Raw genomic sequence first — 144,179 nt, 5'->3', positions numbered from 1 at the left:
CACAAGGCTGACGGGTCTTCACAAAGCCTCAACAACCCTCTGATGGCTCAGGAAGCCCCATTCAGAAGGCAGAGAGCAAGAGGATAGGATGGGTGGTCTTCTCTAGTGTGTCTGGATGGAGATGCATAACCAGAATGAATGGCTCAAGGAGGAAGAGGAGCAAAACAGCCCTGAAGGGATCAACTCCATCAGAGATTCTGCCTGTCAGCTGACTTTAACCTTTCAATCTGCTACCTGAACTGGCTGACTTCTGTAGGCCAAGGAGCAGTGCAAGCGGCCCATCAAGTAGACAGTGGTGGTCTTCTGAATGGGCTGCAGAGAAAACATGAATTAGGGATAAGACCTTGAGTTGCCTAATACAATACAATACAATACAATTTATTTTTGTATGGCCCAAAATCACACAAGAAGTGCCGCAATGGGCTTTAACAGACCCTGCATCTTGACAGCCCCCCGGCTTTGACTCTCTAAGAAGACAAGGAAAAACTCCCAAAAAAAAAAACTTGTAGGGAAAAAATGGAAGAAACCTTGGGAAAGGCAATTCAAAAAAGAGAGACCCCTTTTCCAGGTAGGTTGGGCGTGCAGTAGTGATGGGAACTCCAGCTCTTTTCAAAGCTTCGGCTCTTTTGGATCGGCTCCCTTTAAAGAGCCGGCTCTTACGGCTCCCGAATGGCTCTTCGTTTAGTATCACTTGGATGCTTATATTTTAGCCTAATTAAGTAATTATGAATGGTTGTGTATAAGCAGTTTCTTATTCATTGTTTTCAGACATTACGTATTTGTATGCATTTTTTCATTACAAAAAATACACAGTTACTATTGTTTAACATTTTAATAAAAGCTTTAAATGAACAACTTAACACAAAACCACAGCAAACAAATTAAATAAAGGCCAAACTCAACAAAAACACCACACTATGACTCTTTGAATAAAAGTTTTTAGGCCAGGTTGGCATTCAGAAATGCCAGATGCCTCAGCTTAGATGGGCTGATGCGATTTCTCCTCTCCGTGATTATTTGTCCTGTTTTTGAGAAGACTCTTTCTGAGGGGACTGATGTAGCGACAATGCAAAGTCTTCCTACCATTACCTTAACCAGGCGTGGGTAGACTGCAGCCTTGGCCTCCCACCAGCTCAATGGGTCTTCAGCTCTTTGGATGAGGGGCTCCTCAAGATAGGACCTCAACTCCAGCATAGCATCAGCTGTGGGATTTCTCCTTGCAGTGTCTCCTGTTGCTCTTTCGGCAAAGAGCCTCCACACAGCAGAAGCTTGTGGTTCCTGTGAACATGGCTCTGCTCCAATTTCTTCCTCTTGGCCCTCTGATGGAGGAGCAGACAGGCTGCTGGGATTGCATCTTGCTGCTGCTGCACTTATTCTTTGAAATGCCTCATCCACAGCTCTGTTGTCATTAAATGCTACCTTTTTAAACCGGGGGTCCAGAGCAGTGATTTCTGAAAGCACAGTGTTGTACTCCATCCTCAGATATACAGTTATGGAATAATTGTTTGGGACAAAGTTTTTCTGCTAGGGAGAACATACTTGGGGTTTAAGGCCTGTACAAAAGTTGTAAATCCTCTGTCCTCCACAATGGAAGATGGTTGAAAGTCGCTAGCTGTCATTTTAGCCAGCTCCTCATCGACACTTATTTGTTTGTCTGGCGTCATTTGTTTTGGAATAAATGTGCTTCTTTTGATTTGAACTGAAGACCGTGTTATACCTGCAGTTTTCGATAAGACAGTGGATGCTGCAGCAGAAGTACTTGGCTCTTTTCCAGGGTCAGTGGATGGCAGGAGAGAGGGCACGCTCTCCTCCAGTTGCACGGATGGGTGGGTGGTTCTTATATGTCTGTGCAGGTTTGTTGTTGACCCTGCCCTAATGGATATTTTCATATTACAAATTCTGCACTTAGCTTTGCAGTCTCCAATATCACTGAAATGCAGCCAGATGCTGCTTCTTTTTCGGCTTTCACTCATTTCTTCACTCTTCTTTTTTTCTTCACGATGTGCTTGCATTTAAATCTGGCTCCTCGTCTGTCGCAGCGACAGGTACACTGTCGCTCTGTGTACCTGGCCTGTACCAACACTCGCTGTCTTCGGAGCGTCTGCCCCTCCTTCCTTCTTTCACATAATGGTACGATCCTAGTCCGATGTGTTGTTAGTGAACGAGCCGGCATTATGAGCCAATGTTCTGTGTGCCCATATAAGTAAAGTCCCGCCCCTGCCGAATGGATTTTCAGCAAAGCTGAGCAGGAGCGGCAGAAGCTCTGGCTCTGCTCGACGGGCATCGGCTCCTCTCGTTCGCTTCAAAGCATCGGCTCTTAGAGCCGGCTCGTTCGCGAACGACACATCACTAGCGTGCAGTGGGTGTCAAAAGAAGGGGGTCAATACAATACAATACACAGAACAAAACAAATCCTCAATACAGTATAAAAATAAACATTTTAGAAGTACGGAGCAGAATTTAACAGTAGATGATATCACATAAGAAGATCTGGATATATTTAGAGTCCTGGAGAGCACATCCATCAAGCTGCCTCCCCCTATTGGCCATTCCACGGCTGAAACAGCACTGGCCCAGCCAATCCGATGAAAGGACCCCTCCTTCCCACGATTCCTGCGATCCTCCATCAGGGATGACTTTACCTTAGGCAGTCAAAACAACTTGGCAGGTGGGCCGTGGCACCAAGTGCCACATTTGAGTACCGAGAAGAGAAACAGAAGAGGTTAGGGTTAGTATCCAATTCTAACTCTCATGTTACTTATGTTTTAGTGCTAATGACTAACAACAGAGATGCAGTCTGTACAGTTAATCAGCAGCTCTAGTCAGGGTGTGCTAAACTGAAGTAGTGAGTCTTCAGCCAGGATTTAAACGCTGAGACTGAAGGGGCATCTCTTATAGTAGCAGGCAGACCACTCCACAGTTTAGGGGCCCTGTAACTAAAAGCTCGACCTCCCATTGTTATTTTATTAATCCTTGGAATCATAAGCAGACCGGCATCTTGAGATCTTAATGTGCACTCTGGTTTGTAAGTCATGATAAGTTCAGACAAGTATGCCGGACCTTGGCCATTTAATGCTTTATATGTTAAAAGGAGGATTTTGAAATCTGCCCTAATAAGTGACGAAGAAACAATAAGAAGCCTCCTTTCTTTTATATAGTGCCTTTCTCTAGTCTACAGATGGCCAAGGTGCATTATAAGTAGAGTTTTTTTTTAAATACTCTGGTTGTACCCTTCAAGGAGTGAAATCAACCACCGCCATGTCAGAAGGCAGACTGCTGGCCACCATGTCGTTATTTTGGGTTATCAGGCTGACAGTGGAGTGGATGAATTTAATGAAAGAGATGGAGGTGCATCTGGCTACACCACCACAGAGGAACAAAACGTACAACATGGCACGGCAGGGTGCCCGTGCTGAGGACGAGATTTGAGAACTTACCATACCATTATAAAGTAGATAAACCCGCTTAATCCTAAGTAGGGCCACGGGGGCCTGGAGCCCATCCGTGTAAACATACGGTGCAAGACAGGAACAACTCCCTGGACAGGGCAGACGTCAATTAGAGCGCAAACACACAGACACACACTAGGACCCAATTTATCTATGCCAATTCACTTAACTGGCATGTCTTTGGACTGTGGGGGGAAAGCTGTGATGCCACGGGGAGAGGTGCAAACCCTGGCCATAGAGGAACTGGGCCATGAACCCTGGTGGCCACCACCGTGTCATCGAGTACATGATACTGCCAACCCTAACATCCAGAAGTCCACAATCCAATTTTAAAGGGTGACACTAAAGACACGTTGATGGGACAAGAGTGTGAGATACTGAGCTCTGTAAGCTGTTCTTTACTGTTGGTGCTTTTCAGGTTGATATTTGCGGTTATTTGCTTAGCAGACTCTTTTATCCAAAGCAACTTACAAAAACAGGTCAACATAAAGGAGTAAACATCAGTCTGGGGGGAACAAGTGTGACAGGACAAGGGTGCCAAACTGATCACCACAACCAGGTGTGCCAAGATGGTGCCAAGTGCCAGGGACAGGGCAGCCGATAACGAAACGGAGTGGAGTGTCAGGCTGAGTGGCGACCCGGCACCATCCCTCAAAGCAGATGAACGCGGGCACCGACTACTGCTGGCATCGGATTTTCTGTCACCGTTCATGCAGTTGGAGCAAAATATGTATAATTTTCACTTTGACATTAAAGATTCTTTAGTGTCAAAGGGAAAAGAAATCTCGGCAAAGTGATCAAAATTATTACAAATATAAAACACAAAATAATTGATCGGCTGTATTCACCCTCTTAAATGGGAGACAATTACACCTTCACTGGTGCCGCCAATCAGTTTTAGAAGCCACAAAATCAGTTCAGTGGAGATCACGTGATAAATGTGCCCGAGGGTCCTACTTGTGGTGAGTCTACACAATGAAGACAACAGAGAACACCCTCAAGGAACTCACTGGAAAGGAGACTGAAAAAGATGAGTCAGGGAATGGAGGCAAAAACATATCCCCGTCACTGAATATCTCTTGGAGTCCAATGAAATCAGCCATGAAGAAACGGAAAGAGTATGGCAGAGCTGTAAATCAGGCCATCCACAAAGACTGAGTTATTGGGCAAGAAGAAGACAAGTGAGGGAGACGATCAAGAGACTAAGAGAAATCTGAAGGAGTTACAAGCTACAGTGGCTCAGACTGGAGAGAGCTGTTGTGTGGGAGCTTCGCCCGTCACAGCTTTATGGCAGAGTGGCAAATATAACTTATGTTACAAAATAACACACATGACCTCTCAGCTAGAGAGAAACTCTGAAGTTAAGTGGAAGATGGTTCTGTGGTCTGATGAGAGCAAAATTCATCACTCCACTTATGCAACAGCATCGTTGTTTTCTCACCATGATAATTTCTCGCACTGCCACCTGGTGGAATCCTCCAGATTTACTTAAAGTACACGCACAAGTATAGACGGTACACTGCCTCCGTAGCAGGAGCGTCCTCAAGCATACGTGATGCATAGCATTAAGTAAATCTCCAGTGGGCCATTTAGCCTCTCCAAGAATGCTTGGCAGTTCTTTAAAATGCTGGACTTATCTATTATATGGGTGAGTTGTGTCCCGTTTGCAAGCAGGAACTCTGCTGCACCACAGATCTGGGCTTGAAAAGGCCAATTAAATGTTAGCTTACATCATAAAAACTGCTGAATAGAATCGAAATAACCTTATGCTCAGATTATATAATGTACTAGCGAGACCGCATCAGGAGTGCTGTGTGCAAGTCTGGTCACCACGCTATAAAGAAGACATAGCAGCTCTTGAAGCCATGTAGAACAGAGCAACCAGGTGCATCATGGGACTTGAGGACATGTCGCACTCTGACAAACTGTGAGAACTAAACTAAAGGAGATCCATCAGAATTCTTTTAGCTTAACAGGGAATCACATATTCGAGGACATCAGTGGACATTAAGCGGAAGTGCATTTAGGACTGACGCATGGAAGAGCTTCTTTATGCAAAGTATGTGGTGTATCTAGAGCAAACTACTGGGCTATGTACTTGAACATGAAACTTTGGCAACCCTTTAGGAGTATCAGGATGAGATACTGGGACAGAAAGTAAGGAGCCTGATGGACCGAATGGTTTCTTCTCGTTTGTCAAATTCCTTATGCTGTTATGTAAGCCTTCCACGCCGTAAGTGACTCAGGTTCGAATGGCTACGGTCCCCTCAAAGGCTCCTTCCCGGCATTCCCTTTGCAGAATTATGAGCAGCCCGAGGACCCTGCATTAAAAAAACGAATACTGTACATCGATGTGCTTTCCAGGCTAATCCTTCTGTGTTATTTTCAGTTTATGTTCCCACAGTTTATCTTGTATTTAAAGAATGTCGCTCTTTGATGATCTGTTCAGTCTTGTGTACTTTACACAGAACTTTTCGATGGTGTGTTGACTGAAATAAAAAACGCGTCTACGACCATTCCGCTTGCCAGACTTGTTCTTCTTTCTCCTGATTACGTCACACTCCTGTCTGGCCCGCGCTCGCGTGCACTTCATTTGCGCGTGCCTTCTTCTCGCGATTACGGCGCTGTGGTGCGCGCGTAGCCGTCCGCTGTCTGTCTCTCCCAGTCACACTCCCTTCGGGACGCGGACCTCAAAGCATTACTCATTGCGTACGACAAAAAGAACAATGGCCAGCCTGGCAATTTTTCTTTCTTTCTTCTTCAAAGCCTGAATTATTAAACAATTCGACCGTCTAGCGAGCCAGACTGGAATGCGGTTGAATTTAGCCGTCCAGCCCTCTGACAGGCAGCGTTCGCTTCATCACAGACTTTCTTATCTTGTTTTGACTTTCTTTTACAGGCGGAAGGAATTTTATTAGCCTGATAAGTCACCAGAAGCTGCATTTTTCGCATATCTTACAAATGTAAGTTGTGCAGCATCGACATTCTTTGAAACGGCTCACTTTCTGCCCATGTGACAAATGCTCGTCTTTTCAATTCCGGACATCTGAACGTTTTGCGAAAACAATTCAAATGTCACCGGCCCTCCGCCAGTCATGGGTGAACTGCACAGTAGGCTTCATTCGTTTTTAGACATTTCTTTTAGGGCAGATTTGAGAGAAGAAGCAAGCCATTAAAGTGACAGAAAGACATTGGCTTCTAATGGCCGGGTGTTCGTTCGCCACCAGGGTTGCGACAGAATGAAAGGAGAAGATTTGCGCTGTCGGGCATTTCTCATTTATCTGAATTAAATGTTTTCTGCCAAAATACAAAGTCTCGGAATTAAACATCACAGTTTCTAGGGATATTCAATCTTACGAGCAGTCTAGCTCCCCATCAGGAACTGGCTGCCGCCTTTCAGCTGTACGGAGCCACGGGGACGTCCTTGTGGACACCCGGAGAGTCCGAAAGTTCTGTGCCAGTGTGGCCCAGACGTGATTGGACATTGAAAATCGGAGATAATTGCCGTCCCACCATGTCTGTCCTGCTGGCCTGGGTGGACGTAGTGGAGTGGGGGCTTGAACCATTGTCCTGGGAGGACTTCTGTGGTCCTCTCTGCGTGGAGTTTGCATGTTCTCCCCGTGTCTGCGTGGGTTTCCTCCGGGTACTCCGGTTTCTTCCCACAGTCCAAAGACATGCAGATTAGGTTGATTGGCGAGTCTACATTTGGCCCTAGTGTGTGCTTGGTGTGTGTGTGTGTGTGTCCTGAGGTGGGCTGGCGCCCTGCCCAGGATTGGTTCCCTGCCTTGCGCCTTGTGTTGGCTGAGATTGGCTCCAGCAGACCCCCCGTGACCCTGTGTTCGGATTCAGCGGGTTGGAGAATGGATGGATGGATGGACTTCTGTGTAATGTCAAAGCGTAGGAGTCATCCAAACATGGAGAGGCACCACACAAGAGCATGACAGGTGTATGGATAACAGCAAAAAAAGAAAGTGTAGTCACAAAGCAGTCAGACACCCTCACTTTATGCACAATTTATTGTGTTGTAGGTTTAATTTTAAATGGTTGAGTTTGCCATTTCTGCCCATCAATCTACACTCAAATAACCCATTATGAGAAAGTGAATACAGGTATTCAGAAATGATTGCAAATTTATTAAAAATGAAAAATGGAAATTTCTCACAGATGTAAGTATTCAAACCCTTGATTCAGTACTTTGTAAGAAGTCCCTTTGGCAGCAATTGCAGTTTCAAATGTTCTTGGGTAAGTCTCTACAAACTTTGCACTCCCAGATTTGGTCAGTTTATCCCATTCTTCCTGGCAGATAGATAGATCCTTTCAAGCTCCATTAGACTGGATGGGAAGCGTCTGTGAACTGCCATCTTCAGGTCTCTCCTCAGATGTTTTATGGCTGGACCACTCAAGGGACACTCCGAGGCCTGTCCTGGCTGTGTGCTTCGGGTCATTGTCACACTGAAAGGCAAACTCTCTCCCAAGTCTGAGGTGGTGTTCATTTTGGAGCAGGTTTTCTTCAAGGACCTCTTTGTTTTTGCCTGAATTCATCCTTCCCTCAATTCTGATCAGTTACCCGTCCCTGCTGCACCCCCATGTTTGCCACCATCATGCTTAGATTAGGAAGGTGGGGAACGGCGCTTGGTCTTCACCAGACTTAGTGCGTGGAGTTCAATTTTTGTCTCATCAGGTTTTTCCTTCAGGCTCTCGGAGTCCAGGCGGTCTGTCATATGCTCTTTACTCAAGAGTAGCTCCCATCAAGCCACTCTGCCATAAACGTCTGACTGATGGAGTGCTGCTGGGATGTTCATCCTTCTGGCAGGTTCTCCCGTCTCAGCAGAGGACGTCTGAAGATCTGTTAGAAGGACCATTGAGTTCTCGCTCTCGCCTTGACCAAGACTCTTCGTGCCTGGATACTCAGTTTGGCTGGAAGGCCAACACTAAGAAGAATCCTGTTGGTTCCAAACGTCTTCCATTTCACAATTATTGAGGTCACTGCACTCCTGGGGACACTCAAAGCTTTAGAAACTGTTTATCCTTTTGCCCTGATCGATGCCTCACCATCATTTGATTGTGGAGGCCTACAGAGAGTTCTTTGGACTCCATGGCTTGGTTTTTGACATGCAGTGTGAATTGTGGACCTCATATACACAGGTGTGTGTCTTTCTAAATTCCACGTGGACTCCAGTCAAGTTCTCAGCAAGGACAGCAAACGGGACACACCTGAGCTCAACCTGGAGGGTCGCAACAAAGGGTCTGAAGACTTCAGCTTTTGATTTTTAATAAATTTCTTCTTGTCTTCACTTTGTCATTATGGATTATTGAGTGTTGATTAATGGACAGAAATGGCAGATTTATCTGTTTTACAATTAAATCTACAAAACCGAAACCCTGAAGCAGAATCCAGGTGTGGTGGTAGGGGTTTTGGGCCCCCTTTTTTGGTTGTGTTTTCTATTTCATCTACGCCTGCTGATATGTGCTGGCCTACATTGGCTCCTTGAGTTAGGATATTAAAAAGATTTAATATTAATGGCTATAAAGTTATTATTTACAGCTCTGGTATATTCCACGTCAGCAAACCCCAGCGCCACCCTTTTGTTTGCTTGAGGAGAAGGAAGGCGGCTAATCAATGCTTGGCTTATTTCTCAACTGCTTTTATGGCAGGCCGTGTTACGGTGAGGTTTTACTGTACTTGTGTTTTAGCGTTAAATGTGAAGTGTTTTTGTTTTTTCCCCCCAGTTTGCAGCTCTTCATTTAAAGTATTGCTAATCCCAACCCACAAGACTGTCGTGTAAGTTTTGTGTTACGTGTGATCTGCTCAGCTGCTATAATGAAGTCAGCAGGTTGTGCCGGATGTCCGATAACTGCAGATAAGCATTTGGTTGCATCGTGGACTTTTATTCATCGCTTTAGTGTGTTGGTTCTTACAGACAGCAGGGGTTGGAGAAGGAAAGCCAAATGTACTGTCAGGCCCAAGACACCTTGGACTCGGGATCAGCCCATGGCGTGAAGGGCCAGTCACTTGTGATACAAAGAAAGCTTCCCTCGGTAACTGAACTTATTATTAAAATCTCTCTATTATAAAAGGAAAGACTTTTTACCAAGAGATTTTGTCAAGGGGCGGCATGGTGGCGCAGTGGGTAGCGCTGCTGCCTCGCAGTTAGGAGACCCGGGTTCGCTTCCCAGGTCCTCCCTGCGTGGAGTTTGCATGTTCTCTGCTTGGGTTTCCTCCCACAGTCCAAAGACATGCAGGTTAGGTGCATTGGCGATCCTAAATTGTCCCGTGTGTGTGCCCTGCCCGGGGGTTTGTTTCCTGCCTTGTGCCGTGTGTTGGCTGGGATTAGCCAACAGCAGACCCCTGTGACCCTGTGTTGGGATATAGCGGGTTGGATAATGGATGGCTGGATTTTGTCAAGTCCCACCCTCTTCTCAACCATTTTCAACCAGGCCCAGAATCCTCTCACCTCTCATTCATGAGAATGCTTTTGTCAGACACACGTCCTGCGCACTCAGCTCTTATAAATTTTTATGTTTTCCTCATTTTAAGTCGTTTATGAAAAGTCCTCAGTTTCATCCTTTAAAGAAGCTTTTCTGGACAGTATTTTTAGACATACTGTACAATCTATTCGTTTCTATCGATGTACAGGTGCTGGTCATAAAATTAGAATATCATGACAAAGTTGATTTGTTTCAGTAATTCCATTCAAAAAGTGAAACTTGTATATTAGATTCATTCATTACACACAGACTGATGTATTTCAAATGTTTATTTCTTTTAATGTTGATGATTATAACTGACAACTAATGAAAGTCCCAAATTCAGTATCTTGAAAAATTAGAATATCAATTAAGACCAATGCAAAAAAAGGATTTTTAGAAATGTTGGCCAACTGAAAGGTATGAACATGAAAAGTATGAGCATGTACAGCACTCAATATTTAGTTGAGGCTCCTTTGGCCTGGATTACTGCAGCAATGCGACGTGGCATGGAGTCAATCAGTCTGTGGCACTGCTCAGGTGTTATGAGAGCCCATGTTGCTCTGATAGTGGCCTTCAGCTCTTCTGAATTGTTGGGTCTGGCGTATTGCATCTTCCTCTTCACAATACCCCATAGATTTTCTATGGGGTTAAGGTCAGACGAGTTTGCTGGCCAATCAAGAACAGGGATACCATGGTCCTTAAACCAGGTACTGGTAGCTTTGGCACTGTGTGCAGGTGCCAGGTCCTGTTGGAAAATGAAATCTGCATCTCCATAAAGTTCGTCAGCAGCAGGAAGCATGAAGTGCTCTAAAACTTCCTGGTAGACGGCTGCGTTGACCTTGGACCTCAGAAAACACAATGGACCAACACCAGCAGATGACATGGCACCCCAAACCATCACTGACTGTGGAAACTTTACACTGGACCTCAGGCAATGTGGATTCTGTGCCTCTCCTCCCTTCCTCCAGACTCTGGGACCTTGATTTCCAAAGGAAATGCAAAATTTACTTTCATCAGAGAACATAACTTTGGACCACTCAGCAGCAGTCCAAAGGCGAGACGCTTCTGACGCTGTCTCTTGTTCAAGAGTGGCTTGACACAAGGAATGCGACAGCTGAAACCCATGTCTTGCATACGTCTGTGCCTGGTGGTTCTTGAAGCACTGACTCCAGCTGCAGTCCACTCTTTGTGAATCTCCCCCACATTTTTGAATGGGTTTTGTTTCACAATCCTCTCCAGGGTGCGGTTATCCCTATTGCTTGTACACTTTTTTCTACCACATCTTGTCCTTCCCTTCACCTCTCTATTAATGTGCTTGGACACAGAGCTCTGTGAACAGCCAGCCTCTTTAGCAATGACCTTTTGTGTCTTGCCCTCCTTGTGCAAGGTGTCAATGGTCGTCTTTTGGACAACTGTCAAGTCAGCAGTCTTCCCCATGATTGTGTAGCCTACAGAACTCGACTGAGAGACCATTTAAAGGCTTTTGCAGGTGTTTTGAGTTAATTAGCTGATTAGAGTGTGGCACCAGGTGTCTTCAATATTGAACCTTTTCACAATATTCTAATTTTCCGAGATACTGAATTTGGGACTTTCATTAGTTGTCAGTTATAATCATCAACATTAAAAGAAATAAACATTTGAAATACATCAGTCTGTGTGTAATGAATGAATCTAATATACAAGTTTCATTTTTTGAATGGAATTACTGAAATAAGTCAACTTTGCCATGATATTCTAATTTTATAACCAGCACCTGTAGTCCTTTTCTGCGCAATAATTTTATACGTTCCAGATGACACGTCAATGACTAAGTGAAGAAGAAAGGGCAGCATGTCGAAAAGAGGCCCAAAAGAGTTGGAGAGAAAAGAATTCAAAAAAGAACAATAATAATCAAAGTGCAAATTCAGAAAATCAGGAAAGTAATAATCAGCCCGGACCAAGTGGAATTGAAAACCTAGCAGGTCCAAGTTGGGTTAGAAATAAAAGACAAAGAGTAGAAGACAAAGTAGAACGTCGTAAAGAAGTGCAAAAACACTGGCACAATACACATGCAGAGCAGGTTAGAGATTATGAAAGTACTAAAATTCGAAAGTCTCAAAAAACTGATAATAGAGATCGCATTAGCGCTAACTAACGGAAATTATTACTCAGAACAGCAACAAGAGATCGAATATATGAACATATGTGATATGACATAAGTATGTAGTTATTGTTCAGCTTTAAACTTTAAGTCGGAGACTTGTAGATCGTCTAATTCATGTTGCCATCAGGGAAAGTAGTGTAGTGTTTCTTCCCAATGAAGACGCCTATCCGCAAGAAATAAAAGATTTGTTGTTTGGTGAAAGTGAAATCCACAAATGTGAGTGGCAGAGACGCGAAGTGGCTGGCGTGCCCACGGTCCACACACTTCTCATTCATGTGAATGTTATTGTCAGACACAGTTCCTGTGCTCTCAGCTCCAAGCGGGGTCAGAAATAAAAGACAAAGAGTAGAAGACAAAGTAGAACGTCGTAAAGAGGTTCAAAAACGTTGTCGTGATACACATGCAGAGCAGGCTAGAGATTATGAAAGTATAAAATTTGAAAGTCTCAAAAAACTGATAGTAAAGATCACATTAGCGCTAACAAATGGAAATTATTACTCGGTGAAATAAAGGAACAGCAAAAAGAGTTTGAATATATGGATATAAGGTGATATGACAGAAGTAGATCTCGTTTGACTTTAAAGTTTAAGTCAGAGACTTGTAGATCGTCTAATTCATGTTGCCATCAGGAAAAAATAGCGTTTCTACCCAACGAGGAGGCGTATGCGCGAGAATTAAAAGATTTGTTATTTGTTGAAAGTGAAATCCACAAACACTACAGGCAAAATATCCGCATCTAAATCTGTTTGCTTTTGCATCATTCAATGCTCAATACGTAGGTTTACATGATTCAGGACCATACGCATTAGAATCTGTGGTCGTGCAATAATTAAAGCTACTACAAGTTTAATTTCGAAGAAACCACAATTCAGGTTTATATTTATGATAACGGAGAAGCGATGCAACATTGAGTTAAACGATCAGACGTATTAGAAATGATCCTTACATCCAAAAGTATCGCACTTTACACGAAATTTATCTGCAAAACACGGACAAAGAAGTTTTCTTGGATTTCTATATGAGTCCAAAAGATCACACTCGCATATATAATAAACCAACATGTGATGAATTGTCAGTGATAATAGTTTCGAAAGACGGGGATATCAAAGACAGAAGTTTAGAAAGTATTTGCGTGTTAACTTCAAAGCCAAACAGAATGAAAACGTGTAACTCAGCAAATACCTCTAACTCAACATGGCACATAATTTTATTTCAATTTATTACATTTTACTATTTTTTACTACGGTTAATTACTTGCTGTAATGTAAAATAGTTAGATCTATTATGCATAAGTAACACTTCCCATAAAAATAACAATCTGTTTAAATTGTACATCCGCTACTCCATACGCGAAGTGCCTAGTGCGTAGCACCAGCGAGGGGTTGGCGAGTAAAGCGAGCAGGGGGCACAGCCCCCTAGTATTTATAACAACACTCAGCTTTGTCTTTGTAAGCTCCTTGGCGTCTACCTTAAGCATGAGTCAGGAATTCTAAGTAAATACGGTTACTCCCAAGTTGGACTCGGGGTGACGTGTAAAGTGTTGTAATAACGCATTCTGCTGCCATCTAGTGGATGATAGAAATTGATTTATTTTGCAGCATGCTGCCACTCTATGGTAACTCATCAATATTCATGAATGGAGCGGAGCTTTCAACCAAAACACAATTAACAAGCAGCTGTAAAGCGAGTTTTAGGACAAGCTGAAACAGAACCATCAGATGAATCGAGTGACAGTGACGACAATGTGAATTGGTCATCAGACGATGACACAGATAGCGAAGTTCATGCAGACGACAGACACTGTATATGACTGAGTGCCCTGGTATGCCTGGGGAATTTGGTCACCTGAAGGTGGTGCAAGTAAGGTGCGAGGCAAAAAGGGAAAGCGACTGCGTTCAAGTAGAAAGAAACCCCCAAGCACTGCTCACAGTGCAGCAACAGTCAGGGCAATGTGGACGCCACTAAGCTCTGCACTGTGGTGGCCTACAATAACACGAGGGGCGTATTGATTGGGCAGATCAGGGACTGACATTCCAACCCCTCAAATGCAAGCAACAGAAAAAATATTATAAGAAAAGTGTGCAAAAAAAACACACATCTAGTGTCCCAAGTGCGACATCAGGCTGTGTGTCGGTGACTGTCTCAAAACATGTCACATGAAGGACGCGTACTGAATCTGCATCTTTACAGTGGTGATCACTCGACATTCCACTCCGACTTTATTTATGCTGACAGTTTGCTATTTACATGTTTCAGTGTTTTTGATTTGTTTTTCTTGGGGTAAACGTAATGCTAAGGAGGCAAGACCCCCCCCACTCCCCGTATTCTTATCCTACGCTCAATGTATTTTTTTATGATGGCACTCACTTTCAGTGCCGGTTATCACCCATATGGCGCCCTAGGTAGGCGGTGGGCTCCCCTCGCTATCAGCTGTGGGCACAACCTCGAGTTGCCAAAATGGTGATTCCGAGTTCAGAGGGAAGATTTGGAGGAGCAGCAAGGTGAGGAGCGCTTCAACTGAGTTACATGAATGGTGCCCCCCAGTGTCCAGAGCACACTTTCAATATTATTAGACATTAATGACCAAGGAGGGGTGCATTACACACACCTTGAGTTACCCCCTCAGTGTCCACAGTGCTGCTGGCTGTTGAGGATTCAGGAGCATGCAGTGCTCAAGTTACACAAACAGCGCCCCTCAGTGGCCGGAGTGCAGATGGCACCCTAGAGGGCCACCAAATGGATTGATCAGCTCTGCTGGCCCTACACGTTCTTGCTTTAGATTAATCTTCATTTTTTTTTTAAATTATAAAAGTATTTAAATGAAATCTTAAATTTCTCTGGTGATCAGTAATGTAACCATCTACAGTCGTGGCCAAAAGTTTTGAGAATGACCCAAGTGTTGTGAGTTTCACAAAGTTTGCTGCTTCAGTGTTTTCAGATCTTTTCTTCAGATGTTTCCATGGTATACTGAAGTAGAATTACAAGCATTTCATAAGTTTCAAAGGATTATTGACAATAACATGAAGTTTATGCAGAGTCAATATTTGCAGTGTTGTCCCTTCTTTCTTTTTCAAGACCTCTGCAATTCTCCCTGGCAGGCTGTCAATCAACTTCTGGGCCAAATCCTGACTGATGGCAGCCCATTCTTGCAGAATCAATGCTTGTTTTTTTTGTTTGTCCCCCACCCTCTTGAGGATTGAGCACAAGTTCTCAATGGGATTAAGGTCTGGGGAGTTTCCTGGCCATAGACCCCAAACTTCCATGTGTTGTTCCCCGAGCCACTTAGTCCTCACTTTTGTCTTCTGGCCCGGTGCTCCATCATGCTGGATTGTTCATTGTGTGTCACCAAACTGTTCTTGGATGGCTGGGAGAAGTTGCTCTCAGAGGATGTTTTGTTACCATACCAAACACTGAAGCAGCAAACTTTGTGAAAACCAACACTTGGGTCATTCTCAAAACTTTTAGGCCATGACTGTACCTGTCTATCTTTACCTTTGGCTGTGTGTGCAACCAGACCTTTCCACTTTAGTGGTGGAGCCTTGAAGACTAATATTAATAATTCTTTACATTTATATAGTGCTCCATGCCAGGAGGACCCGTGACACAAGCCCACACTAGAGCTCCATATTATCAGAAACAAAATCAGAGCACCTTTTAAATGTTGTATTTAATCCCGTGTACCTGACGTACTTCCAGTTCCAGCTTTTCTCATTCAAGGTGTCTCCATCCAACATGACAGAGCTTGAGAAGATCTGCAGAGGAGAGAGGCAGAAAACACCCAAATGCAGGGAAAAGAAGTTTGTCGTGCCAGACCTCAAAAAAGACTCTGGGGTGGAATGGCTGCCAAAGGGGCTTCAGCTAAGGACTGAGTAAAAGGGTCTGATGGGACTTGTGTCAATATGATAGTTCAGTTTATTATTTTTTAATATATTTGCCAAAATTTCTAAAATCCTGTTTTTCACTGTCATTTTTGGGTTGATGAGGGGAAAAATGTCAACAGAAACAATTTGACCGCAAGACTGCAACATATAACAAAATGTGTAAAAAGGGTGGGCGTCTGCACTTTATATAGCCCCTTTAATAATGGGCATTGTGCAGCGACTTCACATATGAAGATTAAAGTGGACTTACCACATTGCTCAGGAGTTCTCCTTCAGCTTCATCACATGAAAATGCAGACCCAGTCGAATCTGAAGGGCGATCTGGTGGCTCAGTGGTTAGAGCTGCTGCCTCACAGACCCAATGGCTCGAATGCCACCTCTGAGTATCATTTACTGCATGTTGAGTTTGCATCTTCTTTCTGTGTGCTTTATGCCCTCATCCCCAATGACAGGCAGGTGAGGTTAAAGCGAGTGGACACTGGGATGGACTGGTCACTTGCCTTAAGCCCAGTGATGCCAGAACAGACTCTGCCCCCCCAAAACCAATGACCCTAAATTAAACGGGTTAGAGAATATACTGTTGTTTAATTTGGGGCTTACACCACAGTCACGTCTTCTGGGACCCCATCACAAGACATCTTAGCAGAGCAGACGCTGCACTTTTCTAGTGTGTCACATTGGGGGCTTCTGCTCAGCCTCTGATGAGCTTTATGAATGGACACGAATGCAGGAAAACTGCCCTTCTGACAGATTTACAGTTCATTTGTACCTCTGAGGGTGTCTTGTTTTGTTTTTTTTTGTTGTTTTCCCCCTCAGCCAGGCGCCACTGCAGGTCTTCCTGTGCAAGGCCCTTAGTGAAAAAAGACCCAGAGATCAGCAGCGAGAGGAAAGGTCAGCAGCAAGAAACTGCACCAGTGGCTCCTGTGGGGGGAAACGACTTCCAGCTGTGGGCGGCCTGATAGTAGAGCGCTCGGTGCAGACCCCCCAAAGTGGAAAAGCGAGCACAGACCCCTAATAGTGTCGTATAAAGTACCCAACAGCCATTCTTGAGTAAAAACAGAGCCACCTACAAGAAAAGGAATCAAGTAAAATTTGTGCACGAGGAAACTACTCAAGCAGAAGTTTAGAGTATCTGATATTACTGTAAGTATACTTAAGTTTTAAAAGTAACTGGAGGATCTCTCTCTAACATATAGTCAAAAAATGGCTCTTACAAAGCTAAAATAATTCAGGTGACCTTTTCAACCCTAAAGTGCGAGCCAAGTAAATGCAACAAGAATGCAGTGCCTTTAAATGCAAGCAGACATCTTAATAATGTGATGTGGGGTGGGGTAAGCGCAAAAAGGAAAGGTGTACAGGCTTACCCCGCTTTAAGAAGGAGCTAATCCACTCGTGAAGACCCCTCTATAAAGTGAACTAGCTGTCCTGCCCATCTAAGACGGATTGTGATCAACGTAAACCACACAGTTCATATTTGCAGTTCACTGTGCAATTCATACGTCTCTGTTATATGCCATTTGGTACATGATTTGTTAAGAGCAGTGTTAATGTTTGTGATGCGCCACCTATTGGAATGATAAATGTAACACAATTTATTACTAAAAATGGTTATGTCAGTTGGAATGATAAATGCAATACAATTAATTACTAAAATGGTTGTGATGCGCCATCTGTTGGAATGACAAAGATACTGCAACCTGACGGGCACACAGACGCATCCTTTTAGTAAGGTGGATTTCCACCCATCCATTATCCAACCCGCCATATCCTAACAACAGGGTCACGGGGGTCTGCTGGAGCCAAACTCATCTAACACAGGGCGCAAGGCAGGAGACAAACCCGGGGCAGGGCGCCAGCCCACACACACACACACCAAGCACACACTAGGGACAATTTAGAATCGCCAATGCACCGAACCTCCATGTCTTTGGACTGTGGGAGGAAACCCACACAGACACAGGGAGAACATGCAAAGTCCACGCAAGGAGGACCAGCAAACCCGGGTCTCCTAACTGCGCGGCAGCAGCGCTACCCGCTGTGCCACCGTGCCGCCCATAAGGTGGATTTTCATAACTTAAACCAGAATTTTTAATTTCATAACTTAATTGTAATTAATTTCAATTAATTAGAATAGAATACATTTTAAAGACACTGCAACCTGACGGACACACAGACATCCTTTTAGTAAGGTGGATTTTCATAACTTAGAATTCATTTTTAATTTCATATCTTAATTGTAATTAATTAATTAGAATACGTTTTAAGCATTCAATGGTCCCAAAAGTGCCCCCCTTTTTTGTTCAAACATCACCAAACTACATTCAAATTGACAGAATAATATCATTAGTCATTAAAACAAACCCCAACGAGGCCCCCAATCAACAGCTCGGATAAAGGCTTGGTGAAATGGGCTGCTGTTTAAACCCTCCGCTGCGATTGTCAGCAGGTGATGAAACGCCACTGTCCACTCGGGGGGCGACAGTGTGCAGACGACTAGCGGCAGACGAGATCTCTCAGGGATTACAGTAATGAGGTTAAAGTGGACACGATCGGGAGGAATAAGCTCTTTGAAAAACAAGAACTTTTTTCCATTCAAATTTGTTCATTGCGGCCGCAGCCCAAATCTGAGCGTACAGAAGCCCGGCCGTGACACTTCAGATCGTGATTTTTCCGAGTTTGAATACATAAAAGCGAACAAACACCATTCGATTATTTTTGTTCCTCTGCACCCACTCAACAGCGCCCTTCGCCTCCTCTCACACCACACAACTTCATCCACACGTCTAAAGAACTGAACTCCGTTCACGTGGTTCCAAACGCCCCAAATCTCGTTTTCTCCCGTTGCTTTAAAACTTTATTAGCACACCAGCATGAACAACTGTTTACGCATGCGGTGGCTAACAGTCTAAATGTTGTTTTACACCGCCATCTACAGGACAGCTCACTACATTACATAAAATCCCCGAGCAAACTAAATCTGTGATTCGCACATAGAGAATCACTGATGACCAACATCGACACATCACCGTAAATTCCATGTTACAATTATAACATTTTTTTTGTTATACGTACTCGTTTGAAAAAATACTGTAACAACTTGAGGTGCAAAGAAGAAGAGTTGGCACGTAGACTTAAATAGTAGTTAGTAGGCCTGAGCAGGGCAGTATATTGGAAAACACCTCCTTAATGTAACTGCCCGCACTGCTCGCGTTATGCCTTTGAAATGTACCCGAAGTTGCGCAATACAAACAGAACTCTGCTAAACTTGCACAGCTCCTCGGCCTCTTTCCATGTTTCAAGCTATTTCTCTTGCTGCTACTCGCCCAGCTGTCTCCATTTTGGTTTTACTCACACATCTACACTTTTCAACTGGTGTCTTCTTGCAGGTCTTGGTGGCATACCTTGTCACTATTTCAACACTCGACCCTACCCACCTGGAAGGAAAGTGAATTACAGGACTAATGGTCAGACCTTCCTGGTTTTATGTTTCAAAGTCCCACATCATCCATTATAAAGCCTTGAAGATGGTGCTACAGCACAAAGACTTGGAAAAAGAATAAATCAGAATCAGAGTGTGAAGAAGTCCATATGGAATTAAGGGATTGCTGTTGCCACGGGTTGGATCTCAAAGTGAACGACAACTTTTGCTTCTGCTGCAAGCACCCACTCAGTGACAAAGTTACATCAGCGGGGGTCTTAAAGGTATTTTGTTGTCAGGTGGTGCAGCAGAGGAGTTGAATGGTACATTTCTGTGCCGTGATCCTTCCATCGTATGTGTACTGATGAAGCTGCAGATATATCTTCCTTCACTGAACCGACACTGCAAACAGTGGTCTAGGTGGGGACCTCAGCTTTGAGACTCTCCCTCCCTCCCTCCACCGCTCTGCGGTCCCCAAGTTCTGCCTCATCCTTTTCCTGAGCAGTCTTGTCAACAATCCACTGCTCACCTGGGCTCAGTGACAACTTGATCTGCCACACTTCTCCCTCGAGCCTCAGCCAGTGGCCACGCACCCAGGCTAATGGACCCTAGCAGCTGGAGAAGCTGTGGGGGAGCCGCATAGGTAGTGGGCTCTCAGCTGTCTTTCTCCCTACACTCTGATGCTCAAATGGCATTTCAGATCCCGGATTACTTGATGGGCTCATGTGCACCATGTAATGTACAGCAATACAAGTCTCAGAGTCAGAAAATCCATATGAATGTCCTACCAACTTGGAGAAAACAAAGCTTTCCAAAATTCTCCAGACTTTGTCATACTACTGACCTTTCACCCTAATCAAGTGTATAAAACAAAAACTTGTACCTGGTCAGTCAGAAATGCCATTTTTATTGGTTGAATGCATTTTGAGCTGCGTCCCTTGCATGAAAATGTGCTATAGAAATAAAAATGCTATTGTTGTTGAATTGCATGTGGACAAAAGTGATGGAGCATTCAATATTTTCATGAGAAAAAAAAAACAGTTTATCTTGCAGTGTATTTTTTTATAAACCAAGTAACAAATCAACAGCAAACTCATTTATGGTTCCAATGCAACAAGGAGTTACCACAAATTATGGAATCCAATCCAGCACAAAAACAGCAAATTCTCAACGCAAGAGAGCAGTCCAACTGCAAGAGAGGGGGCATAGATGGCAGATGGGACGCTTGCATTTACACAAATGGTGCCCCTCAGTGTCCGGAGTGCACCCCTCGGGTGTCAGCACCTTAGGTGGCCACCTAATAGATTGACTAGCTCTGCTAGCTCTATTGGCCCTGAAGTGTTCTTCCTTTGGCTGTGTGTGCAACCAGAAGTTTCCACTTAAGATGGGGGCTTGAAGACTAGAGATTATTAGCAATAGAATCAGGAGGTTAGGAGCAGGTGCGGATAAAGCAAGTTGCCACACCCACCACATGACAAACTACCTCAAGATCCCAGATTAGGACCCGAGTGCAGCCATGCGATGGGTGACACCTCAGCACCACACTAGTTCAGACGGAATGGAACCAGTGTGAGGTTTTTTTTTTTTAATGGTGGCTGGAGTGCCAATTATTTTTTGTTTTGTAATTTAATGTTTTGTTATTGGACTTCTGTGCTCGTCACGGATTGTCCATAACGAACACCATGTTCAAGCATAGGGGTGTTCATATGTGCACTTGGCACCAGGACACCCTAGGCCTCAGTTCGATGATCGACTTTGTGGTCGTGTCGTCGGACTTGCGGCCACATGTCTTGGACACTCGGGTGAAGAGAGGGGCGGAGCTGTCAACTGATCACCACCTGGTGGTGAGTTGGCTTCGATTGTGGGGGAGGATGCCAGTCAGGCGTGGTAGGCCCAAACGTGTTGTGAGGGTCTGCTGGGAACGTCTGGCAGAGCCCCCTGTCAGAAGTAGCTTCAACTCCCACCTCCGGCAGAACTTCGACCACATCCCGAGGGAGGTGGGGGACATTGAGTCCGAATGGGCCATGTTCCGTGCCTCTATTGTTGAAGCAGCTGACCGGAGCTGTGGCCGTAAGGTGGTCGGTGCCTGTCGTGGCGGCAATCCCCGAACCCGTTGGTGGACACCGGCGGTGAAGGATGCCGTCAAGCTGAAGAAGGAGTCCTACAGGACCCTTTTGTCCTGTGGGACCCTGGAGTCAGCTGATAGGTACCGGCAGACCAAGAGGAATGCGGCTTTGGTGGTTGCTGAGGCAAAAACTCGGGCGTGGGAGGAGTTTGGGGAGGCTATGGAAAATGACTTTCGGACGGCTTTGAGGAGATTCTGGTCCACCATCCGGCGTCTCAGGAAGGGGAAGCAGTGCAGTGTCAACACTGTATATGGTGGGGATGGTGCGCTGCTGACCTCGACTCAGGACGTTGTGGGTCGGTGGGGGGAGTACTTCGAAGACCTCCTCAATCCCACTAACATGCCTTCCAATGAGGAAGCAGAGCCTGGGGACTCAGAGGTGGGCTCCCCCATCTCTGGGACTGAGGTCACCGAGGTGGTCAAAAAACTCCTTGGTGGCAGGGCCCCCGGGGGTGGATGAGATACGCCCGGAGTTCCTCAAGGCTCTGGATGTTGTAGGGCTGTCTTGGTTGACACGCCTCTGCAACATCGCATGGACATCAGGGACAGTGCCTCTGGATTGGCAGACTGGGGTGGTGGTCCCCCTCTTTAAGAAGGGGGATCGGAGGGTGTGTTCCAACTACAGAGGGATCACACTCCTCAGCCTCCCTGGAAAAGTCTATTCGGGGGTCCTGGAGAGGAGGGTCCGTCGGATAGTCAAGCCTCGGATTCAGGAGGAACAGTGTGGTTTTCGTCCTGGTCGCGGAACAGTGGACCAGCTCTACACCCTTAGCAGGGTCCTGGAGGGTGCATGGGAGTTCGCCCAACCAGTCTACATGTGTTTTGTGGACTTGGAAAAGGCATTCGACTGTGTCCCTCTGGGAATCCTGTGGGGGGTACTCAGAGAGTATGGGGTACCGGCCCCCCGATAAGGGCTGTTCAGTCCCTGTACGATCGGTGCCAGAGCCTGGTCCGCATTGCCGGCAGTAAGTCGAACCCGTTTCCAGTAAGAGTTGGACTCCGCCAGGGCTGCCCTTTGTCACCGATTCTGTTCATAACTTTTATGGACAGAATTTCTAGGCGCAGCCAGGGCGTTGAGGAGGTCCGGTTTGGTGGGCTCAGGATTGGGTCACTGCTTTTTGCAGATGATGTTGTCCTGTTTGCTTCATCAGGCTGTGATCTTCAGCTCTCTCTGGATTGGTTCGCAGCCGAGTGTGAAGCGGCTTGGATGAGAATCAGCACCTCCAAATCCGAGACCATGGTTCTCAGCCGGAAAAGGGTGGAGTGCCCTCTCAGGGTTGGTAGCCAAATCCTGCCCCAAGTGGAGGAGTTGAAGTATCTCGGGGTCTTGTTCACGAGTGAGGGAAGAATGGAGCGTGAGATCGACAGGCGGATCGGTGCGGCATCCGCAGTAATGCGGGCTCTGCATTGGTCTGTCATGGTGAAAAAGGAGCTGAACCATAAGGCAAAGCTCTCAATTTACCAGTCGATCTATGTTCCTACCCTCACCTATGGTCATGAACTATGGGTAGTGACCGAAAGAACGAGATCGCGAATACAAGCGGCTGAAATGAGTTTCCTCCACAGGGTGTCTGGGCTCTCCCTTAAAGATAGGGTGAGAAGCTCAGTCATCCGGGAGGGGCTCAGAGTAGAGCCGCTGCTCCTCCGCATCGAGAGGAGTCAGATGAGGTGGCTCGGGCATCTGATCAGGATGCCTCCTGGACGCCTCCCTGGTGAAGTGTTCCAGGCACGTCTAACCGGGAGGAGGCCCCAGGGAAGACCCAGGACACGCTGGAGGGACTATGTCTCTCGACTGGCCTGGGAACGCCTTGGAATTCTCCCGGAAGAGCTAGAAGAAGTGGCCAGGGAGAGGAAAGTCTGGGCATCTCTGCTCAAGCTGCTGCCCCCGCGACCCGACCTCGGATAAGCGGGAGACAATGGATGGATGGATGGATGGAGTGCCAATTCTGCCATCAACCCCCAGGTTTTTCCCTGCAGGTCTGAGGGTCTACACACAGGGCTGGATGCAGATTAACGTCATACCCAGGACGGAGCAATTGCAGGTTAAGGGTCTTGCTCAAGGACCCAACAGAGCAGAGTCCCTTTTGCCGTTTACGGGATTTGAACCGGCAACCTTCCGATTGCCACCACAGATCCCTAGCCTCAGAGCCACCACTCTGCCCGCAATAAAATTACAGTACCCATTTTTTTACCATCTATTCTTGTGTACATTATACACTTCCAGTTCAAGCTTTTCTCAGTTAAGGTCTCTACAGAGATGTCCCCATTCAACATGACAGAGCTTGAGAGGATCTTTCGGAGAAAAAGGCAGAAAACCCCCAAATGCATGGGGTGTAAAGCTTGTCGTGTCGGACCCAAAAAGACTCCGGGGTGGAATGAGTAGCTACCAAAGGGGCTTCAACTAAGGACCGAAGAATGAGTCTGAGAGTAACTTGTGTCAATATGATAGTTCAGTTCATTATTCATGGTTCCAACTCAACAAGGAGTTACCACAATTATGGAATCCAATCAAACACAGAAAGAACTGTTAGAGAGGTGAAATGGGACACTTGGATTTCAACCAGTAACAACTAAAAGGTCCAACATTAAAAAACACACACACAAATATTAGCCTTCTTACCTTAACCTTTTGTATAATTACACCTGGGCAACATTGGGTACTTGGGCAAGTCTGAAATAGAATTTTAGATACAGAATGTCAAATGTGTGTTCAGAAATCTCAGAGTAGCCAGATTCCTACATCTCAAATGCTTCCCATCTGTTTTTAAGATATTTAGAAAGCCCTATGAAGTATAAAGAAGTGATTTGGAGGAATCTCAAAATTATTTTCAGGTATCCTACACTGCATACAAAGTCAATTTGGGATTCCTTAAAATGTATCCAAGGTCCCTCAAAGTGCAGAATTAGTTAACTCAAACTGTGTTGGACAGATCATAAAAAAGTAGTCTATTGTGATGCCCCCTGAAAAGCTGATCTTCATATGAAGAGATCTGGAATCCACTCTGAGTTCTGCTGTAGAAACAGCTCTAGTTGTAGATGTTAGTCTGGCTTGCCATAGATACCACCATCCTCCCCCGGACTGTCAGCGTGATGTGCATTACATCTTTTCTCTTCAGTGTTAGCTGGCTGGTGTCTTCCATGAGCAACTCTTCAGCCGGCTTTGCACAGAGCGCCTCATTCCCACCCTTCTGCACCACTGCACTCCATTGCTGTGCTCCCACCCAACCAGCAGCTGACATGCCTTCAGTTCTGTCGTGCTCAGACGCTGGAATGGCTTCTCTAAAGTTCTTAGATCTGCTGATTCTGTTCAGTTCATTAAAGGCAACCATCTGTTCAAGACATCACTTCTCTTTAGGTGGAGTTAACGTCCTCTAACAAACCTAATTACTGTTTAGTTTGTGTCTTACGCACTTTAATAGTTACAATTCTGAATTGGGAATAATTTGTTTCCTTCTTTATCTAACACTTCCCATATTAGCTTCTACACAGAATTAGGCCTTGGACATTGCACATCTGCCTCTATTGGATACTTGCAAAGTGCATCGAGCTTGGGGAAGTCATTGTACACTATAAATAAATCTTATTGTCATTAAAACCTCAAAGTGTTGCAGTGCTGCCTCACAGATTCAACATTCTACGTCAACCAGTCGTCCATTTGGAGTCCACCTTCTTCATGTGTGTACAGGTTTGAAGGGAAGGGAAACAGATTAACAGATGACAGTCACTTATTAGCTTTGTTTTGGGCAATAGACATTTTGGTAGGACTTCTACAACTTTCTCTTCAGATGAATGTTTCCAACAGTTAGGCCTGTTTCAAGGTGTTTAGTGAGTCTGGTTGGTACTCCAAGATGCTCGTGACGCACAACATTTAAGATTATACCAAATACATTTTTAGTTTTCCCCAAACATATTGCTTTGTCAAAAGATTTTGGTGATTACGATAAGAAGCTTCAAGCTGAACACAAATATAATATCAGGTTGACCGTATCACAGTTTTAATGTTTATTGAATTTAGTGTGTTTAATCGCTTAATGATGCTGGTAGTAAGACCAACTGTGTTATATGGGTTGGAGACGGTGATAAACTGACCAGAAAGCAGGAGGTGGCAGAGTTAAAGATTTTAAGATTTGCACTGGGTGTGACGAGGATGGATAGGATTAGAAATGAGGACATTAGAGGGATGGCTCAGGTGGAATGGTTGGGAGACAAGGCAGAGAGGCGAGATTGCGTTGGTTTGGACATGTGCAGAGGAGAGATGCTGGGTATATTGGGAGAAGGATGTTTAGGATAGTGCTGCCAAGGATGAGGAAGGCTTAAGAGAAGGTTTATGGATGTGGTGAGAGAGGACATGCAGGTGATGGGTACGACAGAGCAAGATGATGAGGACAGGAAGATATGGAACAAGATGATCCACTGTGGCAGCCCCTATCAGGATCAGCCGAAAGAAGAAGAATCACTTAATGATGCTGACACACGATATTAGTTCAATTGAACTAAAAATGTAGTGCTGCCGATTTTCATTTGTGCTCCATATCTGATGCTTCTCATTTCAGTTCCCATCAGTTGTCGGCCAGCAGTGATGGATTCCACTGCCTCAATTCCACTACTCTATCATTGCAATGTCCTGCTGAAACCTTTCACCACGTTCATTACTGACTGCACCAAGATTAGCATTTCAAATGTGAATACATAAAATGAATCTTGAGTGGCACATTCATGGTTTTGTACCCTTGAAGCTTGTCAACCAACTGGACGTACTTTGGTGCTCTGTGGATGCCAAGAAAATTCTCGACATCATCATTCAATGCCTTTCATGCAGTTTCCTCCAACACCACGACAGACCTTCAAACCGCTGATTTGTGGACAAACAACTGTATTCCTTAACCTTAGCATCAGATATTTGTGGAAACATCTGCCTCAAATATTCAAAATCCTTCACCTTCCTTATTCATTGCCTTCACAAAACTTTTTATCAGTCCAAGTTTTCAATGAAAAGGTGGCAAAAATATTTGTTGGGTTGACAAGAGCCACACACTTCTGAAATGAAATGCTCATGGAGCTGCCAGTTTTTTTTAAAGTAATGAGACATTTAGCACGGCTGACCTGTTCACAAACAAAACAAGACTTGGGAAATCCAAGTTGCATTCCATGCAGCAGTACCACCACTCTTAGATCTCCACAGATGTTCCAGTTGTAGTTGTTGTACTGTATATGTGTACTTATGAGAAGAAATCACAAAACAAGACAATTACAATAAAACCGTAGGTGACAGGAAAATTCAGAGGTAATTTCTGTGATCAGCAGGCCAAAATCTATAAGACAGACCCAAACGTGTTCAGGAAGCTAAATCTTCACTGTCCAGTATTCTTCCATACTTCTACAGAATACAGTGGATATAGAAAATTATCGCCCCTTCAAAATATTCCCATTTTTTTGCTTTACAGCCTTAAATGAAAACACACAAACCAATATTTTTTTCCAGCATTACTTACTCAATGCAATCTATGACATCCAAGTGAAAGATATCACAGCTACAGTTTAGAAGAATTTAAAAAAAATCAAAAACAAGAAATACTGAGATTAATAAAAGACCCCCCCTCTCCTAAACTCAATCAGGTGTAAGTGGCCATCATTTCCATTGTGGTTACTGGCTTCCTTCCACCTGTGATCAATTGTAATCTGTGTGATTAGTGAAGCTGTTCCTGAAGCGTTCATTCCCTTGCTTGGCAGTGCAACTGACAGCAAACAACTGACTGTAGGTGGTAAGCCACGTTCAAAAGATCTCAGGGATAGAGTTGTGGACAGACATAAGGCAGGAGATGGATACAAAACAATCTCAAAGGCTTTATCAATCCCAAGGAGCTCAGTAAAATCCATAATAAAGAAGTGGCAAGTGTTTGGTACTACTAGGACCTTTCCTGGATCCGGCCGTCTCTCCAAACTGGATGGAAGAGCAAGGAGGAAACTGGTAAGAGAGGCTACCAAGAGGCCAATGGCCACTTTGAAGGAGTTACAGGATTTTATGGCAAAGAATGGTCATTGCATGCAGGTGACAACAATTTCACAAGCGCTCCACAAATGTGGCTTGTTCGCGAGGATCGCAAGGAAAAAGCCACTTCTCAAGAAAGGCCACATTAAGGCTCGTTGAAGATCTGATGCCAAGTGGAAAAAGGTCTTATCGTCAAATGAGACCAAAATCAAACTATTTGGCCTCAATACCAAACAGTACACCAATGCAGCTCACCATCCACAACACACCATACCTACAGTAAAAGCATGGCAGTGGCAGCATCCTGTTGGGGGGCGTTTCTCTGCCACAGGGCCGGGGCTCTCGTTAGGGTATAAGGAAAAATGGATGGGGCAAAATACCATCAAATTCTTGAGGAAACCTGCTGCCCTCTGGCAGAAAGTTGAAGATGAGGCAGAATGTTCACCTTTTCACACGACGACGACCCGAAGCACACAGCAAAATTTAACCACACAATGGCTGAAGGAGAAAAAAAGTGAATGTCCTTGTGTGGCCCTGTCAGAGCTCAGACCTAAATCCCATGGAAAAATCTGTGGAAAGATTTGAAGATAGCAGTCCACCAACACTCACCATCCAATCTGATCAAATTTGAACAGTTCTGTAAAGAAGAGTGGGCAAATATTGAGTGGGCTCAATCTAGATGTGCAAAGCTGATAGAGAAGTATCTCAACAGACTCAAGGCCTGTCATTAAAGCAAAAGGTGGTTCAACAAAATGACTGACATTGGGGGTGGTGATCCTTTATTAATTTCAATAGGTCTCGTTTTTGATTTATCATTTTTCTGAATTGTAGCTGTGATATCTTTCACTTGGATCTTATAGGTTGCAATGAGTAAGTAAAGCTGGAAAAAAATATTGGTTTGTTTGTTTTCATTTAAGGCTGTAAAGCAAAAAAAAATGGGAATATTTTGAAGGGGGCGATTCTTTTCTATTCCCACTGTACATCCAAGTACGCAGTAGATACACCACACAGTATAAAAGAGCTCTGGAAACTCTCTGTGCTTCTCTGCACTAAATACCAGAATGACGGCCAAGGGAGATGAGGAAACAAGAGCTTCAAATTCAGAAGTTAAAGGTGGAGGAAGTCAGTGAATGACATTTGAGAAAGTTTTATTTTCCTTTTTAAGTATGTAGCCAGAAACTGCATCACCTCAGCAACTTGCAGATCAAAATCTCTCACCCTTTGGTCACACCAGGACACAGCTCTAACCGTGTTTAATCAGAAGTGAAAACAGTGGCTGCCATCAGTTTCTTGATACACAAACTGCATTCACACACACAACACAGACTACTTGAAAGGCTGCTACTTGCTCTTTTCTTTTAATAAGAGAAAAAATAAACACTTGAAATAAAACAGGCCACATTTTGAACTTTTCCAATGAGTCATGCTTGCATAGTTGTAGAAAACGTTTATTAAATACTTCAGATTTACAAGAGCTGAAAAACAAAATACTGTATGGGTAAAAAAAAAAAAAAGTCACATTATGACAAGGTTCTATTGGTAAGTGCTGAAGCTATGTCATGTATGTCTCTATTTTATGAAGTCTTTTAAACTTTGTTTCAATAAATAAAAAAAAAAAAGATCCCACTCAAAGAATCTGGCAGCAGGTTGTACTGTAGTCTTCACTAAAAGAATATCCAGCCACGAGGACTGAACGGTCATTCTCTCCATTGCACAAGTCTGGCATTGGACACCCGAACAGCCCATAAGCCATGTTAACATGTGTGGGCCTCACTTAAACACAGAAGGGAATTTCTTCCCTGAAAACTCCACACGTTTCATACTCCATCACACAAGTTAAACTTCATTCTATTAGTGCAGTATGTGTCAGATGTATTACACAAAATATCAATTTAATTTACAATATTTACGTAGGATAAAAAAATAAATAACATTTTAAAACGTAAGATGGCACACAATTTCATTCATTCTACTTTGGGAATAATGTATTTGAAAAAAAGTGACTTTTGTTCATTAGCATTTAAAAAACTGAAAATAAGGCAAAAAAACACAAAAAACACATTCCGATCTTTAAATAACACGACTCTTTAGAATTCTGATAACCAACCTCAAGATTTAGTTGCTTTTTAATCTGATTTATTAATGATTTATTCACACTCCCACCTGCCCCCTCCAAAACCAATCCACTATACCTGTGGGGGCTAAACTGATGAACCTTTTGTTTTTCTTGCCTCTTAAAATAAAACAGAAGGGGAAAAAAGGCAACTTCAGGTATTAAAATGTTTGACAAAATGAATAAAACAAAAAAAACAATGCAAAAATAACCTACAGAGTAGAACATCTGGGATTTTCTTTTATTCTACTCTTGAAGAGCATTTCTGTATAAAACGTAGAGATCCACATTAAACAGTTAAAAAAGAGAAAGGTAATCATTAATTATTAAGGGTTAAACTTGCCTCAATAGTACTGCAGTACAGACTCCATTTTTTATTTAGGAGTTCTGGTCAAAAATGATGAAAATCATATGTTCTGTATGCATTTTACAGTGTTACATTGTGGTGGAGATTATGCTTATCAATACAGGTCAGGAGGTGTACATGTGCATACAGGAGTACATGCATCTGAATCATGTAGCTGAACTCAGGTTAACCCTTCTTCCATTTACAAGTCTTCAGTGGCATCAGGACAAATGATAATGGCATAAACAGGTTTTGTAGGTTTTACTGTAACTGGCAGAACAAAATTCGATGAGTCTCCTACCACATACTCCCTACATGATATGAAATGGTCCGATAAACCAAGCCCTCTCTTGCAAATGTTTACAAGGAGAACTCCTCTAGAGGACAAAAGAACGTTTTGGTTCCCTAGTATCAAAAGTTATCCTTAGACTAATTTAATGTAGCATTACTTAATAAAAATCTGTAAGAAATTGTGTAATTGTCATTAAATGCAAAACCACTTATAAAATACTTTAACCGTTCAGAATGAAAAGTTAAAAATGTATGTTTTACCTGCAACTTGACACTTCAACATAAATGTCACAAATTCTGAGGCAAACAGTTAATACAGTTGTATGCATGCGTCCATGTTATGTATGTGAAGCAAACCACAAGATGGTGGTCATTCTCAGACCCACATCTGAAGAAGCCAGTGTGCGTCTTGAGGGGGGCCTTAACCAGCATTACCCCCAGACTACGGTGGTCCCACACACTTTCTTTGAGTTCATAACAAGCTCTTCATTAAATGAAGATTTCAATTTGGACCCCAACCCTTTCCTTGTCCACAGTTTCTGAGACTATATTTATTTATATACATAATGTATTTTATATATATATATATTTTTTAGAAATGCAAAAATTTAGATTTACTTGAGAAATAAATCAGAAATTTCCCTGAAAAATAATTGGTCTTATCAGAGAAGTGGTTATGCAAATACACAAGAGTATCCTTCTAATAGCCAGACATGAAAACTGTAATAATACTTGTGACCCAAAGGTAATAACATTTAATAATGAGAGGTGTTGATCTTTTGTTCTATGCTTTTCTTTTTTCTTAGTTTTACAACAGTGGCTCTTAAACTCAGTCCTAGGCTCTCCTATAGCTCTAATATAATGGTATTTAAATCACATTTCTGTAAACGCTACACGCATATTATACATAAGATTTTTTCAGGTTTTAATGTTGAACCATAAGGAGGGTATGGACAGGTACATTGACTCATTTGAAGTCTAGGGGGGAAAAGAAAAAGAAAAACCTCAAATGACAAAACATGGCTTGATCCCCACCATAAACTTGCTAATGCAATAAATGAAATGGCAACACTGGGAGTATATCGAGTATCTTAATCGCTGTGCCACACCACCTGCTGTGTTCAAACCTCTGTATTGTCATTCACGCCTGTCAGCTTGTAATAGAAAGATATTTAATACTGGACATGCAGATAGCAGTTTCTGGTGTACATTTAAAGTATCTTTATTATTACCATGAAGAAAACATTCTATGGTTTATTACTGTAGTACAGTGGTCCTCAATTACATTCCTGGAGGGTCACAATGGCCTCAAGTTATTTTGTTGCAGCCAGTTTTCTAATCAGAAGCCAGTCTTTGCTTATAATGAAACTTGGTATTAAACTATATGGCCTGATAGTGCCTTACTTTTTCATGAAAAATCTTATCACACTCTAGATTTTCCCTTTCTGTGAACATTATCCGTATTTTTTGTGGCTAAGAACAAATTTGTACTTCTCAGATCTTCCCTTTACTTATTTCGAAGATTTAATTGGCACAGAAACATCTTGACGCATATACATGTAGTCGTCAACTTACAACCACATTCATTTCTGACAAGCCAGTTGCAATTCGATCTGGATGCAAGACGGACTGGTATGTGCATTCAAACCTGACCGTATGTCTATATAGTACTGTATAATATGTACAAGTATCTTTATTTGAAAATTATTTCTTTATTATTTTGTTATTACTGTTGCTCACATGGGTGCAGAACCTTTAACAACTTCACAAATTCTTTGTCAGTGTTATGTCATCAATGTGAGCCTCTGCCGGTGTTCATTGTTAGAAAAGAAATTTTACCGCTGCAGTTTGAGCACTCATATGTTTTCTGCTTTAACATTTCAGCTGGCTACTAATAAACATTAACTGGTAAAGGAGTTCAGTGTGGTTTCATTACCCCTTTGTGGCAGTTCACACGAAACAGAATATTGCGAGAAGCTTCAGAGGTTAACTGGATTCAAAACCAGAGCACAGCATTACAGTGCATGCAGTAAACACTGGTTACAATGGATAACTTAAAGTCACATGCGATCGCACCTGCTTTCCTTACTTCTTCATACTGCTCGATCATATTTGTTTTTCCGTCAAGATCAATTGCCTTTTTTTCCTGCAGGTAATAAACTGAAATCGAGATGAATGAGTCACGGCATACGGAGCTGGCATGGCAAACACTGTTATTTGCCTGTGAGATGCAGTAGTGGTTAAGTTGAATGGTTCTAAAATGCATAAGTCGTAAGTCGCCGACTACCCGTACACAGGTTTAACCATTTAAAATTTAGCTTCAGAACTGCCGTTTCATTTATCATTTGAATCTCATGACTAACTAGTGGCTTATCAAAAAAAATATAACAATTAAAACCTAAATGCATTTATTTAAAACTGAAAATAGGAATTAAGGTTCCTGAATTGTAAATAGTCAGTAAACCAACATTAAGCCGGAAAAAACATACTGTTTTACCAGCAAATAAATAGGTTCTAATTAATAAAATGTTTGAAGACATAATCTGCGGCCACTGAGGCCATCCAATGTATCTGATGACCTCTGCTGTATTATCTTAAATAACCATATTTACATTTTCCTACATGGTAATAATATTTTTGTATCCTTTGTTCCAGCCCTTGTTGCAACTGCATACATTTTTATTTTTAATCTGACTAGAATGTAATTTTTTTCTTTTTACATTTTTACAGCTGAATAATACTTGATTTTACAGGCGTGTATTTGACGTTGAGCCAAATTATACTTGACATTAAACTGACAGTTTTTGCTGCCTTGCTGAGCATTCCCTTTCTCAGTCTGCATTCTGAAAGCATATATATTTTACGTTTCTCAAAAAAAAAAAAAAAAAAAAAAAAAAAAAAAGATTGCTTTTCAGATACATGGCACAATTAATGTATCATCCTTTTGCCTTTATATCTTTGTATATGTTTAATTACAGATGTCATTGTGCATTGGCATTGAACCAGTGGCTCAACAAAGGTTACTAAAAATTAAGGAATCAAAAGAAAAGTTGCATACTTTTGCACAACACAATCTGTGACAAAAATGCATGGACAGATGGGAATAATCACCATCTAATTCAGTCACAGGTTTACTCAGCAATATTGATTTAATTATGAAACCAGCTGAAAGGAAAACTGTAAGGCTAGAGGACTGAATCTATGAACCAATGTGGTAAATAAAAGAAAGCCAAACCTATCATCATAAGAATTCCAGGCCAAGAGTTCAAGGCAAATGTTTAAAAATCCAGGAAATGAACATTGTAATCAAAAAGCTACATAAGGAAACAAGACCAGCTGGCCTAAACAAACAAACACAGAGGAATTCTCTTTAAATCGTTATGTGTCACAATCAAAGGAAATCAACATGTTTCATTAAGGGTCATTCCAATCTACAGCTGGACCCTTTCTTTCACTCTTCTAATTTTCATTTCAAAATAAATCTTTAGTGCTCAACATTGGGGCCCTGCATTTGGAGTGGTATTTTCTCTGCGATTCGGTGAATATTGTGCCATTGTTTATTTCTAAGTGAATCTGAAGCAGCTAATAACTGGAATTTATGGAAGGAGGAATGAAAAAACAGTCCACATGATTCCCTTTTTAACTTGGGTTTGTTAATCACAGCCGGACAATCCTTTTCAAATCAAGGTGGAGAGATTTCCATAGGAAAAACAAAGACAGAACATCTGAAAAAAGTATGTCAGATAAATACCTCAGAAATAAAAATGCCTAAACCATAACCACTTAGAAGGATTAGGTGGAATGATGAGCAAGAGGAAATTTTAAAAAAGAAAGTGGAATTTTGGAAACTGCTTTGTGTATGGTTGCTGGGTGAGCAGGAAGATCATTCCAATTGTAAATGAAATTGATCTCATGCTATGCTTGCATGAAAATGGAAACGTACTAAATTGTTTCATTTAAGTCAAGCATAAATACCAAAGCAAAAATCAAACTATAAGCTAACTCCCTGTGGTATTCCATTTCAATGCAAAAATGACAGAACAAAAACTGAAGAAAAAAAAAAAATTATATATATATATATATATATATATATATATATATAAATAAAAACCCCCACACACACACAAATCAAAATAAGTAAAATAGGCAGCAGCTAGGTAAAAGTAGAAAAAACAAAACACACAAAACAACTCACACAAGAGCTGGCCAATGTTCCCACAAACATTTGTAAACCTGCACCTGAGCAGATTCTTTACCAGTGTATCAAGAAGTCTTAAAGAAGCTTCTGCTCCTTTCTTTACTTGTCAGACATGTTTATAAGTAATTTTGGCACATTTTGCAGCAATTAGAGAAAAGTCCCTGAAGTCTGCTAATGCAGGCTTTTTTTTTTTTTAATTTATAAACACTGCAGACGATATCTCCTTCTAGGCAAAGCTTAACGACTGTTAACTCTGCAAGGTGCTTTTGTCAGAAGACTTTGCGCCGTGTTTCTCATACACCATGCCTATACTTGAGGCACGTAAGGTGCATTAGTGCAACAGCATGAACACCACAGGATGCTCAATTCATTTGTAACCTGGTGCTACCATCTGTGAAATGCTTCAGCTGTTCTTCTGTTACTCATCTCTTGTTCACCAGGTCCAAACACCGAAAGAGGACAAAACTTTCAGGAAACATCACCAATAAGCATGAGCTTCACAGCGTGGCAGGAATCCTTGTGATGGAAATGACAACTGTCAGAACGGTCTGTCCCATACCAAACACCAGAGCTTCCAAGGGGGCCATGTTCTTTCCTGCTACCCTGTACACTCCAGCCACAGCGGCACCTAGACATCAGTAGGAAACACAGAATGAAGTGAGCAGATCACAAAATAAATAGCTCAACCCATTGAGATGTATATATAAAAAAGTGCAGCTCTTTGGAACATTAAATTTGAAGACTCTGTAAATTTTGCCTTATAAGTGTTCAGCAATATACACAGCTTTTGTAAGTTTCAGGGAGGATTTTTGAAGTCACTTTCAATCTTAACTTGAAGCCAAGTAAAAGACCGAACTGATGAGATGGCATCTTTAATTTTAAGGCATCAACAGCCTTCAATACAGCTTCAACTATGTGAAAATTGAACTAAAAAAAGTAATCAGTGATGTCCAATATTAAATTAGTTTTATATCATGTAAAGTAATAAATCACCTTAGCTTTGAGATCTTGTGCAGATGGATAAATCAGATATTTATAATGTAAGGCATTAAACATACTGTCAAAAAACACAGTCCTAGTTCTGTAAGCAAAATGTGTGTGAACTATCTGCATTTAGAGGTAGTAAATATATAGCTACCTGAAGAATTTTCATCATTAAAACAAATTTGATTTTACCTAATGACAGATGAACCTTATTATACCTATTACAGATGTCACTGAATTAAATCACTATAGCGTATCAGATGGAAATGGAAATACAGTATTAGCATTATGTACGATAAACCATGGTAAAAAAAATTAGAGAAAATACTTGTAGGATTGAACATTGCAAATCTTTCATGGGTAAAATTCAAAGGAAACACACTGACTTAAAAACAAAATATAAAATGTATACAAGAACTGACACAATCAAGGAACAGACTCAAGAATATGGGCATATATGGTAAAAATGTTTGTTTGTTGAATGTCTCAGCCATACATTTAAAAAAGGAACACACTACATTGCAAAATTAAAACAATTTAATCAAAAATGTTAACAGTAATATATGTTCTGAATCAATTTTTACTGATGTGAATAATCACAATATTAACGCTAATTAGATTTTTGTACCATTATCAAAAGTTCTTCTCATCAGATATAATGCAAACATGTAGCTGATAACACAGGGAAACAGTACAAAGTTAGCAAAAGCAGTCAAATTTATTACATTACTCCATGCTGTCTACATGTAGGGAAATTAGAATTAATATAGTACACTACCAGACCACCCTGTAACATAAATGCAAATATGATTTCCCAGTCCTTAGAAGTTTTTTTTCCTGTTTTAGAGGGTGAAAAAGGCTGTAGAATGCATCAACATTTAAATTGCTTACTCTTCAAAATAATTTTGACAGAACAGTATTTCAGTTCTGCTTTGACACAAATATTTACAGTTTAAAATGTCCATTATGCAAAAAGCAAAATACTGCCATCAGCCAGTTTCAGAAATGTCAAACTTTTTCTTTAAGCAGACTTTTAGTTTCTACTTGACATGTACATTACAAGATTTAACTTAATAAATCTAAGCAGGTATAAAGACTACTGCTTAATGTCACCAAAACACTTGCATTTTAAGGCTTCCCCAATTTTAAAAGACTAACCAAATAAAATTTATCCTGCCTTACGGCCCATGGGGGGGGGGGGGGGGGGTGGGTGGGTAGCTAGCTAGCTAGCTAGCTAGATAGATAGATAGATAGATAGATAGATAGATAGATAGATAGATAGATAGATAGATAGATAGATAGATAGATAGATAGATAGATAGATAGATAGATAGATAGATAGATAGATAGATAGATAGATAGATAGATAGATAGATAGATAGATAGATAGATAGATAGATAGATAGATAGATAGATAGATAGATAGATAGATAGATAGATAGAGTAGATAGATAGATAGATAGATAGATAGATAGATAGATAGATAGATAGATAGATAGATAGATAGATAGATAGATAGATAGATAGATAGATAGATAGATAGATAGATAGATAGATAGATAGATAGATAGATAGATAGATAGATAGATAGATAGATAGATAGATAGATAGATAGATAGATAGATAGATAGATAGATAGATAGATAGATAGATAGATAGATAGATAGATAGATAGATAGATAGATAGATAGATAGATAGATAGATAGATAGATAGATAGATAGATAGATAGATAGATAGATAGATAGATAGATAGATAGATAGATAGATAGATAGATAGATAGATAGATAGATAGATAGATAGATAGATAGATAGATAGATAGATAGATAGATAGATAGATAGATAGATAGATAGATAGATAGATAGATAGATAGATAGATAGATAGATAGATAGATAGATAGATAGATAGATGTAAAAGGCACTATATAAGCAAGGATAGATAGATAGATAGATAGATAGATAGATAGATAGATAGATAGATAGATAGATAGATAGATAGATAGATAGATAGATAGATACTTTATTAATCCCAATGGGAAATTAGTCTTGACAGACCCCCGTGACCCTGTGTTCGGATTCAGCGGGTTGGAAAATGGATGGATGGATGAACAAACATGTAGGTGTCACAGTTGGGAATCCATCAGCTATAGTACTCCTGCTCCCACTCTTAGAAAATAAAAGGCCTGCAATGAAGCAACTTGCTTCCACAGTTCTCAGTGTAGCCCTGGAGACAGTCACCAGTTTTACTTTGGAGCTAGTAAATTGTCTTACTGCAATAATAAAAGCAACTGTAAACAATTTACAACTTATAAAAACTAATTACTTGTAAAATGTTTAGCATGCATGTCAAATACAAGGCTTACAAAATATACACACTTCAGTGTTGCCATAATAAGTTCATTGTTTCTATTATGTTTATGCAACTAACATGGAGCATAAAGGTCACTGAATGAAGTAATGCTTCATTTCAGGGAAAATAATTTAGCCATATTATGTGCAATCTCTCCAAATGTAAACTTCCTTTGCTGCTGCTCTGATACCCTTTCAAAATAAGGAGATCTATTTATCAAGAAAAGTGAGTAAGTGTTGTCAGTGTCATACAATAATGGTAGTGGCAGATAATGAGAGAGAGAAATTTCATGGTCACTGCAGGGCTAGTTAACATTGTGCCACTGAAGATTTGCATAAAGTAACATGCTGTGTCAAACTAAACGTGTTAGTCTAACAGGAACTGATCACTTGTTATAGGTCACAGACTCATCTGAGTGAAAGTAAAAATAACTCGACTCACTGTTAATGAGCGGTGGGGTGCAGTTTTCCTCCTCTTAATTCTAATTGCTTTTCTTTCTGCTGGCAGATTTTTGTCCAATTTAAACAAAAATAAAATGGAGGTTTAGCTTTCTGATGAATACATGCTTACTGGCTTCCAAATTATATCAAAGGTATTAAAATCCAAGAAATCTGGCAAAGAATCCAAAACATGTAGATTTTCAAAATGAATTTGGAACTTAGAACTGGCCGAGTTATTTGTTCCTGCAGAAGGTCACATGGGCTACACAGTGCATCTGGAACGTCTGTTAGAATGGCAGGGTGGCTCGTTAGTTCTTTCATGTTTTACTCTTACAATATTCATAATTCCATAAATGAATGGCAGGAAGAAAGAATACATACCGTAGTCCTTAAATACCAAAATTATTTAACATGGGAACAAAACCAGTAAATACAAAAAAAGTAAAAGCACAAAAGTTGGGAAGCCATAAGTAAAGGGCACCATTCACCAAAATACAAGATGCTAAACCAAACTTGTGAAACAAAACAGCTCACATAATATGCATTTCTATTAAATTGTTTAATTACAAGGGGAAACATGTTGGTAGGATGTGCCACAGAGATGGCAATTAAAGAGAAGAGGGGATTCTATAAGTAGTGCCAAAAACCAAATTCACAAGTTAATCAGCCTATAAGGAAACAGAGAAACATCAGAATAACAGCTGCAAAAGCCATGAGGCAAGAGTGGCAACAGTGCTGCAGAATGGTGAAGTAAATTTGTTGTGCAAAGCAGATGGTAAAATAAAGACATGGTGTAATTGGTGTTAACTGTTTTGAAAAATGCTGAAGGTAACACCATGATTGAAGGTAATGGAATGGAAGTTTTCAAAAGTGTAAGTTAAAAAAAAAAAAAGCACTTAAGAGGATGAAATCAGATAAAGCAACTGGAGTGGTGTTGAAAATGTTGAAGGCAGCATAAAATCATGGAATTGAATGGGTTGATAGATGTTTGTACAGCACAATTGGGTATGAAGGGAGGATTCTTTCCTAAAAAGACTGGAAAATAAGTGTGCTCACTTGAGTATTCCAAGGGTGATTCACTGATCTGTGGAGAACATCAAGCAGTCAAACCTTCGAAGAAAGAACTGAAGGAGATTGAGAGTGTGACAGAGCAAGAGATCAGGTAAAAATTGCAAAAAGAGTGGTTTCATGCCAGAGCAGAAAACAATGGATATGATCTTCACTTTCAGGCAAATAGAGGAAAACCATCAGACAAAAAGGCACAGAAGCTGCATTATGCACCTGTAGACCTGGTGAAGGGCAATAAAAAAAGTTACAGGTGGAGAAATGGTTAATATCCGAACTAAGGTCAGTATATAGGGAGGCACAAACAATGGTTTGGATAAGAGATGGGGAAAGCAAAAACATGTGGGGCTGCACCAAGGGTTCATTCCAAGTCCATGAAATTTCATCATAGTGACACAAGTGATGACAAGAGAAGTGTGTAAAGGTTTGCCACAGGAGCTGTTGCTTGCCGATGATCTTGTATGGGAAGCAATAAGTAGAAGGAGAAGATAATGAAGCAGAAAGCTACGTTGCTTGATAGTAAAAAGCCTCACGTTAAATGCAGGAGAGACCAAGGTGATGGCTGGAGCCAAACAGGCAGTAGGGGGGGGGGGGGGGGAGTATTTGATCCCCTGCACAATTTGAAGTCTCTAATTTTTATGGTAGTTTCATTTTAATGGAGAGATGCACAATTTCTAACAAAAATCCAGAAAAAAACACATTACATAAAAGTTATAAATTGATTTGCATATCATTCAGAGAAATACATAATAAGTAAAATAAGTATGGTACTACTGTTCATTTCTTTGTAAGTGAGCAAACTTACAAATACAGCAGGGGATCAAATACTTATTTCCCCCACTGTAAAGAGGTGGGTGCATGACAATTTGGCATGTGTAGTGGAAGGGGTGGGAGAAACAATTTAATACAGGAATTGTGAGAAGTGGGTGCGGAAAAGATGAAGTGGCGTGAAGTGTACAAAAGGAGTATGCGTGGAGTACATCAGTTGTATGTTGAAATTGCGAGAGGTGTGGGTAACAGAATGATGCAGCAAGTGTAAATTAAAAAACAGCAAAGGAATTGCTTTGAAGAAAGTAAGGAAGGTTTGCTCCTTGAGTGACCTACTCAATGCAGATGGAGTTGCAGCAACAGCAGTGATAGCAACCATATGAGATGCATGGAAGAAATTCCAGGAGTAGACTCCATATCCAGCTTTTAGAGCAGTCTCTCTGACTGAAAGGTAAGTTTATGACAGTTGTGTAATGAGTAGCACCATGCTGTATGGGCAGTTGGACATGGCCATGAGAGGGAATGCTGTGGAAAACTTTACCAACTTTAAATTTACTGGAGTCATCATCACTAACAAACTGAACTGGGCACAACACACCCTAGCTCTCATTCTAATGGCTTACCAATGCTTTTACTTTTGAGGGCCTAAGTAAATGCCTCTAGTGTTCTCCCTCTAGGCTCACCAGCTTTTGGTGGTGCACAATGGAGTCTACTCTCACATGTTCCATTATACCGTGATATAGCTCTATTCAGTTGAGGACCACAAAGCACTTAAAGTGAAACAGTCATGCTTTTCTAAATTTAATATCAAAACACTTGTGTGGGTTGCTTTGAAAGGTGGGGATAGCAGCACGAAACAACATTGCCGTCTTTTTATTAATCATTAGAAAAGAGCATCCTTGATCTAGAACTCAACCCCCCCTCCACCAAAAATAAATTAAAAAAAAAAATAAGAAATCCCAGTTAAGTCTAACCCTAACAAGTCTTTTTCTTTTCCCAGATTAAATTCATCTCATGAACTGCACTTTTAAACTACATTTGTATAATCAACAAAACAATGATGGACTTGGAGAAGCAAGTTAATTTTGTTATATTAATATAGGTGTATGGGTACTACAGTACCTAAATATGAAAAATCATCCTAAAAGTGTTCAGGTTTTTTGAAAAATGCATTAAAATACATAAATAGGGGAGGGCTAAAATGCTTCCACTTAATTAGGAAGAAAGTAATTTTTACCTGCTTTTAAACAAACACAAAAAAGAGTTGTTATTCAAAAGGATTTTAGACCTACAAGGCTCTGAACATACAAAATAAATAAAAATCACTGAAACAACAAACTAATCTCACTCTCTTTTAATCCTCTTATATCATAAAAATAGCTTAAACTGTAAATATGTTATATTGTTGGGAGGTTTGATCAGGGAGTGTGTAAGCTCATGTGTAGAAAGGCAAACAAAATTTAGAAATTAAAAATAAAAATTGTGAGTTTTATTGTACTGATAATAAACCAAGCTTAATTTGTTCCAAAAGGTCATTGTAGCTGTGCTGACAGATGATGAACTCAACACCAAATATCACAACAGAACACAATCTCTGCCTAAACGGAGCAAAATTTGAAAATCCTATTCATTTTTTGAGTATTTTTCTTTAAAATCTTCATCAAGTTCCTTCAGATTACAGAAAATAATTTAGACAGAACTGAAATTTAGACGAAGCTTATTTCTTTTTGTGGTCAGTGGGGAAGAAAAGTTTTTTTTCTCTTATAATAAAAGTATATTTCTGAACTCTGGAAGATACAGGGTGAGCCAAAATGAAGTACCACATTTCTCAGGGTCATTACATAAGGTAGAGGCAGGAAAGTAGGTTGGGGTGGGGGTCCTTTGATAGATGATCTCTTGTAGTTTTCAGTCGGCAACATGCTTTGGTCCAGTGTGCACCGTGCTTTTATTGTCAAAGCACTATTTAAAAACAATTATTCCATAATCACTACGCAACATGCCTTCCGATTGGCACTTCAGCATTCCTCCTAACAGTGATGTCCCAAATCGGAAAACAATTCTCCAGTGGGTGGCTAAATTTAGACACACAGGAACAACATTGAACAGAAAACCTCCAGGCTGTCCTCGGACTGTACGAAGGCTTGAAAACATCTAAGCTTGTAAGGGCATCGATTTTGCAGGCTCCTAGATGTTCAGTGTGCAAACCTGCTTCAGCCTTAGGCATTTCTAACACGTCTTTGAGGAGGATTTTGAAAGCGGAACTTAATTTCCATCCATACAAAATGATGGTTGTGCACGAACTCACTGAGAGAAACTGGGAGAGCCACAGAGTTGTACTTCCTGCATTCTGCAAACTGTTCATCGAGATGCCATCGTCATGTGCAGCACACATCCATTTGAATGGATACGGAAATAAGCAAAACTTTAACTATTGGGCTGAAACCAACCCTTGTGAACTTCATCAGAGATCCCGGCACAGTGAGCATGTTACAGTTTGGTGCACCATTGCACAATTTTGCTTTCTGGGCTCTTTTTTTGAGGAGGGGGGAGCAATGGTCACTGTCACTTTAGAACGTTACGTAGAAATACTAGAGATGTTTTTGCTGCCCCAACTGGAAGAAATGGATGTGGTGGATGCCTGGTTTCAACAGGACAGAGCAACAGCTCATATGGCGCAGACATCCATGCAAGTTTTGTGGGAGATGTTTCCAGGGAAGCTGATCTCCCCGAGTGGCGATGTCAGGTGGCCTTCACGTTCGCCTGATCTCGCTCAGTGCAATTTATTTTTGTGGATCTCTCTCAAGTCGAAGGTATACACACACCAACCTCAAAACCTTGAAACCCTCAAGGACGCTATTCACCACAAAATCCCCACTATTCCCCTTGAAATCGCCGAACAGAGTCATGCAAGCATTCAGAAATCTTCTCGAAGAGTATCGCTAATGATGGCCACCACCTTGAAAACATCACTTTTAAAACACTGTGAAAAAAATCTATTTTGTATTCCCTTTCTTGTGCCATAATGAACTTTATTTTATCTTGTAACAATTTTGTAGAATAAACGTTTAAAATGTGGTACTTCTTTTTGGATCACTGTGTATATACAAGTCTTATGACAGGTTTTATGGAAATTAAAAGTGATGCAAAATCATTTTTAATAATTTGTTAAATTAAAATGGAATGACTCCTAAAAGAAACTACCCACTGCAACATTTCAATTTGGTTCCTAATGTATTAATTTGCTCAAATCGCAAAAAGACCAAGTAAAATAAGAAAAATCTAAATATAATTTCGAGACACATTTCAAATACTTATCCTTAGAAAACAGAATTCTGAAGACCAAGCTAGCTGTAAACTTTCATTCCATTAACTTCCAAGTCTCTTATTATTACTTCTAACTTTCATATTTGATTTCTTTTTCCTTTACATATAAGCCAACTCAAATTTCTTGGGAATTTACCTGGAAATTGCTACGCTAATTTTCTTTGGATTTTTAACTTAGATTTCCTCACACAGGCCTTCAATATGATATTTTACAAGTAAATTTTGAAGATTGGCTGCATGTTTAAAAAGAATCAATGGCATTTTAGATGCATGTAAAGTGCAAGTCCTGTAGAACATACAACTATAATCCAAGAAAGACCACTTAAAAAAAATCACACCCTACAAAAGTAGGACAAAAGCTTTGACAAGATACATAATTGGCATATTAAGTCAAAGAGGCTGCATGTAAGGGAAGGCAACTGAATTGTTTTTGCAATTGACAGAGGAAGGCTATCAAAATTGTGATACAGTGCAAAATCAGCAAATCTGATGGATAATTTTAATGCCTTAGACATTTTTTGTTAATTTTGATATGGTTAAACTAGGGCAAGAAAACTTAAAGTATAAAAAAGCAATTGTCAATTCGAATAAGAAGTCAAGGCATTAAACATAAATTGAGAATGATACTTTACCTTATTCTGATGTAAATCTACTGAAAAGAAAAATGAATTTCTGAAATGATGTCAAAAAGCAGTCCTGTGGTTCAAAGTAACTCTTAAAACATGAACAATAAGGCATAGCATGTGCTCTTTTTGTCAATTGTGTTTTCAAAGCATAATCAATCATTCTTATGACAAGTATAATTAAGATTTTTGTTATTGATATATACTGTATATATAATTTTAAGAGACCCAAATGTAACTCTGAATGGGATCCAAATTGCATATCTTTGAATAAGAGGGGACTGCACTATGCAGTTAGTCATTTTTCAACAATAGATGGTTTGCTTCATCTTGAAGACACTTAAATATGGGCACACCCTGCAAAAGAAATTCTTTTACATCCTAAATGTACTTCATTTTAACACAGCTTGTAATACAGACCACAAACAGAACAAGGATAATTGGTGGTGGGGTGTGGTTGATAATCACACAAGGTATAACATAACATCCTGCTTACGTACTGGTTATCATCCCACCAGTGACAGAGGCTAGGAATCCAAGGCTGACCAGTATGATGGAGATCAGTCTTCCTTGTTTATGCCTTTGCAACATGATAAACATGAGGAGTCCCACAGCTCCATGGACAAAGAGTGAAGAGAACAAGGCCCACAGGAACACCCAGTACCACATTTCTGCAACAATACAAAAATAAATAGCATATCAGACAAGAATTGACAGTCATTTATATCCTTATTAATTACAGATGTGCTGTCTGGTTCGTAAAAATATTGTTAACTATATACATTGATTCCATGTAAACTAAGACCACTGAACTGGCAGTATGGCTTTAATGGGTAATAACAGGAAAACAGCAAGAACAAAAGTGAACGGAAATGAAGGAAAAACTAAACCACTAATAAAACTGCTGATGATCCTAAGAAGCAATTTCATAAAAGAGCCAAAACAGTTTCATTTGCATTTTCTTGTACTTATATCACTTTTTTTTTTTTTTTTTTTTTTTTCTGCTTTGGGCAGAAGTAGTCAGACATACACCACCACATTTTTGCTTAAATTTCCACTAAGTTTGTGAGTCATCAACCAGCAGGAAGCAACTGGAGGTGCTTAACATCTAGTTAGTTCTGCACACTTGCGTCAAGACCAGCCTGACCAAAAACCAATTTCAGCTAGCCGGTCTGGTTTCAAAGTTAAAGATTCACAAAACCAGTCAGACTGACATTAATTTTTTTCTCCCTCTTTTCAGAATTGTGATCCGGATATTGCAAAACATTAAGAAAAGTTAACAGAATGAAAATTGTACCCAATCACTTGACCTATGCTCTCTCTCAGAATACAATCATATAGTATTGTTAAAATAACTATAATCATTTAAAATTATATAAAACAGTAGTGTCACATGAAAGCAAGAAGAGCATTTCTGGAAATAAGTCCATCCTCAAATAACTGCCAAAAATCAAAACAAACAAATTGTTTTAATAATATGCTGAATCATCACTGCAAATTTAATGTCCCTTGGCATACATTTTACAAGTAGGAAAAGTCTTGGGGTGATGCTACACCAGTTTTCATGGAGAAATTCTCTCTTATGCTATTTTGATGAGAGTAGTTGAACATAAAGGTGCTGATCATAAAATTAGAATATCATGACAAAGTTGATTTATTTCAGTAATTCCATTCAAAAAGTGAAACTTGTATATTAGATTCATTCATTACACACAGACTGATGTATTTCAAATGTTTATTTCTTTTAATGTTGATGATTATAACTGACAACTAATGAAAGTCCCAAATTCAGTATCTCGGAAAATTAGAATATTGTGAAAAGGTTCAATATTGAAGACACCTGGTGCCACACTCTAATCAGCTAATTAACTTAAAACACCTGCAAAAGCCTTTAAATGGTCTCTCAGTCGAGTTCTGTAGGCTACACAATCATGGGGAAGACTGCTGACTTGACAGTTGTCCAAAAGACGACCATTGACACCTTGCACAAGGAGGGCAAGACACAAAAGGGCATTGCTAAAGAGGCTGGCTGTTCACAGAGCTCTGTGTCCAAGCACATTAATAGAGAGGTGAAGGGAAGGACAAGATGTGGTAGAAAAAAGTGTACAAGCAATAGGGATAACCGCACCCTGGAGAGGATTGTGAAACAAAACCCATTCAAAAATGTGGGGGAGATTCTCAAAGAGTGGACTGCAGCTGGAGTCAGTGCTTCAAGAACCACCACGCACAGACGTATGCAAGACATGGGTTTCAGCTGTCGCATTCCTTGTGTCAAGCCACTCTTGAACAAGAGACAGCGTCAGAAGCGTCTCGCCTTTGGACTGCTGCTGAGTGGTCCAAAGTTATGTTCTCTGATGAAAGTAAATTTTGCATTTCCTTTGGAAATCAAGGTCCCAGAGTCTGGAGGAAGAGAGGAGAGGCACAGAATCCTTGTTGCGTGAGGTCCAGTGTAAAGTTTCCACAGTCAGTGATGGTTTGGGGTGCCATGTCATCTGCTGGTGTTGGTCCATTGTGTTTTCTGAGGTCCAAGGTCAACGCAGCCGTTTTAGAGCACTTCATGCTTCCTGCTGCTGACGAACTTTATGGAGATGCAGATTTCATTTTCCAACAGGACCTGGCACCTGCGCACAGTGCCAAAGCTACCAGTACCTGGTTTAAGGACCATGGTATCCCTGTTCTTGATTGGCCAGCAAACTCGCCTGACCTTAACCCCATAGAAAATCTATGGGGTATTGTGAAGAGGAAGATGCAATACGCCAGACCCAACAATTCAGAAGAGCTGAAGTCCACTATCAGAGCAACATGGGCTCTCATAACACCTGAGCAGTGCCACAGACTGATCGACTCCATGCCACGCCGCATTGCTGCAGTAATCCAGGCCAAAGGAGCCCCAACTGAATATTGAGTGCTGTACATGCTCATACTTTTCATGTTCATACCTTTCAGTTGGCCAACATTTCTAAAAATCCTTTTTTTGCATTGGTCTTAATTGATATTCTAATTTTTCGAGATACTGAATTTGGGACTTTCATTAGTTGTCAGTTATAATCATCAACATTAAAAGAAATAAACATTTGAAATACATCAGTCTGTGTGTAATGAATGAATCTAATATACAAGTTTCACTTTTTGAATGGAATTACTGAAACAAATCAACTTTGTCATGATATTCTAATTTTTTGACCAGCACCTGTACAATCTGGGCACCCTCCTATTATTACCCTTGAAAGTATTCAGCCATATTATGCATCACTATCACACTCTTAACGCTATTAGCCACTTGTACCCTGTAAATGAGAGTACTGTCATCTTTGAACATTCCACTAATATCAGAACAGAACCAGCAGTTTACTTCATTTCGTATTCATTTGAATTTACCTTACCCTTTAAGAGAATTCACACTAAAAAAATGAGAAATCCAACACTTAATTGAAGTAAATTTATTCTGAGAAAAAAATCATTCCTCATTAAAAAAATCATTATTTATAACAAAACCAGTGCATTGGCACTTCTACATTTAATACTTTGTACAACATCCCTTGACAATAAAAAAAAACAGCACAGTCTCTTCTATAACATCTTATAGCAAAGAATCGGAGACCATTCCTCTTTACAGAATCTCTCCAGATCACCCTTGGTCCTGCGTCTTAGGTCCTCTCTTGTGCACTCTACTCTTCAACTCACCCCCCAGGTTTCCGAATGGATTTAGGTCCTGGGAATGGTTTTGTGTTCACCTAACTATTTTTGCTCTTATTTGGACATGTTTTGGATCATCGTCCTACAGGAAGATCAGACAACAACCCAGTTTTAGTTTTTAGGCAGGGACCCCAGAATCTCCTAGTATTTCTGTAATGTTCCTAGCAAGGTTCCAAGGGACTTTGGAAGAAAAATAGCCATACAACATCACAGAACATATGACAGTGGTGATCACATTCTTTTCAGTATAGCCATCCTTTATTTCAAACCAAACCACCTTTGAGTGCTTGTTGCCCAAAAGCTCATTTTTTATGATCAGGTTAGGACAAAACTTTGTAGCCACCACAGACCCCCAGGACTAACTTTGCAGACACCAGGCTAAGACCTGACGCTTAGTTGCCTCCGTTTCCAAGAGCAATTTGCAATAACCCACTTTGATGGAACTGAAACCAGTTCAGATAAGCCCAACATCTCAGCGCACTTTGAGGAATACCCCCAATTCACTTTATTGGCTACCATAATTGGCAGGACACTTAAGACCACTGCACCATTACACTCCACTCATAACTAGTTCAGTTCTTCCTTCCCCTTCGTCATAAATCTCGGTGGAAATTATTTAAGTCAAAGAGAAATATTTTTATAGTGGATTAATCTCCTATATTACAAATATCACACACCATAAAATTAGATACCCTTCACACATGGGACTGAGCTGTGACATAAAGTTTACAAAGATTACCAGAAAAATGATTATTCAGCTTTGTTATATCTACTTGAGGACCTTGTCACCCTCCTGACTGAATCAAAGAAATGTTTACTGATAGTGGTGCTGAGTGCTGACAATAGCTAAGAAAACCACAATGTAGGTCATAGTTTAGAACAGGTATTTATATCAACACTGAGGGTGTCCTGCATTACTTTAAAATCCTCCCCAGACATGGCGGCCAAATGTGACAAGCAGTTTCCGCTAAGTGGAGGTTTCCTGGTTCTCACCGATTTCTTCAGCTGGTCAATTGAATCCCAGTTTATGCTGCAGTTACAAGTGTTTCTGTTAGCTGCAATTTGACAATCCTATTTTGAAGAATGCCAGAGGAATTAATTTTAGTATGACAAAATGATGCCATGAAATGTACATACAGGGAAGAAGAATTAATGCAACATCCTGAAAATTAAAATGGACTCAAAGGTGCAACTAAACATGGGCACGGCATTTGATATAAAAATCTCTGCAGATGTGCCACCGTTTCGAATATGGAAGAAATGCAATGTTTTATGCATTGCTTCTACATTGCCTAAGAGGGGAAAAAAAATTATTATGAGTACTACAATGAGGGAAAATCAAAAAGTAAAGGTAACTTGTAAATTACATGGTAACCACAACAGATAGAAGCGGACACCAACACAACACATTTGCGATGGCCGATGGGTAGTTTGAATGTGTTGTACTGTGTCAGTTTCTATCCATTATGATTACCGTGTGATTTTTCAATCTGTCTTTTTGATTTACCTTCAGGACTTAACTGTAATGAGCACTGCTACATACACAGCCATTCACGTCCCATAAATATCGTATTGCTTGTGGTCCGATTGTTGTGAGCAAACATTTTGTGAACTTTTCGTTTCGTTTCTAAGCCCTACGATGGCTCCCAAGCGTCCTTCTGTATCATGGATTTTCATCTATCGCTAATGGGTCTGGAACATAACTTCCACGATAGGCAGGGAATCACCTGTATTCCCTTATCTAGAATACCTCTCTTTTTTGGTGTCAGGACCTGAAACCCTTCACAACAGTAGCAAAGCAAGAACCAGTTCACAATGCAACACCAATACACTGAAGGGACAACTCAAAAACATACCCACTCTGACATTGAAAGTGCAAATTTTAAGGCAGGCAATCAAGCTCAGAATATGACTTTGGATCTAGAAGGAATCTGCAGTTCCTAGAGGAAACAATTAAAAGCATGAGAAACTTTGTGCAATCTTCAAATATAAGATAGGTCTGCCAGAAAGTGAAGCAAGGCCAGCAAACATTGACACCACTTAAAACGATTATAACTGACGATGAATGAGACGAAATCAGCTGGTTAAGGTTTGCAATTCAAAATCGTCCTTGTTGTTTGTAGATCTATCAAAACATTTCAACGAAAACAGGAAGTTAATTAAAACCACACACACTACAGCCCTGCAGAGAAAGCAGTGCAAAAAGTTTAAATCATGAAAATGCTGCATAATGTACTCAATGAACCATTTTAACCTTCTGGAGTGTTAGAGTTCAGCTTCTGCTTTTCTCCTTCCTGTTAAACAACCTCTCTTACAGAAACTTTCCAAAAGAATCGCACATGTGTAACTAAGCTCTAGGAGGGGTAGGCAGGCTATGAACCATCCGAGAGCTTCAAATGTAGACTTTTTTGCTCAGCACAAATGTGGTATTTGTCATGGGATTCTTCAATTACATTTACTTATTCATATAATGCCACAATTCAAAACATCTCAAAAATCACAAGTACAAAAGTTTTAAAATTTTATATAAAATTGGAGCACTGATAGATGAAAAACTTATTCAGAGGTACACAAGAGGGTCATGACAGTATGTGAACCAGCCTGACAATACGATACCTCAGCCTTGCACTATACTTTGTATTTTTGATAAAAAAAAAAAAACATTATTTAAAGTAGAACATTTCTGGGGTTGGCGCACACACAGAATTCAAATCAATAAAGCAAGTTAATTGACATGTAGACACTACACAGAGTTAAAAAGATAATACACTGAGGGAAAGTCAATGAAACTGCAACATGATCACGATTATTTTTTTTCATTTAGAAGTGCCCAGATAAAGTTAGGCCAGGAATCTGCATTCTCTGCCAGCTTTGCCCTTATGCAGTGTCAAAAGATCAAAGAATAAGCTAGAATTTACAGTAGAAGTTATATGCCAAGTCTACTACTAGGAAGTAGTTAATTGTGAAGACCACCTCAGCAAACAAGATACATCACATAAAAGTGCAAATCGTGAAAGCAAATAATTATGGGCATATCTGACTTTATGGATTAACACATTCTGATAAAAAAAAAAAAAAAGTTTACTTCGATATTCACACAAATCAGTTCAAGGGGAAGAAGAGAGATATAGGATAATAAAAAACACACCACAAACAGAAAATAGATCTGAAGCTCAGTGTACTATAAAAGGGTAGACTGGTTAAGGCCAGATATGTCTGACGCACAGCCACACAAGTATAGCAGGAATTGAGTCTCTCTAGGTTTATGGCACTTGACATTTTTGTGCCATGATGGTCACATTTGAAGCTGAACTTTGAATACATCTATATGTGTATTACATCAAAAAAGTGAACTGAACATTTTAAAACCCTGCCATTAGCACAGCAGTGCTCATAATATCACCTTTGTATTGAGGGATTTTTCTTATTACCATCCCATACTTAAGACATAACTTCCAAGAATGGCCTACCAGCATTTTTTTTTATTTGACAGCTAATGTCATCAATGAAGCAGACAACCCACTATTCAAAGAAAAGTAATACTTTTCCTTTTCAAAAGGCAGGGTGGTCCGTGGAGAATCCCTTTTAACTAGAGAAGGAAGGTGGTATATGGACATCTAATCCCTACATTCCTGCTGACAGAAACACTTGAAGTTTTCCTTATAGTTCATGCAAAGATTAAATTGCGGGAATTTTCAAGCACTTTGCAAAGAGTTGTGTGAATCTAGGCGGCAGATAGACAAAAATGTAGCTCTTGGAAGACGCTCAACTTTTCCATCATTTTTCACAAAACGACCAAATAACTTTAACAGCTACATTATCTTTCACCCCACGTAACACCTGTACAGCTTGCTGTGGCATCAAATAGAATGTCACAAGACAATGCCTCTAGTGTTCAAAAGAAGTCCTTACGTACAGACAATGAAGAGCATGGCAATTCTGACATGGCCTCATTCTGCACAGATTTAAACAAATTCATTAAAAAACAAACTCTATAAGCAGCTCATTTTAACAAGATCACTCTATAATCTGCCAGGATATTTTACAAGCAAAAGGGGAACAAAGAAATATTTCTAAAGATCTGGGAGCTTGATGAAGTTCAGTAACCCAACAAGAAAGAAAGACTAAAAACACTAGAAAAGCAGGTAGTAAATATTTCCTCTAAATTAATGGAATTAGAAAAGAGAACTAGAAGCAACCATGCATGTTTTATGAATGATCAGAAAGGTGAAGCTCCATTACAGTTTAAGAATCTACAAGCAGTGTTTTTTCTGGGGCTCTGGATCTTGCCATCATTAAAAGATACTATAACATTTAGAGTCCAATTTCTAGACCCTTTAATTATCCAGATCTTCAAACTTTGCTTTGGGAATGCAGAAAATTAACTTACTAAATCAAGCTCAGCAAATTCACCTATTTCATGATTTTTCTACATTCACCATGCAAGTTGATAAATCTGCTCACAAAAAGAATCTGAGCTGTGGGTTTGCAGATGTCTTATTTATAACTTTACACCCAAAGGTGCATCACCACATTGATAAAAAAAAAAACAAACTTGTGTCTCAATGCTCTCCAAGCATGTTTTGATCTCTCCACAGAAAGAAGTCATCTCAAGCACCCTATCTATTTGCAAGTCTGTATTAAATCTAATTAAGCTTTAGCACATTTCTGTGCTAAGGCTTACCTATTTAACTTATTGCTAAATCTGCTTCCCATTAAAATGGGGGGGAGGGTGCTCTCTCATGCAGCTGTAGAACAGATCGGCTTCCAGGAGACATTATGTTATAGAGCTATAGTGCTGCATTTATGTGCTATCGGACAGATGGGGAATACCAGTTTGAGTTTAAAATTTCAAATGAACACCTGGTGAAGTCGAAGAGAAAACAAACACAATCAAACTCTGAGTTTTTGACGCAACACTGACTTTTAGTCAGTTGTATAAATTAAAAAAATATAACCTGGTCAGTCAGAAATGCCATTTCTGTGGTCGAACTGCATTTCAAGCAAAGTTATACATCTTTAATATATTTACATTGTTCTTTATTTTCACAAAAAGCGTGGTTAATCTTTAACTCTTTTGTTTTTGCATAGCCAAGAAACAAATCAACAGCAACCTTGTATTCCACTGAAATATCCATCCATTCATCCATTTTCCAACCCGCTGAATCCGAACACAGGGTCACAGGGGTCTGCTGGAGCCAATCCCAGCCAACACAGGGCACAAGGCAGGGAACCAATCCCGGGCAGGGTGCCAACCCACCGCAGGACACACACAAACACACCAATCACACACTAGGGCCAATATTCGAATGGAAATTTAAGACAGTTCACTAAAGTGGGATAGTGAAGCCTCACAAGTTGGATCAACAAAAACTCTAATAGCATGTGAAAGCAGCATAATAGTCCATCCTTTTTAGATCTATCTTGGTTTTCATCTGCTGGTTTTTACTAACCTTGCATATGAAAATTCCATATAGTTTTTAGAATCATGAACTACTTATGTTACACAAGAGTGTGTTTACACAATATAGATCCAAAGTGGGGTAGGGATGGGTTTCATGTCAGCAAGCACTATATGTTAAAGCTTATTTCTTTATTGAATTTCCAAGTTTCTCTTACAGCCATGTTGAGATGAGATGGTGAGTTTGGAGGAAAGCTTAAATTAAATCTTCAGTTATATTATTTGAACCTGCAGGGTGGTTTTGCCAGCAGGTTCCATATGAGTGCTTGTCAGCAGATAGTGACCTTTGTGTTATTCTATTTAGACAGTTCAATCAACTCCTTTTGTCATTTATTTATTCTTGTATTATTTCTCTGCTGCTATTTTTGGCATATTTACTCTGACAATTTCTTCTGGAATCATCCATGACCTCTGAGAAAACACCAAAAGACATGACAGTTTTGATTTCCTATAGAGCAGAAAGGTGCACATTGCCTTAAATCAAGAATGTAAAATTTTAACAGATATCCCTGCGAACACACACTACCAGGTTGTTGCTCCACCTCAGCCAGCTTGCGTGAATGTGGAATGCTTAATGCTGTAAGATGGACTATACTGCTTAAAATCACAAGAGAGATTCTTTTGTTTCCTTTGTAAAAACTCAGGAACGAGTTGTGTTTTGCATACAGCCATATCTGCAACTTTCTGGCCTTACATTACTAAACAAGTTTTGAAATTTTCTGGATACGAAATAATCCTTGGCACCAACACAAATACTACGATGAACCCTTCATTTGATAAATCCCCTGAGCATCCATATCAGCACATTCCTCAGTCTACACACATCCTTTGAAAATTTGCCTCCAATGTCACTTTGACTCACATTACATTATTAACCCTACAGTTAAAGAATACACTTCACATTATCACACTCACAGCAGCAAGGTGGCACAGTGGTAGTGCCGCTGCTTCACAGTAAGGAGGCCAGGGTTTGTGTCCCAGGTCCTCCATGCGTGAAGTCTGTATGTTGTCTGCATGAGTTTCCTACAGGTGCTATGGTTTCCTATCCAACGACATGCAGGTTAGGTGAAGTGACATTGCTAAATTGGCCTTAGTGTGTGTTTGCCCTACAATGGACTGTCACCCTGTCGAGGGTTTGTTCCTGGCTTGCACTTTATGCTAGTTGGATTTGCTCCAGCCACCACCCTCCCCTCCAGGTCTGTACTGAGCAGGTTAAAAAAATGACATAACATTATCATACTCCGTTTTGACTGGATTACATATTAAATTTCTCAGCCACTCACCCCTTGTATCAAAAAAGGCAGACATTACTACACCTAACAACTTGGATGGATCATAAATGTGTGCGAACAAAGCTTCACCTTCCATCTCTGTCCACAATGGGGCTTTGACAATTCTCTACTTCAAAAGTAGAAATTCTTCCAAAAATTAGGTTCACATCTGAACGAGTTTAACCTTAATTAGAGCACAGTAGGGGATCCTTCATTTATCTGGCTAGCCATCAAGAGTGCCGTTTGTGACATTCCATTTAATTTGCTAGAAATTTAGCATGGTAAAAATGATGACAAATTAATGAGCTTGAGTGGCATCTTCCATCTTTAGAAAATTGGCACCCCTTTCGAAGACCCTTAATTCTGAAACTCTAATTACTCAGAGTAGAATGGAAATAAAGATTTGATATTTGAGATTCAGTGTACAAGAGCCCCCAGGTACAGTAATATATTTAACAGGACTTGAGGCCCCTGGTGATTTACCCTTACCCATGGAGTCCATGTATAACTCTGTGCGTAGAATTCACATAACATGGCGTAAGCACAAACGTGGAAATGTTCGTACGCACAAAAAAATCCAGATGCATAAATCTGTGCGAACGCCAACTTCCACGTTCTTCCGCTACATAAGTTGCGGTCAGCGTGAAAAGTAATGCACGTGCACGGACCTGCTGTCCCGCCCCAACTCCTCCCAGATTTACGCCTCTTTGAATATGCAAATCAATATAAATAGTCCTTAAGCTCAGCCTTCTGTGAAAAGACAATGGCAAAAGCACGAGGGAAAATAGAAGAATTTCAGCAAATACCAAGTGGAGGCAAGGGAAAGACCTACTATTTGTTGGTTTAAACAGTGGTATAAACAACAAAAGGAAGTTGATCGAGCGACATAGTGTGTCAGAGAAACTCAAAAGCTCAAGTCCACAAGGTCACACAGTGCCCGAAATAAAAAAAGAAGTTGTCACATATCGTCGTCGCCGTGTAAAGGCGAGTCATCGCCCACCATCTGAGTGTCATATGAAAGCTTATTAGGGTACAGAGAAAAAAAAAAGGCACACAGTAGGGAAAAAAAGCATGAAATGTCAACTTTAATCTCGAAATTTCCACTTTAATCACAGTTTATTTTGTCATTAAAGTAGAACATTATAAACTTCATCTTAAAATCGTTTAATTTACTAGTTTCTCAAATCCCATCGTAACTAAAGTAGCACGTTAACTGCTTTGTTTTGTATTTGATCTTCTATGTGCTCTGTGTGTGTGAATCACTACGTGCTTCCGGGCTTTCTCTTCCTCCAACAGGACATTCGGAATATTACAGCTCTCCGAATAATTAAAATACTGAGATGTATACGTGATATCATTTTCATGATGATAGGAGTTAAAGTATGTTACTAAACATGGGAACATGGTGGTGCAGCGATTGTTCATGTCACACGTAAGATGCTTGCTGCGCCATGTGCGACCTTCGATGAAATACTTTATTTTTAGCAGTACTGTCTCTTTCAAACATACTAACCCCCAATTCCTGTCCCTACTTTTCTTTCTCCAAATACCCAATTGCCACACAATCAGGTCTGTAATAGACATTAAGCTATCTGTAAGCTTAGAATGCTGATTCTTCAAAACTTTTAAGGAACATTGAAATATCTTCGTAGTACATGTTTAATTATTCTATCCATCTATCCTTCCAGTGTCGCGCCAGCACCAGCAAGAATACAGCACGAGGCAGGAACAATCTGTGAACGGAGCGCCAGCTCCTCTCTAGCGCTGTGGCACCGTGTCCTCACATGTTTAATTATTAACAATATAGATTATTTAAATGAAGTTAAAGTTTTATTTGTATAATATAAACATATTTTGCTGCATTTCATCTTAAAAATAATATCGTCATCATATGTAAATACACGCTTTATAAAGTGGCTCAGGTTGTGTAATATAATAACTGTAGTGCAAGTTTACAGTGATGTAATAGTACTTATAACTACAAACAGTTCTACAAGGAGCACTTGATGGACTGATTGAGTGCGTTTATAGTTCTTGGGGTGAAACTGATTCTGAACCGCGAGGTCCATACAGGAAAGGCTTTGAAGCATTTGCCGTGTGAGAGCACTTCAATAGACAGCATGGCTGAGGCAGCGTGTGCTTGATGCTGTATACCGATAATTCTCTTTCCGATCAGCTGCTGTAGATCTGTGATTCCCCACTCAGATATAGTGATATAAATACTCAGAGCGGTGCAGTGAGAGTAATATGGAAAAAGATGATTCACTGTGGCAACCCCTAATGGGAACAGCTGAAAGAAGAAAAAGAAGGTGCAGTGAGAGTAACAACGCTAAAGCAGCTATGCTATTTGGAATACTTTGGCTATTCCCTGGACCATTATATTGTTACAGGTTAATTACAATCAGATGCCTTAAACTAATCTATACTAATAAAAGGCAAAGCCCTCACTGACTCACTCACTCACTCACTGACTGACTGACTCACTCATCACTAATTCTCCAACTTCCCGTGTAGGTGGAAGGCTGAAATTTGGCAGGCTCATTCCTTACAGCTTACTTACAAAAGTTAGGCAGGTTTCATTTCGAAATTCAAAGCGTAATGGTCATAACTGGAACATATTTTTTGTCCATACACTGTAATGGAGGAGGCGGAGTCACGTATCGCGTCATCACGCCTCCTACGTAATCACGTGAACTAAAAACAAGGAAGAGATTTACAGCACGAGTCACACGCGGGAACGAAGGTAAATGACGTTAATTTTTGAGTGTCTTTTAATACTGTGTAAGCATACATATTAACACATGTGCAGTTAAACGTGTGCATTTACGGGGTGATTTCTCAGGCTTAAAGCTCGAAGTGATCACTCGAGTGAAGGCAGCTTCACAAAAAAACAGATCCTTAACAAACTGTTATTGGTATATTTTACCTCAATTTTAAAAGGTTTTCTTTTCTTCTTAATAAAAATTTAAAAGCAGAACTTCGCCGGTGCAAACCGCAGGGATTTCAGCGACTGACGCATACAGACATATTCATGAGTGCAGGTACTTCGGAAAGAAAGCACCGTGTAAACCTAAAGTTTAAATTAAGTTCATAGACCTACAAAAGGTTGCCATTGATTTCAAGCAAGATTGCTTTTCTCCTGTACAACTATACGTTGCATTCTCAAGAGTGTGCTTGCACAGCTTGGTCATATTACAATTGGAGTGCTGAACTGACAAACTGGTATACAAACAGAACAATCGTAAAAGCAGGATTAAATAAAAAGGCTGCTTCCGTTGGTGAAGCAACGAAAAAGGAAGACCTTATATGACGTTCGTTTATAAAACAGCAGAGAGGCTGTGTGAAGTCAGCTACACAAAAAAACAGATCCTTAACAAATTGTTAGTGGTATATTTTACCTCAATTTAAAAAGGTTTTATTAATAATAATAATAATAATAATTCATTACATTTATATAGCGCTTTTCAGTTTTCTTTTCTTCTTAATAAAAATTTAAAAGCAGTACTTCGCCGGTGCCAACAGCGGGGATTTCAGCGACTGACACATACAGATATATTCATGAGTGCAGGTACTATGGAAACAGAGCACCGTGTAAACCTAAAGTTTAAATTAAGTTCATAGACCTACAAAAGGTTGCCATTGATTTGAGGCAAGATTGCTTTTCTCCTGTACAACTATACATTGCATTCTTAACAGTAAGCTTGCACGGCTTGGTCATATTCCAATCGGAGTGCTGAACTGACAATAGATAGATAGACAGACAGACAGACAGACAGACAGACAGACAGACAGACAGACAGACAGACAGACAGACAGACAGATAGATAGATAGATAGATAGATAGATAGATAGATGGATGTGTATGTATGTAGATATGTATATATATGTAGATATGTAAATATGTATATGTATATATATGTGTCTGTATGTGTGTATGTATATATGTGTGTATATGTATGTGTATATATATGTTGATATATGTATATATATATGTGGATGTGTATATGTATATATTATATATATATATATATATATATATATATATATATATGTAGATATGTGTATATGTAGATATGTATATATAAGTATATATATTTATGTATATATATATGTTTACATAACCTCTTTAACACACTACTTCTCCGCTGCGAAGCGCGGGTATTTTGCTAGTATGTATATATATGTATATGTGGATGTGTATGTGTATATATGTAGATATGTAGATATGTATATATGTAGATATGTAGATATGTAGATATGTAGATATATATGTATATGTATATACAGTATATGTTTACATAACCTCTTTAACACACTACTTCTCCGCTGCAAAGCACGGGTATTTTGCTAGTAAACAATATGCAGTTAGTTTCAGTGTATATGATAAAGCCGCATCATGGATGTGGATCTAAAAAAAGAATGGGTAACCACACAGGAACAGTAGCACTGCTTTGATGCTGGGTGCCGCCAGTTTGCAAAACCGAACAGATAACTTGCGTACACCAGGGTTGGAGCTACCGTGAAAATGTGCGTGGCTTTACACCAAGTTTAGGTTCTATACATCGTGATTTGAGTGTGGAAACGTTCATACACAACATTTTTGTGCGTATGCACCATTTATACATGAGGCCCAGGCCTTAATGGAATTTCAGTGGTGGTCTTGACTAGCTTCTGAAGCAGTAAGACCCTCTTTTTCTTAAACTCTGGCTTCTCTTCCTCCAATATGAATACATCTATTTAGGGATGCACCGATACCACTTTTTTGGAAAACGAGTACGAGTACGAGTACTTGCATTTCAGTACTCGCCGATACCGAGTACTTGCCGATACCGAGTACTTAATAAAAACATGATTTAAATTTACAGGTAACAGCTTTAGTCATATAATTTAACAAAAAAAACAAGAAACTCTCGTCTATCCACTGGGAGGTTAGGCTAATTAGCGACACGGGGCTAACACTGCTTGTCCAAATATCCGTGGTGAAAGTAAACGCAGAGGAGGCTTGCAGTAGGCTGTGGATGTGTTTTTTTCACGGAGTCGTGTAGTTTAGGCAGCTCCGTGTCAGTCATGTAGCAGCGGCTTGGGACATCATATCTGGGCTCCAGAACATGGAGGAGACGCAGGAATCCCACATTTTCTACCTCCGAGAGTGGCTGGTCACTCAATGCAATGTACTCGATAATTTCCTGTGTTATTTTCACAGCACGTGGATTGTCTCTGGACATTTTCTCTCGTCTTGCAAGAGTTTGCTGCAGCGTGGGTTGTGTTGGTTTAGAAGCGTGGGTAAACTCTTTGTACTCGTTGTCGTGTTGGGATTTTAGGTGCTTGATTAAATTACTTGTGTTAAATGCGCTACCTTTTGAGCCTCCTCTGGACAATTTCGCTGAGCACAATTTGCAGTCCGCCTTTGTTTTGTCGTCTTCATTCACTTTGAAATAGTTCCACACGGCTGACATGTCTCGCCTCGCCTTCTCCCCGCTCTGAGCTGCAGCCGGGGCCTGGGGGCGGGCACTTGGCGCCTGTGATTAACCCCTTACACGCCGCTCAAACATAGACATTTCTCAGACCGTGGTATCGGTCCCCGGTATCGGGGGACTTTTAACGAGTACGAGTACTTTAGAAAATGTAGTATCGGGGCCGATACCAGATACCCGTTTCGGTATCGGTGCATCCCTACATCTATTAGTACAATTTTAATTGCCCTCTTGCCAAAATGAAATAAAACCACTCTGAATGCATCAGCTATCTTCTAATATCCTTGATGAACACAGATACCGAGTAACAAGCCAAAGTTCATGCACATCGACCGTTATCAATAAATTAGTTCATCCAGAACAAAGTGGTTTTACCTGAGCATGCTGAGCAATAGACAATACTCGTCTTGTTCCTTATGTTATTAATACTTCCCTGAGTTTTCCCTCAACTGAGTTACTCTCAATGAACACAAGGAAACTGTTTAGCCAGATTAACTAGTCATTTTATTGCATGTCCTAGAGAGTAATAGATTTGGAAATTAATGGATATGAATTACTCCTCATATTCTGGTTCTTCTTGTCATAACTTACGCAAAATTCCACACCTTTAAAATCACACATGGGTGCTTCACAGGGCTGCCCACTGTCCCCTATTTTATTTAACCTCTCTCTTGAACCTTTAGCGATAAGTCCCAGACGGTTAGATTTAATATCTTTAATCTATTTACACGCTGTTACCTAGGCAAATAACGAGTATATATTAATTCTCTCCTCACAGATTTTTTGTGAAATTGCAAGAAACCCTGTATTAAATATTCCACATTGGGCATGGATAGGCCATCATGGAGCAATTTAGGATTTTATGATGATGCTTCCATTCTATGCCAACTATGGGACTTTAGCTCCCCTCCTGTGATCCTTCTTTCATGATTAAATTATATATTAATAATAATAATAATAATAATTCTTTATATAGCGCTTTCTCACTACTCAAAGCGCTCTCCACACAGGGAGGAGGGAAGCAAATCCACAATATCCTTACTGCAAAGCAGCAGCACTACCACTGCATCACCTGTGAGGACAATTATATATTAAAATTAACCTAGTCACCTCAACCCCAATTATCTATTGCTCCTTTAACCACCCTGAAACTAAAATCTCTTTCAAACAAGTTAGATTCTCTTATCCCACATACTTTAAAGACCTGTCATCACATAACAGAGCTATTGGGGCCAGTTTCCCACTGGCACAACCAAGTTTCTATTACAAAGCTTTTTCTTTGAATGGTTTGATAAGAGTGGCAACTGCAAGTGACATTTTCGATGGCAATGGACATTCAAGTCTTTACCAACCAATTCCTCCTTATAATTTCTTTCTTATATTCAGCTTAGTCACTCCACAAGTCCCGAGAACTGACCTATCTTCTCCTCTCACAAATTTTTTTTCTCTTTTGCTCTATCCCTTTAATACTTCAACGAGACAATTCTCCCAGTCTAAAAAATTGCTTGGAATACCATATTTAAAAATATCTGCATCTAGATATCCAAATCATCAATACACCCAACTTCAACTTGTCTAACTTTATACCTAATTATGTAAAACAGGACACTTCAAATTTGAATTCCGAGTATATTTCCATGCAACATATAGCATAAAGCTACACAAATGGCAGAAATGAATGCAGTGAATAAGAGGATAGTAATAAAAACACACACAGAAAGCTCCAAATTGGACAACCGGCACACTGATACAGATGTGTCTTTCTAACCATAATATTGTTTTCATTTTCACACTACATTTTGACATGCAAGCATGTGTGCCATTTCCTCTTTCTCCATATCTTGGTAAAACTTTAAATATGTTTGGCATTTACTTTTAATCACCAGTTATGATGCATATATCATTGGTTACAGAGTAACCTCAAAAGTAAAAATTAACAATTCTTGATACAGAAAAGCAAGGAAAACAAATTCTCAATAAAGACAAAGAGTATGCTCAAAATAGCGTATGATGAAGTGTCACTAAAGTCTATAACAAGTAAGCAAACAAGAATGTACAACAAGTATTTAAGTGTGCAAATTACATGTGTACACAGAAGCATGCAAGCGTACAAGGTATTTATCCATTGTCTTGTCCTCCTTTCGTGCTTACAACTGCAAATGCTGTATACCCATCCAATATTACAGCCTTCTTTCCATGGACAACAAGATGTGCTGTTATAGCTAGTTGATTATATGATTACTCTGTGCAAGGGCTTTGCTATGGACTTGATCTCCTGATCCTTTAGTTAGGCAGAATTTACTTGAAGTCCCTGGTACATTTCTCCACATGTTCTGGAGCTGCCCTTTTATTTCTTAATACTGGTCTCATGTTTCCTCTTAGCTCAGTTCTGACTACAAACACTCCCAACCACAACCCCCACCCATCTTCATCTCATTAGACTTTAGCTCTTTCCTCTCAGCTTTCCTCTGCGGATTGACCCTTGCTTGCTTCTCACTGGAAAGAGGTTGACTGTTATCTATGAATGTTTTTGTCTTTTAACAAACTATTGTTTCTTGAACAACCCCCTATAAAAAAACAAAAACTAATTAAGAATTTATCCTTTGCTATATTTATAATTGACTGGATGCCCTGACATCTAGACTGAAATCTGGCTGCCCTCACTCGGTTAGTTCTTCCATTATAGTAGTTCTTGTATATTACTTATCCAGCAACTTCATCTCTGTGATACTGTTTGATAATATTCCACCTTTAAGCTTAATAAAAATGTGATCACAAAGAAAACAACTTGTCGTGTTCATGCCAGAACTGCAGTGTTCATACACATTTCAGAGCTATCAACTATTAGGCGTTTAATGCTTTTTCCACACTCAGGAAAGTTTAATTCCAGACTTAGCAGCACTCATATGATTATATCTTATAGTTGTAATTTAATCAACATTCAACCTTCTCGTCAGTAAAATGAATAGATTTCATTCTTTCCCTTGCTTACAATTAAGTAAAGACAAATGAGGCACTCAATGCTATCATAATAATCTCATTACCAAGACTGCAGATCTAATAAGGACTGGAATTATGAGAGAAAGAAGGTTTTGTTTGTTTATTTTTAATTCAATGAAAATGTTGTTGGGAAATCCAAAATAGAGAGATTACTCTGAATCCAAGACATCATCTCTCAGTTCAGAGCAAGCAGACATGCTCTATGTAACTGATGATCTCTCAGACATGTGAGCTGTGATTTAAATTTGAACATGTGATTACTTACATACTGTATGACACATAAAACTTAGGAGTTTGTGCAATGCAGATAGTAAGTTACTGCCTTAAACAGCAGGAAGTACAGTAACAGCAAGGGAGTACACCATGTGGTCTCTTCACTATACTGAATAAAGCACTGTTTAATATTTTTTCTTTTCAAATATAATTGTATCAAAAATTGCAACGCCAACAATCCTTTTATATTTAAGACAATTACACACAATTACTGCTAAAAATATAGGGCAAAGCATATAGGAGTAATGGCTACCTCCCATCATGAAACTCTTGTGAGGAAAATATACCTTTAAATTATTAAAAGCAGCAGCCATACCATTCTTTGCAGTCAATAAATCAAATGTTATGAACACTAGCCTTTTCTCCACTTAGATTCCCATCCCATGTAAGATATAAACAACAATGCATTTTTTTGCATGTACAGTAACAATGTGTGTGTTAGTTATGGGTTCTTATTATTGGGTGAACACCTTAAATTGCTAAAACCAACAAACTAATATAAACTCTCTCTGGTTGATCATAAATGAAAATAATGTATATACAGTATAGTGAATTGCCACGTTCACACATTACTAATTAGATCATGAATATATGACATTAGTTGTTCATATACTTTAATACAGATTATAGCCAATGAACAAGATAGAGAATTAAAGGAATACTCCATCCAAAAATGATATTTTTGTTATATGTTACTAACTCGGGACTCTTGACCAACAAATGAGTGGGAGAGTCTTGTCTTTATTTCAAAAATTCAAACCCCATGAGGCTTTAGTTTCGCAATTATGATGTGCAGTGATTAATTGGTAAGTATCCAACTCTATTTTAGCAAAAAAGCATGCATTTTGCATGTTTTATTTGAATGTTTTAAGCATATGACTGGATGAATGACATGTGGATTACATGTCACGAGTAACACAAAATGTGTGTCTTTTTTCATGCGTGGTTTTTCACATCCTTTGCCTATGTACAGAATTGGTCACTATTGGCTTCTAGTATGTCAAACTATTCTCCTCTCCATTTTGTGTGAAAACATGAATTTTTTTACTTGGCCACCTCTATAAAGTACAGTACATGCAGTAAAATATTTAAATAAAAAAGAAAACATTTTTGGGTGAAATATTTCTTTTAAAGATACCATACAAGGGCACAGTACAGAAAATGGCTTACAACATTTTTATTCATTTTATTAACAAAGAACCAAGCTGTCATTAGGAGTATACTACAAAACAAGCAGATTAAACTTCAGCAATATACTTTAATTTTGTTTATTGTGGCATTAATTTGCATTTTTCAGCCTTTTATTTTGCCTTCCATTAATAAAGTTTCCTAATGTCTTTATTTGCAAGTTAGTTAAGGATGCTTCAGCTTACACATGCCTGTGGGGACAAAGTACTACTGTGCAACCATTCTTTAATTTTTCAGTCAGCTGCATGTGGTCAGCATCCACAGTTGCTGAGCAGTAATGCTGAACTCATTCCTATTAATGATTCATTACTCTTGTACTGTTTTCAGCAAGAACATGAGAACACATCCCCTTAGGTGTCCCCAATACATCAATTTGAGAGTTAAAAAAACAAACAGCTATGTCTTCACTACAGATGACTACTTTATGAATTTTTGTTACTTGCCAGCTTGGTTTTAAAAGTTCCGTGTTACCATTTTAACAATCCTCTGTTTTTTGAGACAAACACCATTCCAAGGTGCTTTATAGATCTCCCGCTCTCTCTACCAGCTTAATAGAAGACAAGCTAATTGACATAGTGGGTCAGAAGTAAAATATAAAACCAGTAATGTTGTGGTATTAAATTATTTTCCATTCAACTGGATTATATTAACATCAGGCTTAGGACCTGAAAATGAAATACTGAATTAACCTCCTTAGCATCAGACCCGAGTGGCTATAAAAGCAGTGCTAAAAGCATTAGTTCTGAATGTCACACGGGCAACGGTATAGATGTGTCTCATGTATGACCTGAAGATTATTCGGGCTGTAAAAGTGCCAACAGCGTTAGTGTCGAGCTTTACTCGGGGAAACAAGATAGACGTGTCTTACATAATTGTCAGGCCCTAGTGTTACCTGGGCAATGGTGTAGATGGACCTTCTACTAGCTTCATAATGGCGTCTCATAAGAAACGCCTCTCAACATCAATGATCACTTCAGGCAGTGAAATTGAAACAGTCAATGAAACCGAAAGTGATTCTGGGAATCCGAAAGTGACACTCATATCACTCGCAAAAGTGCAATGTGATGTTCATATTATTATTATTAATATTATTATAATACTATCTACACTTCTGACTTGGTGCTTTTAGTGTTTTGTACGTTTTACAGTAGAAAGATGAGATTTTTGAGAAAAATATATAACATTAAGGAGGCTACAATGAAAAACAAATTTCCAGAATAGGAATTATACATTTCCAACACTCACAGACATTTCTCAAGGAGACAAAATAATCAACATTTTTGGTGAACTGTCCATTTAAGTACTTTTTCCAGTATTCCTCTGATGCCAAGACATTGAGTGCACTACCTTTTCAGCATGGCTCAGCTTATTTAAAAAAACAAAAAAGAGAAAACAAGGGAAGCCTTCTGCCATAGTCCCACCCCAACCACCTTCTTAATTAAAAACAAATACTTTTGGTGCATAGAGCAAGACGTTTCTTTAGATACCCTACTCTGTGTATACATTATTCTGGTGTGACATAAAATGCTTCCAGCCTCTATTTTACTTTTCTGGGGAAATCAATAAAATGAACTGGAGAAGATTAGATCCCTTAACTTTTATCTCCACCCCCCTTTAAGTAGTATATGAAATCAATTTACCAAAAGCTGATAATTGATGATGAATGCACATACAGGTGAAAAAAGTGCCTATTAAGCCAATTTTGTTATTTACAACTCAAGTTTAATATTCCACTGGTTGATAACATAAAACATAACTGCACTAAACTGTCCAAGTCTGCTTCCTGCTAATTATCAAGTGCCACCTGGAAAGGCTACACCCCTAATGACCCTGAAATGGGAAAAGAGTATGAGAATGTTAAATTTAAGACAATTATTCTAATTACTTCTTGAAAGGCACATGAATTAAAAGGAAGATAATAGCTGGGAGAAGGTTATTTAAAACAAGAAAAGAAAATCCAAAGCAGTACTGAATGGTTGGCCACAGTGGTCAAGCTATAAACAGCCCCATGTACCTTAAATACCCACAGAACATGAAAAACCGCTCATTAAAGTAGACACATTAAAATACAGTGCATCCGGAAAGTATTCACAGCACATCACTTTTTCCACATTTTGTTATGTTACAGCCTTATTCCAAAATGGATTAAATTCATTTTTTCCTCACAATTCTATTCTAGAGTTCTTGGTCACCTCCCTGACTAAGGCCCTTCTCCCCCGATTGCTCAGTTTAGCTGACCGGCCAGCTCTAGGAAGAGTTCTGGTGGTTACGAACGTCTTCCACTTACGGATGATGGAGGCCACTGTGCTCATTGGGACCTTCAAAGCAGCAGAAATGTTTCTATAACCTTCCCCAGATTTGTGCCTCGAGACAATCCTGTCTCGGAGGTCTACAGACAATTCCTTTGACTTCAAGCTTGGTTTGTGCTCTGACATGAACTGTCAACTGTGTGACCTTATATAGACAGGTGTGTGCCTTTCCAAATCATGTCCAATCAACTGAATTTACCACAGGTGGACTCCAATTAAGCTGCAGAAACATCTCAAGGATGATCAGGAGAAACAGGATGCGCCTGAGCTCAATTTTGAGCTTCATGGCAAAGGCTTTGAATACTTATGTACATGTGCTTTCTCAATTTTTTTATTTTTAATAAATTTGCAAAAATCTCAAGTAAACTTTTTTCACTTTGTCATTATGGGGTGTTGTGTGTAGAATTCTGAGGAAAAAAATGAATTTAATCCATTTTGGAATAAGGCTGTAACATAACAAAATGTGAAAAAGTGATGCGCTGTGAATACTTTCCGGATGCACTGTACCTTCAGTAGGCTCCTTCTTTAAACAATCTTTTTGATAACTGTTTTCAAAGTGTGGTCCTTCTCAGTGTTTTGCCTTCAAAAGGGCCTGTGTGTCATGCAAATGTAACCATATTTTTAATAACAAGAGTCAATACTATGTGCTAACAGTGACACTATATGAACCACATAATTATAAGATGGATGACACGGAAGAGGCCGATGATACTTTTTCCCTAGGATGTTTGTGCTCCTTTCTGTGCCCTTTGCATGGATGCATTACTGCCATTCCCAGCTACTGCCAAAAGGCTTCATGTCTTTGCATCTGCTGAAACATACCAGCTTCAAAAATACGCAAACTGTTTTTGTATCTGCCCCGTGTAAAGATGAGGCCTATTCATTTCTAAGATTACAAGATTTTCATATACCAGCCCAGAAAGTAGGGATATGAAACTTTCATTGATGGACTCAACTTTGGACTTCGTGCCACCCTCTGCAGTTGGATTTTGGACTTCCTAACCAAAAGACCTCAGCATGTAAGGATTGGCAGCATAACACTCTCCACACGGATCCTCAACAGGCTCTCCACAGTGTACTGACCCCCCCTTCTGTATTCCTTATTCATCTCCAACTACGTGGCCATACACAACTCCAAATCAATCATGAAATTTGATGAAGACACAATCTTCATAGGCCTGATCACCAAGAATGAGAAGGCTGCCTATTGGGGAAGACTCAGTGGTGCCTGGACAATCATCTTACCCTTAATATCTTCAAAGCCAAAGAGATGGTCACCTATGTCAGAAAGCACAAAGCAGACCACACTTCTATCTACCAGAGGAAATGTCGCTGGAGGGTGAGTAGCTTTTAGTTTCTTGAAGTGACCACCACAGACAAACTACAGTGGGTACAATAGACTTCAACTCTTGTCAAAAAGGTTCACCAGAACCTCTACATCCTCAAATGTCTATGGACAGCTTACATTTCTTTCCTCCATAGTCCTCAATCTTTTACAGGTGTACAGTGGAGTCTATCCTTCCTTGGTGTTTCATATCTTGATACGGCACTTGCAGTGCTCAAGAATGTAAATGTAGAGGATAGTGATGGCAGCACTGACTACTACCGGCACACAGCTACTTTCACGACAGGACATATTGAACACTCGATGCCTTAGAAAGGCAAACAGGCTCACTGAAGACCTCAACCATTCTACATAACCACTTTTCAACTCATTCTTTCTGGTAAATGGACATTGACACCCACACCAGTAGTTGCAGGGAAAGTGGCAAACATAAACATAAAGGCCATGTTACATTACATAACTTTTCAGTTAGACTTTATTTAAAACTTCTTAACAAGCTGCTAAGTGCTCCTGTGACTATCAGTTGCCTAGTGCGACATACCCAGCAACACTGCTCAACTAGCCTGAACTCAGAATTAACATTTGCTGTGCATTATGTATTGGAACGTATGTCATTCCAACTGATGGCATATCACAAACATTTGTAGTAAAAAATGCATTATTACAAATGTCTGTGATGTGCCATCTGTTGGAATGACAGAGGCTGCAGCTGGATGGACACACAGAAACACAAGCACTTGTCCTTTAAAGTGTATATTTCCCCCGAATATTCTTAAATATTTTGAAAGTTGTGTGGATTTTGCAAAAAAATGGTACAAAACAATTTTCTAGTACAGCAAAAAATGGTAAAACACCATTTGATCAGTGCTAGATCCTTTAACGTAAAGAAGGAGAATGTAGATCCTTTTTGTAAGCCCAAATTTTTAATTCTCAAAACACAACTGTTTATTTTTGCAATTGACAAATATGCTAGCACACGGCTGGTCTCGATTTCATTTTCATGCGATAAACTATGACAGCGGCTGGAAAGTCGACGGCAACTGCCTGCACAACCGTGGTAAGAGCAGGCCTTCAGTGGAGGATGTGGGCCCGGAAGACGAACGGGTCAGTCTGTGCGCGGCCATGCGCGCTCCAGGGAATCCGGGATGGAAGTCAGCGAGCACGTCTCGAGAGGCTGGGTGACTGCCTGGCACGAGCATGCAGGGTGGGCGGTAATCTTGAACGACACCTACAACATACGATTCAGCCGCCCCTCGCAAACCCTGCGACACAAATGTCCTGCTTTTTTTTTTAACTTTCCTACCAACAAGACGTTTGCCAACAAAACCACTCCGCGACGACGTACCTGTAAAGTGCTGTAACACGGTGCCATGTACCCAGAGGCTCAGGACCTGCTGCACCGAGAGGTTGATGGAGTAGTCCTTCATGTTTCTACCGCTCTTCGTCGCGTTACCGGTGACACGTAATGAAGACATTGAAGAGGCCGACGTTGCTTTCGCTCGGGATGCTCTTTCTTCTTCCTCCAACCTTTTTTTCAGGTGTATCTCTGCATTCCGCCAGATATAACTGTCGTGCGCTTTCTTGCCCTCTGCATCTGGCAAGTCAACTCCTGACTAGAAGCCATGATGAGGAGCGGCTGGCGTGGAACTTCCCGCCCACAATCTTGTGCTGACGTAACGGAGGGGCGGGGGAAGAGGAGGAGTAATGCGGATCTTAAAGACCGAGCGAGAGGCTGCCAGTGTTCTCTGTGTGTGGATATTACTTATGTTTATGTATATTAAACGCCATACGTTTCCGTCATCGTTCACACGATAACTGAATACTTAGCGTTTTTCTGAATCATCAAACTCAAAGATTCCGGGTTCTTTTATGCCTCGGCTTTCGACGTAGTGACGCAAAAGTGACATCTAGTGAATGTGTGTGACGCAAAAGTGACATCTAGTGAATGTGTGTGTCTGTCATAGACATGCGTCCCTTCCAAAGACCACTTTTTGTCTTGCATCCGATACTTTTGGAATAGCTAATATTAGAACACAGTTTAACGAACTGTTGGTCTGTCGTTGTCTGATTTAATAACTGCCTCTTAACATTTGTATTGTTTGGTACAGAAGCACCCGCCTTCATGCTACAGAAGAAAATGCCATGCCAGTTTTTGGTAGAAGTGTAGGAAATTTTCATTCCAACCACTTTTGCAATTAGACGGCAGGCCTAGCAGATAATGAAACTTGTTAATTATATAGCTTGTTAAGAGTTTTTATTCTTCTAAGACAAATCATAATCACTTTATAGATTTGTGTTTTCTGAGAATATTATCCACATTTTTTGTGGTCTAAATTTGCACCTCTTGATCCCTCCCTTCTCATTTATTTCAAAAAATGTAATTTAGATACCTCATGATGCATGTGAATGGGTTTAAATGTTAGCTGGAGAGCCGGTAGTTTCTTTGTCATTTGCACCTTATTATTAATTAATGGATGGTTAAGAATACAGGAAACAATTAAAACCATAATGTAGCTGTATAAATTTGGCAATTAAGGGTTCTCAATTGTAACAAGTTGATTAAAAATAAGTCCAAAACAACATATTGCTTTAAAGTAAATGGATTCTATCTTAAAAATTGGTTAAAGATAGATAGATAGATAGATAGATAGATAGATAGATAGATAGATAGATAGATAGATAGATAGATAGATAGATAGATAGATAGATAGATAGATAGATAGATACTTTATTAATCCCAAGGGGAAATTCACATACTCCAGCAGCAGCATACTGATACCAAAAACAATACTGAATTAAAGAGTAATAAAAATGCAGGTAAAAACATACAATAACTTTGAATAATGTTAACGTTTAAACCCCCCCGGGTGGAATTGAACAGTTGCATAGTTTGATCTCCTCAGTATGTCAGTGGATCAGGACAGTGACAGCAGTCTGTCGCTGAAGCTGCTCCTCTGTCTGGAGATGACACTGTTTAGTGGATGCAGTGGATTCTCCATAATTGACAGGAGCCTGCTGAGCGCCCGTCGCTATGCCACGGATGTCAAACTGTCCAGCTCCATGCCTACAATAGAGCCTGCTTTCCTCACCAGTTTGTCCAGGCGTGAGACGTCCTTCTTCTTAATGCTGCCTCCCCAGCACACCACCACGTAGAAGAGGGCGCTTACCACAACCGTCTGATAGAACATCTGCAGCATCTTATTGCAGATGTTGAAGGACACCAGTCTTCTAAGGAACTATAGCCGGCTCTGTCCTCTCTTGCACAGAGAATCAGTATTGGCAGTCCAGTCCAATTTATCATCCAGCTGCACTCCCAGGTATTTATAGGTCTGTACCCTCTGCACACAGTCACTTCTGACGATCACGAGGTCCATGAGGGGCCTGGGCCTCCTAAAATCCACCAAAAGCTCCTTGGTTTTGCTGGTGTTCAGGTGTAGGTGGTTTGAGTCGCACCATTTAACAAAGTCCTTGATTAGGTCCCTATACTCCTCATCCTGCCCACGATAGCAGTGTCGTCAGCGAACTTTTGCACGTGGCAGGACTCCGAGTTGTATTGAAAGTCTGATGTATATAGGCTGAACAGGACCGGAGAAAGTACAGTCCCCTGCGGCGCTCCTGTGTTGCTGACCACAGTGTCAGACCTGCAGTTCCCGAGACGCACATACTGAGGTCTGTTTGTAAGATAGTCCACGATCCATGCCACTAGGTATGAATCTACTCCCATCTCTGTCAACTTGTCCCTAAGGAGCAGAGGTTGGATGGTGTTGAAGGCGCTAGAGAAGTCCAGAGACATAATTCTTACAGCACCACTGCCTCTGTCCAAGTGGGGAGAGGGATCGGTGTAGCATATAGATGATGGCATCCTCCGCTCCCACCTTCTACTGGTATGCGAACAGCAGAGGGTCGAGGGCGTGGCGGACCTGTGGCCTCAGGTGGTGAAGCAGCAGCTGCTCCATGGTCTTCATCACATGTGATGTCAAAACAACAGGTCGGAAGTCGTTCAGCTCACTAGGACATGATACCTTTGGGATTGGGGTGATACAAGATGTTTTCCAAAGCCTCGGGACTCTCCCCTGTTCCAGGCTCAGGTTGAAGATGCACTGTAGAGGACTCCCCAGCTCCAGCACACAGACCTTCAGTAGTCGTGGCGATACTCCATCTGGACCCACTGCTTTGCTGGCATGAAGTCTCCTCAGCTATCTGCTCACCTGCACTGCTGTAATTGTGGGTGGGGATGTCTCTCCTATGCTGGTATCAGCAGAAGGATGGGTGGAGGGTGCAGTACTCCGAGGTGAGAGTGGGTTAGGGTGGTCAAACCTGTTAAAGAAGTTGTTCATTTGGTTTGCTCTCTTCACGTCTCTCTCGATGGTGGCACCCCACTTCGAGCTGCAGCCAGTGATGATCTTCATTCCATGAATGAGTTCCTTCTGCACGCGCTTAAGCTCATGCTGATCACCGCCTTTAAAAGCCCTTTTCTTCTGGTTCAAAAGGCCCTTGATGTCACTTGTAATCCATGGCTTGTTGTTAGCATAGCAGCATACTGTTCTTACTGGAACTACAATGTCCATACAGAAGTTGATATAGTCAGTAGTGCAGTCAACAACCTCCTCAATGTTCTCACTATGTGATCCCTGCAGGATATCCCAGTCCGTAGTTCCAAAGCAGTCTCTCAGAGCCTGCTCTGCCTGGGGACCACTTCCTGAATGAATGTGCGGTTGTAGGTAGCTCCCTCACTCTTGGTTTGTAGTGAGGCTGAAGCAGAACCAGGTTATTATCTGCTTTCCCAAGCGTAGGCAGCGGGGTGGCGCTGTATGCGCCTTTAACGTTTGCATACAGTAAATCAATAGTCTTATTTCCCCAGGTGTTACAGTCCACATACTGGGAGAAGGCAGGTAATGTTTTGTCCAGTGTCACATGGTTAAAATGTCCAGCGATTAGCACAAGAGCCTCAGGGTGCTGCGTTTGTAACTTAACAACAGCAGAATGGATGATGTCACTCGCTATCTCCACGTCCGCCCGAGGAGGGATGTAAACGATGACCACAATGACGTGTCCAAACTCTCTGGGCAAGTAATAGGGACGCAAACCTACGGCCAACAGTTCGATGTCCCTGCAGCAAGTGGAGACTTTGACGTTTACATGTCCAGAGTTACACCACCTTGTATTGACATAGAGTGCTAGACCTCCTCCTTTGTGCTTCCCGCAGGTTTTTGTGTCTCTGTCCGCTCTAACTGTGCTAAAACCTGGGTAGCTCCACATTAGCATCTAGGATGGTGGTAGTTAGCCACGTTTCGCAAAAGCACAACAAACTGCATTCTCTGTAGATTCTGACATTTTTCACCAGCGCAGCCAGTTCATCGATCTTATTTGAGATTGAGTTCACATTCCCCAGAATCACAGAAGGCACCGAAGGCTTAAAACGCCACTTTCTTGCAAGCCGCTTCATTTTTAGCTTAGTGCCGACTCTGCTGCCACGATACCGCCTTCTTTCCTCGTCGGGTAAATATGAAACCACACTGACACTGGCATTTGTTCTCAGCGCTTGAAGTTGACTACTTGAATAGACGAGTCTCAGTGTGTAAAAATCCATGTCCACGTTGTAAAAGTAAAAGTGTCCAGGGAACGAATCCACATAAAAGAAAGTGATTGGAGTGATCAATAAAAAATAATAAAGAGAAAAATAAAAGGTAGAAAAATAAAGTCGTATACAGAACTGCTGAAAAGGCTGCCACTCTCGGCGGCGCCTGAGACATTGAAAAAAGACAAAAGCAAAAGCCGCTAGCCACTGTGGACCTCTAGAATAAGATACATATTTAAAATAAGACGTTATGTTACATAATCACAAGTGAATGAAAATTGTGCTGGTAATTCTCAGTTAATAATTCAGTTTACAAATCAAATGAACAAGAATTGTGAGACGTGTTTGTATGTAATTATTCATTCTCAAATCCAATGAATAAGAAGTATGTGACTTATTTGCAAGTCGAATGAACAAGAATCTTGTAACTTATTCTCGGGTAATGATTCAGTCGGGACTCAAAAAAATCAGTGAGACTAATTTGTTAAAGATACAAAGGGACATAAAGCTAATATTATGTTTATATATTCTGTTTATACAATTCCAGTAAAGAATTGTATAAAACAAACAAAACATCCTAATATAAATGTGTTGTTACTGTATTGTACTTATGTGATGAACAAGAGAATGATCAATAACATAGTTTTCGTTAGCCAATAATGATTAGGTTCTAACTAGAAAGAATCATTAATCAGACAGGTAGTACTTGCACATGTGCTTGAAACATTTAAACAGAAGAGCCTGAGAGCATCGCTGAACTGATTGATTTATGCTCACAAATCGATTCCAATGATAGATTGAAAAGAGTCATTCAAAAAGAATGAATTGTTTGCAAATCACATTCTTTTATCTCTAATTGATGACATTTATTTAACTGGTATTTTTTCTCTTCTGTTCTCTTTACAAAAGCGTGGCAATTGTGAAAAATATTTGTATTTTTGGTATAGCTTTAAATGTATAGTTATCTTTTGTTGTTTTCCTATGAATTTGCATTTTTCGCATAGTTTGCTTCTATTGGAAAGGAAGGTGAGAAGGCTGACTTGAAGTTCACTTTAGTTGCTGTGGTGTGTCGGTTAGAACATAGGAACTACCGTATATACTCACGTATAAGTCGGGTCTTGAAACCCTAAAAATCGATCATTAAATCAGACACCGACTTAAACGCCCATTCAAAAATGCAACACTTACATTTTTTTTTTACATCTTCTTGCCACCTCCACTCTCACAACAGTTTCTCTGACGCATCGAATTTTGTTGCAGCAGCAAGTTACCAATTTCTTTCGCCTACTTCAATGATGTTTAATTTAAAACTAACTTCATATTTTCTTCTGATCAAACACTCCATCGTTGATAAGGGATGCTCTTACGATAAAAGTGTATGAGGGTGTGAGACACAAAAAATGCAAAACTTCAGAATAGTTCGGGTATTACCATGTGGTCACGTAGGCACAATACATAGGAAAAAAAGTGTGCTCCGTGGTTACTCTCTCAGGTGGGCATTAGCATATCATAATAGCATCAGTTTCCCACATTCGACTTATACGACCAACATTATAAAATACCAGAAATTAAACAATAAAATCAAGTCCCAACTTATCCGCAGGAGAACTTATCCACGAGTATATACGGTAAATAACCAGAATATCTCAAAAAGCAGAATGAAAATCATACTGATGATGAAAATCTTAAAAACCAAGATAAAAAGCTAAATAATACCCATGCAATGAAACAGAAATACAGTACTTGGAACATTCTAATAAGAATTAATCAAATTTAGTTTTGTAAATTCCATATTGACTCCAAAACACAGAAACTGGGAAATATCAGCTTGTTTAATTAGGCTAGGACGAGGAGGAGGTTAGGAGCACACGCTGATACAGCACATTGCTGCACACACAAAACTACAAACCAACTAAGGATCCAGATTAGGACCCGAGTGCAGCCAGGTAACGGGTGACACCTCAGCACCACAGTTCAGATGGAGTGGAACAGTGTGAGGTTTTTTATGGTGGCTGGAGTGAATTAGGCTAGAAGTCCTATTAAAAACAGGAGTTGGTTGGTTGGATCAAAAACCTGAAGAGACACGGGGTTCTCAGGACTGAGTGTGAGAAACACTACACTCTGTGTCCAAAAGTATGCTGACAGGAGAAATGACAACACCCTTGATCAATAGAGAAATACAGCCAAACCAGGTAAATGACAACTCATGCACACAGTAATTCCTATCACCACGTAGTTAGTGTAAAGTGCGTTGACATGGCAAACATATTACACCTCAAAAGTGATGAATATGGTGTATACACTGTTTTTTAGTTCCCTTTTAAGAGGACCATTGCTGTGTGTTTGCACTGAATAACTCTTTTGATTACTTGTCACTTTATATTGGTTACTTCATGGAACTGATGGACAGGTCCGGAATATCTTAGCCAAGCTTCACGCCATCACGCCTGTTGTGCTAGAAGCCATTAAGCAACTGACAAAGCACTTTGTACCGTTTTCGTGTGGTGTGGGTGCACATACATAAAACATAACATGTTTTTTCCAACATAAAACAAATTAGCAGCAGTGTCTGGTTCTCCTAACATAATCAGACTAATTTACTGCACTCATATTGCAATAAAGGAACCTAGCGAGAATGAAGCTGCTGTTGTTAAGTGTGAACAGTGACCAGAAGCAGCGGTGTACCTTGAGTTCATGCCTCTTGGTGGGGCGCTGCTTCAATTTGTCTCCCTCCAACATATCAGAATATGTTAACCTATTTAAATAGAAAATTAAAATGATGTATAAAGAAAAATTAAGGTCAATTTTGCCTAGATATATTCATATATAGAGAAACAGAAATAATTTTTTACATTTATTTATTTATAAGCATGAACTAGACAAGAATATAGTATAAGCCATGTGCTCATTATTAGTTTAACATAATTACGCTGCGAAAACCAAAACCAGTGTAGTGTACAAGTGATAGGTGGGGATGTTTTCTGCGCAGAGCAAGAATGCATTCAGATTGATAAAATCTGAACAAAATTATAAATTGTAAATTAGTTGTTTATCTTCCTAGGAATTATTATTGGTGTAATGTTTATGTTTATTTTTGTTATTGCCTCATAAATTTCAACTGCTGTGTCTGATGCTGTCACAGAAGGAAAATTATTTTTGAAGTATTGGTGGATAAAAATTAGAGAATTTTATTTTTTTTCATTCTTGTGTGATATTTTTCCAAACCCTGCTGCTTACACACGAATTGTACTGAGCCTTTTGGCCAATAATGCCACCCCCAAAAATGTGCCACCCGCCCCTAGCTACGCCACTGACCTGAAGACACATGTAACGTGAGTGAAAACAGTTTGCAGCTGCAGTGTGTAGGCTCACTGGTGATATGAATCCCTCTCTGCAAGTCTCACTTTGTGTAGATGTCCTTTACAAATAGAAGTGGGATGCCAATAATATGAAGTTTTAATAAACTTCTGCAGGGCTTTCTGATCAGCAGCCACGCAGTTGCCAAATCACACGGTTATGCATCTGGTTAGGATGCTGTCTACTGTCAAGCAAGCAATTTAAAGGACAGACAGGTCTTTTTCAACCTCCTTAAGAGAGAAGGTGTTACTGAGCCTTCCTTACCAAGGTGGTGTTAGTGGTCCACGTTCGATCCTCGGTGACGTACTGTAAATGCCAAAGAACTTAAAGTTAGACGCCTGTTCTACTTCAGCTCCATTGACGCAAACTAGGGTGGGTGTACATTTTTTTGTATGTCTTGAAGTTCCAAGATCAATTCCTTAGTCTTTGAGAAGTTTAGAGCTACATTGTTATTTATGCTCCATGCCATTAGCTGCTGAACCTCTTCTCTGTAAGCCGTCTCATTGTTGTTTAAAATTTTGCCTACCATATTGGTGTCATATGCAAATGTAATGATGAAATTAGATTGTGAATAGGGACACAGTCGTGGGTGAGGCGTAAATACAGGAGAGGGCTCAGCACACAGCCCTGTGGTGCACCCATACTCAAAAACAAGACAGTAGAAGTGTTTACCCATCGTAACATTCAAGTGATTGTTGGTTTAGAAAGTCCTTTGTTCAATTGCATATGGTTGGGGGGGGGGGGGGGGGGGGGGGGATATTTAGACCTAAGGAATAGAGTTTGCTGACCATCTTAGAGGGGATGGTTGGATTAAATACAGAACCACAGTCAATATAATAGCATACTGACATAACTGTTTCTGTAGACATGGGGTTGACTCTCACATTTTCCACTGTCACAATCAGTAAATCCCTAAGCAGAGAGGGTCCATAGCTGTTGAGATTTGAAGATGGTTTCAAAGAGACAGAGAAATACTTGAACAAGTGCATTATACTCACACCAAAGGGTCTCTTTTATTAGGTGATTACACCTTCACTTAGTCACCATTTCAATCTTCATCAACATGCATGTGCGGCAGAAGCAAATCCCACATCAAGTGCTGAGATACCATTGAATAAAAAGCCAGGGATCAGTTTAAGTTTCTGCTTTCTTCTTGTCATTTTACCCTGAAGGCTAGTCAGACACATTCATTTGATGTGTGCATTTAGAACTGGGGTGTAATTACAGATCCTTTAAAGCTAATCAGATTTGGATAGACTAAAAATATGACAATTCCAAACACATTATTTATCAGAAGCCAAAAATCACAGCATAAAAAAGAGTCTTATTAAAATACAATGCCTTAAGCAGGTCATATGACCTTTTGAATGCAGCAACATGATTAATGAGGCCTGTATGAGACTGGAAATTGACAATCAGCTCAGGGTAACAAAAGGCCCACTATGTGTAATTTCAAGAAGATCAAAATTCCTGCTTATTGCATAAATGAAAGGAGATTTATGAAATAAAGATGGATTGCTTAATATGGACAGCATGGTGGCAAATCAGTTAGCTCTGCTTCCTCACAGCTGTAGTGTCCTAGACTTGAATCACACCTTCTCACTGTCTATGTGGAGTCTGCATGTTCAGGTGGAGAAAATTGTTTCTCGGTGCAAAGAGAATTCTCTTTACTTTAACATCAGCAAATCCAAGGAACTGCTTATTGACTTTTGCTGCACCTTAGGGCTTCGATGCCCAGTCACTATTCGGGGAGTGGATGTAGAGGCGGTCCTACAAATACTTGGGGGTCCACATTAATGACAGGTTGGACTGGTATCTACATGGCCCCGAAGTGTTGCCTACTGACAATGTTGTTGCACTGGAAGTATTCCCAGGTTTTTGTTGAAAATGGAATACTCCACCGCAGTCAGGAGGTCAGGAGAGGAGAAGGATAACGTTCACCTGGATGAAGAAAGGAATTGTGTTTGTGCTGATCTGAAGGAAAAACCTTTGTGTAGGCATTTATTTAAATAAAAATATATCTTTCTGAACCCAGGACTTGTAGCCACTACATATATATAATACTGTTTAGACTGTATATATACTATATATACTATACAGTCATATGAAAACGTTTGGGAACCCCTCTCAGCCTGCATAATAATTTACTCTACTTTCAACAAAAAAGTTAACAGTGGCATGTCTTTCATTTCCTAGAAACATCTGAGTACTGGGGTGTTTTCCGAACAAAGAATTTTATTGAAGTATTATTTAGTTGTATGAAATTAAATCAAATGTGAAAAACTGGCTGTGCAAAAATGTGGGACCCCTTGTAATTTTACTGATTTGAATGCATGTAACTTGCTCAGTGCTGATTATTTGCAACACCAAATTAGTTGGATTAGCTTGATAAGCCTTGAACTTCATAGACAGGTGTGTCCAATCATGAGAGAAGGTATTTAAGGTGGTCAGTTGCAAGTTTGTGCTTCCCTTTGACTCTCCTCTGAAGAGTGACAGCATGGGATCCTCAAAGCAACTCTCAAAAGATCTGAAAACAAAGATTGTTCAGTCTCATGGTTTAGGGGAAGGCTTAGGTCTAAATATCCAAAAAGCTATCTCAGAGGTTTAAACTGTCAGTTTCAACTGTAAGGAATGTAATCAGGAAATGGAAGGCCACAGGCACAGTTGCTGTTAAACCCAGCAGGTCTGGCAGGCCAAGAAAAATACAGGAGCGGCATATGCGCAGGATTGTGAGAATGGTTACAGACAACCCACAGATCACCTCCAAAGACCTGCAAGAACATCTTGCTACAGATGGTGTATCTGTACATCGTTCTACAATTCAGCGCAATTTGCACAAAGAACATCTGATGATGAGAAAGAAGCCCTTTCTGCACTCACACCACGAACAGAGTCGCTTGTTGTTTGCAAATGCTCATTTAGACAAGCCAGATTCATTTTGGAACAAAGTGCTTTGGATTGATGAGACAAAAATTGAGTTATTAGGTCAGAACAAAAAGTGCTTTGCATGGCAGAAGAAGAACACCACATTCCAAGAAAAACACCTGCTACCTTCTGTCAAATTTGGTGGAGGTTCCATCATGCTGTGGGGCTGTGTGGCTAGTTCAGGGACAGGGGCCCTTGTTAAAGTCGAGGGTCAGATGAATTCAACCCAATATCAACAAATTCTTCAGGATAATGTTCAAACATCAGTCACAAAGTTGAAGTTATGCAGGGGTTGGATATTCCAACAAGACAATGACCCAAAACACAGTTCGAAATCTACAAAGGCATTCATGCAGAGGTAGAAGTACAATGTTCTGGAATGGCCGTCACAGTCCCCTGACTTGAATATCATCGAAAATCTATGGGATGATTTGAAGCAGGCTGTCCATGCTCGGCAGCCATCAAATTTAACTGAACTGGAGAGATTTTGTATGGAAGAATATCAAAAATACCTCCATCCAGAATCCAGACACTCATCAAAGGCTATAGGAGGCGCCCAGAGGCTGTTATATTTGCAAAAGGAGGCTCAACTAAGTACTGATGTAATATCTCTATTGGGGTGCCCAAATTTATGCACCTGTCTAATTTTGTTATGATGCATATTGCATATTTTCTGTTAATCCAATAAACTTAATGTCACTGCTGAAATACTATTGTTTCCATAAGGCATGTCATATATTAAAAGGAAGTTGCTACTTTGAAAGCTCAGCCAATGATAAACAAAAGTCCAAAGCATTAAGTGGGGTTCCTAAACTTTTTCATATGACTGTATATACTGTATATACTAAATATACGAGGGGTGTTCAAATATAAACAGGAATTTATGAGCTATGCTTTATTTATTGAATACAATGAAACGACTTACACACTAGTGCTCTATGTAGTCTCCTGCCACTGCAATCCACTTGTTCCAGTGCTCAGGAAGCTTCTTAATCCCGAAGAGTAGAAGTCTTTTGATTGCATGGTGACCTATTCTTGAACAACGTCAATAAACTCCTCATTCAACTTGAATTTCTTCCCTCCTAAAAATTCCTTAAGTGGATCGAAGTGATGATAGTCCCTCTCTGAATGACTTGCATCAATCATACACTCTAGACTGAGAACTCATCCCCAAAGTGATTTTTAAGTCTTGAATAAATCTGAGATGGAATGACTCCTTCATTTGTAAAAAATTGAATAATAATGTGCTGTGCAACACTACTGTGTAGCTCCTGCTCTGACATGATGATTACAACTGACAGGAAGGGGGGAAAGAGCAGCTAGCACTACTAACAACAAGTTCAAACATGCATGTGTTTGTCCAATGACTCTTGTCTACCTTGCACTCTTTATAAGAACAGAGCATGAAAATTCATGTTTATAATTGAACACCCATCGAATATACTGGATATATACTGTTAAATATGTAGAATCAATAAATAGTATATACTCGACCACTGAAAGGTTTGTGCACACCCAGAACTTTTGACTATAATTAATATACTTTCTCAAGGTACCGTTAAATTTATTTAAAATACTGTCAAGATATTATTAGTGTTGCTAATGGCTATTTCTGCTTGAAATGACTGATTTTTATTTTATTATTCACATATGAGTGCCTTAATGGTCAGGTCCTTTCGTTCATCTTTAACCAGTTTTGTTTAAATGCTAATTGGTTATTAGAGAAACCTTTTTACTTGCATTACAACACTGCTGAAACCTGTCATTGTGTTCACTTGGGTAACAAGGTACTGGCATTCCTAAAAATCAGTTCTGGGTTCAGAAATGGCCTAAACGTTTTTTTGGGTTTTTTTTTTTTTATTTGCAGAATGAAGGTTATTCCATGGAACAGAACGTCAAGAAACTGAAGATTTTATACAAAAGAGTCCACTACTGTCTTGAGAGATGAGGTCAAACTGTATCTAAACAGAATAAATGAACAATGGAAAGACCCGGATGGGCATCTGTATAAGAGGAGAAGGACATTAGAGTCTGTAGTGTGAGAAATAAGTGGCTTACAAGTCCTCAGTTGGCTTCATCCTTAATACACGCCAAATACCAGTGTCATCTGTAACCGAGAAAAGACAGTTCTGAGATGCCAGCCTAAGAGGGAGAGCTTCAAAGCAAAAGCTATATCTGAAACTGGACAATAAAAAGAAAAGATTAACATGGGCAAAAGAACACAGACATTAAGCAGATGATGACTGGAAAAGCATATTATGCCCAGTTCCTGAAATAACACCTGAAGATAAAATCTTTTAATAAATGATAGATAGATAGATAGATAGATAGATAGATAGATAGATAGATAGATAGATAGATAGATAGATAGATAGATAGATAGATAGATAGATAGATAGATAGATACTTTATTAATCCCAAAGGGGAAATTCACATGATAGATAGATAGATAGATACTGACCTGAAGATAAACTTTTGTAATAAATGATGACCTTCCTTACTAATTTTCCCATTACCCTGAATTGTACGCCCTGCTCTTAATCCTGCCCAGACGAATTCTGATTCCTCACAACTCAAAGACTTAAGTAAGCAGCTTCAGGAAAACGCATTGATGAATTGACGAGACAAAGAAAACTTTTCATAAAACCTACAATACCACTCGTGAACACTAGATGTCAGTAAAAGAATGCGAACGGACTTTTCCTGGGCCTTTGCTTACTGTCCATGTACAGTTCAGCCAGACAACCCTGAACAAACCCGTTTAATCCAATTTAGGGGCACAGGGGGTGGAGCCTGTTCTTCCTGGTTATATGAAGTGCAGGGCGGGATAAACAGCAGGACTGAATCAAAAAACTGCAAAGGACTTGGGAATTAAGTCAAAGTCGTAATCTTAAAACGTGCAAGGAGTTAAAAGCCAGAGATCAAAATAGATACCGTAGATAGATAGATAGATAGATAGATAGATAGATAGATAGATAGATAGATAGATAGATAGATAGATAGTGCATCCAGTGGGTCCAGCTTGACTCTGAGATTGGACCAGCCTTTTTAATCAGTTTATTTAGTCTGTTGGCATCACCTGCACTTATTCCATTTGCCCAATACTATTGCAGAGCAGATGGCACTGAGCACTACAGACGGGTAGAAAACAAAAGTGGCCTGCGTGGACCAAGTGACCTCAACCTCATCAGAAGGTGACTCTGGCCATTCTTGTATAGCCTCTGTCTGTGTTGGTACTCCATTCAAATCTGTCGTTGAGATGCACTCTGCATGCGAGAATAACAAAGATGGAGAGATGCATAAGCCTGGAGGTCCATGTGGTTCAATAGTTTCATTTATTTTCATGCTGTTTTTTGAAATGATTCAGAGTCATGTCACATGACCATCATCTACACAGCAGTGATGATTCTGGAAGTTCCATTGCAAATACAACAACAACCCATGTGTAGTGCTATCTCTCAGTGGGATAAACCTGAAATTCTTGAGTGGTAGTTAGTTTGCTTATTAAACAGACCACATGCTAGGTGTCCTTACGGGATTTTGTTATCTTTTTTCACTTTTGATTTTGATTTGGGTTTGCCACAGTACTTTGTTCTTGTTTTTTTTTTCATTGTTACCTCCCAGTCTTATTCTTTCACTTGTGATAATATCTGGAGACTCTGTCTCACAACGCAAAGCAAAAAATTAATTTAACCAATAAATCCCTTGGCCTCAGAAACGTTTATTTAGTGGCCAAGAAAAAGCTGGAAAAAAATTAAATGCTCTGCACTACAGTATTCTACTCTCCTCTGCCACCTACTGGTCTGGAGGCGTTGTACTGAAAAACTGACATCTGGGCAGCTCTCTGTGACTGTGACACCTCCGTAAGGCCTTTGTTTAATCTTGATTGCTAAAGATGAAGAAGACTTTAATCCTGGTTCAGTGTATTTCTGATTTTGCATGTTAGCTCTAAACCCGTTGTGTATGATGAGCAAGTATGGTTGTCTAAATAAGTCATGACTTAGTAGTGTAACAGATTGGTGCCCAGTACAAGGTTGGTTCCTGCCTTGCACTCCTAAATTGGATTAAGTGTAATCTAAAAACAGATGAACGGAAAGTCCTAATTGATTCGTTACGCTGCATCTTCGTTATGGAGTCGGAGGCTGGCGGCACTGCGTTCCCATGAAGGTTGGTCATGTAAATTTGACATGCTCACTCTAACAAGTCCACGACTTGCTGCTATAAAATCAAACAGGTCTGACTGCATCTTTAGCCATTGGGGCGGACTGACAACCAATGAATGCTCCCCTGGAAGTACAATGCAGATAATGCAGCAACAATTAATAAGGAATTAGTGTGGGTGTTTTGTATCTCACAAACGGGACAGAAGCGCAACTGTGTTTTATAGACCAAGACAGAATAAAAATGTCTGAAATTGTGACTGAACTCACTGTGGCTGTTAACCCTTTGTACAATGTCAGCTCCATCAGGCAGCTTGGCTATCAAAAAAAAGAGTAAGCACGGCTGTGCTGGATAGTCGACACGCAATCGCTAAATGTGACACTGCCAGCAATTGTCTGCCGTGTAAAATGATATGGATGCGGTGACATAATATGACATTGGCTTTATTGAACTATCCTATTCTAAAATAGATACTATTAAAATAAATCGAAATAAAAGGTACTCACGTAATAAAAGTGAAACAGAGCAGTGATGAAATAATCATGTTAGACTCACAGCTGCACAGGGGTCTGCCACTGGTCTTTCTTGTAAACAGCCCTCACTAACTCACATCTATAATTCATCGCAGCTGATCTGTTTCCCTTGATGTCAAATCAATTTTATGTCTGGTCAGAAACACAGAAACAGGGTTTTGTTTAGCTAAAGCATAACTCAGAGAAGAAAAAGTGACACTGCACTGGCACAAACTGAAAAAAATCAGATGTCCCAAGTTGACTCTCCAGCAGATACCACAAGAGATATATAGTACATATATAGAGAAATCCACAAAGGGAGAAAATGAATCACGTGTCTTAAAATAGTCTTTTGTTCCTGAGCTTTCGACAACCTACCAGGTGTCATCAACAGAGGAAAATGATCAGACATACAGGAATCAAAGGCAATATATAGCAAATGAGGAAGGGGGGTGTAGGTGGGTGTAAGAGGGGTGGATTCATAAGGTGGGGTTCAGAGGGTGTTAGAAAAGAAGAACATCCAAATAATAAAAAATACTTGAAGACTTATTTTATTAAGCACAATACCTTTGAACAGGCTTCTTCTATAATTAATAAATACAAATCTCTCTTTCTTCTTTCTTCTTTCACTTCCTTCAAATCTCCCCAGGTGAGTGTCGCCTTACTACTCTGCCTTCTCTGACTAACCGAGATGAGGTAGTGGGCTCCTTTTAATACAGACCTGGGAACACATTTGGTGCCAGGACATTCCTCAAAGCAAGCACTCCCAAAGTAGGGACAATCCTTCCCTGCAGCTCCCCCTGGCAGCACCCGTGGAACCCAGCAGGGCTGTCCAATGGGACTGCAATTCCTATTATATCCTGCAGGCAGATGAACTGGTCCAGAAGTGCTGCCGCTTGGTATATCAGGGGAGCATAACGTCTTGAAAGGGTGTCTCTCCTGGTCCTTCCATTACACTGTCCTCCCGGCCAGGTAAGAGTCCTCTGTCTAACCCCACCGGGATGCCAGTCCATCTACTCTGGTATGTTATGTCAGTCTCCCAGCTAAGGCAGGGAATGGCACTCATCCTGGTTGGGACACCAGTCAATCCCTGTCATCCTTCACTACACACCCATACACACACACACACACACACACACACACACACACACACACACGCACACACACACACACACACACATATATATATATATATATATATATATATATATATAGTAAGAAGACGCTATATAGCGCCTGACCCAACACAGATTGACACCGAGGCACTATCATGCCTTCCCCATCATCCCTCCAGCCACAACACAGTCCCAAGCACAGTACAGTACACCAAACCAAGCACTTTCTCTTCCTCCACTACTCTTCCCTGGCAACCTCATCCTCTACCTCCCGATTCTGGCTCCTTGAGTGGTGGCTGCTGGCCCCCTTTATAGTCCACCGGTGAAGTAATCCAGGTGTTTGATTGCAGTGTTCCGACTGCACTTCCGGGTGTGGGGAATACGTTGTCCACAGGGGCTCAGGAGTCCCAGCTGCAGCACCCCCTGGCAGTGCCTGAGAGACCCAATAGGGCTGCACCTAACTCCAACTCCCGTGGAGCCCTGCGGGAGCCCGAAGCACCTCTCCAACCCAGTGGGGCAGCCATCTAGCATCCAGGGGGAGGTATTGCACCGTCCAGGGCTGCTCCCCCTGAAGATACAGTGCAGGAGCATCCTGGCTGGACATGAACCCCCGGACACCTGCCACAAAATACGTATATATATATATATATATATATATATATATATATATATATATATATATATATATATATATATATATATATATATTTTTTTTTTTTTTTTTTTTTAAAGAGAGACAGAACACAATGAAAGAGGGCTGAGGATTCCCCCGTATATCATAGGGTTTGCTGAAAAATGAAGAAAGCAAGTAAGTAATCATAAGCGACTGAGTCCCAAAGTAGACTGACTTCAGAGCAAGGCTGTTGGCTTTTTATTGCTATGAAAGGGGAAGAGGCATTAGTACACCTTACCTGTGCCTGTGTGTAAGCAGTAGGTAGACTCTCCTACTACCTCCCATGCGCATATATATATATCCATCCATCCATTATCCAACCCGCTATATCCAAACTACAGGGTCACGGGGATATGCTGGACCCAATCCCAGCCAACACAGGAAACAAACCCCGAGCAGGGCGCCAGCCCACCGCAGGGCACGCACACACACACACATCCACCCACACACCAAGCACACACTAGGGACAATAGAATCGCCAATGCACCTAACCTGCATGTGTTTGGACTGTGGGAGGAAACTGGAGTACCTGGAGAAAACCCATGCAGACACGGGGAGAACATGCAAACTCCACGCAGAGAGGACTCGGGAAGCGAACCTGGGTCTCCTAACTGCGAGGCATCAGCGCTACCCAGTACACCACCGTACCGCCCTATATATATATGTTTACAGTTATGAGTACCTGATGCTGGCAATTTGAGCACTTACTGTATGAGATTGTATTTGTGACATAATGTTGAGTCACTAAAGCTACTGAGTTAATAAATCTATTATAATAATCATAACCTGCATGTTGTTTCAGACATGAGTCCAATACAGAACTGACTCAAAGATGGCCGAACTGCTGGTTATATGAGTTCCAGGCAGGAAGGGACAGTCTAGGAGTGCAGACAACGAAGGTGTTGTCAGAGGTGGAACAGCAGTCAGTCTTCTGCTCTGCAGTTGGAGGATGAGAGAAGGCATTAGCACACAGTGCCAGCCCCTGGTTTGGCTGGTAAGTACATGACCAGAGACTTTAAGCTCCCTTTGGAGTGCACGTGTGTGACAGTATATATATATATATATATATATATATATATATATATATATATATATATATATATATATATATATACGTATGTACTGTATGCGTCCTGTAAATGCCAATAAGGACTCTGTTTTGTTGGGCCCTAGAACAAGGCCCTTAACCTGCAATTGCTGAACACTTGGAGTAGTGAAAAAAGCGCTATATAAATGCAAAGAATTATTATTATTTATTATTATTGTTGACAAAATGAAAATGTACAAAATTTTTAAAAATGAACTGAATAAATATAACAAAAAATAGGAAATATGAAAAATCAAACAGCAAATCCAAAACTGAACTCTTTCATTCATAGAATTATCCAGACCCTTAATTCAGTACTTTGCAGAAGGCCCCCCTGGCAGCAGTTACAGTTTTCAGCCATGGGTAGGCCTCTGCAAACTTTGCACAGCTGGATTTGGGCAGTTTTATCCCATTCCTTCTGGCATATCCTCTGAAGCTGCTTTAGACCAGATGGGAAGCGTCTGTAAATTATCATCTTCAGGTCTCTCCACAGATGTTCTATGGGATTTAAGTCTTAGTTTTGGCTGGGCCACTGAAAGACAGTCAGAGACTTGTCTTCTCAGTTTTTGATTGTTAATAAATTTGTAAACCTCTCCGAACGTAGGTTTTCACTTTGTTGTTGTGGGTTATTGTGTGTGGATTGAGAAGAAAAAAATTAAGTAATTAAGAAGTTTAATTTTTTCAATTAAAATTAAATGTACAAAACAACATAGTGTGTAAAAAGTAAAGGGGTCTGAATACTTGAATACCCACTGCATACACTACATTTAAAAAATGTGAGAAATATTTTCATTTTAAAAGTTTCACATCTGCGGTGGGCTGGCACCCTGCCTGGGGTTTGTTCCTGCCTTGCGCCCTGTGTTGGCTGGCCCCCGTGACCCTGTAGTTAAGATATAGCGGGTTGGATAATGGATGGATGGATGGATGGAAGTTTCGCATTGCTCATAACGTAGTTTTCCCTGCATCGCAAGCACCAGAGCATCAAAATGGCCCAAGTGCATTTCGAGGTTACATGTCAGTGCTTGTTATTCATTCCTCCATACCATATGTCATATTGTGTATATATTGATTGTTCCATTTTGTTCAAATTTGTTAATTTCTGGGACGTTATTATAGTTTCAGACACCTGTACAAAGTTTGGTAAATGCCTCTTAAATTTGGACCACACGTGTTTTGTTAAAAGAGCAACTCCATTTTACAAGCAGGAGTTCGAAACTGCCAGGGTATATACATGGGTTATGCAAAAATGTGCTTCTCCTTAGGCAGATTTATTAAATGCCCTACATTGACCTATTCGGGAGAATGAAAACATTAACAAATATATATCAATATAAATTTGAAAACAAAACAATATTAGAATAATCAAACAATAGCCAGCGAGGAAACCATAACAGAGGTATAGCAAATGAATGGATAAGTGGAGAAGTGTCAGCTCAGACCATTCATGAGTGTAATGAATAAAGCAAACACACACCCCCCAAGTAAGAAGTGACCACTCCTGCAGGCTGTGCATAAGACAGCCATGATGTGATGTGTGATAGTAATCAGATCTCTAAAGCCTCAGTCACAATACACAAACTCACACCCCGTCACCTTCTGCCGTGACTCACAACAGTATAAGGATTGAGTTCCCATTTTGCGCTGCGCTATTTAAATGGCCGTAGCCAACATCAAACACACTGAATGAAATAAGAGAGTGTGGGACACACATATCAGGCCGATAGCAATTATGACAGCTCACGGGCAGGGTACTGAGACAACATTTACAGAAGACAAAAGGGGACTTGTGACACAGAAATGACTAAAGAAAGACACGCTGGCAAACAGTTTTAGAAGAAAAAAGGATACGCTGAGAGCTGTGGGCACTACCTAATTCTGCCTCTTACCTGCCAACTCAGCTTACTTGTGCGCTGCTCAAGGGCAGGCCATGGTGTCTGGAGCAGTAAAGTGTTTACATATCTTAAATATGGACTGATCATAATTTTTTAATAATAATTTTTTGCATTTATATAGCGCTTTTCTCACTACTCAAAGCACTCAGCAATTGCAGGTTAAGGGCCTTGCTTAAGGGCCCAACAGAGCAGAGTCCCTATTGGCATTTACGGGATTCGAACCGGCAACCTTCCGATTGCCAGTGCAGATCTCTAGCCTCAGAGCCACCACTCCACCCATCACGTGACGGTGTTTACCAGGATTAAGCTGCTGTGTCCCAATCAGGACCACCAGTGCAGAGGGGCTGCCTTTCCAGGTGACCCTCATGCCACAGTGTGGTCGGAGTAAGCAGTCCGATTTTTAATTGTTCGAAGGTCATACTCAAAGTAATGAGCAGAGTAGGATTAACAAAAATGCCAGAAGATACTGAAATGTGTGTCATTCTAGCTAAGAGTCATCTCACACCTGAATGAAAAATGACATCACCTGCCTTAGTTAAGTCTTCAAGGTTTAGCGTGAATGAATGGCTGACAGGGAGATGTCATTTCGACAGCTCGCAGTGATTGAATTTCTTTTGAGGTAGGAAATTCCCATGACTGATATTTAGGCCACGACTTTAGGTTGCATATACGTGGGCACTAGTAGTATCAGATAATGGGTAAATCACTTTAATGATGGCACCCTAGACATAGCCGTTGGTCCCCTTAGTGATCCATCCATCCATCCATCCATTTTCCAACCCGCTGAATCCGAACACAGGGTCACAGGGGTCTGCTGAAGCCAATCCCAGCCAACACAGGGCACAAGGCAGGGAACCAATCCTGGGCAGGGTGCCAACCCACCGCAGGACACACACAAACACACCCACACACCAAGCACACACTAGGGCCAATTTAGAATCACCAATCCACCTAACCTGCATGTCTTTGGACTGTGGGAGGAAACCGGAGCGCCCGGAGGAAACCCACGCGGACACGGGGAGAACATGCAAACTCCACGCAGGGAGGACCCGGGAAGCGAACCCGGGTCTCCTAACTGCGAGGCAGCAGCGCTACCACTGCGCCACCGTGCCGCCCCCCCTTAGTGATAACCTGTGAAATGCCTCTGCCAAGAACAAGACAGCAAAAAAAAAATCAAAAAGCTTGTAACAGAAAATCGATTTGTAACAAATAAGATAGGCATGCACTGTGTCGTTCTGGCAAGATTTTAAGCATGACTTTGTTCTTTATTTTGTCTTATATGATTTCTTGTATTAGTAATTTGTTAGTTTTCGCATACCCCTTGGGGTCAGAGCACAGGGTCAGCCATTGTGAAGCACCCCTGGAACGATTGCAGGTTAAGGACCTTGCTCAAGAGCCCAGCAGAGTAGGATCTCTTTTGGCAGTAACAGAGATTCAAACTGGCATACTTCCAGATACCAGCGCAGATTCTTAGCCTCAGTGCCACCATGCAAACCAATTTGCTGAGTCGGCCCAAATTTCATCTTCATCAGCCGTCGTTTCACATGCAGGGGTTTGTGATACCCGATTCAGTCTTACAGTTGGGCTGTTGTACGATCAACAAAATGTCATACGATCATCGTATGATCAGAAGTATTTCTGCCATGTTGGAAGTTTCCATCGGCTGTCTTGTAGTTGAAGTGGTCTCATGGCACAATTTTCTGTTGTCACCTTCAAATTTCCTGAAATGCATTGTGCAGCAATTACAGTGAGTGTGCAGATGGCAACAATAAAACAACAGACATGGCCCAGAGAGAACGTCTTGTGTGGATGGAGAGCACAGAGGCCAAGTTCACCGAGCTTAGGCAGCCAAACACATGGTTACATGACGTGTCTTTCTTTCTTCATCATAACATGAATGGGAGAAAAGTTGGCTGAAGAAAGCCTAATGGCAAAAGTAGGACATTAAGAAGGCAAACAGAATTTGAGGTTATATAGCATGGTGTGCGGAGTACAAGTCCAAGGAGGTTCTGCCCACACTGGAAAGGCTTCATCTGGAGTACTGTGTGCGGTTTTGGTCTTCAGGATACAAAAAGGACATATCAGCACTAGAAAAGGTCCAGAGAAGAACAACTAGGCTGATTCTGGGGCTACAGGGGATGAATTATGAAGAAAGATTAAAAGAGCTGAGCCTTTTCATTTTAAGCAAAAGAAGATTAAGAGGTGACATGATAGAAGTGCTTAAAATTATGAAGGGAATTAGTCCAGTGGATCAAGACTGTGACTTTAAAATGAGTTCATCAAGAACACGGAGATACAGTTGGAAACTTGTTAAGGGTAAATTTCACACAAACATTAGGAAATTTTTCAGACGCTTGGACTAAGCTACCATGTAGGGTGGTAGACAGTAACACTTTAGGAACTTTCAAAACTCGACTTGATGTTTTTTAGAAGAATTAAATGGATAGGACTGATGATCTCTGTTGGGCTGAATGGCCTGTTCTCATCTAGATGTTCTACTGTTCTAATGTTTGCTTGAAGAACCTGAAACAAACAAACACAACAGTAAAGTTTATATATTATGTACCTCCAATTGTCTCTGCTGTGTTGGTTCATATCAAGCAAGCTGAACATTTCAATTTTGGAAAAGCATTCTTTCATTTTCATTAAGAAACAATATCACCCCACAGTGAGCACAGCACCGATCTATCGTTCCTAAGCAGTGCTCATCCAGCTGTCACACACGTGTGCTTGGAAGTCAACTTGAGAGCTCTTCTACAGTAGATGTAATTCCACCCCAAACCAAGGGTTGGCACTGTCACCTAAAGCTTTTCCTCCTTTTCTTCTTACAGATCGGATGACTGCCAGTCTACCTGACGCTGCTTCTGGGTTCTCGTCTCCTGGCCCCGCCACTTCTGGCATGACTCACTGTTAAGGAGCAGCACCACCATCTCTGGATCAGTCAACTTCTGTCTTCCATCTGAAAAGACACTGATACCTTATTGCTTCTTGCCTTGCCTTTTTTTCACTTTTTAGCCAACAAATATACAGGGTTTGCCTCGAGGTACCTCAACTCTCTTTAACTGTCCCTTTGATTTTCTAACAAACATCAGAATAAGGATGTAAAAGCAATGCTTGTATGTGAGTGGAAGTTGTACATGTTTGACGATCTCCTCATTTATCTGCATTCATTTCTGTCATTGTTTTTGTATTCTGTTCATGTCGATGAGCCATAGCATTAGCCAGTTGCTCAATGGCTCTATATTCAGGCTTACCTTAATTTTTGCTGTGTTCCTCAGTGTCTTTTCATCTTATTGTTTCTCGTTCTTTGTCACTGAAGCAACTCCTCTGTTGGGCTTGATGCTCAGCAGATGTTGCTTCTCTTCTTCTTCTTCTTCCTATGAGCAGCCATCATAGTTTGTAGCACTGTATTTTGCGATCACACCTGTCACTTTGCTGTGAGGACATGGGCACAAGTCTAGCATTTGTCCATCTTTCTCATGTTTGCATTTTGAATCCCTTATTTGATGCTCAGAAGATGGCATTGCTCTCCTTCTTCTTCTTCTTCCCCTTCTTCTTCTTCTTCTTTTTCTCTTTATGAGTGGCCTCAGCAATACACTTCATGCTCAGCAGATGTCCCAGCTGTTCTTTTCTTCTGTGCCATGTCAACCACTTGAGCAGTTTACCATAAGAAAGTTGAAACTCCCGACAATTTTGCAGACATTGACGTTATCCAGATTTTGTTGCTTCACCAGCACACATAAGCTTTCGAGTAACGTCAAGGTCACAGTTCTAGTACCACTTGCTTGCAAGTAATTACATTGCAGGCAAACAAAACCCTTGCATTTTATATACTCGTTTAAAAATAACACAGCAGGGAGAATCTCAGTCAGTGAACAAGCTGAGGTCAGAGTGCCAGGTAAACTGGTGGACAAAACTAAAAAAGATCAACGACAACAGAGTCAAAGTCAAACACAGAGGAAATAGGAAACCTATCTAAAAATCTTTCCCTAAGTAAACTGCAATGTGATATGTTATCTTTTGTAAATTTTGTAGGAGTTGACTAAATTTTAATCAGACTTTTTACTATTGGGAGTTTTCTGAAGTTTCATGAGTCAGGGATTTCTAAGTATGTTCTTGGTTTCTTCCTGTCCAAAGTTTTCCAGCAAGACAACAACCCCAAGCAAAAAAGTTACGTACGAAAGGCTTAAAAACAACAGTGTTAATGTCCCGGAGTAGCCGAGTCAGAGTCCAGGGTCCATATTTGTCAGGTTTCTTAGAATTACTCCTAGGAATTGCCCTAAAAGTGACGAGGATAAGAATCTGGTCTCTCCCAGAGTAGGATGTGTCAAGTAGTTATGAAGCTTCCTACTCACACTCTCAGTGAGGAGTAGGAGGTCACGTCTGAGAATGAATTACGTCACAATTTTATGGCACCCCTAGTTTTTTTGATATTAGTGCTATGGTTTCACCACAAAGATGCATCAAGGAAGAAGAAGGAGGAGGAAAACATAATAATTTAGGACATTGCATAAGGCTGCAAGCAATTGTTGCCACTTTGAAACATCATGAATGATGGTGTAATACACAGTGAAACAGAAAGACAGACACACACACACACACACAACGAATAAGAGTTAAGCCCGTGTATTTAACAATGAATGACCCACAGCCGTACTTTCAGAGCCTTTGTGCTATTACGGCCACGGGAAATGCAGCATAAAGTAACAGCTACTGATTCTAGCCATGGCCATTACTACACTGTTACTGAAGATCGCTCATTATCGTGCTTTTCTTGATCGTCTTAAGAGTCACATGTCATGTCATGCCCCCAATTCTTCTGCCAGGCTCAACAGTATTTATCTAATGTGTCCACCTGCCTTCTTGAACCTTCCCAGCCTTGTAAGGTGTAAAGCAAATGTTCCAGAGGATCATGGAGTGCAGAGCTCAGCATACCTGTGTGACATTTCACTGTCAATCTCACCCATCCTCGGAGTAATATCCTGACCACTGTTGTACAGTTTGCACCCATGACCACCTGTGTGTCGTGATATCGCTTGCGATTCACAAATGGGTGCTCCTCCACACTTGGGGCAATGATCTTTATGGGTGTGTCGATTTGCACGAATGCAGCTTGCCTCAACATGACTTCATGTGGCATGGCCAAGAGACATTTTAATTGCACTGTAGAGTTTCCTTCCGTGAGAACATTATCCTTGTGTTTTGTGGACCAGCACAGATTTAAACTTAATGGTCCTTCCGGTTCCCCTCTCATTTATTTCTAAACATATTTTAACACAGATACTTCATGGTGCTTCTGGAAGTACGTTAGCTGGAGAACTGCTGGTTAAATGGCTATCTGCATTTCATTATTAACTGATGTCTGATTAAGAAAGCAGGCAACAATTAAAACCTAAATGCTGGTGCTAAAAACTAAAATAGGCAATTAAGGGTCCTGAACTGTATCAGGCAACTAAAATTAAGCCAAAAAAAACGTATTGCTTTAGTAATAAATAAATGGGATCTAATTAAGACATTGGTTAACGTGAAAACCTACAGCCATTGCGGCCCTCCAGGACTGTAATTGAGGACCTCTAATCTACAAAGTAACAAAAATTTGTCGTTGATGAATGAAAGCACCAACAAGGCACAATGTTAAATACCAAGTTTCATTATCAGCCAGGACTGAGTTCTAATTAGGAAACTACCTGGAATGAAAACCAGTAGCCACTGCGGCCCTCCAGGACCGTGATTGAGGACCTCTGGCATAGATGGAGTGATCCTGTAACGTTCAAGATCTGTTATAAATTGTGGCAGGTGGCCGGGTGCGGCCCTCAATCAGCCGCCTATTTAAGGAGCCGCCGCCCTGCAATCAAGGCTGGAGTCGGGTGAGGAGGTGGACGAGGTCAGAGGAGGCGGCAAGGAGAGGCCCTGAGTGTGTGGATAGTGAAGAGACGGCTTGGAGGAGAAGCCAGGACTTTGGGAGACTGTTGGGGTTTGTTGGTGGCGGTGCACTTAGTGACTTATGTACAATAATAGTGTAAATAAACGTGTGGTGATGGACTGCAACGTGTCTGCCTGTCTGTGTCCGGGCTGTACCTTTCTACAGTGGCGTAGTCGGCAGGAGGCTGCACCTGGCACAAGGTGCGGACCTGCATATAGTGAATTGTCCGTGGAAGGCCCGGCACAGCAGGCGAACTCACCCACGTGCCGCAGGGGCGGCGTGCACCGAACCCCGCAGAGAAATGTGGAGTCGCAGACCATGAGCGGTCTGCTTTCAGACTTTGTGTTTCAGGGGCAGCTTGGGAGCGCGGTGGCAGCTAGGAGAGCTGCCTGGAAGGAGATGCTGCAGCCGCAGCAGCCGCGGAGCTGCCCAGAACCTCGCCCTCGAGTGTGGAATGAGGGTGAGGAGGCCGCAGACCGAAGGTCCCTCCTCGTAGCAGGCACGGGATTGGGCAGCGTGTCCTGTCCTCCCGCCAACGATTGGTCAGAGGCGGGAGCAGGGAATGTCCGTCTCGTGCCGAGAAGAAACCCGAGTGGGCAGCAAGGAAGTGTCCACAGAGAGCAGTCGGTGAGTGGAACTACTCGCGAGGTAAGCCCACCGCCGTCTGCTTCTCTCTCCTTGGCGGTGATATTGCAGGAGCTGCAAGAACAACTGCGCCTTGTGCTGTCGCCGCCGGCCGAGCGATGTGCCCTCCGGGCGGAGACGCTGGAATCCGGAGGGATGGCAGTGGCGTCGGATCGAGAGCCGCAGGCAGAAGAGGATCGGCGCACTGCAGGAGCTCCTGGACGGAGAGGCACAGCGGGGAAGGTAAGGGAGACCGACCCCGTTAAGCTCCGGACGCCAGCGGGGCTGGGTCTGCCCTCTTACAATGGGCAGATCCGAACCGTCGCGGCGTCCCAAAGTAAATGGAGGAAGCGGCTTGGGGAAGCCAGTTCCTCCGATAAGCGAGGACATGCTGCTGGGTGCGCGTGTCCCGCAAAGGGCCGTCCTCTGCGGAGGCAGAGGAGAATCCCGCAGCTGGAGAGGTGGAAACCGAGCGTGATCCCACTGGTGATTCCGTGGCGGGGAGCACGGACTGCTCGGGCTGGGAAGCCGAGAAAGGGAGCATCGGGGCGCCGATCAGGGCCGAGAGCATTGGCCCAGCTGAGGACGAGCCGAGGGGCTGCGTCAGGGCAACGCCTCCGCCCTTGTTTTTCTTTTGGATTTGCAGGATCGGGCCCTAGGCTACAGTGTGTTGGCTTGCCGCCGAGGGGTTCCCGTCCTCCCGGAATGGTTCGCTGGTCCCAGGAGGTCTCAGCTAGCAGGGGAGTCATGTGGCAGGTGGCCGGGTGCGGCCCTCAATCAGCCGCCTATTTAAGGAGTCGCCGCCCTGCAATCAAGGCTGGAGTCGGGTGAGGAGGTGGACGAGGTCAGAGGAGGCGGCAAGGAGAGGCCCTGAGTGTGTGGATAGTGAAGAGACGGCTTGGAGGAGAAGCCAGGACTTTGGGAGACTGTTGGGGTTTGTTGGTGGCGGTGCACTTAGTGACTTATGTACAATAATAGTGTAAATAAACGTGTGGTGATGGACTGCAACGTGTCTGCCTGTCTGTGTCCGGGCTGTACCTTTCTACAAAATATTATTCCAATGGATATCTTTTTACAAGTTCATTGCTGTCCATTTCCATAACATCCAGCATTTCTCACAATATGCCTGAACACCATCTTCTGGTAGCTCCTACTAAGGTAGGACATCTAATGAGCCCCTCTAAATGCTGGTGAAGTTAGGAGCAGTTACATAACATAAATTAGGAAAAATGACAAAATGCTTTTACTCCTAATTCTAAGAGTAAGGTCTGACTTGTGTCACTCTGAGATTTTTGAGTGTTTTCCTACTCTGAGATGCTTGATATATACTGGCACTGGACCTCGGTTTACCGTATAAGAGTCTTGTGCTGTTGATCAATGTCAAAATAGCCCAATTAAATCCAATGTGATTCAATGTCATATAACAACAAAATATGAAAACTTCCAAGGGGTGTGGAAAGACATCAAACAGATAAGCTTCTCCTCTGTTTATGAGTTGCAAAACACTTGCCTTCCTTAGAAGCATTTTACTTCTAGATGAGCACAAAGAGCTGCGCCTACAGCTGAAGACATAACCAAATCTGTCTGATACTGTCGGGGTGACTAGCTGGAGTGAGACACTGGGCACGTCAGACTACGTGACTTGAGGTCCGATTCAGGACATCATGAGCTATTTAACATTTTTTTTTATTTGGTTTCTTTTAATGTTTTTAATGACCTCTTAGGCATAGCCATCAGCAGTGTTTCTGTCTGCAGAGAGAGTGTCGATCTTGTCAAGAGGTTTACTTACCTTGGCAGTGACATTCATGTCTCTGGTGACCCTTCCTATGGAGTCAGTAGAAAGATTGGGAGAGCATGGGGGGTCATGAAGTCGCTAGAAAGGGGTGTATGGCGCTCCCGATATCTATGCGAAAGGATGAAGGTCCAAGTCTTTAGAGTCCTGGTGCTTCCTGTCCTGCTATGTGGTTGTGAGACATGGACGCTATCCAGTGACCTGAGACGAAGACTGGACTCCTTTGGTACTGTGTCTCTCTGGAAAATCCTTGGGTACCATTGGTTTGACTTTGTGTTGCTCATGGAGTCCTGAATGAGGCACATTACTTGCATTGTGAGGGAGCGTCAGTTACGGCACTACGGCCATGTGGTGCATTTCCCTGAGGGTGATCCAGCTTGTAAGATCCTCATTGTTGGGGACTCAATTGGCTGGACCAGGCCAAGGGTTCGCCCACGTAACACCTGGCTGCGGCAGATAGAGGGTCATTTCCGGAGGGTAGAACTGGACCGTGTGTCTGCCTGGGTGGTTGCCAACTGGGATCCCGAGCTGTTTCGTCGTGTAGTGAGTGCAACAACGCACTGTACCAGTGCATGCTCCCCAACTTGACTTGATTTGGTTTGTTTTGGGTGTTTAAAGAAATCTGACAGCTCAGACAACTCGAACAAAGTTAAAGTACAAAGAGAAGGACAAGGACATTATCCATTCAGTTAATTTCAGATTCAAGGGTGTGTGGCCAGCAGGGGGAGCTTTTTCACACATTACCATTTTGCAGATGTTGTGTCTTTAATGGGATTTGCTGAGACAAAAACCAGGCACATTTCACAGCAATAGAAAATGGAAACCAGGACCGTGGTGGAGCTCAAAACACTTTGTGACTAAAGACAGTGGCTGACAGGAGGAGTTTTTTCGTACATTTTTCTTCATTATTATGCTTATTTTGTGCTTGTCCTGACTCGGCGAGAAAATCAATACCTAGTTTCTTGAGTTGAACAAGCAAAAGGGCAAAACAAACGAAAATAAAAATAAAACGAAGCGACCGAAACCCAGACAAGATGCAATAATCGCAGTCAATAATCAAGCAATAATTTGAAAACCAGACAAGACACGACAAACAATCACAAAGAGAATTCAAAACAGTTTAGAAAGTTTTTATCCATTGATCTGATAAGTGCCAAAGACTGCTGATTAATTTGAGGTCACGATCCCGGAGACCACGCCCCTAGAAACGCGGGACACAACCCTGACAAAGGTACACAAAAATGGCTTCCATAACAGGAAAGGGCTAGGAGACCTCAAATTTCACGACAGAATCTTTAATTGGATATAATCATTCAGGTCACAAAGCAATGAGCAATTAGAAGCATCAACTGTCAGGTCTCCAGCCAATTCAGAATGCCGTGCCACTGATGAGAGCGGCCAGTGGAGGGAGCGTGTTTTATTATTTTGTGTGTTTGATCAGGATTTGATCATTGGACCACAGACTTCATCTAAGCACTTCTACCAGATCAAAGGTTTAACACTCTGATTTGATTTGATTTTTGATCTTCTCCTGATTTACAATGTTATTTAATTTTCTTTCCTAATTTTAGTTATGATCTTTGCCTCCACCTTTTAAATTAACGGTTCCTGAACTGGATTAAGTGGGTTTAGCAAGTCTTCAGACCCCTTCACTCTTTTCATATTTTGTTATGTTTCAGCCTTGTACTAAAATCAGTTCATTTAATTTTTTATTTCCACAACATTCAATACCCCAGAATGACAAACAAACCCAGGATATTAGAGATTTTTGCAAATTTATTAAAAATACAAAACTGAAATATCTCATTGACACGAGTATTCAGACTGTTTACTCCGTACATAGTTGAAGTCCCATTGGCTGCGATTCTTTGGTCTGACATATCGAGCTACGCCTGGACTTGGGGATTTTCTGACATTCTTCTCTACAGATCCTCTCAAACTCTGCCAGGTTGGATGGAGACCCTTCCGTGGACAGCTATTTACTGGTCTCATCATAAAAGTTCAGTTGGGTTCAAGTCCAGGCTCTGTTTGGACCACTCAAGAACATCCCCAGAGTTGGCCCTCAGCCACTTCTATGCATTGTGCTTTGGGTCGTTGTCCTGTTGGAAGACAAACCTTCGTCCCAGTCTGAGGTCCAGAGAGCCAGTTTTTCTTTAAGGGTACCTCTGTACTTTGCTCCATTTAGCCTTCCCTCGACACTGCCCAGCCTCTCAGTCACTGCCATGTTTCACCATTGGAATGGCATCTTGCAAATGATGAATGGTGGGTGCCTGGTTTCCTCCAGACACGACACCTTTATATTGGGCTCATACAGTTCAGTCTTGGTTTCATCAGACCAGAGAATCCTGTTTCTCACAGCTGAAGAGTCCTTTAGATGCTTTTTTGCAAGTTCCAAACTTGCTTTCATGTGTCATCTGGCCATTAATTCATAGGTGGAGTGGTGGCTCTGAGGCTTGGGATCTGCACTGGCAATCGGAAGGTTGCCGGTTCGAATCCCGTAAATGCCAATGGGGCTCTGCTCTGTTGGGCCCTTGAGCAAGGCCCTTAACCTGCAATTGCTGAGCGCTTTGAGTAGTGAGAAAAGCGCTATATAAATGCAAAGAATTATTCTGCCATAAAGCCCTGATTATTAGAGTAATGCAGCGGTGGTTGTCCTTCTGGAAGTTTATCTCCTGCATCTTCAAAAAGATTCTCTGGAGTTCAGACAAAGTACCCATTGGGTTTCTAGTCATCTTTCTTCCCTGATTGCTCAGCTCTAGGAAGAGTTGAGGTTGTTACAAATGTCTTCCATTTAAGTTTTATGAATGTACTCTTGGGAACATTCAATGCTTTAGATTTTTGCTTTCTAGCCTTCCATCGAACTGTGCCTCAACACAATCCCATCTTTAACCTCTGCAGGCAATTCCTTCAACCTCACGGCTTAGCTTTTGTTCAACTGTGAGACCTTCTATAGTCAGATGTGTGCCGCTCCTAATCAGGCCCAATCAATTGAATGGACCACAGGTGGACTCTCGAGCAAGGTGTGCAAACATCTCAGGGATGATGAATGGATTGGGATGCAGTTGAGCTAAATGTCAAGTACCATCGCAAAGGGTCAGAATACTTGTGCCAATAAGAAATTTCAATTTATTTTTAATAAAGGGTTTGCATAATGTCTGAAAATGCTGATTTTGCTTCGTCATGCCAGTTGAATTGAGTGTTGTTTGATGAAAAAATTCATTTCAGTTATCTATATATCTTATATATATAAACGTCTACACATGAAAAGTGTGTGTGTCTGTCCGGCATGGAAGTGAGAGATGGAGTCGGGGTAAAGGGCTCCACCTCCAAGGAAGCAGAAAACTCTCTTAGCCGCTAATAACACAAGCAGGGCCAGTACATCGGCACAATGAAACCTCAGAAGAAAGACAAAGTCTCTTAGCCACTAACATCAGCAAAACGGTATCCCTTTTACTTTTCCTCCTGCCGCTAATAACACAAGTGAGGCGAGCACGTCGGCAAAATGAATCCTCCTAGGAGAGAGATGCCCAGAGTAGTTTCTTTCAATTACCTGACATCTCTACATTTCAATTTTTTTTCTGACAATTTCAATAGTTTCTAGGACCCCGGGCTTTTTATACCACAGGCTTACACAGCTAGTATATATATAAAATCCAATACCTGTCTGTCTGCTTTTCACAAGAGAACTACTTAACGGATTTAGATCAGTTTTTTTCTATAATTTGCTCGAACAGTCCGGTTGATTTTGCAACTTCTCTCATTGCGTTAAGAATCATAGTTTGCTTGCAGAAGCGATATATTTGCACTAATCTGAGACTGAGGCTGTGGGCCGAGGGGAGGGGGAGCCAGGCAGGGCCCTCCTCATTGTCCTTTTTCACTAATACGTGGGCGATGGCAAGTATATATATAAAAAAATCCAATGTTTGTCTGGATTTAGATCTGTTTTTTTCTAGAATTTGCTTGAACATTCCAGTTGATTTTACGACTTCTCTCATCACGCTATGTATCATAGTTTGCTTGCGGTACCGATTTATTACTGCGAATCCAAGAGAGACACTGCGGGACGAGGGGAGGGGGGCGACGCCCTCCTCACTTATGTGTCAGCCTCTGTTCGAGTCTATCTTCATCTCACCATGTATTCAAGTGTCACGTTGGACCGCACCTACCTTCCGCTTGGCCAGAATTACATTTTTTTTACTTTTTTATTGATTTTTAAAGTTTGTCCTGTTTCACTACTACATGGGCGGAGCTGCAGGGGACAGCTAGTTTTACCATAAAGCTGCAACATAACAAAATCAGAAGAAAGTGAAGGGGTCTGAAGGCTTTCAGAAGGCACCAGAGCTGAACGCTCCAAGGGTAACACCCAAATAGTTAATTTTACCTGACACTTGATGATGTATTATTACAAATTATAAGACATGAATTTTTAAAAATAACAAAAAATATGCCTGAAAGCAGATCAGTTCCGATTTTGTAATCCAAAGCAGAAAGACCTGAGATGATGGGGAGTCCACTCTGGTCCTGGGAGACGACAGTCGATGCCAGTTTTCTAGCTCTGCCTCCCTTGAGGACATCCCTGTCTTGTTTAACCACACAGCTCAGTCTGCCCTCTCAGAAATCACCAATGGTGTGTCTTAATGGATGCAAATACAGAATGTCTTCATGCCTTTCAGTGCACAGACGTCTAGTTATTTTCCATATTAGTTGGCTTCACTTAACCTATCTTGATTCTTAAGATTTTCTGGCTTCTATGATTTCTTTTTTACTTTCTTGTATATGAAGTATAGGGGATGATTTTGATGAATCTTGACATTTTAGACCTCCCTGAGTCTGAAAATACCATTTTTGGAATTATGTCTGTGTGTTTGTCTGTGTGTGTGTGCGTGTGTGTGCGTGTGTGTGCGCAACGGTGTCTGTGTGTGTATGTAAACACGATAACCTGAGAACACTTTCACTTAGGTCAACCAAATTTTGCATACAAATATTAGGTACAAACTGTAGATTTCTATCAACTTTTGGGCTATTTCCATTAGTTTACTTTTTATTCATGCATCTGCAGAGTCCAATTTATTCAACTTTACTTTTATAATAATTGTTCACTATATTATTACTTTGTTTTGATTTGTTGTTGATGGTACTTTAATATCAGTCATTCAGTCATTGTCCAACCCGCTATATCCTAACACAGGGTCACGGGAGTCTGCTGGAGCCAATCCCAGCCAACACAGAGCGCAAGGCAGGAACAAACCTGGGAAGGGCACCAGCCCACCGCAGGGCACACGAACACACACACCCACACGCCAAGCACACACTAGGGACAATTTAGAATCGCCAATGCACCTAACATGCATGTCTTTGGACTGTGGGAGGAAACCCACACAGACATGGGGAGAACATGCAAACTCCACAGAGGGAGGACCCAGAAAGCAAACCCGGGTCTCCTAACTGCGAGGCAGCAGCGCTACCACTGCGCCACCATGCTGCCCTACTTTAATGTACACAATATAAAAATATAATCATTGTCTTGCGGTTTACTTCTCAAATATCCATCTCCATATCTGAGAGACAGTCTAGGGGAGAGCACTCCCGATTTTTTTTCCATAGGCAGTTGTTGTGGGGTGCAAATAAAATGGTAACAGCAAACCCATTAACTCAGAAGCATTGAGACAACTGAGAGTGTGGGTCATGAAGAAGCTATTTTAGTACAGAACTTCGAAAAAGAAAAATAATTTGGTCATTGACTACACAGGATTAGACCACTATAACACATTTAGCACTTCGCCAGTTTATCATGAAAGTTGATTTTTCTGTGTGTAATATTTCAGACATCAGGGTCCTGCTTATCCTGATACCTGGTTTAGAAAATGAGTGGATGGATAGATGGATCAAGCCATCTACAGTAATTAAATGACATGACCCAGAGAGAACTGTCTTGATTGTGAAGCTGGTTGAAAGGATCACCTGTAGACTAGGTCGCCTATCCAGGACAGCAAAGTAATGTTTAAGGATGTAGGTGACATGTTGCCCAGATTCCATGGGCTTGTCTGCTTCACAACTTTCTGTTCCCGTCCAAAACTACGCGGCTTCCTTCAACTTCTCTCTAATAAAACAAAATGACATCGTGTGGGATCGCGTCTCAATTTAAGAAGCTGAGCTGTCACTGAACTGTGCTCGTCCTCCCTAATCTGACTTGGCACTTCACTAAGTTGCAGCCTTGCGGTTACAGACGTGAAGTTGAAGCCGCCAAGGTGACTGGATGGGCGAGTCTTTGAGCGCCTCGTTTATCTTATGGCAGGAGTTTACGACTCAAGCACTTTGTCTGCCCCAGAGGAGCATCTTAAACGAATAGGCAGCCATAAAATGCAAGGAGTCGATTAGGCAAATGAGCCTCTTTAATTACTGGTGCGGCAGGGCGCTGGAAGAATGACTGTAATACACACCGGCCGTCGGAGCCAAGACTGCGTCCCTCGGGGCTGCGCGGATTCTCTCATTACCAGATAGCGAGGGAGTCGGGGGCCACCCGCAACACAGCGGGGCTTCACAGGCGCCCATCCTCGAGAACCCTCGGGCTGCCCGTCTAGACTGGTACGTGGACTGCGATACAAGTTTACATCGGGGGAAAGCGAAAGGGCTCCTTCACCCGAAATGTCTTTTTTTTTTGTTTTTTGTTCTTTTCTGGGCCAGTAATCTCAGTCCAAAGTCTTCTTCTCCTGTCTAATAAACCGCACCTTAACGGTTAATGGGCCTGGGCCTCCGTTCAGTCCTCACCTGGCTATGCAAAGTGCCGAATCTTCTTAGCTTACCGTTTATGTGGACCGACCCCGTGCTGGATGAGCTACAACCACCAATAAAAGGGGCTTAATGATAATGGATGGAAGGAGGAATGCCTCCCTTATTTGTCATACGTAAGGTGCATATTAAAGTACAGAAGAGAAAAACTGTTTTGCTGTGAACAGCAGTTCACTGATATATTAGACCCTATATAATCATTTTATAAAACAAAAAAAAAACACCATTTATCAGTTCTTAAGATATACATAACACTGCAAATCAGTTGCCAAAAGTCATTAAGTACATCAAAAGGGAAGTATAAGCATGTTAGCTTTGTGGATCACTTAAAAGGATTCCTAGAAGGGGAATTCTGTCATTCCTTAAAGACTTCCTGATAAAACAAATCCTGATAAATAATAATTCATTAAGTAAAAAAACTTACTAATGGAAAGTTTAAAAAAATTTCTGGATTGTATGCTTTAATTTCTTAAACACCGTTAGTAGTATCTATCTATCTATCTATCTATCTATCTATCTATCTATCTATCTATCTATCTATCTATCTATCTATCTATCTATCTATCCTTGCTTATACTGTATAGTGCCTTTTACATCTATCTATCTATCTATCTATCTATCTATCTATCTATCTATCTATCTATCTATCTATCTATCTATCTGCTTATATAGTGCCTTTACATTATCTATCTATCTATCTATCTATCTATCTATCTATCTATCTATCTATCTATCTATCTATCTATCTATCTATCTATCTATCCTTGCTTATATAGTGCCTTTTACATCTATCTATCTATCTATCTATCTATCTATCTATCTATCTATCTATCTATCTATCTATCTATCTATCTATCTATCTATCTGCTTATATAGTGCCTTTACATTATCTATCTATCTATCTATCTATCTATCTATCTATCTATCTATCTATCTATCTATCTATCTATCTATCTATCTATCCTTGCTTATATAGTGCCTTTTGCATCTATCTATCTATCTATCTATCTATCTATCTATCTATCTATCTATCTATCTATCTATCTATCTATCTATCTATCCTTACTTATATAGTGCCTTTTACATCTATCTGTCTATCTATCTACACAATTTACAATACAATTTATTTTTTATAGCCCAAAATCACACAAGAAGTGCCACAATGGGCTTTAACAGGCCCTGCCTCTTGACAGCCCCCCAGCCTTGACTCTCTAAGAAGACGGAAAAACTCCCAAAAAACCCTTGTAGTGAAAAAATGGAAGAAACCTTGGGAAAGACAGTTCAATGAGAGACACCTTTCCAGGTAGGTTGGGCGTGCAGTGGGTGTCAAAAGGAAGGGGGTCAATACAATACGATACACAGAACAGAATAAATACAGAACTCGATACAGTAGAAAAATAAAAATTTTAGAAGTACGGAGTAGAATTTAACAGTAGATGATGTCACATAATATGATTTGGATTTGTTTAGAGTCCTGGAAACCTCATTCATCAAGCTGCCTCCCCCATTTGGCCATTCCACAGCTGAAATAGCACTAATCCGATGAAAGGACCCCTCTTTCCCATGATTCCTGCGATCCTCCATCAGGGATGACTTTACTTCCTAATTTTTTGCTGCTACACTAAGGAATGTTTACTGTTTCTCCACTACCTCAACTCATCACCACAACACCTTATTATTATGTTACATTTGTGTTTTTGTCGCACTGTCACTTGTTGCTTTTGTTTGCACATTGCACGTGCACTTTGTTGTCTGCTGTCTGGTTAAAAAAGTCTTCCTTAGATAGTTAGTTAGTTTATGTTGTAATTCATGTTAGGTACTTTATGTTAGGTCAATCTGTCTTGTCTCTGCTAGCCAGCTAACTAGGCCTCTTAGTTAGCTAGTTTAGTTTTTCTGTTAATTTATGTTGTAAATTTATGTTGCATGTAGCACCTTGGTCCTGGAGGAACGCTGTTTCATTTCACTGTGTACTGACTGTATATGGTTGAAGTGACAATAAAGCCTACTTGAACTTGAACTTGAACTACCTTAGGCAGGCAAAACAACTTGGCAGGTGGGCCGTGGCACCAAGTGCCACATCTGGGAACCGAGAACAGAAACAGAATAGGTGAGGGTTAGTAACAAATTATAACTATCATGTTACTTATGTTTTAGTGCTAATGACTAACAACAGAGATGCAGTCTGTACAGTTATCTATCTATCTATCTATCTATCTATCTATCTATCTATCTATCTATCTATCTATCTATCTATCTATCTATCTATCTATCTATCTATCTATCTATCTTATTAGGCCTTTAATATCTGTCTGTGACTCATTTTACTATGGATATTTTGATCGCTATAAGAGGCGCTATAAAGAACAGAGGAAAGCCAATATCAACATACATCACCTCTTGGGAGAATTAGAGGAAATGCAGGTAACATTCTTTCCGCTTGCTTTCATTGAAGCTTTTGGCTTTTCCCATTAGCGCTGTATATCAGTACTTAAGTCAGCACAATTTGGAAGGAGTGAGACTTGGAATTTCCTGGGTCACACTCAGGAATTCTGCTCTTGTCCAAGTGACTAAGAAGAGAATATTTACAGATGTTCCTCGTTTCTTGAGGCATGCAGGGTGGGGGAGGTGTGTTTGTGTGTGTGTGTGTAGCATAGCCTTACTAATGCATTTCCACTGAAATGAAAACATTGAAGGCAACTTAATAAATAAGGATTTACTGGAATTTATGTGAATGAGCATCACATGATGTGTATGTGTATGAGAGGTGGGGTCAGGGGGTTAAGGGCTTAGCCACAAGAAAAAATAAAAGAATATGCAGCTTAGAATAGACAGTTCAAAAAGAAAGAAAGAAAGAAAGAAAGAAAGAAAGAAAGAAAGAAAGAAAGAAAGAAAGAAAGAAAGAAAGAAAGAAAGAAAGAAAGAAAGAAAGAAATGCCCATGGTGTAAGTGCTCTGTCTTGTGTATTCCGTCATTTTGTCTGGGCAGCACTGATCCCTTGGGTTTAAGTCCCACTCCTAGGCCATTATGTCTCTTGGCTTTTTGGCTCAGCTGCACTCAAAGACTAACATGTTCAAGGTTTGTGGTCACCATGGAAAATCAGTCCATTTTTAAACCTGCTTGATCGAATTATGAAGATTATGAGGAGCCAAAGGTAAAAAAGGAACAAACCTTCACTGGTGCAGCACGTTGCCGCACCCACCACACGACGAAACAGCCTGGGATCCTGGTTGGCAACCCCCCAGGCAGACACGCGGTCCAGTCCCACCCCCCTGAAATGACCATCTATCTGCCGCAGCCAGGTGTAACCTGGGTGTCCCCTTGGCCTGATCCCCAACAATGAGTATCCTGTGAGCTGGATCACCCTCGGGGAATCGCGCCACATGGCCATAGTGCCATAACTGACACTTCCGCACAATGCAGGTAATGTGCCTCATACTGGATTCCAGGAGTAATCATTCATTTGACACAAACTCAACCCAGCGGTACCCAAGGATTCTCCAAACAGACACAGTACCAAAGGAGTACAAAGGAGTCCAATCCGGACCACTTCACGTTTTTTCACATGTTGGTATGTTGCAGCCTTATGTTAAAATCATTAAAGTTCTTTATTAAATCATCAGAAAACACTCAATGCCCTAGAATGGTACAACAGCAAAAAGATATTAGAAATTTTCATACATATATTGAACATAAAAAAACTGAAATACAACATTGACACAAGCGTTCAGATTCTTTACTGTGACCCTTGACTCTTCCCATTCTATTGATCATCATTGAGATGTTTGGAGGTCAATTCAGTTGATTGGACTGATATGGAAAGCCCTACACTAGTCTATAGAAGGTCCCACAGATGTGAAAAAGCCAAGCCATGAGGTCCACAGAATTGCCTGCGGAGATTAGAGACAGGATTGTGTCCAGACAAAGAGCTCGGGAAGACTGCACAAAAAATTCTACAGCATTAAAGGTTCCCAAGAGCATGGTGGCCTCCAAAATTCTTAAATGGAAAAAAGTTTGGGACAACCACAACTCTTCCTACAGCTGGCTGCCTAGTCAAACCGAGAGCCTTGGTAAGAGAGGTGACCAGGAACCCAGCGGTCACTCTGGCTGAGTTCCACTAGGACAGCCATGACTGCCACACTCCTCTAGTCTGGGCTTTATGACAGCATAGAATGTAAAAGACACACAGAAGACTGCAAAAAGGCATCTAAAGGACTCTGGGACTGTGAGAAAAAAGATGCTCTGGATTGGTGAAACTAAGATTGAACCGTTCAGCCTCAATTCTAAGTGTCACGTCAAGATGAAACCAGGCCCCACTCATCACCTGTACTATACCATTCCAGTGGCAAAGAATGGTGGTGGCAGCATCATTGAAATTTTCTTAGTGGCAGGAACTGGGAGAGTAGACAGAGCTGAGGGAAAGCTTAATGGAGCAAAGTCCAGAGACATCCTAAAAGTGCTCAGAGTGCTTTGGACCTCCGACTGGACTAAAGATTTACCAAGCAAAAGACAATACAGGAGTGACCTAGGGACAAGTCTGTGAATGTTCTTGTGCCTCCCCACCCCATCGTGAGTCAAATTGGAAATCTCCTCAAAGATCTGAAAATAGCAGCCCACCGGATGGTGTCCACCTAACCTGACAGAGCTTGAGAGGATCTGCAGAGAAACGTGAGAGAAAATCCCCAAATTCAGGTGTGTGTTGTTTGTCGTGTCCAACCCAAGAAGACTCCAGGCTGCCAAAGGTCCTGAGGAAAGGGTCTGAATACTTATGTCAATGGAATAATTCCCTTTGTTTATCTTTAATAAATTTGCCAATATTTCTAAAATCCTGTTTCCGCTTTATCATTCTGGGGTAAAGAGTTTTCCTTGATGAGAGAAAAAAATGAATTGAAATGATTTTAGCACAAGGCTGGAACATAACAAAATGTGAAAAGAGTGAAGGAGCCTGAAGACTGTGAGGCTATCCTGTGCCAACCTCATGGTCCCCCCTCACCATACCCGCACATGTGCTCAGCCTGCTTTTCCATTTGTGAGAAGACCTGATCACCCCAAAAAAGAGTTGGGGATCCACCCCACATATTGTAGTGCAGGGAAATAAAAAACATTTGAAATAATCAAATGATTAATCTCTTCAGACTGAGCCTACACAAGAATATGTATTGACTGCTCAGCTTGTGGCTGTTGACGGATTTTATAACGGGAGGACAGGAAGGGCATGCTTGTTGGACAGGAAGTGGAATGAGGTCATCAGTAGCTGCTGGACATGAGGTCAGTGGTGCAGTCAGATGGTTTTCCCTCCTGAAGATCTATGGGAAGAGAAGAAGAGGCATTGGTGCTCACTGCCATCCCTCCGTCTGGCTTGTCAGTACCCCTATATGTGCCTTTGACCTCCTCCCAAGCACACATTACAGAGGGTCTCAGCTAGTCAGACCACATGTGAGGCACAACACAGCTCCTGATATAATCTTTATACACCCTCACACATTTAAAGAAGTGCATCTAAATGTAATGCTTTCTTCACATCAGAGCAACACCATCTGAGGATGACGCTCATTTGGTTTCAGGCTCTGTGCATCATTTTTCTGCCTTTGGCCTGGACTTGCTCCAACACCCCAATACATAATTCATAAAAACAGAACAACTATTATTAATAGCATTTCAAAGGTTACAGTATTCCATAGAAGAAAAAAAAAAAAAGAAAGCACTGCTTATGTCTCAAGCCCAGCCTGGCCTGGTCCTTTAAATGGAATAAAGGATTCAAGAAAAATGACCAGTGGCTGCTTTGAGCTGATTTGTTTTATCATGTCAGCGTGTGAAGTAATGGCATGGGGGCCAAGCCTGACAAGATTTATGTGAGACATTGAAGGTCTGTGTGTCAGAAATGCTGGTGTGTAATACTGGAGCACCTCCTGTCTCCCATCTCATTTATCCTCTACACAGCGGACTTCCAGCACAATACCAGCACTTGCCATCTACAGAATGTTTCAGATGACTCCTCCATCACAGGCTGCATTAATAATGGAGATGAGTCAAAGTACAAGAATGCTGTAGAGGACTTTGTCTTGTGGTGACGGAACAACAATTTGCAACTCAACATCAGCAAGATATAAGAGCTGGTGGTGGACTTCAGGAGGTCAAGAAGCCTCTCAGTCCAGTCGCCATCCAGGGGGTGGATGTGGAAGTGGTACAGAACTTCACGTACACAGGGGTCCATATAAAACAACAAACTGGAGTGGTCTGACAACACAGTGGTGCTGGACAGAAAGGGCCAGAGCAGACCGCTCTTGCTATGGAGCCTCAGGTCTTTTGATGTGTGCAGCAAGCTGCTGGAAATGTTCTACCAGACCTTAGAAACCAGTGTGGTGTTCTATGCTGTGGTCTCTTAGGGAAGCAAACTAAGTTCAAAGAAGCTCAATGCCTAAGTAAACTTATCTGGAAAGCCTGCTCCATCACCAGGGGTACCCTGGGCACACTGGAAGCTGTTGTGGAAAAGAAGATGGTAGCAGAATTGGAGGCCATCATGAAAAATCTCCTCCAGGAGGTGCTGTGTTTGAGCACTTTTAGCCACAGGCTCATTTCACCACTTTGTGCTAAGAAGAGTGTCTGGGGGTCTTTTCTACCCACTGCTATCAGGCAATTTAGTGCTTCCACACGATGTACTTACTAAGTTCATTTTGAAATATCTGCACAATATTTATTTATTTATTTATTTATTTATTTACTAGGGGGCTTCACCCCCTGCTTGCTTTGCTCACCAACCCCCCCTGTCTGCACTATGCGCCAGCAACTCCGTGTCTCTGCAACTCACAAATAGCAAAACTTTTAATTTTCACGGATACACCTCTTCATAGAGAAGAACACTATTTTCCCCTGATGGCAGAATGAATTAGACGACCTACAAGTCTCTGACTTAAAGTTTAAAGCCAAACAATATCTACATATTTCTGTCATATCACCTATGTCCATATATTCAATCTCTTTTCACTTTTACCTTTTCCTCAATATCGCATTGAATTTTGATTCCGTGTTTGGAATTACAATGTGACAACGTAATGTATAACTGCCCGTAAGTGAATATCTTTTCTTTCTCTCTACATGAACTGTGTCAGACAATAGCATTCACACAAATGATAAATAATTGAACCATGTGCATGGCTGTAAATGTTTTAGATGTGGGCAGGACTTTTCCAAATCTCTTTGCATAAAGTCTTGTCTCACCAGGCTTGAAATTTTCTCTCACGGGATTTCATTTTCACCAAACAACAAATCTTTTAATTCTCACAGATAGGCCTCTTCATTGGAAAGAAACACTACTTTTCCCTGATGGCAACACGAATTAGACGATCTACAAGTCTCCGACTTAAAGTTTAAATCCAAACAATATATTTGATCTCTTTTCTCTGTTCCATTATTTCACTGAGTAATAATTTCCGTTTGTTTGCGCTAATGTGATCTTTACTATCAGTTTTTTGAGACTTTCGAATTTTCGTACTTCCATTATCTCTAAACTGCTCTACATGTGTATTGCGCCATTGTTTTTGAATGCTTTACAACGTTCTACTTTGTCATCTACTCTTTGTCTTTTATTTCATCTACTCTTTGTCTTTTATTTCATCTACTCTTTGTCTTTTATTTTCGGCCCCGGGCGTGGTTCAATTTCTTGGCACAAAGTCTCGTCTCACGAGATGTGAAAGTGTCTCTCTTCTCGTCGCAGGATAAAAAGTCTCGTCTCCCAAGATTTTTTTATTATAATAGAGAGATTTGTTTGTTTGTTTGTTTACCTATCGACTGATTGGTAGATTGGCTGTATTACCCGTCCTGTGAGTCTGTATCCTTGTTTTTTATGTTTCTGCTGCTGTATGAACCTGAATTTCTCCTTGAGATTAATTAAATTTATCTAATCTAATCTAAATCTCCAAAATAATAGGAGGCTTTTCATCTTGCACTTCATGTCAGTGACCACAAAGGACCAAGAACTGCATTCCAAAAGTGATATAAGGTGTAAGAGTTATAACTTATAAGCATTTACGTGTATCGGCTATTTTATAATGTGTTTGTAATTTTAAGACACAGATCAATGCTCAATAACTTTCATTTCTTAAAAAATCGAAATATTCAGTAAGTTTTTAAGCTTTTGTTTTCTAGTGGTGCATGACTTCCATTATAATACACCAGGATTGATTATATACATTTTTTAATTAACTTTATAACATAAATTGCACATGTAAATGTATATATGTGTATACTGTGTTTGTGAAGAAATACCTTTGAATTTAAAAATTCCAAACTTATCCTTTAAGTATATTTCTCTTTTTGTTGTTATATTTAGTGCTTTTAAAATATTTTTTCTCTTATGTTCTTTGTTATTTTGTTATTTTTGTTCATATTGTATTGTTTAAATATTATTTAGTACTTATGTATTTGTATATTTGCCATTTTTCAGCCAGGGTGTGTTGCCTGGCTTATTTTAATTTTCCTTTTCTGGATCCTCTTTGTTTGTTGTAAAGTATTATTTTTTTAGATATTTATGGTATTTTGTTAAAAATATTGTTTTGCTTATTTATTATTTATTACCTATTATGGACACTAGGGGGCACCTTAAATGCCAGGCACAACTTCCACATACACAGTTTTAGTTTAAAATAAAATTCTTTTATTTCTCCCCAAGTACCTTAACAGGCCTTATATTCAGTCTGGCACACAAATCTGTCTCCTTCCACTCCTCATTTGTGAGTGTCATCCTCTTCCTCCCAACTCTGATTCCCAGAGGCAGACGAGACGTCTTCTTTTATCTCGGACTCAGGAGTACCTCTGGCATCAGAGCTTTGTCTTTCAGAAGCATTTCCAGGGCCAGATGGAAGCCCCTCAAACTAAGGATGGTATTCAACTGCAGCTCCCTCTGATGGCACCCAAGTACCCCAACAGAGCCACGCATCAGGACTACAGCTCACAACAAAATGTGAGCTGTTGTCACAATGTTTAAAAAACACATAAGTATTTGCTTTGTTATCTTATCCCATTATAAAATTATGCCTGGGCAATGCCTGGTACTCCGGCTTCTGTTCTATAACTCTGTGATAGGCAGTAACACCACTGGAAGAGAAGCCCACCAAAACAACAAATGGAGTAAGAAAGCAGGTTCTATTATGGTATAAGGTCTTGAATCCCTGTAGGAGAAGAGAATTAAAACCAGAAATTTCAATACCATTACAATATACAAAAGTCAAAGAATTAAACAAAGGGGTTTTAGGCTTAAGAGGGAAGCTGTAGACACAGTGGTCAAAACCCACCTACAAACAATGTTGCGGAAAACTCTTAAGCATAAACTGGTTCTTAAATAGATGGCTGCCGTAATTAGCAGCACACCAGAGTAATTGCTGACAAGTGGAGGACCCGCTCCTTTTGGCTCCGTTCTCAGGGGTAAAGGAAACACACGATTAACAACAAAAGGGGCGTTAAAGGATAGGCATCAGAAACAATAGAGTCAGGAATGGAGCCCCCAGGGGAACATGAGTTTTCAGACTGGCATATGCAGGATATCTTCGACTACTTACAGGAAATTCTTTGAGACCTAGCTCTTCATTGTGCCACCATGGCTGTCCTCTTGTGTCTCAGTCCTCAATCTCTCAGCCAGGCACCAGACTTACCACGCTCCATACCCATATGAAGTTTCAATTAATAATTACTAATATAGGAAAAGTAAACCCAGCAATGCTTCTTTGGCAATAATAGATAAAGCAATTTATGTCCCAGAAAGCTGTATCAATAAGAAGTGGAACAAAAGAATAAAGATGTCTGAGAACTGTAACTGTATTGATTAATGTTATACGTTTTGGCAAAAACTTTGTGAAATGTTCTAGTTGTCGACACTCTGATTTCTGTCTCACATCCAGGCCGTTGTTTATTTAATTCCAGAACTCCAAGTCTCATGCAGCCCAGTGGCGTAACCAAACTGGGTCCAGTCGAGAGGGACATTGACATCTCTCATGGGAAGGGATGAACTGTTCTAGGTTTCTAGCCTTGCCCAATCCATCCATTATTCTTTTTACCCCGATGGGATAAGAATCTCAAACTAACCGGGCTGCACCTCCATTCACACTGTCCTTCCATTATAGCCTCCCAGTTGGATATGGCATCATTTTCTGTCCCAGTCGGGATGCCAGTCTGACCATTAAGACATTTACACTCTATACTAGTCAGGTTTGATGGTTTTCCCCTCCCAAGTGGGGCATTTTGTGCATATTTTTGGACTGTCATGAACTGGCGGTTCCTAAGCACAAAAGTCTCAAGGAATTACTCAAAATAGATAGATAGATAGATAGATAGATAGATAGATAGATAGATAGATAGATAGATAGATAGATAGATAGATAGATAGATAGATAGATAGATAGATAGATAGATAGATAGATAGATACTTTATTAATCCCAAGGGGAAATTCACAGAATTCACAAAATGGCCACTAGATAGCAAATGTAGAATTTTTATAAATAAACTATAAATTATAAATTATTATTATTAAATATTTATTATACAAAAATGCTCTGTAAATAGTGAAACTCCAAATAGCACAAATGGCTCAATAGGGTTGCCCGCAAAGGCAAGCAAAGGTAAACAATGTTCCAATACACAAATCCAAAGAATAGTCAAAAAACAGAGCAAAAGGTTAAAAATTCAATAAATACACAAAAACACAGAAATATCACCAGAGAAACACACCAAAGCCAGCACATTCAACGAACCGCAAAGGACTGCTGGTTTTCCTCAGCCTTTGTAATGCTGAGGGTAACATCTTCATAGTGATGGGCAGGTGGCCTCACCTCTCTTGGGAAATGTAGCAAAACAAGCATAGAGACACAGAAATTAAATGATACGCAAAACTAATAAAAAACACAGAATAATGCAAATAATTAGCAAAAGTGAAAGAAGCAAAAATGGACAGAAAGGACGTAAAGAAGGAATCTGAATACCATCCAGGGAGGAACCCTGGCTGAAATATTACAGGGACATTTCAGAGTACTGTATACTTTTGAACTTAAAGAGTTAAGTGCATTTTAGGCCAGTTTAGGCCCAGCCACTGAGGTGGGAGCCTTTTGGTGCACTATCTCCCCTGGACAAACTGGAGGGACTGAGACCTGCTTCCCCACCTATCTTTGAAGGCCTCACACCTCTGTGGCTATTTCAGGTGAGGGGATCACAACAGTACAAAGAGCTACAGTAAAAAGAGCTAACAGATACAGCGAGTTTGACCATTTTTTTTTTCCTTTTCCATTCTGTTGTGATATGTAAAACACGAGACATTAGATAGATGAGTTTCTGTTTTGTTTTTGAGGTCCATTACACCTGCGATCCTTGCTCCTCATCCCTGCATTATATGAACGGGCACTCAACAGTTATAATCTCTCATACGCACAGAGCCCACCACTGCAATTTAAGACAAGATCAAACTTGTTTTGATTTTGTTGGGGTGAGTCACAGACTATTTGGGACATATCACTGGACATGTCCCATTATGTGACTGGACTTCAGGGTAAATGTGCCACCAACAGCTGCTGACTCGCCAAAAATTATGTAAGACTGAAAACGGCTGTAAAAGTCTTATAATGTGGCATGGCCTTTAGGCGGACCGCAGATCCAGATGGCTTCTGTATGAGGTATGTGTGTGAGAGTGTGTTTGTGTGTGTGCGTGTGTGTGTATGTGTGTATGTGTGAGAGACTTGTGTCTGAGACCGCCAATGACCCTAAACTGGAGTAAGCAAGTTTAGGAAATGGCTTTGCAGGCAGAAAGCTCAAGTTCTGAAGTTTGTTTACAGGTTGGCATGAGGCCCCACATGATGTAGTGTGGCGTCATAGTATAGTCTCGGAATAAGAGTTTATATTTAAATGAGGGACCCTAGTGCTCTTGGAGTCATTTTATGACTCCAGCAGGCATCTTACATCATGCAGCAGGCATTTTCTTGATGTCTGATGAGAGCACAGGAAAGGTATGCAGGCCCAGCAAAGGCAACTAGTAAAAAGTCTGAGCTGCTAGATCCCCATAAGGAAAAGAGAGAAAGAATATTTAACTTTAAGTGTCACATCTACATCTTTGGGTTTAGATTCCCTGTCTAGTCTGTAAAGGTTAGGGTAGATTTTAAGCAAACCTAAGAGCTGGCACTGCTCAAAATCAAGTACTGCTTGTTTAGGAATCGGAAACAGACAAGAAAGGGCACTTAAAATATAAAGAGTACCGCTTGATGCTCAGCTCTTGTCTCAGGGCTTAGGTATGTCTTTTTACTGGGTAACACAGCTGTTTGTGCCACACAGGCTGTCTTGTCCTCTTCTTGGGCATCCAGACCAGTTAGTTAACTCTGAGGCCTATTAGGACCAAACCCATGAAGGTTAGCCAGTCTACTTCTGTGCAGTCCCACGTGAGTAGTTGTTCTACCTTTCCTCAGTCTCTAGAAGTTCCATTTGTATAAGCAACTTCTTTTCTTCTGTGTTGTGTTCTCCTAAGAGACTGTAATATCACTGTAGATTGTTCTCTCTCAGATGGCACACGCAATAATCCATTCCACCTGCACTTCAGAACAGGTGATCCGCTGAAACTAAGCATGTTTGGGCCTGGCCAGTAGTTAGTTGGGAGAAAAAGTTTAAAGTGCTACTGGAAGAAATGTAGGTAAGGTCATCGGGGAAGCTCACTCTGTGTTCTGTGTATGGATCTCAATGCCCCAGTGCAGTGACAGGGTTGCAGTGCTGAAACAATGGGGTCATCCATCGAATAAGATGTAATAATGAGGTTCTGACCCTCTGTGGTCATAAAAGATCCCTGGGCATCCTTTGAAAAGAGTAGGACGTCACCTGAAGAACTGGATAATTTTTCCCCAATTGACTATGTCTCACCCCTTCACCACCTAATAGTTAGTGTGTGGTGAGCATACTGGCACAAAAATGGCCACCCATCACATCATCCAAGATGCTACAAACTTGCAGTGGTTGAAGTGGTTCTCCACTGTCTATGTAAAGCACTTTGCATGTCTAGAAACGTGCTCCCTAACCCTAACCGCCTCTTCGGGTAATTCTTCTAGTGATTCTCTCTGTCTGTATGGTTAACCGTGCAGCTTTACAATCCTGCCGACTATGCTAATGTTCCTACACTTCTGATTACCAATCAGTAGACAGAGTTTGGTCAAGCCACGTTTTATCCTAAGTACTTTTTTGTCTTGTTTGTGCTCCTTTCATTACTGTTCACTGTTTTCTGTTTTTTTTTATAATATTGGTATGTATTTTTATCATTTGTCTAGTCACGTATTTAATGCCAATTTTTTATTATTTGTTTATTTAGATTCTATATTCTATGACGGAGAATGTATTCCATCATGTTCCTTGTGTTTTGCGGGTGGATCCTCAAGAGACAGGGTATCCTGTTGTCATAGTTAAGAGGCTACCCCTAAGACTTAAGGCTAGAGACATAAGTATACAGTATAAGTAAAAACATTCACATTGTAATGTTCAGGTTTTTTAACCACTCTATCATGAAGAGGGCTACCATCAACATATCTGTCCACTCACTAGGATAGAACATGTGTTCACAGTTCTGCAAAATATGAGAGCTCCTTTGCTTAGACGTAGCACATATATATTCTCTGCCAGGAATTACTCCTGACATAAAAAGAGAATCGTCACATTTACGATGCCTATTAGAATTCTCTTAGCAGTTTTTCACACTTGGTGGGGCATTTTAAATCCAAGAGGTCTCTCTCTGGTGAGTGAATATCATTGGACATTGCTTGAACCCAAGATTCTTCTCATTTCTTCTGTAAATCAAAAGTTTCCTCATGCCTGGTGGCCCCTGCTGCTCTTATTGACGGTTGTCCAGATTTTAACTGATTTACAGAGGCTGTTGCGATGTCGTAGTGTTTTGGTAGCTTCAAATTTCCAGCGATTTTCTTCTATTCCAGCAATAAGGTGTCCTGTCTTTGTAAAGATGGGGTTACTAAGTGTGGGGAACCAAAAAAAGAAGTAATCTTGGCAGTCTGGTGTGATAGTTAAGGCTTTGGACTTCAAGCCCTGACGTTGTGCTTCAAGTCCCACTACAGACACTGTGTGATCATAAGCAAGTCACTTGATCTGCCTGGGCTCCAATTGGAAAACCAAAATAAATGTAACCAGTTGTATTATAAATGTTGTAAGCTGCCTCGGATAAATTAAGTAAATGTAACGCCTTTATTCTACCAATAATAATACGCATTGTCATGTTAAGTCCAGCTTTGCAACGCGAGGACTGCTTAGCCACACTGTTGCCCCATATGCTGGCATGTTGTATACAAGCCCAAGATCTGAGCATCTCCATGTTGTAGCTGTAGCTTTAGCAACTCAAGATATACCAAGACAAAAAGAAGTATTTAAACATGAGATTGAACAGGAGGAACCCTGGCTTGGCCCTAACAGTCTGATGCCGTTTAGCTGAGCCAAGTGAATCTCCAGGGGCCTCATGTATAACGCCGTGCGTAGAACTCACACTATAACATGGCGTAAGCACAAAAGCGGGAATGTGCGTACGCACAGAAAAATCCAGATGCAGGAATCTGTACGTACGCAAACTTCCACGTTCTTCCGCTACATAAATCCTGATCAGCGTGAAAAGTAACGCACGTGCACGCGCCTTCTGTCCCGCCCCAACTCCTCCCAGAATTACGCCTCTTTGAATAGACTGACTGCTGTCACTGTCCTGCTCCACTGACAGTTTGAGGAGATCGTTCCTCTCCCAAACTATGCGACTCTTTAATTCCACCCGGGGGGGCGGTAAACGTTAACATTTAACATTGTACAAAGTTATTGTCTGTTTTTTACCTGCATTATTATCAATCTTTAGTTTAATATTGTTTATTGTATCAGTATGCTGCTGCTGGAGAATCTATCTATCTATCTATCTATCTATCTATCTATCTATCTATCTATCTATCTATCTATCTATCTATCTATCTATCTATCTATCTATCTATCTATCTATCTATCTATCTATCTATCTATCTATCTATCTAATATGCAAATCAATATAAATAGCCTTCTGTGAAAAGACGATGGGAAAAGCACGGGGGAAAATATAAGAATTTCAGCGAATACCAAGTGGAGGCAAAGGAAAAACGTATTATTTGTTGGTTTAAACAGTGGTATAATCAACAAAAGGAAGTTGATCAAGTGACAGAGTGTCGGAGAAACTCAAAAGCTCAAGTTCACAAAGTCGCGCAGTGCCCGAAATAAAAAAGAAGTCACATATCAAAGTCGCCGTGAAAAGGCGACTCGTAGCGGACCGTCTGAGTGTCATATGAAAGCTTATTAGGGTACAGACAAAAAAAATAGGCACACAGCGGGAAAAAAGCACGAAATGTCAACTTTAATCTCGAAATTTCCACTTTAATCACGTAGTTTATTTTGCCATTAAAGTAGAACATCATAAAGTTCATCTTAAAATCGTTTAATTTACTAGTTTCTCAAATCCCATTGTAACTAAAGTAGCATGTTAAATGTTTTGTTCTGTATTTGATCTTCAATGTGCTCTGTGTGTGTATCACTACCTGCTACTTAAACGGGCTTTCTCTTTGTCCGACAGGACACATAATCCATTACATTCATGATATTACGGCTCTCTGAATAATTAAAATACTGAGATGTATACGTGATATCTTTTTCATGATGATAGGAATGAAAGCATGTTATTAAACATGGGAACACGGTGGTGCAGTGCTTGTTCATGTCTCACGCAAGAGTCTTGCTGTGCCATGCGCAACCTTCGATGAAATAATTTATTACAGAAGTACTGTCTCTTTCAAACGTACTAACCTCCAATTCCTGTCCTTACTTTTCTTTCTCCAAATACCCAATCGTCACACAATCAGCTCTGTAATAGACGTGAAGCCATTTGTAAGCTTAGAACGCCGATTCTTTAAAACTTTTAAGGAACATTGAAATATCTTCATAGTAAATATTTAATTATTCTATCCATCTATCCTTCCAGTGTTGCATCAGCACCAGCAAGAATACAACACAATGCAGGAACAATCCCTGAACTAGCTAGCGCTGCGGCACCGTGTCCTCACATGTTTAATTATTAACAATACAGATTATTTAAATGAAGTTAAAGTTTTATCTGTATAATTTAATCAACATATTTTGCTGCATTTCATCTTAAAAATGATATCGTCATCATATGTAAATATGCGCTTTATAAAGTGGCGCAGGTTGTGCAATATTATAACTGTAGTGCAAGTTTACAGTGAGGTAATTGTACTTATAAGTACAAACAGTTCTACAAGGAGCACTTGATGGACTGATTGAGTGCGTTTATAGTTCTTAGGATGAAACTTTTTCTAAACCGCGAAGTCCATACAGGAAAGTCTCTGAAACGTTGGCTCAGGCAGAGTCTGCTTCATGCTGTATACCGATAATTCTCTTTCCAATTAGCTGCTGCTGTGATTCCCCACTCACATACAGTGATATAAATACTCTGAGTGGTGCAGTGAGAGTAATATGGAAAAAGATGATCTGCTGTGGCAACCCTTAACGGGAGCAGCTGAAAGAAGAAGAAGATGCTTTGAGAGTAACAACGCTAAAGCAGTTATGGTATTTGGAATACTATGGCTATTCCCTGGACCATTATATTGCTGCAGGTTAATTACAATCAGATGCATTACACTAATAAACAATATACAGTTAGTTTCAGTGTATTTATAAAGCCGCGTCAGGAATGTGGATCTAAGAAAGAAAGGGTGATCACACAGGAACAGTAGCACTGCTTTGACGCTGGGTGCCGCCAGTCTGCAAAACCGAGTGGAGAAATTGCGTACGCCAGGGTATGAGGTACCGTGGAAATGTGCGTGGCTTTACGCCAAGTTTAGGTTTTATACATCGCGATTTGAGCGTGAAAACGTTCGTACGCAACATTTCTGTGCGTACGCACCGTTTATACATGAGGCCCCAGGTCACCATCCCACTCCATTTGGTAATCGTAGACTCCAGTGTTGGCCCCTAGTGGTCATGTGATGATACAATAGTTAAAGTATTACAAAAGTGTGGCCCCCTTGTATTGAAGATAGATAGATAGATAGATAGATAGATAGATAGATAGATAGATAGATAGATAGATAGATAGATAGATAGATAGATAGATAGATAGATAGATAGATAGATAGATAGATAGATAGATAGATAGATACTTTATTAATCCCAAGGGGAAATTCACATACTCTAGCACAGGGGTGGGCAGATTCAGTCCTGGAGGGCCGCAGTGGCTGCAGGTTTTTGCTCCAACCCAATTGCTTAATAAGAAGCCCTTATTGCTCAAGTAACACTTCAGCTTCACTTTAATTGTCTCGCTCGTTAAGATTTTGAACCCTTATTGCTTATTTTAGTCTTAAACAGCTGTATTCTTGGTTTTTAATTGCTCCTAATTAGCAATACCATGCAAATGACAAAAGAGACCAGCATTTCTCCATTTAGCTTGTTACCATTTACACCTGTGTGTATTTATCGTGCACTATTTGGTTTAATTAAATACTTGGAAGGAAAGTGAAGAGAAAAAAGTGAAGCACTGAGAATTACTCATCTGTTTTAGACTTCAAATCATTTGGATGATATCCTTAGAAAGGAAAATAAATCTAGGATATGAGAATGACCTGACATGGCAGAGTTAAAGCACTAGCAAGCCATGAAATTAAATAATTGACAAGGATTGGTTTTTTAATTAAGCAACTGGGTTGGAACAAAAACCTGCAACCACTGCGGCCCTCCAGGACTGAATCTGCCCACCCCTGCTCTAGCAGCAGCATACTGATAAAGAAACAATATTAGTTTAAAAACTCCACCAGTAGTGGAATACAGTGACTTTCAAGGCTCAGAGTCATTTTCTTATTTTTACCAGTAGATTTTATTTCATTTCTTTTATTCATACCTTCCGTTCTGTAGCCCTCATCATGCTGATATTTCATTGTATGCACCACCAGTCATCATTTGCATGTGTGGATATTTTACAGCTTTTGACATAAGTAATAAATGCAAGTAGAAATGAGCCTGTAATGGAGCGGCATGTGAACGGCACCTTTCATGCAAGGTCCTGCATGTCACCTGACTTCATGTTGATTTGCCACATTTCCGTTGTGGTTTTCACGCTGGCTTCTTTTTTCTCATATTCATGAGTGAGCTGCCATCTCTGAGAGTTTTCTATTAAGGCATACAGATTAGCAATCTAGCAAGTGGTGGTCCGCTTGCAGCATGTGAAGGAGCAGTAAACTAGTTCAGAGCCAGAAGAGACCATCATCATCGGATCACCAGGCTCATCTTCTCCCTCAGGTAGGCTGTACCATTTCAATAACTCGTTTTTTTTGCAATTCCCTCTACTGGGAGAGCCCTTTAGAAATAATTGCTGGCAGCTTTTGAGCTATGTCGCATGGGGACAGAATAATTGAAGCACGGCTCCAAGTTGGTTTGTTCAATTAACTTCTGTGTGAAAGAAGTCACTGCGGCTCTGAGCATGTTGTTTTAGTTTTAGTGATTCGTTTTTTCCCTCTTATTATTGAGTGCTGCAGTGGTGCCTGTGGTGGGTGTCACAGATTCAGCATCGTGGGTTCAAATCCAAGATTCCTGATGTTGTCTTTGTTTGGATTGCATGTTCTCCTTCATTCATGATATTGTTACAGGCATTCTGACCATTCAGAGCCCATGGCCAAGGCAAAGCTTAAGCTAGGCATTTAGATTTCTGTGGGAGGGCATCAGTCAGTATGGACGTCCGACATCAAATGATCTGATAACTATTTTAAGCACTGACACCAAAAGAATTTTGGGTGCACTACTCAGTCAAGCACTGGACTGAAGAGGTGCTTCATAATATGAGCAGATGAACTTATGGTGCCTATAAAGAGTGTTCAACTCTTGGGAAGCTTTCATATTTTATTGTTATAAAACATTTAGCTTTCTTGACACTGATCAACATAAAAAGATTTTTTAATGACAAGGTGAAAACAGATCTCTGCAAAGCGTTCTAAATTAATTGTCACTAAATAATTGATCACATAAGTATCCACCCCCATCTCAGGTCAGTATTTAGTAGATGCTCTTTTGGCAGCCATGGCAGCCTTGAGTTTGTGTGCACATCTGGCCTGCTGAGTAGATAGACTGCTGCTGCATGCGGGCGAGCTGGTGGCACTCTGCAGGTTATCCACCTTTGGCACAAATACAGTGACTTGTCGGGCTGTGCACTGGGGTGGGCAGCCGTCGAGGTCATCTGAAGTTGCTTTTGTTCCTAAACTAGAGCGTCACAATGGTCTGCTGCCACCTGAGCCATTAAGACCTGCTGACCAAAAAGAGACACAGGCCTCTGTTTATGGGCACCTAGGCTCTCAAAAGATACGGAGGAAAAATTACAAAATGTGGTCCAAATGAAAGAAGACTCTACAACATCTCAGAATAAAGCCAGGATGGCACGTCCACAAATTGTTTGGTTGTAAATGGTAAAGGCGCCCTCTTAGCTTCTCTGGTGCACTCCTTTATAAGGTTCATCGCTCTACAGTGACTCTTTAATGTCAAAGGGTAAGAAAATCTCTGCAATATGATCTAAAGTAATTACAAATATCAAACTAAGAATAATTCATTGCCTAGGTTTTCATCTCTTCAAATCAGTATTTAGTAGATACGCCTTTGGCAGCCATGACAGCCTTGAGTCCATGTGGGCAGGTTTCTCATATCTACCACCCAGCACAGTCATCCTCGACCCTTTTTAATAATCTCTCTATTATAAAAAAAACTTGGGATGAGACTGTGACGAGACGTGATCTTTTGAAGAGAGACAGAGAGACACTTTCACGTCCTGCGAGACAGGCAAGTCACGTCATACTTAAAACCTTTGGAAGCAAGTCCCATGATACACATGCAGAGCAGGTTAGAGATAATGGAAGTAGGAAAATTCCAAAGTCTCAAAAAAATGAGAGTAAGATCACATTAGCGCAAACAAATGGAAAATATTACTTGATGAAATAACGGAACAGCGAAAATAGATCAAATAGTGTTTGAGGATGTCTGGGGGACAAGAGAGACAAGGCAGTGACTTGAAGCGCTGCACGAAATGCAGATCATGCCACACAGGAGCAGCAGCAAGCCAGCAGCTGATCGAGCAAAGAGGAGGTAAAAAAACAATTCATTTGTTTCCCATTGTATCACCATTTAAGAGGGGTTTCGGAGGAGCAATCACGTCTCCTTGGGGTGCATTCAGCCCCCCATCTTCACAACGGCGCATAGCGCTTGGCGAGTGAACGAGCAGGGGGTTAGTAATAATAATTCCTTACATTTATAGAGTACTTTTCTCACTACTCAAAGCACTTCAACCACCACCAATGTGTAGCATCCACCTGGATGATGCAACGGCAGCCATTACTGCACCAGTATGCTCACCACACATTAGCTATTAGGTGATGAAGGGGTGAGAGACAGGGGATGACTGAGTAGGCCACGGGGGACAACTTAGCCAGGACATCAGGATACACCCTGCTCTTTTCGAAAGATGCTCAGGGTTTTTTAATGACCACAGAGACTCAGGACCTCGGTTTTACATCTCATCTGAAGGATGGCGCCATATTTACTGCACAGTGTCCCCGTCACTGCACTGGGGCATTGGGATCCACAAACAGACCACAGGATAAGCGCCCCCTGCTGGTATCACCAGCACCTCTTCCAGCAGCAACCCAAGCGTTTCCTAGATGTTCTCCCATTTGTGAGAGCCAATAACGTGCTGCCTGGTGAAACTGGTGCTATGCCCTTAAGTACCATCTCGCTCTCTCAGGTCAGCAGACCAGATGCTTTTACGTGTTCCTAAGACACGATGCAAACTCCGAAGTGACTGGGCTTTTTCAGTTGCAGCTCCAAAACTCTGGAACGATTTGCCGTTGCACGTTAGGCAGGCTCCTTCACTTGCTGTCTTTAAATCCTATTTAAAAACACACTTGTACTCCCTGGCCTTTAATCCAGTATGATATGCTGACTATCTGTGTACTATTTATTATGAATTTCTTCAGCTCTTATGTGTTTATATGTTTCTGTTTCTTTTACCCTTCGGTTATTGTGTGTCTGACATGTTGGGTTTTATTGTGCAGCACTTTGGTCAGCCTTGATGTTGTTTTTAAAGAGATTTATAAATAAATAAATAATATATAAAGGGTTAACAGCTCTGGTGAGTTTAGCCGTAATTTTGTAACGTTACATAAAAGACACAGCATGAGACAGACAAGCTTCTCTTCTTGTTTCTGAGGTCCAATCTGCCCACATTCCTTATTGTTGGTCTCTGCATTGGATGTTTTCTGTTTCCAGATGAGTGCTCTTTTGGTTGCCAACTCTCATCTACGACTAAAGACAAAATGAATCGTCAAAGGAGTCGTGGACTAGTCGGACTTTGTCACAGGGCCTGTCACTGCTTTCAACTTGCTTAGATTAAGTAAATGAAGGCTATGACCGAAAATTACTGGAAAAAGTCATCTAATATGACTTGGGGCCTCATGCATAACGCCGGGCATAGAATTCGCACTACAACATGACGTAAGCACAAAAGCAGAAATGTGCTTACGCACAGAAAAATCCAGATGCAGGAATCTGTGTGTTCGCCAACTTCCGCGTTCTTCCGCTACATAAATCCCGCTCAGCGTGGAAATAAACGCACGTGCACGCGCCTGCTGTCCCGCCCCAACTCCTCCCAGAATTTCGCCTCTTTGAAAATGCAAATCAATATAAGTAGCCCTTAAGCTCAGCCTTCTGTGAAAAGGCAATGGCAAAAGTATGAGGAAAAATAGAAGAATTTCATCGAATACCAAATGGAGGCAAAGAAAAACAAACTATTTGTTGGTTTAAACAGTTATATAAGCAACAAAAGGAAGTTGATCGAGTGACATAGCATGTTGGAGAAACTCGAAAGCTCAAGTTCACAACGTCGCACAGTGCCCGAAATAAAAAAGTTGTCAGATATCAAAGTCACTTTGAAAAGGTGACTCGTAGCCCAATGTCTGAGTGTCATATGAAAGCTTATTAGGGTACAGAGAAAAAAAAACACAGTGTGAAAAAAGCACGAAATGTCAACTTTAATCTCGAAATTTCCACTTTAATCACGTAGTTTATTTTGTCATTAAAGTAGAACATCATAAACTTCATCTTAAAATCGTTTAATTTACTAGTTTCTCAAATCCCATCGTAACTAAAGTAGCACTTTAAATGCTTTGTTGTGTATTTGATCTTCTAAGTGCTCTATGTGTGTGAATCACTACGTGCTCTTCCTCCGACAGGACACAGAATCCATTACGTTCGTAATATTACAGCTCTCTGAGTAATTAAAATACTGAGAAGTATACGTGATATCATTTTCATGATGATATGAGTTAAAGCATGTTATTAAACATGGGAACACAGTGGCGCAGTGATTGTTCATGTCTTACAGCAAGATGCTTGCTGCGCCATGCGCGACCTTCAATGAAATGCTTTATTACAGAAGTACTGTCTTTTTCAAACGTACTAACCCCCAATTCCTGTCCTTACTTTTCTTTCTCCAAATACCCAATCGCCATACAATCAGCTCTGTAATAGACGTTAAGCCATCTGTAAGCTTAGAACACCGATTCTTCAAAACTTTTGAGGAACATCGAAATATCTTTGTAATGTTTAATTATTCTATCCATCTATCCTTCCAGTGTCGCGCCAGCCACAGCATGAATACAGCACGAGGCAGGAACAAACCGTGAACGTAGCTCAAGCTCGCTAGCGCTGCGGCACCGTGTAGTTAGTTATTTTATCTGTATACTATAATCAACATAGTTTGCTGCATTTCATTTTACAAATGATATCGTCATCATATGTAAATACGTGCTTTATAAAGTGGCTCAGGATGTGCAATATTATAACTGTATCATAAGTACAATTACTTCACGGTAACTTGCAAGTACAAACAGTTCTACAAATAGAACTTGAGCCGCCGTCGTGGATGTGGATCTAAGAAAGGGTAACCACACAGGAACAGTAGCACTGCTTTGACGCTGAGTGCCGCCAGTCTGCAAAAGCTAACGGAGAACTTGCGTACGACAGGGTATGAGGTACCGTGGAAAAGTGCATGGCTTTACGCCAAGTGTTGGTTTTATACATCGTGATTTGAACGTGGAAACGTTCTTACGCAACATTTTTGTGCGTAAGCACCGTTTATACATGAGGCCCCTGGTCTTTAGTTGTTTTTTTCCCTTCCTAACTTTTCCCTCTTCGTTTGTACCTTTTTACTCGTTCTTAACTATTAATAAATAAGTTTTATAAGTCTTCATTTATGCCTTTTCTTTTCCATTTTCATTTTGCTTGCTTCTGGGTGTACAGTATTTATTTTGCACATTAATTAAAATTTCCTTGAAGTGACACCATTGATTATTTTTTGCTGAGCTTTTGTTTTTACGCTTTAATTTTTTCCATGTTTTTTACAGCTCACTTCTTGCAAGCTGTGTGTCTTTCTTTTTTGTATTTGTCAAGGGTCGACCATTTCTGTTTCCTTTATTCAAAGTTTGCCATTAGACAAGGTCTAGACAGACATTACTCCCTGGCCTGGATCAACAGGTTGTAGAAACAGTCATTTGCCTTGAGCATAATTTTAGTTTCTTTTTCTGGCACTCCTTCTTCTGGAAATCACCCATGATCGTATCTTCTTAATTCATTAAAATAATGTAATTGTTTGAAATTTTAGAATTTAGTGGCCTGAGGCCAGTCTCGGTAACTCATTCTCTGGACGACTTCTTTACAAACATAACCTACAATGAATTAATCATCTTCCTTTTGGATGTACTTGATGTACTTTCAGTGGTGGATGGGGGTCAGCTTGTGCACTCTGACCGGTCGGTGGCTACACAGCCCCATTTGCAGACACTTATGTGCTCTGACTCCTTTCTCCCTTGGCCATCATTAAGTATTTCAGCCATTTGTGCTACCATAGCTCTACTGTGGATTTGGACCAGATAGACTAACATTCACTCCCCATGGATATCAAAGATCCTTGGGCACTCATGACCCTGTCACAAGTTCACCAGCTGTCCTTTCTTGGAACACTTTTGGTAGGTACTAACCACTGCATACTAGGAACACCTACCAAGACCAGCCATTTTGGAGGTGCCCTGACCCAGTTGTCGAGCTATCACATATTGGCCTTCGTTAAAGTCGCTCTGATTCTTACACTTGTCCGTTTTCCCAGTTTCCAACATATCACCTTCAAGAACTGACTGTTCACTTACCACCTAATATATCCTACCCCTTGTCAGGTACCATTTTAATGAGACAATCGAAGTCATTCACTTCACCTGTCAGTGGTTTTAATGTTGTGGCTTACTATATATGAGGGGCGTTCAAAAAGTTTCCACACTTTTATAGTGTGAAGGCAGGAATAGTAATTGGTCGTGTGTGAGAATGTCATGTGAGTGGAAAAATTACATCGCAAAGGAAGGTGACTATGAAGAAAAGTGATGTCATTTGTTTTTGAAACTCTTAATAAATAGAGTTAAAAAAAAGCGAGGAAACTTTTTGAAAGTCCATGTATATACAGTAAGAGGAAAAACGATTGTTAGGCAGAAATAGGGTTGGGGTACCAGTTGGTAATCCCATTTAATATGGTTGGAATCAAAAAGGGAGCAAAAATGCATGTATGGGTGAGTAGAGCTTGTGAGTCGTTCCAGCATCCTCAAAGTCTGGGCCTTTACTGAACATCTACATCTGGTGGCTTTGAGATTTTTATATCGCCACTGTGGAAGGAGCGGGGCTTTGCAGCAGAAGCTGGAATTGGGCCACTTGTAATCCAGCTGGTGAGCCTTTGAACTGTAGCCGGAAAAAAGGCACGGAGTTAAGGAGGATGCCCCCTCTCTGCTCTGGGTGGTACTTGAAGTCTTGAAGATGTCCCGGAAGCATGCATGCTTGACATGATATATATTATTCCTGTGCATGTTTGCAGGAGGTTGTGTTTGTTCATTCATTCGTTCGTTCGTTTGTTCGTTCGTAGTTTCTATTGTGGAAGATGGCCCGGACACCGACAGGTAGACATTGTTGCAAAGCACCACACACGTTTATTTACAGTAATATTTATACTATCTATCTATCTATCTATCTATCTATCTATCTATCTATCTATCTATCTATCTATCTATCTATCTATCTATCTATCTATCTAAAGTACAGCACACAACCCAATACTCCCCCAAAGTCCAGGCCTCACACGATACCTCTCTCTCTAGGTCCGCCTCCACTCCTCTCCTCTGAGCTCTGTCCTTCTACTCTCCCGACTCCAGCCTTCGAATGGAGGGAGGTGGCCCCTTTTATCTTCACCCAGACGTGCTCCAGGTGCCTCCCAATGATCTTCTGCCGGCACTCCCTGGTGTGGCGGAAGTGCTGAGGACCAGGGCTCTCCTGGCATCTGGGCGCCCCCTGGTGGTGACCACTGGCCTCTATAGGGTTGAGGCTCTAAGCTCTGTTCCTGTGGTCTCCATAGCCACCAGGATGGTCGCCCCCTTGTGGTCTGGAGGAGGCATAATCTATCTATCTATCTATCTATCTATCTATCTATCTATCTATCTATCTATCTATCTATCTATCTATCTATCTATCTATCTATTATAAAAGAAAGTTGGGCTGCTGATGTGAGTTCAAACAGAACTGCCAAAGATGGCAGAGCTTCAGAGCTTCTGGCTTTCAGTCCTCCCGGCAGGAAGAGGCGGGTCCAGGTGGACAAACACCAGAAGTGATGTCAGAGGTGTTTTAGCCATCAATCATCTGGTCTGCAGAGGGAGAAAGAGAGAAAAATGTTAAGGTTCAGTGTCAATCCCTGGTGTGGTGGTCGAATTATAGTCACTAGAGCTGTCTCTAGTCAGCTGTCTTCTATGCGCACACGTGTGACACAAATTTGTCTTGTGAAATGCTTTATGAGTGTTCCATTATTATAAGTATTATATGTTGTACTAGGGGGCTTCGCCCCTTGCTTGCTTCGCTCGCCAACCCTCTCCCCCCCCCACCTGCGCTACGTGCCTTTGTGAAGAGGGGGGCTGAATGCACTCCAAGGAGATGCGGTCGTTCCTCTGAAACCCCTCTTAAACAGTGATTCAATGGGAAATAAATACAGTTTTTTTTACCTCCTCTTTGCTTGATCAGCTGCTGGCTTGCTGCTGCTGCCGTTCCGCGTGATCTGCATTTCGTGCGGCACTTTGAACATTTAAAAGCCTGTACAGCACCTGTCCTTTTGTCTCACTACCTTGTCTCTCTTCTCCTCACACACTATTTGATCTCTTATCGCTGTTCCATTATTTCACCGAGTAATATTTTCCATATGTTTGCGCTAATGCGATCTTTACTCTCATTTTTTGAGACTTTCGAATTTTCCTACTTCCATTATCGCACACCTGCTCTGCATATGTATCACAGGCTTTGCTTCCAAGGGTTGTAAGTATGACGTGACTTGCCTGTCTCATGGGACATGAAAGTGTCTCTCTGTCTCTCCGTCTCTCTTCCAAAGATCACGTCTCATCGCAGGAAAAAAGTCTCATCGCAAGATTTTTTTTTATAATAGAGAGATATGCTTTATAGGTATTAACTAGGGGGCTTCGCCCCCAGCTCGCTTCGCTTGCCAACCCCCGTTTGCTTTTTATGTCTTTGAATTGTTGGTATTTCATTAGTTTCATTTTTATTTCTGAACCTCTGTAAAAACAATATTTGGTATCTTTCGAGTTCCAATGTGCTGAATCTTTTAAATGAGGTCTGTTTGATGTGTTTCATGACTTTGTACCAATTATTCAGGATTGGTTTCTCTGTTTAGCATTTCAGCACAGACCAAACAATCGACATCATCAGCGGTCAATAATTTCTTTTGCAAAGTAACCAATAAATGCATGTGTGGTATTTCTCTTTCTTTGGGCTAATGCAATGTTTACTCTGGTTGTCTTGACACTGTCGTTTTTTTCTGCTTTCATATTCTGTATCTTGCTCTGCATGTGTTTCATGCCTACGTTTTTTTTGAAGCTTTTGCATTTGTAGGAGCCTGCGTTGTTTTGAACCCGTGCTTGCCCTGCTTCTGCAGTTTGAGATGTGCGTTGTAGGCGTCCATGTTCATTGCATGTGTCTACGCGGGCTCGTTTCTGTAGCTCCGTTAGTGAAGCTGTATGGTTTTGGAGCCGAGACAGTTATGCTTCCGCGGTTTCAGACGCGCGTTGTAGGCGCCTACGTTTATTGTGGAGCTGTATAGTTTTGGAGACATGATCGTGACTCCAGTAGTTCTCCATTGTGTACCGTTAGTAATAACCTCTTTATGACGTTTTACTTTGTTTTCTACTCTGTCTTTCATTTCTGACCTCGCTTTATCCTGCTTTTGTTTCAATGACACCTGGTCCGTGGTGATTATATTTTCCTTTTTTCGAGTAATAATTTCCATTTGTTTGCGATACTGTGATCTTTACCATACTGTTAATAATGCATCACTGTAATGTGATTCACCTATGCTGTATAGTTTGGACGTGTGAGGATGACGTATGTTTAATACGGAGCGTTTGCCCGTGTCACTCTGGGGCCCCCCACTGTTAATATGGAGCGCTTTCCGAACTATTATGCGGTGCATTGTGGACCACTGCGGACTCCGTAGTGTTTCCCGTTTCACTTTGTATCTTGGTTTTGGAGCCGAGACAGTTTTGCTCCCGCGGTTTCAGACGCGTGTCCGTACCATCTCGGGTTTGATGTATGAGCCTTTCTGGACTCCGTAGTGTGTCCCGTTTCACTCTGGGGCGGGGCGTTGACTGCTCTTGTTTTACTATGTCTCCTGCGTCCATGGGTATGTGCCTGTTTCCATATTACTTCTCTCCCGTTTCACGGGGGGGGGGGGGCTTTGTGTGGCGCCTGCGCACTATGTCTCCTGCGTCCACGGGCACGTACCTGAGTCCATATCCGGTTTACCATTCTCGGTTAGTAATATAGATTAGTATTATATGTTTTATAATTTTTTAGCAGTCAAATCTTCATTAAGGAACACAGAAAGACATACTGACAAACATTTTGAACAGATATGCATCAATTTTAATTGAACAACAACAACCACCCACCCCTGACACCCTCCACCCTTTCCTCTGCCATCAACACCCAGCCCTGTAGAAGCACTCAATTCTTGATAAGTGTTAAAAGGAAAGCCTAAGTATGAGCACAAGGAGCAGCACTGCTGCCAACCCAGAGGTATAACATATTTAATACTGTATATAGTAATATTTATTATTTGTATATTATACAGCGGGTGGCATGGTGGCGCAGTGGGTAGCGCTGCTGCCTCGCAGTTAGGAGACCCGGGTTCTCTTCCCAGGTCCTCCCTGTGTGGAGATTGCGTGTTCTCCCCGTGTCTGTGTGGGTTCCCTCCAGGTGCTCCGGTTTCCTCCCACAGTCCAAAGACATGCAGGTTAGGTGGATTGGCGATTCTAAATTGGCCCTAGTGTGTGCTTGGTGTGTGGGTGTGTTTGTGTGTGTCCTGTGGTGTGTTGGCACCCTGCCCGGGATTGGTTCCTGCCTTGTGCCCTGTGTTGGCTGGGATTGGCTCCAGCAGACCCCCGTGATCCTGTGTTCGGATTCAGCGGGTTGGATAATGGATGGATGGATGGATATTACACAGTGGGCGCAGTGGGTAGCGCTGCTGCCTCGCAGTTAGGAGACCCGGGTTCTCTTCCCAGGTCCTCCCTGTGTGGAGATTGCGTGTTCTCCCCGTGTCTGTGTGGGTTCCCTCCAGGTGCTCCGGTTTCCTCCCACAGTCCAAAGACATGCAGGTTAGGTGGATTGGCGATTCTAAATTGGCCCTAGTGTGTGCTTGGTGTGTGGGTGTGTTTGTGTGTGTCCTGTGGTGTGTTGGCACCCTGCCCGGGATTGGTTCCTGCCTTGTGCCCTGTGTTGGCTGGGATTGGCTCCAGCAGACCCCCGTGATCCTGTGTTCGGATTCAGCGGGTTGGATAATGGATGGATGGATGGATATTACACAGTGGGCGCAGTGGGTGGCGCTGCTGCCTCGCAGTTAGGAGACCCAGGTTTGCTTCCTGGGTCCTCTCTGCGTGGAGTTTGCATGTTCTCCCCGTGTCTGCGTGGGATTCTTCCCACAGTCCAAAGACATGCAGGTTAGGTGCACTGGTGATTCTAAATTGTCCCTAGTGTGTGCTTGGTGTGTGGTTGTGTGTGTGCGCCCTACAGTGGGCTGGCGCCCTGCTGGGGGTTTGTTTACTGCCTTGCGCCCTGTGTTGGCTGGGATTGGCTCCAGCAGACCCCCGTGACCCTGTAGTTAGGATATAGCAGGTTGGATAATGGATGGATGGATGAATATTATACAGCAATTTCTTTCTTTGCTGAGGGCAATTAACAAATAACATTTTCTTTGTGATATATGGCAATAAAACTGCTAGCTAATTTCTAAAATAATTTTTTTTGGCATGGCAGATGTGAAAATGTGTGTGTGTGTGTGTGTGTGTATGTGTGAGTGCGTGCGTGTGTGTGTGTGTGTGTGTGTGTGTGCGTGTGTGTGTGTGTGTGTGTGTACTATGGAGTGTGGCCAAGCGAACACTGTTAGGGCTTACTCTGAATCCACTCCTTTATACAACAACCTGCTCTTTATTTTATTTGACTTCATCATCCAGTGCGGAGACATGGGAGCTCACACATCTTTATACACCAAAACACAGGCAGAGTAAATTCCAAATGGAGAACAGTTCTCACAAAAGACCCCTACAAGGTCGAGTGCACTGCTCCCAAAGCCTCATCCCTGACAAAATATGTAGAGCAGCAGTGACATGGGGGCCCCGCCTCATGGGGAACCACCCACAAAGGGACATAAGAGAACACAGCATTTCACATACTGTAGATTAACTAAACAAAACGTGAGCACAGCAGAATTAACAAAAATGATATAAACACACAACAAATATGTGTATGATATTAAATCTGAATCCAGACACTTCATGCATAGCTCCTAGCTGGTGGAACAATTTGCCTGCCTCCATTTTGTATTCAGACTGCCTCAATATGTTTATGAAGCTAACAGAGCTGTTAGGTTTTAATATCTAGGAATTGTAACTCATAACTCTGTGACCAGTTTCATAACCTTGTCCAGTAACACTTGTTCTCAAACAGTAATCCTGATTGATGCTATTCAGTTATGTAAGTCAATTTGGATTAAAACATCTGCTAAGTAAATAAATACTATAAAATAAACAAAAAGTCAAAGAAACAGAATCAAAACCTAAGCCAGGGAAAAACCTTGGTTTAAACATAAAAGCATGGACTTTTTGAAAAGGAGGTTTCTGTGTCTCATGGCAATTCATGGCTGAAGTAGCAATGCCCGTCTTGCTTTGCTATTTTACCGTTCACATTACAACTTGACAAATCCCTATTTGAAATGTGAAGCTGCAGGCATCAAAGGTAACCTAAAAAATGAAATCTCAAGCTGGTTAACCGGCAGGAGACAAAAAAGTAGACTAGAGAAGAATGGAGGAGGTCATCAGTGCAGTCCCTCAGGGGTCTGTCCTTAGACTGCTGTTTTTCTGATTTATATTGGTGACATTGATTCCAATGTAGTTAATAAACTTGTGAAATCGCAGATGCCACTAAAATTGGAGAAACTATTGGCACTGAGGAGGCAGCAAAAAGAATTCAAAAGACCTGGACAAACTTTAGAACTGGACGATTAAATGTAGAAGAGTGCAAAGTGCTACATGAAGGCAAAAGGAACATCAATTATAAATACAAGATAGGAGACGCTGTCATGCAGGAAGTAACCTCTGGAAAGGATTTAGGGGATTTATGCTGACAAAACATTTTCATTATCTTAGCAATGTGAAGAAGTGATGAGAAAAGCAAATTCAATGTTAGATTACATTATCTGAACTCCATCCATCCATCATCCAACCCGCTATATCCTAACTACAGGGTCACGGGCATCTGCTGGAGCCAATCCCAGCCAACACAGGGCGCAAGGCAGGAAACAAACCCTGGGCAGGACACGCACACACACACACACCCAGCACACACTAGGGACAATTTAGAATTGCCAATGCACCTAATCTGCCTTTGGACTGTGGGAGGAAACCGAAGTACCCGCAGACAAGGGGAGAACATGCAAACTCCACACAGGGAGGACCCGGGAAGCGAACCCGGGTCTCCTAACTGCGAGGCAGCAGCGCTACCCACCGTGCCACCCCATTATCTAAACTGTTGAATATAAATCAAGGGGCATTATGCTGAGACTACATAATGAACTAGTGGAGTACTGTGTGCAGTTCTGGTGACCATGCTATGAAAAAGACATAGCAGCACATGAAGACACGCAGAGGAGAGCAACCAGGAGCATCACAGGACTTAAGGACATTCCTTACTCTGACAGACTCAGAGATTAAACCTGTTTTCTCTCAAACAGAAGTGACTGTGTGGGGACCTACAGTGGCTGAGCAGTGCAAAAGGGGCCAAATGCTTAAAACAGAACATACACCCTGTCTGCAGCATGTGGAAGTGGGCGGTGCCAATTCAAAGAGAGGTGTGGCCATCCTAAAAGAAGGGGTGTGTTTAAAAATTCAAAAAGGGGTGTGAACTTTTAAAAAGGGGAAGCAGCAGACTTAATAAAAATAGCTGAGCAGCATTTAGTAGAGAATGCAGCATTTTTCAGAAAATGCCTGCCGAAAATAAGAATTCATGCCAGAAATGATGTCACAAATACATAATTAAAAACAGTGAACGAGACCTCGTTGCACATATGAAAGGCTTCTTGTGATATTAGTAAATATTAATCAAAACCATTGAACTAATATTTCAATTGCATTACATGGAACACAACATGCAGTGTTTTTTCTGGTGAAAAGTTTCTTAGTAACACTAGTGTAAAAGCATTTGCTTTTTAGTCGGGTTTGTGTGATTTCATTCTGGCAGGAATGTTTCTTTCCGGCAGACATTTACTCTAAACACTCTCTTCTCAATGCTCCTCAACTATGGTTATTAAGATCAGCTCCGTCCCCTTTTCCAAAGTTCACACCCATTTTTGAATTTTTAAACACACCTCTGCTCTTCTCTTAGGTTTGCCACACCTCTCTTTGAATTGTTGCCACCCACTTCCATACACCATAGAGATCACGTACATTCAGCTATAAGCACCGTTGGGAACCTCATCCAGGACTTCAAAATCCACAAAGGCATTGACAAAGAAGATCCAGCAGAATTCTTTCAGCTGAAGGGTGAATCACATACTTAAGGACATCAGTGGAAATTAAGGGGAAGGGAATTTAGGACTGAATCCAGGAAGCACCTCTTTACACGAAGAATTGTGGGAATCTCAAACAAAGTAACAAGTCATGGAGTTGAAGCAGAAACCTTGACAGCCTTTAAGAAGAATCTGGATGAGACATTGGGACAGCTTAGCTATTAGCTAAACAAATAGGCTTGATGGACTGAGTGGTCTTCCCTTGTTTGTCAGATTTTTTTATGTTCTATGGCTCTCTGACTTGCTGAGGCAGGCAAACGAAACGATCAGACACCCACACACAACAGGGGTAGCTCATATATGACCTTCAATGTTTATCTTATCATTTCACTATGCGATTTTGTCTCCCTTACTATTTGTCACTCTTCATTGAAAATAGAAAGTTAGTCCATTTGTTCACTCTTTACTTTATATAGCATCTTGTTATGAAAATAGTCAAAGTGAAGAAAGCTGTTAAGGCCAAAGGACTTGAGGATGTGTGCAGCTTGCAAAAGCATTGACAGCTGCATGAATGAGAGAGCAAATAAAAAAGCATCCAGGACAGGAGTAGGGGAAGAGAAGGCTGAAACGGAACCCACAGATCACCCACTGAGGCAGAAGCTTTGCTTCAGAAGAGCATTTCTCCGAAAACAGGCTTACTGGTAGGAAGCCAAAGCACTTTTGAGGAAAGTGTGGGGAGGTATTGTCTTCTAGAGGGAGATGACAGATGTGGCAAATGATAAGAGAATTGTCAGTGGCTGAATGGAGTCCTGCGCACACGGAAATCTCATGTACCTTTTGTTTCTATACAACATTTTCATATATGCAGCGAATTCAGAAAAGTGTGCAGACCCCTTCACTGTTTTCACATTCTGCTTTGCTGCAGCCTTGTGCTAAAACCATTTAAATGCATATCTATCTTTAAACTTTGCTAATTGATCATACGGCACTTTGCATTCGGATTCTGCAGCAGTTGCTATTTTGTCGATGGCAGCTGTCAATTGTTCAACTTGTTCAATACGAGTTTCCTTAACTTCATCCTGTAGAGCACCAAGTACTCAAATTTTACCCTCAGTTTTGTTCATATTTCCCTTTGCTAGATTTGTTTTAGGTTTACAGCTCAGTTGTACCTCCTGGTCATTTATATCCTGAAGCAGCTTCTCTGTGTGTTCAGGCTATATCCTTCTTTATATCCTCCTTTACATCATTTGTTCTTACCCCAAGTGCGGTAATCAATACCTTCAGCTCGGACAGCTCATTTCCGTCTTCTCCATGCTCTGTAGGTGCAGTTTCCTATCCCATTGGAGCTGATGCTGTTGGTAGTAGTTGACAGAGGGGATAAAGAGGCCCTGCTTGGTTCTGATGCCCCATCTGAGATCAGTGAATTTTCACTGCCTGCCTCACTCGCAGTTTTGCTCCCACATTTGCTATCAGCAGGAGCAGATGCTGTAGTGTGAGGTCCTGGCTGATCCATTTCTTTGCCCATCTCTTCCAGCTCAGTCTGTGATGGGCCGTATCGTGAACGTGACACTTGAGACCTACCTTTTCCTTCTCTTTCTGAGCCCTTGGTCTCCTGCTCATGTATTTATTCCTCTCAGGTTGATTAAATACAGGATATTTCGGATAGTTAAAAAAAAAGCTAAATAACACCAATACAAGTAGAGTACCATCTCAGAAGACCATCTCTTGTAACGGACAAAACCAACTCCAGGATTTTAGACATTTTTGAAAATTTATTAAAAATAAACAAATGAAATATCCCATTGTGGCGGACAGCTAGGACCCTTACCTGGCCAAGATGGCCTTCATAAAGGAAGGACCAGGAGAGAGAACAGGCACAGGACGCTAGATGGCAGCCCTCCTGGGTTGTAGCAATGCCTCAGATTCCCATAAGGCTTCATGGAAGTTGGAGTTCAGTACAGTCCATGGGTGAACTTGCAGAGCCCTACATTGAAGGCTTCTTCCTCACCCTAACCACCCCAACAGGCCATTGGAAGTACTCCCAGGTGCAGAAGCCAGGAACCAGAGTCGGGAGGAAGGGGGAGGTGGAAGGAGAGAAGGAGAGCAAAAGAAGAAGAAGGAAGATGAAAAAGGCCCTGCTGTATGCTTTATTATTGTGTTTTGTTCTGTGACTGTGCTGTTTTAAGTGGAAAACCTTTGAAAAGCGTTTCCCACAGCAGAATAAAAGCCTGTGTGTGTGTGAAAGAACTTGTGTCTGCATCTGTCTGTGTCGGGTTGGAGAGCTGGAGTGCCCCCTGCATGCCACACTTTGAAAACATGAGACATCAGACAGACAAGTGAGGTCCAAAACATCAGGAAATTCCTTATTCTTCATCACTGTTTTCTGTGCCTTACACTTTCACATGAGCATTCATTAGTTTTCAGCTCTCACGCGCACAGTGCGGCCCCGGAGCCTAAAGAGACTTGTTGGAATTGGTCACTGGTGGTCACGGGCAGTCACAGCCTTTGACTCGCTAAGATTATGTAAAGGAAGGCTACAAGTGAAAAATCACTGGAAAAGTCGACTACTGTGACATGGCCTGTAGTTGTTAACAGAAAGGTTGCTGTTTTGCTTGAAAAGATAAGTTAGAGAGAGGAATCAAAATGTCCAAATCAGACTGGCAAGGTTATTTTTCTTAGGCAGGGGTTTGTCTACTGCAGATCTCAATCAGTCATCATGGTTTTCAGGCTTCATGTGAAAGAATTAGACGATGATGGTCATGTGGACCTTCAATCCATCCATGTAGGGACTGCACAGTGTTTTGATCAGGTGGTGGTGGCGCAGATTGGCACCACAGAAAACTGGAAAAAGAACAGCAGAGAAAGTAGGGGTTAGTACAGATTGCGGAGCCACGAAAAAATGATAATTACCCTAGGTTCTTGTCTATAAGCCGGACTCATGTATAAGCCGGAGACCAAAAATCATACGAATTTTTAAAATAAAATCGTATCATAGATAAGCCGGACTCATGGATAAGCCGAACGTACTATAACCTATAACTAATAGAAGGGAGGGAGGTCAGTGGTCTCACTCGCACCCATTTAATTTCTTTAAGGGGGGAGAGAGTGTGAGATATTGGCGTCTCTCTGACTCCCCGCATGGCGCGGTTGGAGCGGCCGGAGCGTCGCCGAGTCAACACGCGCGCGTAGCGGTCATTTAAATTGTGATTTTATATGTAAGCATATTTAAATATATATCGCGGATTTTTTGCTGGTTCGCGGATTTCTGCGGACAATGGGTCTTTTAATTTCTGGTACATGCTTCCTCAGTTGGTTTGCCCAGTTGATTTCATACAAGGGACATACAAGGGACAGCCCGTAGCTGTTAACAGAGCGCTCACTATTTTGCTTGAAAAGATAAGCTAGAGAGAGGAATCAAAATGTCCAAAACAGACTGGCAAGGTTATTTTTCTTAGGCAGGGGTTTGACTACTGCAGTTTTTAAAGAATCTGGGAAAATAATAAACTGTATTGAGCATTGAAAACACGGTGGGCACAGCCTAGTCCAGTGGGCTGGATGGACAACGTGTCTGCAGTGCTTTAATTCTTTTGGTTTTTCTGGGTGTGATGTGTTGCCCTTTTCTCCTATGGAACTGCGGGTTCAAGTCTCATTACAGAGGTTCACAGAGAAGGGCACGAGTAAAGCTGAGCCCTGAATTAGAATTCCTCTTCCATGGCGCCATCCTTCAGTGTGTAAATCATGGTTTCACTCTCTATTTTGGTCGTTTAATGTCCCTCACATTGAAAGATGGCACCCTAGAACACAAGTCGCCAACTCTAGTCCTGGAGGAGCACAGTGGCTGCAGGTTTTCATTCTGACATTTTCTTAATTAGTGTCCTGTTTTTGCTGCTAATTAACTTCTTTTGAACTAATTTTAATTGACTTGTTCTTGAAGACTCAGACCCTTTAATTGTTTTTTTCCTTAATTAGCAGCCAAACAATACTGAGATACAAAATGAGCCAAAACATGACTAGCAAACTACTGTGTCCATCATACAATATCTGAAAATAAAGAAAGGTGAAGGTCTCAGGCATGTCGATCTTCTCAGGTCCCCAAAACATTTTAACAGTGCTGTTAGAAAACAGAAAAATGAACAGTTTTAGAAATGTCTGCTAATGCACCACGAGAGCAGCAACAAGCCACGGAATTAAAGAATGGATTTAATTAACGACGAGAATCGTCACCTCAGTAAGCAATTGGTTGGAGTTTGACTCCTCACTTAGTTGGTGTTCTGTTGGCTCCCTCACTTCACATTTCATTTCTGTTTGGGTTCCATTTAAGGAAATAAATGAAGCAATTCAGAGGAACGATGAAGAAAGAAATTCAGGGGAGCAAGTCTTAAAAATGCAATTCATTTAAAATGAATTCACAAGAAGTTACTTAGCAGCACAAACAGGGCACTCATTAAAAAAAAAGGTTAGAATGAAAACCTGCAGCCACAGTGGTCCTCCGGGATTGGACTTGGTGACCCCTGCCCTAGAAGAAGAACCTGAATTAGGAGTCCACTTCCATAGCACCATTTTTCAATGTGAGTGACAGGAAGCAACCAAAACAGACAGTGAAACCCGCATTTACACATTTTCTCCTGTCCACCTGTGCATGTATAAAGTGCAGAAGAAGATGGAAACAGCCGAGTGTCTGTATACCAATCAGGGGGCTTCTAATCCCATGTAGAGCAGACAATGTGGTGTCGTGGTTAAGACTTTGGACTTCAAACCCTGATCTTGTAGGTTCAAATCCTGCTACTGGCACACACTATGTAACCCTGAGCAAGTCACTTGGCCTGTCTGAGCTCCAATTGGAAAACCACAAGTCGCCTTGGCTAAATATGCGATGTGTAGCCTAACTTTAGGGCTCTTGACCTCCCACCCCCAACTCAGAGTTTATGACAAGCCAGGTGTGCTCCTGAGAAATGGTGATGGACAGCCAACCCTTACTGGATTTATAGCGCTGTTTTGGATGGATGAGTGGTGAGGTGGGCGGTGGACGTTCCTCACACCTGCGAGGCACTTGAGGCACTGCATACTTTCACTTCAGCACCTCCGCCGCCATCAGCCCAGCCTGACAATTTGATTTGCTGTGCAAGTTCATCTATCAGCACGACTCAAGGATCTGTCGTCAGATTTACGTCCACAGCGTCACTGACACCAGACGCTGATCTGACAGGCGGCAGGTTTCTTTTTTCAGCGTCCACATTAATCAACATGTTAGTTAAGCCTGGGCCTGCAGGTTAAAAAAAACATCCTGCCTATATTGATTTTTCTTTTTTTGAATTTATTTCACCATGTCTGCAATGTTGCCACATGGTAAAGAGTGAAAGCACAGAGTTATAAATATCACTGCAATACTCCGATTGTGCTATCAAGATGGATACTGACCAGAGAAAATACCAATATGGTCATTTCAGTTGGTAATTTTGGAGAAATTATATCAGGATTAGACATTATATCGATTTTATTTTCTCAGGCAGATTATTTTACTCTGATATAAGTGAGGTACGCCTTGAGTTCACGTTAATGTCACACCAACAAACAAGTTCAGGTCTGATTGTCTCAGCCAGCCAGCCGGCCCTGATGTTATTGTATTAATGTGGTAGAACATACTGACATTTCACTGGTAAGCACTATGATGCCTCAAGAGTAATGGCTAAGGTGTTAGACTATAAAGCACATGGCTGTGTGATGAGCCCCGTATGAGAGCGGCAAAGTGTTGGATGTCGCTTGGACATGCAAGTAAAAGTTCTACTGAACTCTTTAGATGTGACAAAGCTACTGTGGACTGAGATAGCATTCCGACCCCTTCACGTTTTTCACATATTCTTATGTTGTGTCCTTTAGCTAAAATCATAAACTCCTTTTTTCCCTCATCAAGTAACAATCAATACCACAGAATGGCAAAGCCAAAACAGGATTTTAGTAAGGTTAGCAAATTTATTAAAAATAACAAACTGAACTGCAGCAATGACACCAGTGTTCAGACCCTTTCCTCAGTACTTCGTTGAAGCCCCCTATGGCAGCGATTCCAGCCTGGAGTCTTCTTGGGTTTGACGCGTCGAACTTCTCACACCTGGATTTGGAGATTTCCTGCAGATTCTCTCAAGCTCTGCCAGGATAGATGGAGAATGATGGTGAGCAGCTATTTCCCATTGGGATTAATAAAGTATCTATCTATCTATCTATCTATCTATCTATTTTTAGGTCTCCCTAGAGATGTCCGATTCTAATGCCATTTCTTTGAACATAACATTCTTAATCCATATTTCCAGTTCATGGTCATTGCACCAGCACGGGGTCCAAGTGCCTGGATTTACCAAGAATCGCAGAATTAGTTCTAGGAATTGCACTAAAAGTCTGACTAGGATAGAAATTTGCCCTACCAGAGTAGAATATGAGAAGAAGATATGTGGTGTCCTACCCAGCAAGGAGAAGGAGGCCTCATCTGAGAATGAATGACAGAATTTTACAGTGATGGTACTTATGATGACATTTTGTGGTTTCCTGTTACTAAGGCTTCTTCTTCTTCTTCTTCTTCTTCTTCTTCTTCTTCTTCTTCTTCTTCTTCTTCTTCTTCTTCTTCTTCTTCTTCTTCTTCTTTCAGCTGCTCCCTTTAGGGATTGCCACAGCAGATCATCTTCTTCCATATCTTCCTGTCCTCGTCATCTTGTTCTGTTACACCCATCACCTGCTTGTTCTCTCTCACCACATTCATAAACCTTTGCTTAGGCCTTCCTCTTTTCCTCTTCCCTGGCAGCTCTATCCTTAGCATCCTTCTCCCAATATACCCAGCATCTCTCCTCTGCACATGTCCAAACCAACGCAATCTCGCCTCTCTGACTTTGTCTCCCAACTGTCCAACTTGAGCTGACCCTCTAATGTCCTCATTTCTAATCCTATCTTTCCTCATCACACCCAATGCAAATCTTAGCATCTTACTAAGGCTGCACTACAAAAATAATAATAAGAAGAAGAAGTAGAAGAATATTCAGAGGAACGTGAGTAAGTAAAAAAAAAAAGTCTTGTTATTTATTAAGATTAAAGGCTTTATAATGCACTGGTGAGGCCTCATCTGGAGTACTGTGTGCAGTTTTGGTCTCCAGACTACAACTCTAGAAAAAGTCCAGACAAGAGTGATGAAGCTCATTCCAGGGCTACAGGGGATGAATTATGAGCCTTTACAGTTCAAGCCAAAGAAGATTAAGAGGTGACATGACTGAAGTGTTCATAATTGTAAAGGGAATTAGTCCAGTGAATCAAGACGGTGACTTTAAAATGAGCTCATCAAGAACAACGGGACACAGTTAGAAACTTGTTAAGGGTAAATTTCATACAAACATCAGGTAGTTTTACTTTACACAGAGAACCACAGACACTTGGAGTAACTGACCAAGTAGCGTGGTAGACAGTAGGACATTAACTAAAATACTCTAACGAACACCACAATGGAAAGAGCAAGACACACACACACACACCGAATGAGTGCTAAGCTCGATAATAGGCATGTTTATCAA

At 41.2% G+C, this 144,179-nt stretch overlaps 1 protein-coding gene across 1 annotated transcript; it reads right to left on the bottom strand.

The window, feature by feature from the left end:
- Positions 1–32,587: 32,587 nt before the first annotated feature.
- tmem170b (transmembrane protein 170B) lies at positions 32,588–69,689 on the bottom strand. Its single transcript, XM_028817330.2, has 3 exons — positions 69,343–69,689; positions 44,481–44,651; positions 32,588–35,052 (listed from the first exon to the last, which is right to left on the bottom strand). Exons 1-3 carry the CDS (start codon positions 69,470–69,472, stop codon positions 34,922–34,924), a joined length of 432 nt encoding a protein of 143 aa, XP_028673163.1. The 5' UTR covers positions 69,473–69,689; the 3' UTR covers positions 32,588–34,921.
- Positions 69,690–144,179: the final 74,490 nt, after the last annotated feature.

The sequence above is a fragment of the Erpetoichthys calabaricus genome, chromosome 13 (assembly GCF_900747795.2).
Source record: "Erpetoichthys calabaricus chromosome 13, fErpCal1.3, whole genome shotgun sequence".
Lineage (NCBI taxonomy): Eukaryota > Metazoa > Chordata > Cladistia > Polypteriformes > Polypteridae > Erpetoichthys > Erpetoichthys calabaricus.
This window is presented reverse-complemented; position numbering and strand designations above follow the sequence as displayed.

What these genes read in the sequence shown, in the direction of transcription:
- tmem170b (XM_028817330.2), bottom strand. Translation starts at nt 69,472, where the DNA reads ATGTCTTCATTACGTGTCACCGGTAACGCGACGAAGAGCGGTAGAAAC. An exon ending in CGTGTTACAGCACTTTACAG is followed by an intron (nt 44,652 to 69,342) that starts GTACGTCGTCGC and finishes GTATTGTTGCAG; the next exon opens with AAATGTGGTACTGGGTGTTC. An exon ending in CACTGGTGGGATGATAACCA is followed by an intron (nt 35,053 to 44,480) that starts GTACGTAAGCAG and finishes ACTGATGTCTAG; the next exon opens with GTGCCGCTGTGGCTGGAGTG.